Source organism: Fringilla coelebs (genome assembly GCF_963513975.1).
Source record: "Fringilla coelebs genome assembly, chromosome: 4".
Classification (NCBI taxonomy): Eukaryota; Metazoa; Chordata; class Aves; order Passeriformes; family Fringillidae; genus Fringilla; species Fringilla coelebs.
In genome coordinates, this window is record NC_140032.1 from 14,427,078 (window position 1) to 14,563,783 (window position 136,706).

Below are 136,706 nucleotides of genomic sequence, written 5' to 3' on the forward strand. Positions count from 1 at the left end.
CTGTTGCCTTGGTTTTTCAAACAAGCTGACCATCTTTTGCTTGCACTGATTTCAGGCAGAGCTGCACTTCCTTAGTTTGTATGAAAACTTCACAGTTTTCATACTGTGTAAACACAGTAGTAACAGAGAAAATAAGGACAAAGCAAAACACCTAAAAGGACAGAGCTGGAATATTTATATACAGTAATCTAAATTTTATCCTCTCCATATTCAAATTGACATTGAGAGGGAAACCTCTCATGTTTTTGAAAACATCTCTATTGGTAGCTGTAGCAAAGCTGTCAGAGGTACCTGGCCTTCTGCTGCTGGGTCACTCTTGCAGAAGATTTTTGAGCCAGTTCAGCCTCCCACTAATAACAAACAGATGTACTTAATGCTACTGAATGTAAATATTATTCTAAGGCACTTTTGCCTAGTTTTCCATGAGGCCTTATTTTGAACTGCACATGCTTGTGAATCCCCCTGCCCAAGGGTTCTGCAGGTGGCCTATCTCACAGTGCCATTAGGAAGTTAATTACCTACAAGGGAAGTTTAAACAAGTTGTTCCAAAAGCAGTGGAACTAATAAAGCCTGGTTTCCTAGAGATTTGTGGCTTGCATCATTCCCTGCTCTGTAATGCTGCAGTCCAAGCCCCTTTTCCATACTCCTTTGATAAATTCCCCTCTCTGTGATCCACAATGCTCTCCTCCACCCCTCCTGTATCCATCAGCTTCAGGTCAAGCAAGAGGCACTGTGCTTGTTTCTGAACTCTGTGCATGCCAGTGGCTTGATCAGAGTATGTCTGCTGAAAATTTTCCATCCAACCACGTATAAATGTCTTTCCTAGCTCTAGTTTTCTCATAATAAAGAGGAACTTCACAATTTTGAGAAAACATTGGCACTTAAATTCAGTAAAAATGGCCAACAAGTTCAAAAATTTCTTTAGAATAAAAATATCTAACTGTTCTCAGTGAATACTTTTATTAGATATATTCCTTTAGAAATTTAGTTGAAGCTGCTCCTTCCTCTCATACCATCTGTGTATATTTTCACATTAGTTAAAAGGACATTTTAGCCCCTAATCTTTTAAATAGTATCAAATATTCAAGACCATTCCAATCACTGTCTTGCTCATCTCAAAGATAATTAGGCCTACAGAAAGATAACTGCACACATTCCAAAACTTATCAAGTAACATGTACTACTAAAAGGAAAATGAGAATTTTAATTTTTTACTGCTGCAGGGAATGAGATTACAGTCTGAACCACTCTCAGATACCTGAACTCTTCAAGGACCAAAGTGTTTTATTTCCTTTTGATAAGCCTGTCCCACAGCTCTCATAGCATCTTTTCTTCACTAAGCAGTGGTCTAAAAGTGTAATTTTCTTGGACTTTCTACTCAGTCCTCCTTATGACTGTTGTGAATACCCTGGGTCTGTAATCTATACAGTGCAGGTTTCCTAGGCCCTCACTCACAGAGAGATTAGACTTTTACAAGAGAGACCTTTCTTAATAGCAAAAATAATAAATGTACCTCCTAAAATAACATCTGTGAATCTGGCCCAACTCACCCAAAGATATTTTTCTATCACCCAGTAACTATAACATGCATGCATATTATTATCCCTGAGCAATGTGGGCCCATTTTGATTAATCTTTCCCCAGGACACAGAGCCTTCCAAGCTATGAATCACTTTTGCTTGATTTTGTCTGCACTTTTCCATGTCAGCAGTTTTCCTGCCCCACCACAGGATGACAAGAGCAGCATGCAGTGTTTGTTGACTGCCAAGTGTTACACTCACTGTCACACAAGTAGAAAAGGCAGAGGAAACAGATCAGCTTTTAAGGATGTGCAATGGCTTTGTAGGCATCTCTAGCTTCATCTATCAAAATACCAAACGTCTCTTCCCAAAACAATCCCCAAGATTCCCCACAGACTGTGTGAACATTTGAGGTAAAATTGCTTTATCACAGGTTGGTATGACAGCCCACAGGAGCTCAAGTGGTCACTACACACTTGCAACACCCCAGGTGACGCCCATTTCTGTGGGCTGATTCCATCTGGAGCCTGGCCAGTAACACCAGGAATTCCCTGTGACACCCCTGACCTCCCAGCACACTTACCTCGCCCTCTTCAATGAGCACACAGCTGCCCAGCTCCTTTCCAATGCCCACCAGCTCCATACCAGCCTTCCCCTTTGAATCTTCCCTTGCCCCTGTTTCCATGTGTTGCTGACTCTGCAGCAAAGCTACACCCTTCTTTTGGTGGAGAATATGTTAAATACTTTTTCATTACAATAGTCATTAAAGATCTATCATGAGTCAAGCCTCTGGTCAGGACTTTGTTTATTCTGCATGAGAGTTTCAATGGAACGTGTTCCAACTGTGTGCATTCATCTTACAGCTGATGGGAGACATAGGGAGCATTTTGTTTTGACCTACCCAAAATAAACATTTTCAAGAAAAGAGATACAAAATAAATAGCAAAAAGATTGTAAAATATTGAGGAAACTTGGAATGTCTTCGAAGATTACATAGTGTCTTCCCGTGTAAATAGATTAATTTCTTTTCAAAATCCTCTTTAAACTGTAAATTATCAAATAAACATCTATTTCAGTCATTATTTAGAACTTTAAAAACAGAAGGATAAAATTACTACAGAGAACTATTAAAGGAAGAGGAGGTTAAGGTTCTAATTCATTTTAAAATTGGTCCTAGCTGAAATCCCTGGTAGGATTTTGCACACAAGCACATGGGAAGCAGCAAAAGAATCTAACCCTCTGCTCAGGGTCTGGGAGCAGAAGAGTCCTGGGGTGGGCATTCACCCTCCACAGCACAGTGCCCTACTCCTCCCTGTGCTCAGGCAGCCCCTCTGGCTCTGCCCAGTGCCCTGTCATCCCACAAGGACAGGGAGGGAAGGTGTTTTCCCTTGCAGTTTTTCCCACTTCTTCAAGAAAAAAAGAGAGGCCAAGGCGAGGAGGAGGTGGGAAGAGAAATGAACGCCCAGTTGTTCTCTGCAAGGGCGGCTAGGAAGAAATAAACAACTCACATTACTCACAGGAGGGGGTGAAAGGAAAGTGGAGCCAGTCTGCAGGAGCTGGATTTTCCTGGCTCCAGCAAACCCCTCCTGGAGCAATATATTGAGCCACCTCACACCCCTCACTCCCTTATCTGAAACAAGCTGTCTTCTTGGAAGAAGTGCTTTGCCTTCCCTCGCAGACCTGTCCCCAGCTGCTTCACACAGCTAAGGGAACAGAGGAACCAAGTCCAAGGCACAGACAGAGACCCCTGGGAGGAGCAAAATAGCCCCAGTAGTCACAAGGAGTAGGAAATTCCAGTACCATCCAGGAAAGAGATGGGAATAGGCTATGCTGTTTGCAGAGAGGTGTCCTAGCTGTAACGCTGCCAACTTTCCTTTTGACCTGCAGCAGAGTTGGTGGTGTGGCTAACACACAGCAGGGAAGCTTCACAGGGACTGAGGAAAGTAAAAACACCGCTTCTGTTTACTGCACCAGATCTGAGATCTGAACGGCAGCACGGCAAACTGGAACACACAGAGCATCTGCTGTAGTTTCTGCAGACACAAATTGTTTGAACATGCTTAATCCAAAACATTTTACCAATTTTGAGAGGAAACTAAGAGAGGCAAAATACACATCTTCTTAGAGGCTTACATTTTAAATATACAATTTCAAGCACACGGAATGTTCAGAACTCTACATACTTGCCTTGAAACTCAGAGGTTAGACGATGCTCATGCTAGACCTCTTGTCTTTCAAAAAAAAAATTAAAACTTCCAACTTATTTTACATTCCTCTGCTCTCAGTACAACTTAAAATTACCTTTTCAACTCTCCCAACTTTTTCAGAAAGATTGCTACTACCATCCATTTCTTTATGCTTGCACCTAACAAAATGAGATTGCAACAAAACTCACAAATTGACATAACCCCCCAAAATTATGAGACATACTGTGAGTAGTGGAAAGTTCTAGGAAACAATGCTCTAATATGCAACCACCAGATGACTGCACAATTCATTTATAACTGTATTAGGAGAGAAACTTAAAATCTGAATCTAACCATTGTAATGAATGATGGCATTTGAATTGTCTTAGAAGAGAGATCTCTCTTCCACTGAAGATACATCCTAGGGGAAGGATTTATGGAATTCACTTTTCATTCAACCCCAGTTTTCTCAAGGCAACACAGAGGAACACACAAACTCCAGGTCAGCCCTGAAAAGACTGCAGCCCAATGGAAAGCTGTGGCAATGCAGCCTGAACAGGGCTGGGAGGAGTGTTGGGAGCATTTTGCAAGGGCAGGACTCTGTGTGACCCACCCGCTCTCAGGTCACCTTGGCCTCGTGAGTACCTCTAACACCAGGCTCCCACCCATAACTCATTGGAGACTGCCAAACTAGGAATCCCACATCCAGCTCTCTGGCAGGAACCAAATTACAGCCTGGTAGGCAAATGGACAAACTCATCTCTCAGTCACTGTCTTCAAACCCATTGTTTGGCACCTTTATTCAGTGTCTGGGGTGGCTTCTGGCCCCTACCTTGAATTTGAGAATTTCTCGTCCATAAGTAGAGCCCAGAAGTCAGGCACAGACAATGCACAGGTGTGGCATTCACATTCTCTGAAAAATCCCTTTGCCCAGGATTTTTCTCCTGGGAAGCTGAGAAGCCTCAGAGAAAAAGGAAAACAATAATTATCTCATTTGCTTCTCCTCTGTTTTGGTCATGTGGAATGTGTTTGGAGATTGTTTATCCACAGGTGATTGTTTCATTGGTTTCTGGCATGAGTTGTTTTCACTCATTGGCCAATCAGGGCCAAGCTGTGTCAGGACTCTGGAAGGAGTCACAAGTTTTCATTATTAGCTTTTTAGCATTCTGTAAGTATCCTTTCTGTGTTCTTTAGTTAGTTTAGTATAGCATTCTTTAATACGATATAGTATCATAAAATAATAAATTAGCCTTCTGAGAACATGGAGTCAGATTCATCATTCCTCCCTGCCATGAGGGTCCCCACAAATGCAACACACAGAAACACTTACACCTGCTCATCAGTAGATAGATGACTTTGGTATCCTGCTCCATTTTTTCAGACATAAATTAGGCATCAAGAACCTCAAGATTCCCTGGTCTGCAATAAAGTCGGGTCTAACTACTACAGAGACTTTAAAAATGTGTCAAGTTCCTTATCTCTGAGTTGACTTTTGTAGTTTTTTCCTTCAAGCCATTTTGGAGACAGGCATATGTCAGAGGATCAAGCTGACTGAATTTGTCTCAGCAGTGGGTCTGTCGGCAGGGCAGCACAAAGCAAACCCTCATTCTGTGAGAGATCCAGAGATTCCAGGTCTCCTCTCCTGCATGATCCATTCTCTCTGCTAGTTACATTACAGCATTGTCAGATATCCCAGTTCTGACCAAGGCTCTTTGTCTAACATTGGGATCCCATGCAGGAGATTCCCAATTGTTGGCCAAAATTTGCAAGAGCGGGCTTTGACCCCACTCAGTCTAACATCATCCACTGCCTAGCAAATGTACAGACTTTTTTAGTGGGCTCCCAGTCTTTAATCACAATATTGCTGTGCTTCAGCTAGCCAGAGTCCATGCTATGATCATCAACACTGTACTTTCCAGAAAGAAAATTTCCTGGGAGTCATTTTGCAGTCTAGGGCCAGGAATGAGGCAACTTGCAGGAGTAAAAAAGAAAAGCTGAAATGTAGCTCCACTGGAGCTGGCCAGTGACTGGAAACCTGAACATTCACATACAAAATTCTGGCCCTGTTAAAGGCAATGAGCAATTCTCACTGATTTCAGCAAGATCTGGATTTCTCACAGACACACTCAGAAAAATGTTTTAAAAAATCAGCCTTGACACTGAGTCAAATATTCACATTCCTGCTTCTGTAAAGAGCAAAAATTCTCTCAACCCCCAGAGCATGAAAACCACCCCCATACCTTATGTAGTTGCTTTTATCTTCAAAAGCATGGCAACTAGTCCAGAAAATGGATCAAGAGGCTTGTTAAATGTTAAACAAGTTACACTCTTCTGTCTCTCCCCTATGTTTCCTCCTGTTTATTTTAAAAGGGAACTTTATAATCCAAGAACTTAATTCCCATCCTGCAATGCTTCCAGCAAATGAGTTATGGGCATTACTAGGCCGATAAAATACTTACAGGATTTCTGAATTAGTTTTACCTTTTCTAAAAAATCATCAATTCTTAAAATAAAGTAAGAGGATTATCCGGTGGAAATGTGTTTTATCAAAAGGAAAAAGACTGCACCTATATTTAGTCCCATTCAATCCAGACAGTTTCAAAGGAGTACTGTAAGTAAAACTCTTAGACAACACTATATAAACACATTATTTAAGCTACATTCTGGATCTGATTAATTATAACAGGAGATCAAATGTTAACAACTTAAGAATCTTCACTCCCATTGACACATATGGACTACTTTAAAAAGTACTATAATTTCAGAGTAATAAATAAGAGTTCTCACCTAAATTATATGGACATTATCTTTTGATTGCTTTAAGGTGAATGCACAATACAGAGTTTTTATTGCAGGCTCATTTGGTAAAAGTTGCCCATATATGGCTGCTGAGAGAACCAAAGAGGAAAATTATGTCCTTCATAAGAACATTTAATTCACAATCCTGTTCTGTTTTCTGTACAACAGTTATGCTTATGACAGGTATGCATTCCTGCAGCACTTACAATGTGTTTTTATATGAAAAAGACATTCATATTCATCCTTAGCTGAGAACATGTCTTGCATTTCTGTGAGTGTTACAGTAATCCTGTTTCTTAAGAGAATAAGCCAGGCCAAGTTTCTCAGTATTTAAAGACCAAATTCAATTTGTATCCTTACCATTTTGCTTCCAGCTATTTTCTCAAATACTGGAAAACTTCCACTAAGCTCCACTTCTTACAAAAATATATTGAATGTTTATTGCCTGATAACAATTACAGCAATTTTCAGTATGATTAGAACTGCCACATCCTGTAGTCACCAATTTAAGTGAAAGGGAAAAACCATCTCCAGTCCAAACCATAACACAGATAGTCCACACTCCCTCCAGATGAGAGAGAGCAGAAACACAAGCATGTGATCCCAAGCTACCAATACAGAGTTTTATATGCCACATATCACCTTATAAAATTCGGTAATGGAAGTGAATCCTTTACTTGAGGTTTCAGCTATTTTCTTTTTTCTTTCCCTTTTTCAGGAGCAGACATACTGGCCCAGAGTTTCATTTTGAATTAACAGTCAAAGTAGTCAGCCTTAGGATGGAAGACTTACAAGGAAAGCAAGCCCAGTATTTTGGAAAAATCACAGCTGTAAACTCCAGCTGAAATCTACTTCCCTGAGTTTTCATGGTGCACAATCAGACTTTTTAGGAGAAACACCTTTTGCTTAACATATATGAGTCCGGCATCAACCAGCCACCTACCCCTGTTGCAGGAGTTCAGCCATTCCCAGACCCTGAATTTGGGTGACTTCAGCCCATGAAACGTGAAGGAGCAGAGGAACAGACACACAGCATTGCTTTTATTCTTGCTTCAGAGTCACATTTGGATCAGAAGTAGGCAGGATTTGTACCAAGCCACCACAGCATTCTGGTAACTCCAAAGATATGTCATCTTTATATGGCACTGTGTCCACCCTCCATTTAAAAATGGACACCAGAAACAAAACTTGGTCTTATATGTTCTGATGGCTGTAATAAAAACAAAAAGGATGTTCCAGAATTCAAAATGTCCACTTCCCTATAATACCCATCACATCTTTATCCCACTCACCACAGGTAACTCAAAACAAGGTTTAACTTTTTTATTTGCTTTTCTTCAGAAAGCAGCAATTGAAGGGTTCATACTGTTTGTTGTTTGACTTGTTAATTATTAGAATTTTTGCACCTCAGAACTCAACTAAAGTTTGAAAACAAACTTACTTTCTATTGGAAACATGGAGGGAAACAGAAAAAAAAAAAGAAGACCCAATGTTTTATCTTGAAAATAGTTACAGAAGAAAAAGAAGAAAAATAAAAATATATTTCTTTAAAATTGCACTACTCAAAGTAACCTTATTCTTTAGATAAGCTCATATTTTTTCCATTATATGCTGTTGTTCTCCAACAATAAATGGAGATGTAAGGAGATGCAATTGCTATTTCCAGAACTGACGAGGGAAGAACTTAGGTATTTGATTGGTGTCTGAGCTCAAATGAGCTGTGACTCAACCAACTTCTATCTCCTGAAATGAGCCTCAAGACATCAGCCCTGCTCTACTGTCCCATCCTGTCCTCTACCCTCCCCAAAACCATCCCACTGCACAGTGACATCACCAGGAAATCACCTCCTCTGAGACATGACCTTTCATTTCAGCCCCTCCATTATCTTCTTTGCTTCCTGAAGTTTCCATTCCTCACCAATTCCCTTTTGGTCCATGGACATGCACCATGTTTTCTTTAGACATTAACCTCATGTTTCCTCATAAACATGCAATTAAGAGAAACCTTCAGAAAGAAAGGCAGATGATATGAAAAAACTCAGAATCTGGGGTATTTTGCATTCTTTGTCTTACTGCTGGGGAAGGCAATTTGCTGTAGGTCTGAAGAGGCACTGTATTATTCTGGCCTTGACCAGCTAGGTGCACATAAACATTTCTGCACAGTACCATTCCAGTCTAGATTGTGCTCAATATTTAAAATGTATATCACACAGTTAGGATGGTTTGTGTTCAAAACAGATATGAAATGCTACAATGATGATGGCAGCATTAACTGCATGGAAAACTATAGTTAATTTTTCTTCATTAATTTTAATATTTTTCAATACTGTGTCAGAATTGTTTACCCCTTCAAAACAGCAAGTGGTAGATACAAAAACATAACTCCTGTGAATAAGCACTTTTTAGATTTCATGAACTTCAAAAGAAAAAGGCAATAAACCTTCCAAAATGTTAGGTGATGTTTCTAAAAACATCTTTGTTGTTAAGGAGCTTAAGCATATATCTTTTGAACTTGCACTTAAACAATTATGAAAAATATCATAAAGTAAATATGAAGAAATGTAAAGCGCTGGAGTCTAACACCTGAACTGAGTTCAAGCCCTGTGGAATATGTTCATTCTTTTAAATTTAGCTCAGGAATAACAAGTAACACAAGTCAGAGCCAGGGTGAAATATGGAAACTGTCATACTGAGGGATGAAGGCATAGTACAAGCTTGCAGAAACAGGTCTGGACTTTTTGCTTATATAATGGGTCAACCAGACAAAAGCTGTAGCTCCAGGTTAAAGGTACATATTTATGAAACAGGTGCCACCTTCCTCCTTTTCTTCTACTCCCAGAGCATTTCTAACACGTGGAGTTTTGTCTGCTGCTGGTTTTCACCGCTATGACACTGCAGTGACTTGAAGGATGGAGCTCTAATTCTTTAGCCTTTGGGAGAGAACCAGCCTCCAGCATTTTTACTTATTTACTCCATATGTGACTAATAGCTAATAGCAGTCCCCTATTTTATTCTCCCTTCTCAATACTGCTCAGAAAACAAGAGAGCATATTTCCTGTCCAGCTAAACCCCAAAAGAATTATGATCTCTTTGGCCTTCTTGAAACTAGGACAAGGCAAGGAGTCTTTTGACTTTGAGGGTTTGTGAGTCCTGTCACAAAGCCAACAAACCAGCTCAGAAGGCATGAGCAGGGCTGGTCGATGTGCTGTGCAGTTTATCCAGGTCTGGCATGCCTGGCCCTGAGACACTGGGACACGTGGCTGGCCCGTGGTCCAGGACAACCTCAGAGTGCTGGGCTCACAGGCTGGAAGCTCTTGTTCTGTCAGCTGCTGCACAGCCCCACCCCAGGAGGCAGGATCCCAGGAAAAGCAGGATACCAGCCATGGTGAGCAGAAACAGGCTCATTTCAGCTGCAGCACGTTGTCACCAATCCCACTCGCTGTGTGCAGGTGGCCAAGTGCCTCTGAATGCAGGACCTGCTGCAGCAAAAGGCAGAGCCCTGTCTGTAAATGGCAATGGCTCTCCATGTGTCACAGCTCAGCAACACTGAGAACCAGAATGCTTGGATTAGGTGAGACAACCAGTGTCCACCTTGGAGCTCTTGCTGCTGTCAGTGCCCAAGAAGTGGTTGGGTGATGTTCTTAGACAAATAGTTTCAGTTCAAGATTGCTCTGTGTGAAGACTGGATTTGGACTCACTGATCCTAAGGGGTCCCTTCAAACTCAGGTTGTTATTAATCCAAGGATCTGGGTCTGGAGGGACTTTGTGGTGATGGAAGATATCTTATTCAGTGCTCTACTCTAGTAAATGAGCTTCATTTGATCCTTTCATGACAGAGATGATTGACATAAATCCTGCAAGGTCTGTAATTTTTAAAGGCTGCTTTTAAAGGGAACAAACTGCTGAGAAGTAGAATCAGCTGGGACAGTTGTGTCCCAGTATAAATATTTTGCTATTATATGTGGACTGTCATTAACTTCCATATGAATGAAAGTTTCACAGAGGTTCCACCTCCTTCAAAAAAAAAAAAAAAAAATAAACAACTATGGGTGAGCCAGGGTAAAATTCACATTGTAAGCACCAGAGTTCAATGTGCTAAAAACCATTAATCATGCTGAGGTCAACCAGTGCTTTACATATTTCCTCCCCAAACTCTGTCTTGTGGGTGTCTGTCTCCTAACAGATTTTGTATTGCTGAGTTGTAAAGCGTTCCTGATGAATTGGTTTTGGCACTCAGTCCAAAGTCTTGAAAGCCCAAGTCCTTGAAAATAAAAAGCAGAACCTTACTTTAACATCCCTGTTGGACACAGCACTGGAACACACTCTACATTGTGTGCTTAACAGGAGAGGAGTCTATTGCCTGTGCATTGGTTTGTCTGCGATATCAGGGAGGCACGAGGCTAGCAGCAGTGTTATAAAGCAAAGCCACTAGAGAAATGAGAGCACATTTGAAAGAAAGGCTCTTGGTATTACATTTATTCCTCCTTTACTCTACCCCAGTAACTCTGGAACTTGTTACTGCCTCTCTAACTCCCACCATCAGACAGTGATCCAGTACATTCTTCCTGCTGCCCTGTTACTCTCCCTGCCTTTTCTTAACCTCTCACTCTCATTAGTTTCCTCCACTTCTGACAGAAATGTGCCTTACTCTCCTTCACTGTTTGAAGAAGAAATGCACAAAACCCATTCTGGCTTCCATCCTTTTATCCTGCCTTTTCAAAAGTTGCCATGAACAGTCATTCTGAATTCTTCCCCACTGACCTCATTCTTTACCCAGTCCAGTCTGACTTCTCCCTTGAAATTTCACCCTTTCAGATACAGTAAAGCACACCTCCTACCTGAGTCCAGATGTTCTTATCCCACCTTTAGAATGCCTCCATTTTCATCTCTTTCTCATGCTTCTCCTTATATCCAGCCTTCCTTTGCTATTTGTGTTTTGATTTGGTATTCAACACATCTTCCTTTTCTTTGCAGCTTTCAACAAAGAATCCCAACACTCCATCTTCTGCTTATGCCCTTTCTCTTTCAGTATCCATACCTTCCATACCACCTTAAAATTGCAACCCACACAAATTTTTTGAGCAGAATAATTTTATCAGCTGTGTATTCAAGAGTCAAATTCATTACATTCAAAATAATTAGTACTGAATTCTGTTATTCTGTAGACAGCAATGTTTCTAGACTACAGAGAAAGCAGAGCCCCTTTTTTTCCTTTTTTTCTCTCTCTATCATATAAAATTACTGTCTGAGAACTACTATGGTATTTTTAAGCAATAAGTATCAAAGCAATATATAATTCACTGTCATATGGCACTGTTATGATATGTTATACAGTTACACCTCATCTACACATACTCTGGCAAAATTTATTTTGTCCTTCAGAAGACCACTCAGAACTTTCTAAATTATCCATAATCAATAACATCAAAGGACAACTCTTCTATTCTCAGAAAAATGAAATTTCAATTTATATTCCCTTTCAGGTGTAAAAATTATAGTACTAATGTACCTTGTGGATGGGGGTTTCAGTCTGTTTAACTGCCCAGGCTAATTTTTCATAAAGCTTGGAACTGGATTTGAAAGATCATTTCTCTTTTTGTTTTTACAAAGGTCAATAGGAATCTATTCCTGGATTTCAGCAGAAGCTTGATCAGACACCTGTTTTCTGTGATACTCAGCTTCATTCATCACTGTTATCTACTATTTATTCTTCACCACTTGACTAGGGTTGTGATTAAAACACAACTAAACTAAACAAGTCAAAGAAAGTTAAGAGACTTTTAAAATCATGGCAGTTTTAATTAAATAATAAATGCAAATAACTATTTATAGCATTAAAAAATATAGTCTTCATGAGAATTAACAAACTGTAAAGAAGAAAAATTTAATGCAATTCTGCAGTCTTCATTCCAGCAGGAATTTATTTAAATACAGCATATAGTAATTTTTTTAAAAAGAGTTATGGGTTGTTCAATGGGATTAAAATTTCAGCTATGACTGAAAAAGCATATTAATGTGAGGATCATCTCTTGATGTAAGTGATTAAATTCACTTAGTTATTCTACTTTTTATTGGATTATTTCTCCATGTCATGTCTTGTCCTTTTTTATCATTAAGTGCTCAGAAATGGAATATTCTACTCTATGTTTACAAATAATCTAGCACAACAGGACGTCCATCCTGGTTATGAGATTCAGAAACAATTCAACTTCTAATTACAGTGACTTCATCATTACTCGTGGCTGGCCACAAGAACAGTCCCATTTAACTCTAGTTAAATAGGTCTGTAAACAGCACTGCTGTCAGCCCCTTGTTTTTTGGGATAAAAACTAGAGAACAAATGAATGAGCATTATCATTTTATCTCTCATCTACAAGACAGTATGTTTTTATACAGCCTCTTCTGTCAATAAACTGCCTGTACCATTTAATCCTTCATGGAAATCCCTGATTGATGTTCCACCTGGACATTGCTAAGAAGGGCTGCGTTGGCCTCTGACCTCGGCCGCCCCGGTATCTGCTGGGGGTAAGTGGATGCAGCAAAAAATTCCTTGGTGCTGGGAGCTTGCCCGTGGTCTGATTTAAAGCAACCCAGGCCACATCTGAGTAGCTGTGACCCCAGAAGGCTGCCTGCCAGCTGGGATCTGCCAGAACATCGTGTGCTTTGGACATTCCCTGTTCCCACAGTGAGGGTTTTGCCGGGGGCTGCAGGGACTGTGCTGAGCAATGAGAATACCCAGCTGAGGAGACACAGCAGTTTTCCAGACATCTACAATGTAAAATAAAGGAGCTCAGGCTGACACTCACCAAAGCTGTTTGCAAAAGCGAGCTCTCTTATTCCAGGACTGAAAGATCTCACACACTACACCAGCTGTGGCTCTGAAGGAGAGAAGGGGAAATGTTGCCTATGAAGGCATTTCTATTTTAATTTATAGGAATAGCTAAGATAAACAATGCAAAACTGCAATTGTATTCAGACAGAGAGGGCTAAAATAAATCCAGATAACAGGGATCGGTGGTTTCAGGGCACCAGTCTGTCTTGAAGCAGTACTGTCTTGTCCACAATTTTACATGTGCATTTAAAACAATTAAAACATGCCCATTCATAGAAAAAAATCATTTTTATAAAATCAATGTATATAAATAAGTGAGATATATTAATGAAATATTTTTGCACCCCAACTATCTTTGCAAGCTAAAATACATGCTCGGGATGGGCCTAAACCAATACACATCAGCATGTTAAATTACATGTTTCTTAAAAATAACTTTTTTTTAATAAGGCTTAAAAGTGAGGTTCTAACTGCCAAGAGCTCTTAAAAGTCCCAACCTATTTCTAATCAACCATTCCTAATCAGCTGCCTTGGCTCATCATCTCCTGCTCATTCACTTCCTGTCCCAATCACTACCCAGGATTGCTTGACAGCATTGGGTGGCTATTGAATTCTTCTCCCATCGATCATGGTGCTCCAGCGCTGCGTTTCTGAAGCTGTGAATAGTTTTGCAAATCCCTGATGAAATGCAAAAAGCACTTTGGGGGAAAGTTGATAAATGAAAGCTCCATAGAACTTTTTTGTTTAGCACAAGAGCTTAATGGAGCATGATCGTGGTGGGTGGTGTGCACCTTCCATGGGGGGCGAGGAGCAAGCCAGAAAACAATCTTGCTGAGAAGGAGAAGGCAGAGACAGTAAACATGCAGTCACAGGCTCTGTAAGAGATGATTTTTGAAACAAGCGTATTCCAGTATGCAACACGTCTTTTCTATTGCTTTGAAATTGCATCTGCTTTTTTGTAAGATTATTATGTAAGAAAAGCCTATTTGCCAGAGCATGTGGTTACACATTTTCTACTGACTTTACAAATTGTTCAAATTTCAGTATTTGTTGGCTTCATTATAGACCAATGTTATTACTGGCAGCTACTATAAGGTATTATAAAAACTTTTTTTACTGTTACCATAGTGTGGCATTAGGGATCAGAAACTCATCTGAAATAAGTGAAAACTGAAAGGGCAGGAGTCAATTTACATTGTATTACATTTTAAAATCTTACTAAAATAAATTCTATTTTCCCAAAAGGTCAAGGTACAAACAGATCTCCCAGATGTGTCATGGCTTCTGAGGTATCCTCAATAAGAGCCTTCTGTTTCAAACCAAATCCTGCCTGAATATTCTGCTCAGTTGAAGAGGCTCCCTCTGACTGGCCTTTGTGCTTCAGCTCGCTTCCCATCCAAGGCACTTTCTGGACTCATTTACAGCTGGTCTTCCCCCCATACTTTCATATTTTCTGTTGGTTTTGATCTCATACTAGCTGAACACAGATTTTCCACCACAATCACCCATAAACACAGGCAGTGAGGAGGAAGCCACGGTGTGATGAGCCATGCACACAGAGGCTGGAGGGTTGGCCTAGGTCAAATCAACAACAACCAGCCCTGTTCCAGACAAATTGCCCACTCCTGGGGAGATGTTTCAGGGTCACATTTCTGCCACTGTGGCACACTCTGACAGGCAGAGGAACCAACAGATTTCAACCAATTGCTCATCTAAGTGGCTGCTAATCTAATTTAATTGCTCAACTAATTGCGCATCTGAGTGGCACCAGGCAATCCTGTGTCAGAAATGTAGCATCACAAAGGGAGCACATACAGCATTGTGAGGAAACTAGAAAATCAGAGAAAACTCCATTCCCAAATGAGATGGGTTAAAACTGTTCATTGCTTATGTTTTTTTCTTTGTTTCATTAGTAAAATGAAACACAAAAAAATTGGTTTATAAAATCTCCAATTATACACTCAGGTAAGTGTTTACCTTCAAAATACCAAACTAGAATTGTAGAAGCATGTGGAGTTTTAGGGCCGCAAACCTGTGCCTACATTCATCCTGATAAACTGAGACCACAGAACACTCCTGTATTAATTAAGAAGCCGGAAAATTTCAGGCCTGAAAGAGCAAACACATATGAGAATGTTACATAAGCTGTTCATTTGGAAAACTCGACAAAAACATCAATTATTTTTCTGTCTTTGAAAGTAAAGTGGTCAAAGAACACGAGAGATGTTTATAATCCAAATGTCCTGAGTATGTGCAGGGCTTCCCTAACTTTTCAGGGACACACCAAATGCAGGGGCTGAACTATTTCACTTCACAGAGCTGCCTTGAGCGCTAATGCCAGCAGAAGCCACCGTGCACCCCTGAGGGCAAAACTCATCAGGTCTGCTCCCAGGTCAAGACATTCAGAAAAATCAGGTTTAAGGTCAAATGTGGTGGGACAAAACGACAGAAAACAAAGTCAAGAAGCCAGCAAAATGAAGCTTTCGTCTCAATTTATGGCAGTGCTATATGCAGACTACTAGAAAGTACACATCCAGTTTGCTAAGTTTTACTGGGGGAGAGGGAAGGTCATTAAGAGGAGTGCAGGGCTTTCTGCAGCATTCTTAGTAAATGTCCAGTACCTGCTGGTTTCACTGGATTTGACACAGCATCTGTAATACCAGCACTTAGAGCATTGCCACTCCTGATAAATTGCCGCAGCGTCAGCTCCATTCTTGGGTGAGGACTCGAGACCCTCGCTGAGCCCACTCTTCACAAACACTGCTCAAGAGAAAAGACCATCCCTCACCCATCGGTGTCACACTGCAGTGGTACAAATGACAGGTTATTTTGACACCTACTGGCCAACTCCACGTACAGCATTGTTAAATTCCCAAATTCCCAGGCTTCAACAGTGCCAGGAGAAGGCAGATGTTTAAGCCAGACTCAGTACAGTAAAAACTATTTTTCTTTCCTTTTAGGTTTTTTTTTCTACTGGAAGTCAGTGTATGATTGGAAACTGTAAAGGCAGGACTGACTGCTAAATATCCCAGGCTAGTCTGAATCACAGGTTTACTTTAAAATCATTTGAGAAGATAACAGGGAGAGGATAGGAAGGAAGAAGAACACAGGGACTGGGAAGCAGGATGCTGCTTGGAGAATGTAACATTTACTTTGTAAGCACTGGTGTGGTTAATGGCTCTAAAATAGCTCTTATGCATTGAGGCATGAAATCCATTGCCAGGTCCAGGTGTTGAAAAAGGACTTGACTGATAAGAAAAGGCTGGCCAGGATTGAGAGCACCACCAATAATATAAACAGCTGTCATTTGGGGGGAAAAGGATTAATCACCATTGGAAGCTAATCAGAAACCATTGCCCCTAAATACAGTTAGAGGATTATAGTATCAGGATTCATGCAGAGAGAGGGTGCTGGTATTTTACAAGTCAGTTAAAATGCATCATGAAAGTAAAACCTGTGGATTCAGGCTGAAAAGATTAATGAACCTTACAAGATTTTGACACTGGGAGTCAAAAAGCATGGTTACTGCCAATCTGTCCTGACAGGCTGACACAGGTAAAGAATCACTAGATGCAGACACAAAGTGATGATTCTGCTTAGTTAGTTGGATCTAAAAAATAGAGAAATTATTAATTGCTAATATTCTTTGAGAGAGGAGCTGAGTGCATTCATTTAAGCACCAACCCCTGGATTCTCCAATCTTCTCTCCAATCTTTGCAAGAGCTTCCACACTCCACATTTCTCTGGATGTGCAGCTGAACAGAAAAGGGATCCCCCAGAGCAAAGCAAAGTTCAGACAAATGCTCAGTTGAGGGAGAACAAAGTTTCCATCTTTCTGCTCTTCCCACCCAGTCCTTTGGATTTAGCTATGCTGTAGAAAGCTCAAGCAATAAGTCATACCATATTTTTTGCAAGTAAGGAGTACAAGCAACCTATTGCGAGAAAACAAGACAAACATGCTTTCCAATTTTTTTTAACCTATGAAATCTAACAGTTAGCACTATATATCACATTATGCACAAAGGACAGGTGAGAAATGGGCAAAATAATAGATTTTAAATGGTTGAGATCTAGTACTAGCTCACCTTAGTCAGCCAGACTTGGACATGCAGCAGCTGTTCGGTTGGAACACTGAAGAAGTACATTCATGATAAGAGGTGGAAAAATTTTTCCAAGCTGAAAAGTTTGTGAAAAATCTTCATGCTGAACACTGGAAGGGATCAAAGTGTTAAAAATTTTTCTTTCTTCCCCCTCTTATTATGCTAAGGGCAATTTATTTTCACTCTGCTATTAAATGGAAACTTGTCTTCCATGGATAAGGAAACTGGTTTGGGCCCAGCATGATGATTGCACATATAATGCAGAGAGTACAGACATTTTCATACAAATTTTTGCCCTCCCTAGTCCTATTTCTTTATCAATCTCAACTGCCATATTTATTTATTTTTTAGAGAGAAGCACTCCATTACCTTTTTTTTGCTTTTTTTTTCACTGATTTTTTCCTTGCCCTTTTACCATACTCTTGAAATGAAACATAAACCTAGTAACGTTCAAGACTGAGCTGGACCTTGAAAGTTATGACATCTGAACAGGTTTCAAAACAGACAAAATGAATTCTTTATTCAGTTGCTTAGGAAAAGATATAAACCTGTTTAGAGATATGTGGGGATTGACTTATGTTTTCAAACAGCACAGAAAGTCTTTACAAGAATTCTGTGCAATATTTGGGATACTGAGTCATTGCAGAAGGATTTTGTACCCTACAACACAGAGGGGGCCAGTGCTGAGAGCTCTCGTACAGAGTTCAGATTTTACTTGGGACATTTTTTAGGCAATCAATTTGTCAGTTAATATCACCTCTGCATGGTTGCAATTAAAAAATCAGAGCAAAACCAAAAATGAAATACTATGAGAACCTCTTTTGAAGTTTGTCCTTATCTGGCAAAATGTGTCGCTTCAGGCTGTTTATCCCAATGATGGGGAACATTTTTTTGCTCTCCTCTGAAAATTACAGTAATGTAAAGCATTGTGGTGAGAGTGGTATGAGCATAAATACAGATACAAGAGGAATTCCAGCGTGAGGATTTAGCCTGTGCCTGTAAGCAAGGGCAGTCATTGGCATCTGCAGAGTAAGAGGTGATGACTGCAGTTCCTCAAGTGTTGTTTAACACATTTTTCTTTGTGTTTGACTTCACTGGATGTGGACATCAGTGTATTAGGACAGAAACATTGCAATTCCACTGTCAGACAAGAAGGTACAGAAACTGCAGATGTGCAAAGAAAACTGAACAAGTCATCTTGAAGGGCAGCAGTCTCAGGGGCCAGGTGCTAGTACTCTTTTTGTAGGCTTCTTGGGAAAACAGAATTTTAAGAACTGACACTTAAAATTCATCTGCATGTAAAGCCAGTGTCACTCTCTCCTACCCAATAAAACAATAAGAAAAATCCTTGAGTTTATGCCCTCCAGCTAATTCAGCTAAAGAGCTAGAAGGAGCATCCATTGCATCTTATTTTAGCAGTGCAGAATCAAGGTTCTTGAAACTTTATACCAGCAAATGGTGAAGCTAAAAGTCCCTGGTAGCCATTGAGCCTGAGGTCAGATATTCCACAGCTGCACTCCAAACACAAAAAGAACTTTTATCTTAAGCCTCCCATGATACTTCAGATGCCTTAAGCAAAATTCTCCCCTTTCACATGCACACTGGGTTTCATCTCTTCTGGTTTTTGCTCTCCTCCTGTGGCCAGTTAGTGGGATTCCCACTTGAGCAGAGCAGGCAGACATGATCTCTTGATTCCTCAGGGAAAGAAGCTTTATTTTAACAAGGCTGCCCAGGAAGATCTGAAGGGATGATATTATTATTATTATTGTTGTTGTTGTTGTTGTTTTTGTCGTTGTTGACACATTCAACTCCCTCCAGCATCAAGAATGCATGTACCCATTCCTGTTGGAAGAACAGGAAGATTGTGAAAAAGTTTTGTGGCTTCTTTCCCCTTCCTCACCAAGATTCTATCTCCTCATTGTATCGTTAACACACCCCACTTTTGCTGGGTAAGGAAAGATACTGTCCCATATGTTAACACGTAACATGAGTGTAATAGCTCAGGGATGGGTGAAGAATTACACCCAAAAGCACTTAATAAAGCCTTCCTTTCCAGTGATGAAGGCTACATGCAGGTACTGAAGAGAATGAGTACAGGGATGAAAGGCTAGTGTAACAAAAGCATTAGTGTTGTGTGCTACTTGCTGTGCAGCTGCAGCTTGTACGAGCAGAAAGAAGCCGTGTGTCAAAAGAGGGGAGAGAAGAGGGAGTCAGTGGTTGGCCAAACTAAGGCAATTTTGCATCTGTATGGGTTGCAGATATGTATATGGGTACAACAAAGGAAACCCCAGAGCCTGCTTTTCCTTCCACTAACTATCTGGCCTCTGAACTCTGATCATCTGCTCCCCCTACAGCTATAGTTCTCTTGGCTTGTTTGAGGATTTAATTTCAAATTATACATGTGCAAAACCAGACTGAAATCCCATTTTGCCACTGGTTTGATCAGTACTGCCTGAACTATAATTCTAAAATATAGCAACTGTAATGTAGTTATGCTTCTTGTTTTCTCTTCGTAGTATAATAAGATACAGGGGCTAGGAACCCACTGTGTCAAGCAATGTGCAAACATATCCCTGTACAATTCTTCCTCCATGAGTTTACAATTTAAATACACAAGGGCTGAACTATGTTAACAGTACTGCTGCTTCCCTTTTTTTTTACTAGGCTCTGAAGACCTAAACACCAAGTTGATTGTATATGTTATAAACATTTTCTAAACATTATTTACCCAAAAGACAGGATAGCAGCTCTGAAAGTATAAGTACAATGTAGAGTCACTTAAAATACACATAACTTTCCCATGCCTCTCCCTTGCAATCCATTTAACACAAACATCCACTACTGTTTCCTCCTAACACCTTTATGTTAAGTATTTCCACCAAAACCAGAGCCTCCCTTGACCTTCGAGGCACCACTTGACAATCACCTCATCCTTTTGCCCAGACAGGAATATCTTCCAACTGCCCCATTTCTGACTGTGGCTTTTCCCACACTATCATAAGTTTAGCTGAGCTTCCAGCTAGACATGGGCAGAATCCCCTTAAAAATATTTCTGTTGCAAACTAATTTGTCCTTGCTACACTTAATAGAGAGCAGTTTCTATACTGTGCTAAATTACCTTTTTTCTCTTAGATGATGCCCAAAGACAGCAGGTCCTGTAGGGCCTACAACTGTAATGGCTCCAATGGACAGCTGACATGGAAACAAAGCTGAAGTTTATGATAAATATAATGCCACTTTCACTTCTGAATTAATTCCATCTTCTTCTTCCCAAATATGTAACTTGAAAATTAATCCTTCCAGCATGTTTCCCAGTGCATATTCTCTTTCCACCTTTAAGCACTAAACTGAATGAGCAAGGGACTGGTTCTGTTTTGTATCTCACACGGAACTGAGCAGTTCTGTAATTTGTGATGGATATGTGAAAGTGAACAAGGGAAAATACCACCTGAAGTTTCCATTGCAGACCACTGACTAAATTCATACCCAGACATTAAATATTGATTTCCAGAACAAGACTGGAATATCTTTTCCTTTGTGAACCCCTAACAGACCTCTTGTAATTTAGCTTTTTTCTTTCAGGAATCATGTACTTAAGGTTTAACTGGTTGAAGTTGTGTAAATTTAGGATCTTGATGGAGATTCTGTAAAATTACTGTAAAATTATATGTTTCTTGCCCTATTAAAATTATTTAGAAATTATAATGAAAGAATACCTCAGAATCATCTTTCTGTCACATGTGCATTGCTCAGGAAAACTTTCCACATTTTAAGCAGTTTACCCTTATTGCCATCAGTGGCTTCATCTTCATATATTGAATATTAAATAACTGATTCTGGTGATTCAAAAGATCCAGACATTTACTTAATGGATATTTATTTGCTGAAGAGGCTACCATTTTAAAGCTATTCATCATGTGTTAAGTAGTTTATTACACGTAACTAGCCCATTCAAAATTCAAGGAGCTTTGATTTCACTAATATTAATATTTGTCCTAAGTTACTACTAATGATGGATACCAGTCTGAAACAATCTCTTTTCCTTTATATATATGACCTGCAACCACCCAAGCTGTGAGCCCACTGCAGATGCACCAAAGTATTCATCTTCTAGTTACAGTCATGTCTAGGTTTTCCTCTTTGCTCTATACCTTATCAAAACAGCTGTAGGAGTTTGGTGAGAAACTGATTTTATTGTGTATTCTAAATAGTTGACTACTCAGCCAAAATAAACTTTGGCCTTCTAGTAGCTTAAAGGCAGTATTGGCACATGTAAAACAAAACACACAACAATACATACCATGATGAGTGCCAGATGTTCATGGCCGAAAACACACAGCTGTTGGGCTTAGATCACCTGAACTCATTTTAAAGCCAAAGACAGCAGTCACCTTTGTTGAGCTGTCAGATTAACAGCAGGACTGCAAAGACTGGAAGCAAGGGTGGGTCGTCTCAGTTACACTGAAGAATGCCAATTTATGCCTCATCAGCCAGCTGTCATGTAAAATTCCTTATGGTAGACAGAACTAAAAATAACCCATTTGTCTTAAATGCAGTTATGTACTTTGAAATAATCTAGTTGTACTTACTCTTCTATCAGAAGTTGAATGTTTCTCAAGCTAACTGCAAAACCCAATAGACCACAATTCTTCTGTTCTTCTATCCAGAAATATCATTGAGCACTTCAGAGAGAACTAATTCAGGAAGACTGAATATCACCATGCCATGAATCATGAGCAAATGGACTGCCAAACCCTGAATTCTTTATAATAATAAAATAATAGCTAGGACTTTCTATTATCCTTCATACTCAAGCACAAGATAAATATTGGGTGATAACTATCCCCGATATAGACCTCCAATAAAGATTAATAGAATTATAGCAAACAATTAAACTATTAAAGGTGGAGTTACCCTATTGCTGAAACTCTGGCAAAACAAGTCCCCAGAAGAGCACTTCCCTTAAAAGGATATTGCTACAGGATTTTAAGTCATTTTGATGAAAACCAGTTGTAAGACTAAACACAATATTCCATTCCCAATGCTAAATTACAGTAAAAGTAATAAATATTTTCCTCAGTTTTCTGAGCATTCAAATAGCAGGATTGTGTCTTTTGTAAGGATTCAGGAGTTATAGTGTTTGAATCAGTGATCTAAAGTTCTGCTAGTTGGCACAGACACAAACATATGCAAACTCTTTGCGAATGACAATAACCAAGTGAATAGCCTACTTTTAAACCTATTTTTGTTGATATTTATCCTACGAATGTATCCTCTGGAAGGCACCTAAAAATCTGTTGTGTTTACACTTGTTTTGGTTCTTTCTCTGAAATTCAGCTAGGGCCAATTCCACGAGTATGTTTACCTGTGTGTTTTATTTTCTCATCTTCTTACTATTTGATAAAATAATCTTTTGCCCTTTTTAGTTACATTAATACATAAAATAAAACTCCTTTTGGCAAGATATTCTTGCCCGTAGTAAGTAAATTTAAAGATGTACTTCTGATTACATAAAGAAGCAAAGCTTGAACAAAAACTATCTTAACTGGCAGCCATCCTTTTACTTAAAACACATGAGTACATCTGGGATTTTTTCTCTTACTGAAGACAAAAGTAAGATTGGCATGGTGCTAGTTCACAAAAGAGTTGGCTCCCAGAGTCCACACCTTAAATTCCTTTTTCTCAGTGTCCACGGGCACATCCCTGCTGAATTTCCCCAGGACAACTCTGTAAATGGTAAAATTATACACTTAAATTTTTAGTTTTGTGTCTCTTACTTAAGAGGACTTTCTCTGGCCTCCCTTAGAACCAATATGCTCTAATATTTGTCTGATGTGCAAATTAGGTCATGAAAGAAACTTCAGGATGCGTTAAACATTTTCTGAAAAATTTAAATCAGCCTTAATGGAAAGACTTTAAGGAAAGAATCTATGAGGTCCATCTGCTTTGCACAGGGTATGAGAGCCCATGAGATTCTTATAGTTTCATATTCTGCTATTAGTTAAGGACTTTATTGCTTCCTAAATAAATACAGCAATTCAATCCATAAACTTACCACTGTATAGCATATTTGGTATGACAGGCCTGACTCTGCCCACCTGAACATGTGATTACCAGAGACAGGTGAACAATTCTTCCTTCAAAGCACTGTATTTCTACATGTGCTGAAAGAAACAACAAGGAAAAAAAATGAAACTATCATAAGGAAACATAACAAATATCTTAAATATTTTCATTGCTGTAAAATCTCACAGGTGGTCTCATGGAAATACCCCCTTTTTATTAAGTCTAATAAATTCAATGCTTCCTAAAGTTGTAGCCTCAACTGAAGAATTTAATTGCTAAAATAGCACAAAACATTTATTCACACATCTGGTTGGAATTCCTTTTCTCTGACAAATTTAATCAGTGTAATTATCTATTTGACAGACACATAGACAAGGAGAAACCTCAGCAAGATACATGCTTCAATTAATCTTTACAAAAATTTGTATAATCTAACAGATGGATCAAACTTTATGCAAGTATTTGACCAAAGTCTACAAATCAACAGTGACATGTTTTCTTTCAGGCAAAGAAATTAATGTTGTTTCACAAAGTTAGACAAAGGAATTGTTAATCTTACAATAGTTCCCTTCCTCATAAAACTATCTACTTCACAGAGAATATTAATGATACAGCATTCTTAACCGTGGCAACGAAAGGATAGGTTTAATATGTGTTATTCTAGTTAAGTAATTCTCTTTTATTAATGTAAAGAACTTCATAGCTTTGCACTACAGCAAATTAATTCACAGTAACCCTGATGAACGAACAGTAAAACTCCCCAGGAGGCAGACCCACAGTCACCATCTAATCTCACAGAGGCAAAACACAGGCACTGCTCTGGTTTCATATTTTTCATTGCCTTTTTAAAAATGCAAAACACTGCGATATGAAAGTAAAATTTGACCAGGGAAGGTGGCAATATTCTATCAAAAGCTCCAAAAGATGATTTGTGCTGCACAGGAGAGAGGTCTATGTCACTGCTGACCCTGGCTGTGACAGATGTCACCACAGCCCTGCCTGTCCCTGGCCAGGGAGTCTCTGCTGCTCCAGTGTCCGGAGCACTGGCACCGCCGGGCTGGGCACACCTGCAGTCAGCTCTCTGAGCTGCTCTGGGTGCATGGGCTGAAAGCCTCTCAGTTTAGATCAGTCTGGACCTCCCAAGCTGCCCTCAGAAGGAAAAGTAAACTCACAGCTTCTCCCCCACTAACCAAAACACACAGCAGCTGAGGAGCCGTGCTCTGCAGCCGGTCACTGTGTCACCCCCTCGCTCTCCGTGCCCCCACGCGCCCACCTGGCCACACTGACAGCAGCACTGGAAGCCTCAGCAGCCACAGGAGCTCCTGCCACCCCCCTGAGGAGTGACACAGCAGACACACAGCAGATGCCATCAGGGAAGGGGTCTCCTTGCAGCCGAGTGCCTGCAGAGATGGTCAGACCTGCTGCTGCCCTGTGCACAGCTGTTGCTGATCAGCTGGGGGCTGGCATCTTCCTACACACCAGCTCAAGCAGCTTCAAACAAAGGGAAGAATTAAACTCTCTCCTGCCATGAGAGTGAGCACCATGGCTAAGGGGAATGCCAAATCCATTCATTATTTAGGCAACCTTCAAAATGAAGAAGCCTTGCCCCTCAGCAGAGCATGCTACCATGCTGCAGTCACAGCGTGCCTTAGGATTGGTACCTTGGAGGGGCAATACCTCTCACTCTTTTAAGAACTAGTGAGAAGCCACAGGAAGAAATTTTGTCTGGCATAAAAATACAGTCTCTTGGTTATGACCTTCAGCATTCTGCTCTGTAAGAAGTAATAGGAGCTTTGACAGCAATTAAGGAGCTGGGAACATGCAGAGCAATCCAGACCGTGTAATGTAGAATTGGGTGGGAGCAAGAATTTCATTTAAATCTTCCACTTGTTAAATACATCTTTCCATCTGTCTCTGATGGAGCATCCCCCTCAAGGTTGACACAAAGCTCAAGAGGAAGTAAAACTGCTCCAAAATATTTATGAACTTAACCTATCAAGCCAAAATTCAAAACCATCTGAGGTTCACTCACTATGAAAGAGAGGGTGGGGGTATTCCTTTCTGAACCATGAGTGGACTTCAAAGGTATGCTCTTTTCACTTCAATGTGAAAAGCAGACCTAGACCTCTAAAGCTACAAAGCCCTAACGCCCTTGATGTCTTAAAGATTATTTCAAATCAAATCAAAATTAATGCCAGATGGGGAGGGGCAAGAAGGCCAGAAGAAGTGAAAAAAAATTACCTTTCTGTTTTATCTGCAGTTATTTTTGGCATTTCATAGAGGTACTCTAATTTCTTTACCCTTTAGTCTGCTATGACTAACTAATTCCAAGCTTAACTGGTAGTGACTATTGGCAATTTTGCTCGCTTGTCAGATAATCACAGCAGTTAATTTTTCCAGATTTTTTATTTAATACTGTTAGGAAAACACATAAAAATTTATTTGCAAATACTATTCCCTTGTCGATTATGTCTTCTGCTTTTTCACTGCACTAGTATTTGCAACCTGCTTCTTTACTTGGGCCCTGGATCCTGCTGGAGCTTGTGGGCAGAACTTGCTGCTCACACGGAGCCAGGCAGTGGGACTGGGCATGAATCAAAGACTATCTCATGCAGACCATTTATACATGTGGTCAAACTGCATTTAGAGAAAAAAAAAAAAACAACTTTTACTTCAGAGTGTAGAAATAGCTATTACAAATTCAACTTGGAAACAGGGAGCAAGATAGCACATTTTTCAGTCTTATGCTTTCCATAAGGAAACAAAAAGAATAATGTGCAAAACCAACAAATGATCCTATGGCACGAAAAACTTGCAGTAACCAGCATAAGAAAAAAACCCCACAGACTAAAATTAATTTGCACGGATTACCGATGGAGCTTTAAGAACATGAACTCATTCCCAACACAACCTGTTTGTGGTAACTTGGAATAATCTTGAGGGATATATTTTAAGAAGATGAAAAGGTCCCTTTTTACAATGTTGCTAGTTCAATCTAACTGAAAACCAACAAAAATATAGGATAATTTGCTTTAAAGTCTACTAAACTTCTCTTGGCAGCCTTGGCTTCACCATAGCTTATTTATTTATGCATGTATATTATATCCAACATATATATTATATTATACTATATTATATCTATAATGTAATGTAATGTAATGTAATGTAATGTAATGTAATGTAATGTAATATGTAATTAATATAATAATCAAGGAAGCCATATGGAAAAACATTAAGGCTCCAAAACCAGAAACAGGAAAGTTAGCAAAAAAGGCAAAGTTGCCTGTTCCACCATTGTGCTGTCTGCTCATGCCTATACATTTTGACACCATCTCCCATTACACAGCCACTTACTCTTTCCCCTAAAGAAACTCTCACCCAGATACTGGATGAGGTACTTTCTCCCTCCCTCACGCAGAAAGGTGTGGCACATTCTGTTACTTACTGCCTGACAGCCTTGCTGGGAGGGCAGGATTCATTTCCTCAGTGGTGGATGTGGTGTTGCACATCCCCATAGTAACTGACTGCTCCAACCACGTGTGCATTTTCACAACACGCCTGTCTCCATCCTCCATCACTCTGCTTGCTCCCAATCCCTTTGGCAGCCCGTCCCCTTCCACAGTTTCACGCCCCAGTCACCCAATTCCTCACGCAGTCTTGGTCTGAGCCACACCTAGAGAATAAGGTTTCCATCCAAGTCATGACTCCAGCAAAAACACAATTTAGAAAAGGTGGGGTTTAACCCATACTTCCTTGAATCCTTCTGATGAGCTCCTCTCCAAAGCCTGAAGACCCACTCGAGAGGTGAAACAACCCCAGCAGCCAAAATTTAGCAAAATTTTTTAAAACCCTGTGCTGAGAATTGGAAGGGATAATTTAATGTGGTGAATCACTACAGAAAAAGTTGCAGCAGCTCTGCCAAAAATTTTTATAGAAGAAGACATCAGTTTCTAGGAAAAAAAAAATTTGAACTGGAAAAAAAAAAGAGCACATAGGGTTAAAAACACCCCCTAGTAGAGGGAAGCACTCATAAAAACCACGTTCAAGATACTTCATTCTGCGCCACTTTAAGGACCAGTTCTCAGCAAAACATGCCAAGGAGAGAAAAGTAATTTTAGAGAAAGCAGGCAACATTACCAGTTGTAGTGAGAAGTGCTGTTTATGTGGATTTTCTAGTTCAAAAAGCAAAATATATTACATATTCAGAAGTGACTCTTGCTATCTTTTGAGATTTGAGGTTTTTTTTAAAAAGCCCAGTAATATGAAATGGCACTTCATTACTGGGTTTGTTGAGGGCAGGAGTAATGTTTAAACACAATGCTAAAACTTCTTCTCTCTACAGTAACTGAAAAAAATATTCTTGGAAACTTTCTCCCATTAAGATCATTTTAGCAGTTAAATCAGCACACTCACACATGTTGAGGAACAGCCTCTGTTGATGAGTTGGTCACTCACAAACACAAATCCAGATTCTCATTACTAAGGCTGTGTTCCTCTGCATCCCTGCCTGCAGGCTCTCCTGGAACTGACAAATAAAGCTGCTTTACAGGATGTGATCTGGATAACTCAGGGAGACCAGATGTGGGTGCACATCTGGGACCAAATGTATCTCTTCTGCATATTCCAAGGTGGAGCTCCATGATCTTGGAGGCCTTTTCCAACCTTAATGATTCTATGATCGCTGAGCACCAGCTCCTAAGAGGAGACCATAGATCCACATGGGGAACACTACACTAATTTTAAACTTTACTGTCCTAAAACCTAATGGTCTGTCCTCTGCCAGCCTCTGGACAGATGCCTCTCCAACCCTCAGAGTGTGGCACTGCCTCTGCATCTCAGAGTTCACAGTCAGTGCAGATGCTGGGGGCCAAGACTGGTGGCCTTGGATCCGAGTGCTGGAGGCTTGTGGCAGTCCCTGGGTCACTGCTGTCCTCTGGAGCTCCCCTGTGAGCACAGCACTGCAGCTGAGCCTCTCCAATGCGCTCCCAAGGCCAACAACAAAACATTGTCATTCATGTAGACTGAAAAATGCCACGGCAGCATAGACATACTGGCCTTTCACTCTGCTGTTTCACCTCTGCTAGCAAATCTCTGTTACAGGCATGAACAAAACTAACCTTTTCTTTTATATGCAAGAAAATATACCTGCAATATCAGCTTCCAGACAACTCCCAGCAATCAGGAGCATTCAGAGTCTACAGGAAGCCTCCCCACCTCCAAACATCATAGAACAAGGCAGATAAATCTTTTCTACTTGCAGCTTTAAGAGCAAGTACAATATATCAAGTAAAAAAATAAAATATAAGCAGCATGCTGAAAAAAAAAATGGACTGGGCTTTATTTCAGTTTTATCAAATCCCTGTAAATTTTTGGAACATTTATTCAGCTGTTCTGGATAAAAAGTAATATCTTAAATATTTTGAAGTATCATCAGATATAAGACTGTCTCATAAATTACAAATTGAAAGGTCAATGACTCTGTGAGTGTAAATGGTAACCAATTAGAAATCAAAGGCAGCAGTCCAATTATTATGAAATCCATGTCCTGTCTCTATTAAGAGGAGATTAAGTAATGTGTAGCTCTATGGATAAACTCTCAGTCTTTTATGCAGCTATTATTTATTAAAATTTAACAAATGTTTTGAAGGCCACATCACCTTAGTATAGGAACAACCTTGGATCAAGGAGCCTCTGGTTTTTGTCCATAATTACTTTATAATTAATACTTTATAATTGCTTATAGTGTTAACACTTTCTGAAAGAGGCATTCTGCAGGTATGGGACATAAACCCTCCTTAGGGTGGTGCCAGCCATCTCCTTGGGTAGTGATGTATTGATCTGAAGGAATGGGAAACTTGTCACAACACAACAGGTGTGGATTTCCTGAGCTGCTGCTGCGTGTCTGCCACAGAACCAGGGAGAAGTGCAGATCTCCTGGCCCTGATCCAAGAGCTCTGTCCATGGCCCTCTCTTCAAATGCCTGATGATCAGGGTTTAACCAGAATTCCTTCCTGGTGGGGATCTGCCCAGGTGTCACCATTTAGCACCAAAGAAGGGATTTTTTAAACAACACAGAAGTTCCCATACAGTCAAGGCATCCTCTGATCCTGGCAGTGATGGCTCAGGCAATGCCACCCAACATGACAGTCATGTCCAGTTCCTGCCTCCTACTCAGACAGTTTGCAATGCCACCATGTAACTTCTTCACATTGAACACGTGTTGTGGGCATTATTATCCACACTGCACACAAATGGAGCATTTTGAAGAGCAGGAATTTATGGACAGACTCCCTTTGCTTTCCCTGGCAATCCAGGAAGCCTTGTTTGGCCTCCACCTTGAGTGATGGAAACAGAAGGGCTACTCAGCCTTTACCACCTGAATAAGTAATTTTAATTAGCAAATCCAGTGTCAACAAGCACCACAGATCACAGAAGAGTGTGCTGCCTGTGTCCAAATCCAACCTACAGAGCTTTTTATTTCCACCTCTAAGGGTGCATCTGAACCTCTCTTGACCCTTATCTCTCTGCATCCATATTTGGCTCCTGAGTCCTACTTACTCTTTGTGACAAGACCATCATTTGTTTCTGCATTTGAACAGCATCAAGTTTTGCTAATTCCAGAACAACATTGGTGTTTTAGCACTTTTTGATAAAGTTAACAAATAGATATTTTTCTGTTTCCCCTAGCAAAGAAACAAAACCGTCCAAATCAGAAAGAGAAATGCCTAGATTTGACTGATTTGACCAAATGTATATTGTTTACATGGCATCTTCACTTATGTGGCATAAACATTTACATCCATGACATACTCACACAGCAAATACAAGTTAACAGGCTATATCTAAGGATTGTAGCTTCCATACAAGTGGGCAATTCAGTGTTGCTGCATGTGGACATTAGTCAATGACAGCCATGTTCCAAACACATGATTCTCCCACATGGTTGCTGTTGATCCAGGAACAAAACTATACCAGAAAGCTTCTAACTAGTATGGAGTCATACATGCCATAAAGTTACAGACCCTTCCTCAAGTCACTTATTCACCTTCAGATGGAAGAGAAGAGAAAGATACACTGGAAACTGCAACTGTTCCTTTTGTGGAAAAAAGTGCCAGAAAACACAGGGAGGAACGTAAAGTGCTTCTTTGCAATGGATTTCAGAAAGGCTGAAAGGGGACTCTGTGCATGTCCTTTCTCTGTCTTCTCTGCTGTTTCAAGAAACCACTAAAGAGGCACAGGAAAAGGGCAGGTCATTTTGTGCTTGAGGTAATCATCTTTCTTCATTGAAGTTTATATTTTAAAAGAAAACACAAATTATTTTATAGAAAAAGAAGTTAAAGATATCCATTTTAAAAACCTGAGATAACCCTAGCCCTGCAATCAGATGCTCAAGTACTCATCTCCTTTTAGGTATCTGAAATATCTCCTATATGGAACACAGTCAGACCTGTCTTTCGATGCCAGATATTCTTTGATCAGGCAGCTGATTAAAAAAAAAACCTTGACAATCAATATCTGTTGTGTTTATGCCATTAACAGCAACATGAAAGGAAAAACAAATGATGGTTTGAATATCTAGGAGCCCAGGAAAGGATGTGTTTGCAGACTGGCTTTCTGCAGGTGGAACTGATGTCAAGAGGGGGACATACAGTGGTGAGCAGGATGAGAAAAAGGTCTTATCTTTGCAACTCTTGGATGGTCATAAAAAGGTATACATTTTCCCAGGTCTGTGGTTCTATGAGTTGCTTTCACTTAAACACTGACCAGTGGTGCCTCTGTGCTCCAGCTGTCACCTCAGCCATGCTTAAAGAATGCATGCCAGGCCACATTGATCCTGTCTTCTACCGCTCCTCTTCCACATTTTTTAAGCTGGATCATTTTCCTAGTTTATGTTATAACATAAATAATTGTGCTGCCTTAATGACAGTGAAGTGGAGGGAGAATTTGAAATACTGCAGTGTGATACTGCTGTGAACATCCAAGTGCTTTGGTGAAATGACAGTGAGAGTTGGTTTGCATTCCTATTCTTCAATTATCTTCCCATTGCCCTACTTCCCACTGTAGCTCTTACTGCACCATGTAAATAAAAGAAAAAGGTGAGTTCTGATCAGAAATGCCATTTTTGCTCCACAGCAAGCAAAAACATTCCAGTGCTCTGCAAGGCTCCTTGGACCTGCTTTATTTACTGTATCTATGAAGTCAACATAGTTTGGAGACAGATATATCTAATATGTACCACTAAATATTGCAGGTATTTCCAAATTTTAGCCATGTAGTCTAATATATGCTTCTAGCAGTACTGAAACACTTGGCTTAAAATGGTAAATAGAGATAGGAGGAAAGAGAACCCAACCCCTAAAACTTTGCTAGCACCAACTACCAAGACATTCATTATGTGCCAAAGTATTTGGAGTCTCCCATATATTTATATGCACACAGATGTATGTGTATGTGTAAGCACAATGTCCTGCTAAAGTACACAGGGATAGAAGAGACAGCTCAGATTGCTGCTCAGAGTGGCTGCAGGTGTGAAGAACACTACAGAAACCACTGCTCCAGTGAGTGGAACAGTAAAAGAAAAAAAATATTTTTTAAAAGTGTTTTTGGTAACTTTTTGTTTTTTACAAAGAAAATTAGGGAAAGGAACAGACCAGAAAAAAGACCAATTTTTTTCATTAATTTAAAGGAATCCCAAAACTGACTAAAGTAATTAAGGCTCACTTAGGCAAAGCATTCATCTATCCCCAGGCCTTGCCAGAATGCCTCAGTGATCACTTGCATTAGCCTTCAGCTGCCAGTTGTGTGTCTTCGGATCAAAAATAGACAACATCTTTTAATGTTTATGGCTTGCACGATGTAAACAGTCAGCTAACCTCGCTGGGATAACTTTCATAAACTTGGTCCTATTTGTTACCTGAAATACACCTTGTCCAGGTCCATCCCAAATATTTGGCTACATGAGGGATACCAACTTGTACAATGGAAGCATTGACAAGAATCCTAGAAAATATTGCTTGATGCCTTCCATGTCTAAACAAGGAGCCAGTCAAAGCTGCCATCCACCACAGTACACAAGCACAGGACATTCCCACAAACGCCCACGGCCGCCCGCTGGATGGAGTACTGTGGTCAGCCTGCAAAGAGTCCCAAGACAGGCAGCTTAAGTGGTTTGTACAAATGCACACAGGGAGCGTTAGGAGCTCCTCCAATTCAGAGCCAAAGATCCTGCCAATTTCCATTGAAAATGCTGGTCTGCAATGTCCAGTTCCAAATAAATTCAAAGACATTGTCTTCTGAATTTCCTGGTGAATAGGTGCCAATTAGACTAATAAAATCCTAAAAACAGGCAAAAAACCCAATTCACCAGTCACCAATTTTCATTGCCTAGCACTTGTACCACACTAGGGGAATTAAGAGTAGAGAAACAATTACAAAGACCAGAACTATCATGAGCTGCTTATAGCACTCCCATTGAATGGATACTACAGCACCATACTGAATGCTCCTCAGTCAGCTAATGAAGTGCCTGCACAAGGATCTGGATTCAGACTTTCTCAAAAGCTGCATCAGAAACAGTGTCCAACCTGATCAGTATGGGTCTCAACCAAAGAGGAAAAGACTGCCCACAGCAGGAGGATGCAGAAACATCCAACCTGTTGTCACAACGAGAACTACAGTAGGTTCACAACCACCTGAAAACAAATAATAATTTTAAAAAGTCAGTTGGTGTCTTATCCAAAAAACAGTGGAAGACATTCAACTGCTGCTGACGTGCAAATCAAACCAATTATGTCTCTGTCAATTAACTTACGCTTCCCCAACTGCAGTATCTGGCTGAAGCTTTTCCAAGCCTGCTCAGCTGCACTTCAGTGTCACTACTAGTGGTCACCTCAGTCTCTGCTGCTGGGGACCTGGCTGGCACCAGGTGCCTTGACAGAAGAGACTGGGAAGCTACCTCATCAGTTCAGCAGCTGACCATATGGAAACAGAGTTAGACTCTGAACTTTCAAAGGTTGGTTGTTTAGTCAGGAACATTAGCAGAACCTGAGTGAAAATAAAAAAGATAAGACTCCTGATTATATTCAAGCTTGCAGGCACAAACACAAGTTGCACTTTTGTATAACCTGTTGAATACAGGCTTATTTGCATCTCTGAATTTCTGCATGATAAAACCAGTGAAGAGGTTCAACTGAAAAGCTTCCCTTTCCTTTCTTACATCAGTGTATGATTCCTGGGGGATATGATTCGTTTTCTTGTCGTTTATGCTAGGTTGTGAGCTCACTCCCTGTTATAAATGGGTTGTCTGTATAATTGTTACCAATTACATGCAAATTGCTCCTAAATGGCACAGACAGCCCATTTGTGCCAAACGTTGGTTTACACTTTGCTCTCTTTCCAAGACAGTGGAGAGATAAAAAAGCAATTGGATTGATGAGTGGGATGTCAACATTTCTCTCCAGTTTCCATTATGCAGTTAAACATTGCCTCACCATTCTTTGACAAATACTGGATTATTTCCAGAAATCACACTTCATTTTTTCCAAGATGGTGATCAAATACCTCCCCAAAACTGAGTAAGAAGTACCAGTTCTTGTTTATCCTCCATGTCAGATCTGCAATTCAGACACTACAAATGGGAACTTGAGATGTTTTCCTGCACAATCAGTTGGAATTCAGTTTGCAATGAGACTTGTCAAGTGCCTCCAGATTCTTTTGTTTCTGATTCATTATGGATCTGAGAAGCATTTGTTCCAAAAACAGCAACTTGCCCAATGTCAAGTAAATGTTCTGCTGACAAAACTGAACCACATTTCAGCTTCTATTTTTTCAATTTCCATATCATTCATGCTAGAGAAAATATCAGAAAAACAACTGATCATATGAGAAACATAGTTTTTCTTTTTTTTTTCAGCTTGGGAGTGGCTTTAGTTTTAGTGGCTTTAGTGGCTTTATACCCTTCACAATGGGTAGAAAATTTAAGAAACACTGAAATTCCTGAACGAATTTTATCCTCAAAGGCATTTATTTCAATGGAGCCAGACTTTCTGTGTCAGCAAAGTATGACAGAATGTATTTAGCTTCAAGTGTGTACTTAAACAGCATAGACTTCAAGGGAACTTAAATACACGCTTAATTTTGAGCATATGCTTAAGTGTTTTTGGTGAATAGTATTAAACCACAGCATTCCCCTCTTTTTAAAAGGAGAGAATGCCTTCCAAAGCAACATTTACTTTTCAGGGCACAGTGTGTGTTTTTTAAATCCTCCTTTGATGTTTCGTGGTCTACTTTGTTTTTAAAAGCTCACCAGAAATCAAAAAGGATTAGTAGGTCATGATCCTCCAAGCTACCTGGTATAGATCAGCCCAGGAAAGGACAGAAATGGAGTTTAGCTAGCAAAGAAAAAATGCTTGCCTGAAGCAGTTTGAAGGACTTTTTCTGAGTCACAAATTAATTAAAACTGCTTTGGTATTTTGTTTTCTATTTATAATCATTATCATTTAAAGAATACTTTAAATAAGAAAAGTAGAAAGCAGAATATAGGACATTTAACAGATCACAACAACCAAATATGAATATTAATGTGCATTAAATATCTTCAACTATGCCAGTGATATTTCATACAACAAGCAGTTTTTATCACTCATCCTTAAAAGAAAAACTTTCCTGAACCAAGGTATACTTACCCCTTTTTTTTTTTAAATGGGGACTTGAATCAATATTTTCTCAAAAGCATTGATTGCAAGTATGACATTACAGAGCAGAAGTAGAGGAAGTCTTGAAAGTGATATTAAAAAAAGATCTGGATTCCTACTTCCTCCAGAATTCAGTGCTCTAAATGTGGTATCTGAGCAAACACCAGCTCTTGACCTCAAATCTATATTCTTCACTGAGGTTCATCCACTAGGATAAGGACTGCTGTGTAGCAGTTAAATACAAAACAAACCTGAAATTTGTACCTTCTGAGGTTTGGTTCTGACCAGCCTTTGAAAGAAGATTGCTTTCAGTCAATCGGTTATTTCAGCACTTGACATCACCCCCACATAAAACAAGGCAAATGGCCAATTAACTAACTGGAAGTTTTCCAGTTCAAAATGGTGCCAAAATGAATGAAGATGAAGTGGAGTAAAAAAAAAAAAAAAAAGAGTTTAAATTGGCTGAACAGTCAGCTCTCTATGGGAAGCTGAAAATAGAAATCAGTTCATGGAACTCAGGAGCTTCACTATCTTCTATTTGGGGAAGATCAAACTTCGGCATTTGCAAGTTAAACAGGGATCCCCAAGGCTTCTAGAGAGTACTTTATAAAAAGAGGTTTTATACAGGACCTGTGTATTTTGCAAATAAAACTGCAGCACATTAAATTCTAATCACATTCTATTCATAGCATCTGAAATCAGAGTATAAATTTGCTTCCTACAGATAATTATCTGGACCGGAGTTTTAATTTTATACATATGCCATTACCCCGATGCAAACATGGATAACTTTTGCCTTTTTCTTTTCAGCAACATTCAGCTATTTTGACATTTTAAGTGGTTATGAGTTGGTTTTAAATAAAGACAGCCTAAAGAAATCAGATTATATGTTAAGAAGTAGTATTTGAACTGAGAAAGAAAAGAATACAGCCTTGTACAATAACATCTTTGCTTGGGAAATAATGTGCAAATTCCAGAAAGAAAAGTAGTTAATCATGCCAGCTTTGTAAATATAACTTCTATAAAAGTCAATGCTGTTTTAAATACATCTATCAGGTCCCTCATACAAACAGTTAAGCTACATCAGAAATGCATGTAAGTATTCTAAATAGGAAAAATTCCCCTGCAGAAAATTTCTCATTATTATAAACATGCTAGTTATGTTACAGAACAGCACTTCAATCTTCTGTCAAAACATTAGCAGCACAGTACAGTCCAAGTTAGATGTATCAGTGTTTACCTACTAAACAGTACTCTCTACTAAAACTTTGTAAAAATGTAAAGAACATCATGAAGCAAGATTTATAATCTTTGTGAAAAGCAACCATATTCCTGATATAAATTTTAAAAAGCAAAATACAACTGCAATTTATCTAAATTTCCATTCTCAAAAAAAAGCAGAATAACCAAATTCAAATATTACTATGATATTTTTCTTTAAAAATTATTATTAAACTTTGCATATCAGGGTATCAAATGCACCTGCTGACAAGCAAATTATCTTTGCACTTAAAAGACACTGCCTGATGCAAAAGCCCTTTTCTTCCAGTGAAAATCAAGCAGTGATTTAAAGAAAGGGGGGCTCTAGATGCCTAATAATGCAGATAGATAGAACTGAAAATTATCAAATTCCTTAAACGAGCACATTTCAAATAATTTGGTGACCTTGTATGTGTCTAAACTTAAAAAAAAAAGTTAGTCCAGTTTAAAAGCAGCTTCATGTGTTTTTATGACTTTAAGAACTGTCAAAAGAACAATGTATTCAGGGAGATTGTGAACTCATCACAGGTTCTGGCACTCACAGCATCTGGTTGCAAGGGAAAATAACTTCATGCTGTTGTTTGTGAAACAGATTCAATTTGACTCACCAAACTTTACAACCACAAAAGACAAGAAGTTGCATGAGTCTAATAATGCTTCAGATGCATGTTTTAAAAGCACTGATACTCGACAGCCAGACACAATGAACTATTGGTATCCACCACATCACGGAGACTGACCTTAGCAAGGAGCTGAACTTAGCAACAACCTTTAACTGCAGAGCTGTTACTGAAATGATTAGTTACAACAGTTCTGAGCAGGCAGATCACTTCACCAGCGTGCATCTGTGTAAGATCAGGGCCTGAACATGTTTCTTCCCTTCATCTGGCCTCAGCTTCAGGAAAACACACGTTTCACTTGTCCCAGCCCACTCCCCATGTCCGTGGACATTAAGCACATGTTGCCTCACTTTTGGAGAGCAGTGCATGTTTTTACCTGGTAACTGTTTGCTGAATTGCCTTCCACCAGTTCTCACCTTGGAAAAAACTTTTTAAGTGCATTAATATTGCACAATTCAGCTCTACTATACATGAATCAGTAGTGGTGGGACATTACTTACAGAAGGCAACCAGACCCAGAGTCTTTACACAGCCCTTCTCTGAGTAGATTTGTGTCTATCCCTCCAGTCACCAGAGCCCTTGCCTTCCCTGCAGAACACTGTCTATTCCCTCTCTCCATACTGCTTAATGCTCCAGAATCATCTCTAACCTTGCTGCTCTGCCTGGGGCAACTTGTGCCATAGCACCAGTGACAGCAGCGCTGAATCTTCAACCAAAGCTGCTGCAGCACTTCAAAGGCAGCTACCACAGCCAAGGATTTAGACTGCAGCTGGAAATTGAAGGCTCAAGGTGGGGTCCCCAGGGCTGAGCAAAAAGAGCAAAGCTCATTTGTAAGGATTAAAAGGTGGACAGGTAATGGATCTCTGTGGGGCAGGAAGGAGAGGGAAAAGCAGAGAGAGTGGAAGTCAGTATACAATACAAAAAGCTGAGGAGGTTAAGAGGGGCAGAAAAAGGAGGGGCTGAGGGCACAGAAGAGAGGAGATTCCTGGTTAGTGTAAATAATATACATGTATGTTAGGGAGAAAGAATGAGGGCAGTCTGGAAACATAAACAAAAATATCTTCAGAGAAGGTAGGCCTTTAACATAGCAGTTGGTGAAAAGATCAAGAGAAATAAAATACAAAAGGATGTACAAATCAAAGACAGCTAGAAAAATAGGCACTGAGAATAAAAAACGGTGATGAGACAAAGACATAAAATCTATCTGTAAAACAGCTTGTACTGGGACACGTATAAAATTTTTCATACTGCAGGATGAAATGTAAAAGCAAAAAATTTTGTTATTCAAGATGATAATGGACTCTGCATATGAAGTTATAAAAAAGCATTTTCTTTTGAAAAGTAATATTACAGAAATTTTTAAAAGAAAGAAACTTAAACAACCCAAGAAGTTGGGTGTTTAAGACCATGCTACATATTACTTGGGAAGCAGGACTAGAGAAAGGCCACAGCCACCTGCCTGAGCTACGTTGTGCTCAGCTTCCCAGAGGGGGCAGTTCTTGTCAATATTTGAATATACGAGCAGAGCTGAGGCCCCAAACACACCAAAAAATGTAAGGATTTAAAAAACTTTCCACCTGCCTTGGAGGCCATAAACTTGTGAAGTGAATAACTATGAAGAAAAACTCTTTGAAGAGAAGTTCTCATCTGGTGGTAGTGGAAGAGAGTTTTCCTCCATAGTTGCAGTTAACTCTACAGTAAAGCAATGCAGTGGGACACAAACCCTATGGGAAGGAGCAAAAATTCAAACTAGAATGAATAATTTACTGCAAATCACACCTACCTTAGTGTAGCATAATTTCTCAATATCTCAGCTTCTTAGAATTTCCCAAATCTGAATGCTAAACAATACCCACTAAGTCATATCATAGAGTTATATAATTATGTGTTAAGCTAATAAATAGGATTTTTTGCCAGCTGCAATTTTTTTTAACATAGTTAAAATAGTTTAGCTATTTTGTTAAACTATTAATAGTTTAATTGTTCCAACTAATAAGCACTTGCTTGAACAGCTTAACATTCACTTGAAGAACCTCATAATTTTCACTTGTGATATACAAGCCTCCTTCATAGCCTCATTAATTTCTGAATCTCCCATATGCTTCCTTGTAGTTGTTAGAAAGCACATTTTAGAGTTTAAACACGAAAAGATTTCTAGTTTGCGCATTGAGATGGCTTAATATTTTTTCTCTCCTTAGCTTTCTGTTCAGATGTGCCAGCAGAGCACTGTGTGCACTGCTAGAAAAGCAACAGGGGACAAGTGTGAAGATTACAGAGCACACAGCTTTTTATTTGTCATTTATTCTAAATTCGAAAGAAAAGAGTACCAGGCCAAAAGTCATTCTGTTAGTTATTTAAAGTGACTGATACTAATTGATCTATCAACAGTTTCTAATGCATGTTGAACGTACCACTCATCATTTACAGACCAAACTGTTGACTGAGATTCATCCATATTCATAAAGACATATAAACCTATCTATTAGTGCAAGAAGTAATGCTGATGTGGTAATAAAAATACACAGAACCACTAGCATTTTTCAGGGCATCCATGGAGACAATTTGAGACTTCAGAGAAGCAACTATTTTTTATAATAACAGCTTTATTTCAAGCACTGTTTCTCACTGGATACAACTTATACATTTTGTGCTAAGTGTACATATATTAATTGAACACTTTCAAAATTATCCCTAGATAAAATATATATTATGCGTTTAAAATTATTCCAACAACAGCTTTTCCAAGTAACATTTTGTTGAAAGTTAGTTCAAATAACTGGAGAAAAAAATTAAAAATGCTTTGGCAAAATACCCTTCCACGGTGATGTCTTTAAAAGCATTTTGAGTGCAGGGCTTCCTCACCTATTTTTATTCTGGTATCAGTCAAATAGAGAGGAGGAAACATAAACACAGTTATATAGTTTCATTTAAATATAATTTTAAAGAATATAGACTGAAATTTTTCAAGTGTGTGGTCTCATGTTTGAATTTGAGCCAGTCAAAAAAACTGCCTGCTGCTTCATAATGGACAATGGTGAAGATATTTCTGAAACCTCTAATGGCATTGTTGTGCTGGTCCCTGTTAAAACAAAGTTCCTGGTATCCCAAAACCTGCATCAAGGCAGGAGCACTGCAAAGGTGTCGAGCCAGAGAAGAACAGGGTGGTCACTGAACTGCACACATTGAGCTCCTGGAAGGATTGACGGTTCTTGTCACAGGCTCCTGACTGTAGTTGACAATGTCTGCCTTCACCACTCTCTGTCATAAAAGAAAACACAGTAACAATCAGAAAATAGAAACTTCACACTGGCAAAGCATTCAACAGATTTTTATGAAATACAAAGGGAAAAATAACAAACAAACCAGTATTTTTTTTCACTATCTTACAGGAAACCTTATCAGGTGCTAATGCTCATTATAATTCTAGGTTTATTCATGCTAAGCAGAAGTAAGTGCCTTGGTAGGTTATCAAAACACTACAAAAGGAGTAGAATTTTCTTGCTAAAGCAGAGAATACAGTTTTACTTCCATGAAAATTTTTCCGTGTCAGAGTAATAAAACAGAATTTATTTGCAAAAGTTGTGCCATTCATTCTTTAATAATAACTGCCTAAATGTAACTGGAAATTGTACCTAATTCTTTTTGTCTTTACTCCAAGCATTTCATCAGAAAATATGGACAGAATTCAAAGCAAATTTTAAATACAGCAATATTTTTTAAAAGCTTTGGTAGGCATACTGGCTAAAGATTATATTAACATAAAAAGAAGCTCTGCATACTATATTTATCCTCTAATACAAATTTAACAGATATTATGCATTCTATTTACAAAGCATATGATAAGACTGATGCTCTCTCCTACATGAGGAGACAGAAATGTATTACTTTGCATCCATTTCCATCTGAGACAGCTATGTAATATTCTGAATGCACAGCACTGAATACAGTAACATGAAGAGTTTCAAAGTTTCTACAAACTATCTGATTATTAGAAACACTACGTAATTAATTGTACACAACATTCCAAAATAATATGTTGAGTATTAACAAGTACTTACACGTACAAAACACAATCTTCCAAAAGAACTTACTTTAACAGTTGTTACTTCATGTAAAAACAATGGAGCTTATAAAAAAGAAACAAACCAAGTTTTCCATCAATACCTGAACTACTGCATTGAGCAGACTTTGCTCTGGCAGTTGGAAGTGTGATGTTGGTTATCTTCTTCAGGATATTTCACTAGTTCTGCCCTGACAACATTCTGTTAACCATGTATCAACATGATGGATAGAGGGCAAGGAGAAGAATGTAAAAAGAAAAGAGAAGGAAAACAATGGAGAGATTAATCAGTAGTTGAAAAGAATGAATGGATAACATAAGATTATGCAGAAGCAAAAGGAAAGTGCATTTGCAGGCCTTAGGCAGATATAAGAGCGACACATGTGGCTGAAAGCAGCACTCAGCACCAGGGCTGCCTGTTGAGCTTTTTCCAGAACATGCCCCCTCAAAGCACCAAAGTGAAAGGCTCATACATGCAACCAGCAAAAGTGTATTAAAGCTAGAGAAGGGACAGAATAAAAAGGCAGGGAATTCAGTGGAAGAAAAGATGACAGTGAGCTATTCTTCCTTTAAGTCAAAGATACTTAAATACTACTTTTTCAGCTCATAACAAGTGCATGAGCTGTACACATGCATCTTTTCCATGACATAGCTATCACATTACACCTAAATATATAATCCAAAAGCAGTGACCAAACTAACAACCTCATATCAAAATGCTCTAAGTTTTGATTTTTCTTTGCTTCATTTAAAAATAAAAGGTTCCCATCTTTCCCCCAAAGATAAACCAACAACACTGCTTTCTTATTATTAATACAGGTAATGGATACAGGGTTCTCATTTTTAATAGGGGTCAATACAGGGTTCATGCAAAGGGAAGTAAAATTCATAGAACAATCTGAGGAAAGAAGCAGCAGAGGAGGTAAGTTCCCTACTTAGATACCCTAAACCAGTTTAATATTTTTTCTCAAATACGTCAGCTTTCCTACAATATATTTTCAAGGTTAAAATTAATTAATAAATAATTAAATTCTATTATTTTAAAGGAACCAATATATAAACTGGATTAAGAATATATAAACAGTATATATTAAAGATTACCTCTGTAAATAAAACTTGTATGTCAAACAAGCAACAATAATTGAATAGGCTGGCAAAGGACCTGGATTTATTAGCTGCTGAAGTACTCTTCTTGAGCTTCATTCATCACATTCATATTATCTTATCTAGTGGACAACACTCATGATTTACTGGACTCCTGGCCTGATGTTATCAAGAGAAAGGTTGCCAAATCCCATGTAGGGCAGTAGTAGGAGTTTTAGCATTAAACAGCATTATCTGACCTCACAGGACCTAGTTTCTTCATACCAATCTTTTGACTAGAGCCGAGGAGCAAAAAAAAAACCCAAAAGAAAAAGTCTTGCAATCAGTAGGCAATTAATTGTCCCTCAAACATTGGTCTAAATCCCATCCTTTAAACACAGGCAGGTTAGTGACCTATGCTTAGCTACACTGTAGCACAAAACTGATGGTCATAAATGACTTGGATTTTCTAATGGAATTTCATCCAAATAAGAGTTTAAAAATATAATTGCAACATTTCTTTCATTAATTTTTTGGTAATTAAAAACTTGGGCCTCTTTGCATCTGATTCTACATGAAGTGTATCATTGCCATGGTTCAAATCACTGTCAATAATGAGAAACAACCTTTCTTGGTCCAGGTGCTCTGTATTCCAGATCTGACTTATCTGCCAAACACTTTATTGTACAAAGCTGGCACACACACACTGGTCTGCTGAACCAGCATTTAGTTAGGGAGAAAACCACACATCACTTACAAAAATGCTAGCTCTTGCCAATGCCAAGGAACAAAGCTGTACCCCATGCAGTTTTTACACTATGGTTGAAAGTAAAAAATACAGAAAGAAAAACATTTGATTAATAAAGGAGCTATTTCCTCACATTTCATCAGACCCTTGCAATTTAAAAGGGAGAGTATTTTGAGGACTGAAAATAAGTCAGAATCTGCAATTTTCTTATTTTGGAACTGTTCTATTTCAAAAAACATGCTCTGCTTTCCAGTCACGCATGAAGAGTAATCTAGTTCTTTGTTTCACCACAGTTTTGTCCAAATAAAGGTTTGATTAACAGTCATCTCAGCAGGTTATCAGACTAGGTTTAGTAGCTCTAGCTGAGATAGTTTAAAAACTTACCACCCCCAAATGTCTGTCCTACTCCTCTGCTGGAGATCATTGCTGCCAAAGGAGAGCTGTTGGAATGTAACATGTACTTGCACCTCATCCACTTCAGCACAGTCTGGCAGCTTCTCTTTAAAACAACTTTCAGCAGCAGTATAAGCTAAGCTGCTCAACTTCACCCTGATGTGGCCAAAGCCACATGATCACCTTCCATGTTCTGATTCTGATGTGGGAGCAATACATTCCAACAAAAGGGCAGCAGCAAATAGCTCGGGCTGCATTAATACCTTAAACTGCTGCAGCTGTTTTCTGAAACAATGCAGAGTAAATATAATTCAATCTCTAAGGCTTGTTCTTGCAGTCAATTAACAGAAGTTGTGCTGCTAATTTGAAGGCAACCAAGAACCTCACATACTTTTCACAAGAGCATCTGCAGTTCTGCTAGTCATCAAAGCTCAGAAGTCATGAGCCAAACCCCACAAATTCATACTAGTTAAAATACTATGTTTGGGATTCCTCTTACTTATTTGTATCCACCTATGAGTCACATCTAAGCTCTTCCTAGATCAAAACTGACTCTAAACACAAGAAATAAGATCTTCAGGCACAAAATCAAGCACTAGAAATAATTTTAAAGCATGTTCTCAATACTAGACAATAAAAAATACACATATAGCATTTGACTGTTGGCATTTTACACAAATTCAGTATTTAATCTTATATTTTGCTACTATCTAGATTGAGTGAACATATCTGATGTTCTCTGACAAACAGATTCAAGCAGTTTTCAAAATAAGGAAATCTCACATTACACAAAATATGGAAAACTCAAATATATAATACGGTGTGTAAATAGTACATATTTGTAAAAACCATACTAAAAGACTGAATCCAAGTCAACACTTACATACTTTATGGATGAGTCACATTTACTATTGTCTGGTATTTGTTAGATTCTTTATAGCTTTTATCTAGCATCTGTTTATCCACTGATCTAATGTTATAGCCCAGTAGCCAGAGTATTCAATGCCTAAAATCTTTATGGAACACACCTCATATAATTGTCCCACAAATTAAGGAAGACACGTGCCCATTTTAGAGATGGAAGAAGGAAAACCTCCCACCACCACCACACTGAAGGGACCTGCATCAGTCATAGCAGAGTCTGTGGTAAAAGAGAAACCTGATTTTGGCATTGTCCTCTAACAACACCTCCTTCCAGCCAAGAGACCAGCTCCATGCTTCTGGCAAACAGCATCTGCACATCACTTCAGTTAGGCTTTTCTAATGCAGACAAATCAATTTCTCTCAAGAGAATTTATCTTCCTGAGGATATGAAGGCTCAAGTTTTTGCTCTCCAGATTTTGAAGAGACTTTCCTTTTTCTGTTCTTATGAAGTAATGGGGGTATTTGGTTCCATACTACATGAGCCTTAAGACACAGCTAACAAACATTCCAATACAATTCTCAATGGGGAAACTCTTAGAATCCTTTCAAAATAACCCTCTCAAAAGGAGCAGAGGTTTTATTGATAATAAAGAACTATTGCTTGTTTGGAGTAGATTAAAATTATGCCCCATTAACAGAACTTTGCAAATTAAGCATCTCACACTCTTTAGCTACACACACACTTTTGCACCACACAGTGACTTCTGCTGTACCTGAAAGGCAACAGTGAAGTTTATTTTCTGTCCAAATTCATTTACTGGCTTTGTTTCTTCTTTTGTTGTTTTTTTGTCGGTGGTGGTGGTTTTTCAGAGATTTTTTTTAATCTTTTTTTTTTTGATAATTAGAGCCTGGATTCACATCAACAGTAATAAATGCACAGTATTTAATTTATGAAAATTAATTATTTATAGGCTATTGCTCATGCAACTTGTGTAATATCAACTGATCCATATATTGCCTATTCCATTGATCTACTCAACAAAATCAAAAGCTAATTACGATACTAAAGTAGAAGGAAGCCTACTTAATTCTGATACCAGTTTGACATAATTATGCACTCCTGAACTGGGGCTATATGGAGCTTCCTACTTTAAAAACAATCTATAACCAAACCCTTTCTTTAGAATGATACAGCTTTCCATATAACCCTAATATCAGTCTCTTTTAAATTTAATTACACACATTTCTACAACCTTACACTGGAGTTACAGAACACCACTCACAGCACAGAGAGGTCTAGAACTGATAGTGCAGTGCTAGCTAAACAACCAAGGAAAAATTAAAGAACACTATGTGCTCAATTATTTAGCACAAATAATCACAGAGCTCAAAATAATAGATGGATGGCACCTTAGTAGTAAAAGAACATTTAAAAGACACACTTAGTATTTCCTTGCCTATAAATTACAGCTTTTTAAAACTAAATTGCTTGTTAAGTATGCTCTGTAAGTTTATTTTACAATTTTACTGTTTGCAATACAGTTTTCTAGTTAACCACTTCAACACAGATTGCAAACACTGCTGCGGCAAAGCACTTTCAGAAATTACATATTTATTGTATATTTCAAAAAGAAGGAGACCAAGCTGTACATAAGAAATGCTTTGCCATTTATTTTAAATAAACTTATCGACTTATTTTGTGGTACATGTTTAACACAGGTATTGAGAAGCAGATCTAGGTTATTACACCACTAGAACAGCAACATTTGGGTTCACTAAATAAATTTAAATAACTGTAATCTCAAACGTCATTACAGAGGGTTGCCTCAATAGTATAATCTTTCTTTTTGAGGTCACTGAAACTGGATTGTAGAAAAATTTTTCAGTTTAAACCCATGCATATAATATCATTAATATCTTCCATGCTACCTGCATATGCACACATATTTAATTTCCAAACTAATCTTAAGCACTATTTTTAAACAAACATTCTTAGAACTAAAGTTTTTTCTTCATTTTTTAACATGTTTTTTCTTATTTCAGAGAGCTGATCATGATGGAAAGTAAGGAATTATCATATTTCAAAAAAGCTGTTGTGAAATCAAATATTTTTTTTCAGAACAATAGATGACGATTTATTTAAAGAACAGTTATAAATCCACAAGATCACTTTTAATACTAAATAAAATACTAAAAAGCCATGTATTTGTGGAAAATCACCTGTGATTGTTCCAATTCTGCTTTGTTTAATTTGATGCCGAGTATGTCAGCAGCAATTCTCTGAAAACACAGGAAGACCTATGGAAAGAAAATAAATTGCATTTCAATGATTAAAAACAGACATCCTTGAGGTTCTTTCAAATATATCAAACCATTCCTGAACAGTAAACAATGATATACAAAATTATGACCTGTGCAAAACAGATCTGAAAAAAATCTCATCTGGCACTTTCAATTTTGTTTAAAAATTTGAGAAAATAACTCAACAATGGTACAAGGAATGAACAGTATGCTGGATTGTTAAGCAACACTTTACTTAGCCTCCAGAGACCTAAGTTTAAACAAGCTTTCACACAACCCACCTCCCAAATACTACTCTCAGTGCTATAAAATATGAATAAGGGTATTCACTAATGTTGAGCACAAAAATGTATTACCAGTGTATTGTGAAATACGAGATGTAGGTTTCTGAAACTGAGAATAACAGAACTGCGCATCGACATCACCAAAATCTCTCCTACATATGTCCAAAGGACAGCAGTATGAAAGAGTTCTGAAGACTCTTACAAAACATACACTGAATTGAAATATCTAGGAACAAGCAGGATGTTGTACAGCCTGCAGCAGCAGTCTGGCAGAGCTAGACTTTGGACATGGCTTAACACATAATACTGGGTGGCAATGCTGTTTTAAATAAGTGCTTTAATTCATCTCAAGGAAGTCCACCTATCTCACTGTTTAGGTAAAACTGCATTTTAAATGTGATTAAAGAATATGACATGTTCAAGAGGAGCAGCTTAAGTGTGCAGTGCTGCTAAACACTGTATTGCCAAGCTACAAGTTATATTTTATCTGCAGGGCTGTTAACAACATCTGAGCTCACCATCTAAATACCTAACAAACATTGGTTTGCATCATGCAGCTTCCACCCACATTAAAAAAAATGATCTATGTACATGCTCACCGTCATTTTCAGTGGAAAATTAAGAAAAATACTATTTACACAATCTCTTCTAACACCCAAGATGGAAACCAGAAATAAATTAGTGGCACAGCCAATGAAGTGTGGTTGCTTCCAAAACAGCCGCTCTTTCTCTCAACTCCCTGGTGTAGTACTGGTCTGTTCTACCAACATCTACACAACAAGAAAGGGCACACTGAACAGAGGTTCTGAGATTCAGAGACCTAGTTATACCCACACCAAGCTCTCAGGTGCTCTGAGCTACATCACCTGCCCCGAGGACACACTGTGCAAAAAACATCAGGCACAAGTGCAAAGCTTCAGCTATGTGATTCAGTGGACAGTAACAGAGTTAGTAATAATAAATCTTCCATGAATTTTTTCTGCCCCTGAGATGACTTTCAGAATTTTCTATACACACAAAATTATCTTTTGCAAATAAGTCAGTTGAAAAGATCTGACATAAACAAAACAAATCATTTAACTGAGTAAGACTCCTCTAGTCCATATTCACAGTAGCAACGGATGCCTCTTCTTAAATCACTGTCTAGGATAAACACTCCATCTTCTGAACGATCAGTGTGCAGCAGCAGCGAAAGGGATAATTCAAATTTATACTGAAACTAAAAATGAACTATTGAAACTACTTCTTTTGTTAGTAGATATTTAGGCAGAGATTTCCTGTTAATGTTTTCTAGTCATGTTCAGATTTACTTTTGTTTTTAAACAGCAAGCTATGAAAAGTACAATCAGTATATATAGTGGAATGCTGATGTAATTAATGACTTAATTAAAAAAACAAAATAAAGATTCTGTCATAATTAGCAATGATAAATGTATCAATTATAGAATGAACTGATTTTAGTGGTCTCCTTGTGAAAAGAATACATTTTATCAGATGCACATTTTACTAAGTGTAGTATGATGATTTTTTCTTCTGTTTCTAGCATAAAAAGCCTGTATTTTCACACTTAAAAAAATATCCTAATGATTTAACACAAACTATAAAGAGAATCAGGACTCATGGCATTTGTAACAGCAGCACTGTTAGACTTTACAGAAAAACTATTATCTTACAAAATTAGGCAGTTCACTGCACAAGATTCATCAAAAACCTTAACAAGTGATTCCATTTGTGGACTATACTTCCATGTACTTGACCATGGTCTTACTATTAAATCACATTAAATAAAGTAAACTTTCTTGTCAACAGTAATATTAAGGAGACAGATACAAGACTGTTTTATGGGAATGACAAACTCATTAGGCATTAGACAGAAATCAAGCAAAACAATACAATATGATTTAATTTGACTGATAGTGTCAACTGAAAAAGAATCTTTTCTTTCATACACTTCCAACTAAAACAAATAACCCAGTTAGCTCAGAGTCTAAAGATTGTTCAAAAATGTACTCTGCAAAGCATCTGGTACAAATGTCAGAATGTTCAAATTTCAATGGAGCTGCAAAGGGAATGTCTCTCATGGCTCAGGACTCATATTAAAATCTTTTATTGCAACAGGGTCTTGTCACATTGTTTACCGATTGTTGGAAAATTCTATATTGATGGTCTATAGATGGGACTCCACCTGGAATGAAGAAATATACTTAACTACAGGCTGACAGCAAACAGAGATTTAGCTGGTCTCAGCTTTCACACTGATGTATAAGCCAGATCATTTCCATTAAAATCTATACCTCAAACTGAAAATCAGATGAGAAACCACTGTAATTTAATAAGAATAATATGCATTCGTACAAAAATCTACTTTTCATGCAACAAAGGGAGTCAAAAAAGGGCCTGCAGCACTCTGAGTTCTCGACAGTTCATTATGTGAAGTATAACTGCTGCATCTCAAAAAAAAAACTACAGACATCTACAAGTTTGGGGTTTTTCCTTACTTACAGAATCTCCTGTCTTGGCTGACACAAAATGGCTGCTGAAGTTGTTTTCCTGACAAAATCGCTGGTGCTTGTCAGCTTTCACTGTGCGAATATGCTCCAAGTCAACTAAAAATAAGGTGAAGAAATGAAAAATTATTACACTGGAGCCCGTTTAGTTACTGACCTTAGAAATTATTCATCAGACATAATGCTTTCCTTTACAGGTATATGCAAACGCAAGTTTCTTTCTCTCTATAATCATTTGCTAAAATAAAAGCAATTAATTATATCAGACTAATTTTATTTGCAAAACTGAAATGAAATCACAACTAAAATTTTATGGCCAAATGCAACAAATTCATATCTCAAAGTACAAATTTATTTCTGGATACACTCAAATACTTTGTAATAACTCCGCCGCTAGCTACATACTAAAACCAGACAGAACTAATATTCCATATTCTGTTTGCAAGCAAGATGCATATTGGGGATTCCAGTGTAACCTGAAGACTTTTACAAAATAAATGCACCAGGCACATCTGAATCGACATATTTTTCCAAAGTAAAAATGTAAATAAGTTATAAAGAATTTTATTGCAGAACATGGCAAAGCAAAAACATTCACTATAATAAAAAAATTGAGTAAAAGCAGTGATGCTTAGTTACTTACATAGGAGACTTCCAATTCCACAAAGGTGTGGTTCAGAAAATTTTAAAAAGTAAAATGCACATTTCAAGACACAGACATATTTTCATTTTTATCACTTTACAACCTTTGGAAGTAGAGTAAAGCTTTCAAATGGTATTTTATGCTGAAAAGCACTGGTTGATTCCAAAATCTCACAGAACTCAAGTCTTGTGCAGGTTTTATTGTGTACATTCCAGTTCCTCCAATCTGATCCTAAGGTAATTGGAAACTATATTGAACAGTTTCTCTTTTTTTTATTGCATTACGGTTCCTATAAGGGTGTTGACTCAATGTAGTCAAATTATAAGGCAAATATATTCAGAAGGATTTAAGGACAAGCAAGCTCTTTGAGTTAATACAGGAAAAAAAAACTTCAACTGATTTCCTGAGGAAGGGACCCAACTGACTTGTAAAAACTTGTAAATTTGCAAATCTAGTAAGCCTGTATAATAGTGTTATTTGATTATCAGCTGAAAAAATGCTCTCCTACTACATAAAAGGCTTTATTTTTAAATGATATTGGAGGTCTTTAATTTGTAGGCTCTGGAGATTTTCTCTTGGAGATTTTTAGCCTAACAGGGGATTCCTACACCCCATTTATACTGCTTACCTTGGTTAATGTGGAGTTTTTGACACGTATTACTGTTCCTTGCACATCAGTAAGGCCTTGTTTGTAAGAACAGGCCTAAAATCATCCAGTTACCACAGACATTAATTTGTGAAGGACTAAAATACTAGGCTATTAACACTAATGCTTCTAGTATAGTTTTTCCATAATACTAAATGTCCATTTTATAGAATAATGTTTCATTTTAAAATAAGGGAAGAACAAATACATTTACTAAAATAAAGCCTGAAGTCATTAACAATTTTGTTAAAAACTCATGCATTTAATTTTTTTCTCAGAAAAAAAACTACCAAGATAAAAGATAGACTCTTTTGAAATACCTTTAAGAATAAAATACAGCATTCTGCCTAAAACATTTCATTATTAACTATTATTTTTATGCTTCATAAATTAGCTTTAAGTGCAGCTTGGAAAAAACAACAGTGAGATTACTCTTTTGGGAAAAATAAAAATGTATTTTCTTTATTTTCATTTCATGAACTTTTAAAGGAACTTTAACCCCACCTCCAGATTTCACTCATTATATTTCTCTGATTATACCTGAACTCCAAAAACCTACACACAATTACAATACAACTAAATAAATAGATAGATAGACAGCATTTACCCTATATTCCTTTAAAATACTATGACATGCTTACATAAATACATAAAAACAAGTTCACTAGTTAAAATCTCTCTCAAACTCTCTTTCCCAGGAAGGAAAGAATAGAGAATGTACAAAGAAAACAACAGGCTAAAAGGTTGATGGATTTCCAGAAAAAAAATGCCACAGGCATATTGGAAATCATGCTCAAATGCCTCTTATTTCCTATGAAGAAACATTAATAATAATATATGGTCAGTACACAATTTACTACAGAAGAGAAATTAAAGCACATGAGATCATAGAAACAGACAGACTGAAAGTGAAAAATCAAGGTGTAATTATGCTTTTGAACTTTGTGTACTTCTCAGTCCTTCTCTCCAGTCACAAGTACTTCACTTTCTGCCTCCTGAACTTCGGGCTGTGTGCTCTGAACTGTAGAGGCACTGTCATGCCATGGAACTGGCAGGTGACTGTCCATGTGCACATTCAGAGCCCACAGAAAATGCCAGGTGATCCATGTTACATTAGCTCTTGGTGAAAAAGGGCACAATTTTAGCACAAGAAGAGTTTCAAGAGTTAATAAATATTTAACTACCCAAAAACTGCAGTTTGAAGTCAATGAAGGACAATGACCCTAAGTCCAATTCCTCTTCATTGCCCACGGGCCAAGGGCATAATCATAGAGTTACTGAAGATCAGCTAAAGACAGTGAACAGTTACCCTCCAGTCCTTTTTCTGTAACATCTGACATTGGTCAGCTCAACAGGCAGAATTCTTAGCACACTGGGAGATAAGTCTTGTCCAGCTTTTATTTAGACACCACAGCAAAAAGTCTTTAGGGAGAGATTTGGAGGAGAAAAATTATTTTCTAAAAAAGATGTTTATAAGGAAAGCAGGGACTTTATAGACAGAAAACTAACAGCTGGCCAATGTGGGCTCATATGATGAGCCAATTAACAGCAGGAATAGGTATCTTGGGATGAAGAATGATACGAGAATGCACTTAAGCCATGAAAAGTTTAACAGCAAAGACAAATAAGTTTTGGATAGAAAGAAAGTGAATCAGATACATAAATACCATTTGATTTTATAAACCTGGAAAATGATCTTGCAGAATATTCTAAATGACTAGATAACACAGCAATGGCCAAGAAAAAGGAATTATTGAAATTTAGATACAAAATGAGAACATTTTAACTCTGGTAATGGCTATGCTAGGCCATATCTAACAAAGGTCTCAAAGAAGGAATCTGCAAGATTTGGCCACACATCAAACACAAACATTTAGAGAAAGGCCCAAAGTGAAGTTTACGTGCCAGATGGTACAGTCATCCTTCATCTTTAGGGAATGAGAAAGGGGATAACAGCAGGGCAAAATTAATAGCTTCATTTTTAAGTAGAATACAAACTGATGGCTCGAGATTCACAATGGGGTGAATATAAAGGAGACAAAAGGACACAAGACACAAGTTTGAGAAGTAGAAAGAGATTTAACTATTTGCAAACAGTGACACTCTACAGCACACAAATGTTACAAACCAGTATTTTTGACTGAGTGCTTGAATACAAACTCTCTTACCTGCATTAAAGTATGTTTTCTGATCATGAAAAGCTAAGGCAAGCCCAAGATGTGTAAATGTTGGAGAATGTAGTGAGGGTATTTCTTTGATCTATCATTTCAAAAATACTAAATGTCTTAAAAATGGGATTAACAGGAAGAAAGGGCAGTTAAAAGTATACATTATGAAAGCAATTGTGAAAAAGTCAAAGGAGTACATGGCTAATTCCCTGGCTAGAATGGAACCACTTAATTTATTTGCACTAAATGGAATACTTACATGAAAACTAGTGTCAAGAGAAGCAGAGGGACAGCATGAGCAATGGGGGAAAGAGAGGGAGATAGTATTGTTCCCCTGACTAGCCCAATGAGGACAGGAAAAGGGGGCTCATCAGCCTCCAAAGTATATTCAACATCCCTTTCAAAGAAAAGGCATCCACAAGGCTGTTGCAGTTTTGCTCATTTTTATGCCTGAAATACACACTAAAAGCCTCAAGTAACAACTACAAAAAATAAATGGCTCCAGATATTCTCTAAAATTTATCTCCATTGCCTTGCTCATCCTCTAAAGAGCCCATCTTGTTGATTCTCTATAGTAAGACTAAGCATTCATCTTTAAGCTTTTCTAGTATGAAGAGTCATTTCAATTACACTAGCAAGATAAAGTGCTGTTCTATAAGAGGTTGATGCACATCTGTATGTACAGGTATTTCATAAAGATACCAGAGCAACAAAAACAGATTAGAAACTTTGGGAATTTAGATGCAGCTCTCAGCAAGGCAAACAGATCCAATGAAAATCTCAGAGCAAGCACAGATCAACATCTGCTGTTGCAAAAGTAGGTAAGACTTACTAAAATGCTTGCTTCTCATGAATTCCAAGGAGTTCCATTTTGATTTATAGGTGAGATTAAACAGAGATCTAGTGAGGTGAAAAGAGAAAACAGAATCTAGGAGGAAAGTATTGAACTCCCACAGAAATCCCAAGGATACTCCCTCTAAGGCATTCCTGAAGACTTCTTGGAAGAAAACCAACTCTATCCCAGCCAAAACCAGCAGAGAGGGGGAAAAAAAAAAAAAAAAAAAGACACACACACACACAAAAAAAAAAAAAAAAAAAAAACAAAAAAAACCCAAAAAAACACCTGTAAGAACAACACTGCAAGTGACATTTCAAAGAAGGACAAAAAAGTAAGATTAAGTTATAACCAGAGAGACTTGATTAGGTTATATCTTCAGGTGATCTATAAAAGGCTTTTCAATAACTACTCCTGAAATTGCTATTATACATCAATTATTTGCAGTGAGAATCTCACGGACAATGCTAAACCAAAATGGAAAAGGAAACCATACTTTAAAATACTGCAAGGCAAGATATCTATCCTATGATTAAAAAATTCTGGGGAAACACTTGAGACAGAATAAATTCTTCTTCAAAGTCAAAAGTCCATATGAATTTACTTGAGAAATTAAGTCACTGAAATTTTAGTTTATTGGACTGTGGCAAGGGAATGGAAAAACCTTTAAAAAGTACTAGATAAAACACAAACGAGTGCTTTACAATCTACCCCCACCCAGCCATTCAACAGCAATTCCATCTTGATTGAATAGTTCTGCTGCTTTTGGCTCTGAAACCACTAATGGTAAATAAATTAATGTCAAAATTGTTTCTCTTCCACTATTTAGATGCTTGTGTGATTCCATAAGTTAAAAAATGGCCGGCAATGAACCACACAGTGCCACCATGCACAGACTATCATTTCCATTCCACTACACCATATCTAAGGTAGCAGCATAAAAACTACTTGAACTCAACTGCCTCTCTAAATTCCACGACCAATATAATTAGCTCACCAGTTTGCTGTGAGGAGTAGAGTGTGATACCTAATCCCAGAACTGTACTGTCTTAAAATTAAGGCAATAATAAAATACATGGAACAATTTACATAATACAAAGGAAAAGCCAGGAAGTACTGATACAAAAGACAAAGCACTGGTACAAAGACAAAGCCAGGAAGCACTTTAAAATATGTATAATCAGACAGAAGAATGATGAATGCTCTGGTTTTATAATCTTTCAAAACTACATAAGTAAATAATTGCACATACTCTAAAAAGACAACAGAGCATCATTTGTGCAGAATGTAAAGGCTGCTATTCATTTTATATATCACTCTTCTCCCAGGACTGCCAGTCTCTTCTTTCATGGGAGAAGAGCTCCATGTAAAATTACAGGGTATTTTTTAAGCAGGAAAACATCCATTTTGCAAGCATCTTCCTTGTAATTTTGGAAGAAACACAAAAACTGTCTGTAAGTTGTACAGGAACTTCCAAGCAGCTGAGAAACTAGTGACAGTCCTTGCTGAGGACAGCATGGACAACTGAGCATAACGCATGTGAAGCAAGTCTGAGTGTTTGATACTTTGTTGGGATTTCCCCTGGATTGTGAGATTACACTTGCAAACCATAAACTGTTTTCAATGATTCTACCAGTGATAACTAACCCATTCACTTTCTAAACTATATGTATGAAAAGAAACAAGAAACAGTTTAGTGTTTCAGTAAAGGGATGCCTCTCCACCCAAATCTGATAATCTCCTGCTTTCAGACCTTGAATTGTAAAAACTGCAAAGGATTCAGTTGCAAAGGGGCAGTTCTCTTTAAGATGAACTTTTTTTAAATTGATAACAGTATTTTCCATTAAAACTGGTAGTAACACATAAATGAAGTTACAACTCTCTGTTTTTTTACTTATCTTACATATTATAGCTATTTAATATTTCAATATAACCAAGAGTAGTTTTAAAGTTATGAGTAAACATCTTTATTAATCTATGGTACCACACAAAAATATGTTCTTTTATAGTATGCTGTGAAAAATGAAATATAAATCTTTCTGCAAAGCATTTGCAGCTGTGCACACAAGGTATACAATTACATAATGTTTAAATAATGAGCTATCACGATTAGCCCACACAGACATGACAAGTAAAATGCTTTAATAATTTATTAATTTGATTTACATGTGCTTAAAATTATGTACACATTTTCTCTTCTGAAAATACTCCAGGGTCATTAAAAAAGGAGTCTGTATATGACAATGTCTTTTTCATCCTATTTTTTGGTATAATTTCTGACTGATTTCTTAAGAACAAAGCTGGCTTGGGCACCTGAAAAGCTAGCAGACTGAGGACAACACCACTGTTACACAGCACTGTCCTCATGCAGTGCATGCTGCTCGACAAGCACAGTCGGTTTATTCCAGAACGTGACGGTTCTGCTTCCTCTGTGCGTAAGCAAATGTGTATGAAAGAGGGAATTAAAAGAGGGATTTCTCCATGAGGTGCCAAATATCCACTATTCTAAAAAATAAACCAGAAATCAAGCTGAACACTGACAGCATGCTAGGCAAAAGGATGCACATTCCAGTTTATCAGACCTCTGTCTCATAGCATGTCGACAGAGAATAGCTTAGCATGGCCCATTGCTCTGGCCAGAAGGAAGCCCCTTCCAAGCCTCTTCTGCCATAAGCAATATTAGCTGGCTTTAATCCTAATTCTACCATCAATCCAAAGAAAAAAGTAAAATAAAAAAAAGAGCAAGAAAAAAAAACTCTCCCTAATTTTTATTGCATACCTTACCAGCAACCTCCTGCTCTCCCACTAAAACATGGAGCTATTTCCTTAAGTCTCAGATTTTAAAGAGTATTTCAATAGGCTACTTAGAACTTCAAGCAACTGCACTTTCATTTTCTATTTGGACACAAAGGTTCTTTCTGTGTAAATAAAAAAAGCATCTAATATCTAATTATTATTATCCAATATAATCAGATTTATAGAGAAATAACTTAATTTGCCAATGAACTGGTCTGAAGCACTACCAGACTTCGTGTGTCAGCTAGCTTTTTGAAGCTGTTTTGATTGGTACTTCTAAATTACTGCAGCACACATTTTCGAATATTCAATCCCAAATGTTAGAGTGCAAACTGCAGCTTTTCATAGTTAATTTTCTGTTAATACTTTCAATCTTTTTCTCACACTAAAATTGTGTAACTGCCAAGAAAAGGAAACTCTTTCATGGAAGTCCTGAAAACTATGCCCCTACTCTGATTTAAGGAAGCTCAAAAGGAAATATAAATATAGTTCCAGTACAGATTTTCTCAGTAATTTTTTTAGGTTATCAAGAAAACATCTAGAGTGTTGATCTGGTTATACTCATGTCAGACAAACTACATGTCACATTAACTACCTCCAGGAAGTTATTCCAAACACAAAATAAACTGTTTATGCCACTTCTCAGATAGATAGCATGACAGATTGTTATTAATTGAAGACAGATGAAATACATTAATTTGATTGCAAGCATGTGTTTACTTTCTCACTGTCATGTACACTCTACTGCTGATGCTTTCCTATGAGGACATAGTAACAAATCAAATGCTGTATTAGAAGACTTGCTAATGCAGAATAATAGGTGGTGCTGCACTTTAATACTTTAAAAACTACACTTAACATTTCCAGCTACAACAGGAAATCACTGGTTTCAGAAAGCAAAAAACCGATAGCTTAAAAACTCTTGTAATTTACACAAAACACTGTAACACTTCCTCCTCTAAAAAAATTAGAACTATCAGCAAATATGCTTCTCAATTACAATAAACACAGCTTTTTAAATAACAAATCTATGACCTGAGTGCCTTCCAAATGACAAATTCCTACAGATACAAGACATGAAAATGTATGCCTAACATGGGGAAGGAAAGGTGAACAATCCCTAGGTCTCTGCTTAAAAACAGAAAGATGTCATGCCTGTGAATGAGGTTTGCCTGGTTTTATGCACGCCCCTCATATAGATCTCCACTTATTTGTACAAAGCTTATGTGGAATTATCTTTCCTGTCCAAAAAATGTCATAGAAAGACACAAAATCTGAGCTTCTTGGAATAAGAATATTTAACACATTAAAATAAAACTGATGAGACTGACAGTTTGTTCTAACATGGGAAATAATAAAAAAGAATGTGTTTAGCATGACAAGTTCTCTGATTGGCATTTATGAAAGTAGCTGCAGTTATTACATTAACTTCTCTTTACCAAAAATATCCAATATTAAATGAAACTTTCAAATACTGTTAAACAATAAACAATTACAGCACTTCTGCTAAAGCTCTAAAACACTGAGGTTCTTGAGCATCTTAGGCTAATGAGGTTGCCACTTGCAAGATTTAAAATAGGTTTCAACAGAAAACAAGAAGAGCAGCCAGAAGTAAATGCCTCCATCTCAGCACACCAAGTGCAGCTAACTCAAGAGGACACAGTGTGACAGGATTCTTGCCTAATAACAAGCATGTTTAATGTCTGGTAGATGGCAGGTCATTTTTAAGATGATGTTAACCTTTGCAAATACAAACAGCAGGCATATTTTCATACAAAAGTAAAATTTCTTATGAAGGAAAAAACAATACACCCAAGTTTCTTTTCAAAACTAGGATGACAGATGACTGGCTTACACAGCTTAAAGAGACAGTTAAAGAAAAAATAAGATTTTTTTTTTTCCCAGCTAGACATTTCCCATTTCATTTTTAATAAATTCTTGGCAGAATTTCTTTCAACCATTTGTCATTTGGCTGAATGGACTAAGACTACACTGACAGCTGGAATCTGATCTCTTCTGTTAGGTACCTGTACCACTTACCCTTACTCCTAATGCTGACATTTTTGGAAACAAGTATTCAGAAAAGATTATATTATTAAACTAATACAAATTTGAGTCACCTTGAATATTATTTTAGGATTAAAACATAACTGTAAGTACTCTACTTTTTTTTTTTTTTTTTTGTAAGGGTAAGGCCACAGAAAGCAAGAGAGGTGGATGAAAGGCATTGTTGACTGTCTTCTCCCCACCCTTCAACTCAAGTGACCAAGTACACTGAAGATCTATTGAGGCAGCAGACAGTGAACTCAGAATGCATTAACTGAGGCACAAGGAGTTTAGATGTGGTGCACACACCTCTGTGCAGATGATTTTATGATGTATCTCTGTTTACTGCAGTGTACAGACCTAAACAAACACATCCTTAGGGTAAGCATAACAAATCAAGAGGGGCTGTGAATGAAAAAGACCATGAAACACTTCTGTGCATTCTGGTATGGAGAATGAACAGCCTGCCTTCAGCAAACTAATGCTACTCTCTCAAAAGTATCATGTCACAAGACTTTGATGTTCCCTTATTTCACACCTATGGTTAATTAGTTTTTACTTTCCACACAGAAACATGTCCTAAGATTACAAGCTCATCCTGGAGAGAAGACAACTTGTTCACTGCTGCTTTTTATCCAGTCAGTCAGATTCTTATATGGCCCTAGTGCCAATTTATAAACCCTTTACAATTAGTAACAGATCATTTGCTGACTAATTTGCTTCCCAGTCGATTAGACAAATACCATTCTTGTTTTTACAAAAGGAAAATGAAACACATATGAAAACATAAATTTAATGCCTTGCTAAGATCACAGGAAATTTCACTGAGCCACCAATTTACTGCTTTGTCCACTAAGTCATCTTTCATTCTCTTTAACACTTGAGTTCAGGCTTCCTAATCTTTGTGCCAATGAGAAATTTAAGTTATAAAGTTAAGTTAAATGTATTAACCTAGACTCAAACATCTTTATGAGTGCCTATTTCCTAAAGACAAGGAGAAATTAGAAAAAGCCTAGGATAGGAGAACACAACCCAGCTGAATTTTTCTTGCTATATTAGTTCAATTATAGAAATCACAGTGACCAGCACAGGACAGGAACACAGTTGAAAATGTTTATTGAATGATGCTGAGAAAGCAAAGCAAAGAATAAGAAGCTGTGTTCACACAAACCATAATCCCTAATGCCTAATATCATGTAAATTAATTCCAGTTGCCACAGGAACACTAAAACACCATCATTAGACAAGGACATGTTTAACTAAATTATAAATTATACAGCAATAGCATTACAGTAGTCATCTCTGGCAAAAAGAAATTCTGTTAATGAAGAACCATAACTCAAATACAGTAGAGCATGAAAATATGTAATAATTCTTTTATATCTCTGAAACTCTAGTTGCTGCATTTCTTCTCACATTCTTAAAATTTTCTGTAAGTAATATATATGATATTTCAATTTTTTGATCCAGCACACTTCATAAACACAGTAATAAGGCATAAACACTGAAAGAAAATCAACTTTCAAGTGAGACATCATGTTCTAATTGCTAACATTTTAGCAACACCAACAAGGAAAAAGTTAAACCCCTTAAAATGAATATTTTCCCTCACCAGTCTAAGACTACCCTTTATGGTGAACATATAAGAAACACAGAAACATTTGATTCATAATATTTTGAGAGTATTTTCAATGCTGCAATGGCTGCACTATATTTTTTATATGCTCATATGCACTACTATGGACAAGTTCATTTCTATGTGCCTAACTTCAAAAACCACATTTCTCTTTAGATTAGACATTACTGGTTTTGATAGTAGTTTCCAAACTTCCCTGTAATGAACTTCAATGACTGCCCCAGCACTTTAAAATGAGACTTGCTGACACAAAAAAAAGAAATTATTCTCTGATTCAACATGAAATTATTTTTATCAGGATTACTCAAAGTCAAAAAAAAAAGCTTAGATTCATTTAGCTGAGCTACTAGTGACAAACTGCTGTGCTCAATAGCTTTTTTCAAAAATAAATTTCCTCCTTATATTATTAAAGGTATGTTTTAGAACAGAGGTTAAAAAAGGATAAAGAACAAAAAGCCTATTTTCCTACTAAATCAGAATATAGATGTCCATTGTTTTGGTTGAATTTAGCAATTCCAAAAGGTCAACAGAGTGTAAAAAAAAGATATTATAGTAATGCAATTTCTGAAATTCTAAGTTGAATGAATATTATTTTTAGTGTTCTTTAGTGCATTATTGGAGACATGAAGTTGCAGTGTACTAAATATTCAGAAGATGGTGCTAGTCCAATATATCCACAAGCCTGTGTGGATCAGCTTTTCTTCATATCTTTCAAATATCTTCTCTAGATTTCATGTATCTACTACGTCACCACAGAATTTATCAATAGCAGGACAAAGTATAGTCATCATCATTTAAGTACTATGAGGACTACTAAATGATACCATTCTAAAATTCATTAAGATTCACAGGATTGACAGGCATAAAATATAAAGCTCACTTTCAGGGTCTTGCAATCTTTATGAAAACTTATACATTTCCTACACCCTGCCTTACTCACATCTCTTTCCTTCTGCAGTCACAGTTTCAAGACCTACTGATGCCAGCACCAAAGTTTGGAAAGTCTCACCTGTCCCACTCCTGGCTCTTCATCCCCACCGTCATGCCAGAGGGAAACTATTCCCTCCTCACCTACTTAGGAGGCCATGCAGCTCCTGTGAGCTTATGAAGCTCAGTGAGCTGATCCACGTTAAAAATAGCCATTTCTTTTTGGCTGCTCTGTTTAACCCAGATCAAGCCTCAGATCCGATTTCCCACGGGGCAGCGGTGGTAACTTCAAGCTGCAAACGTGCTTCACCACAAGGCCAACCAATTGTGGAACTGCAGCCTCCTTGAGCTTGCAAGGGCTGAATTCCTTCTCAGCACTGAAAAGGGCTGGCAAGTTAACAAAGTCAGTCTCATTACTGCATACGAAAAACTAATTTTTTCATATTATTAAAGGCAGATATCTATTTATTAAGATATGAGATGCAGTCTGTAGCTCCAGAGAGAAATCAAAACTAATTCCATCTTCCCTGCCCCCACCAAACCCCTAAAAATCTTGGAATCAATTTCCAGTTCTGCCTCTTATTCAACTATTATACAGCCCCTTTCATACTAAGTAGAGTTGGACAAATACTTTTTTCCAAAAAATAGTAAATCTGGACATATTAAAACATCAAAACACAGTCTTATCCTTACCTAGCAGTTCCTAAAACAGTGTTTTCCAAATAATGCATAGTAATATATCTCAAAGTAATCTATTTCATGAAGCCATAGAAATGAACTATTAATACCAAACTTACTTCTATAAAAAGCATTTTCCCTAAAAGAAAAACCCAATTCCTCAGAGGGCCCATGCCAGCATTCTGGATGGCTACTGCTGCATCCATCTACACAGACTGTTTCCACAGGTATGCTTCTGTTGACATCAGGCCAACAGCTGTGTTTGGCTATCCTCTCCAGTGTGATGATTTTATCCAATACTTTGAATTACTTGCTCCTACCAGACCCAACCCAGGTTAACTCCAGGGCGCTTCCATGCCTGATTCCTTTGTGGCTCCAGCAGATGTAATAAGGAGTTGGAGACACTTAGTGCTTCTCCAGCATACCCCTACATACCCCTCTGGGAACTCTCCCACAACAAAATTATAAATGAACATGAAATCATTCACTGGGATATAAAAGCAAGCCTTAAATGTTCAAAGATCAGGCCAAGTCAGTATTACTGTTATTACAATAAACCTCCAGCATTAAGCAATTTCAAACATCAGTTCTTCTTCCAAAATTTTTCAATGTAGAGACAAGATTGGCACATATCTGACAGAAATTACTCAGTTACTAGGCAATTTATTACTGCTTAACTGTTCCATGTGTATCAAATCCTGTTTAGCCCAGTTTTTCTTCCATTTGGAAGCTTTTGTAACTAATTATTACTAAGCCAAACTGATTTCAACTGGCAGTTAAAAATTAATAGTCCAACTGAACTTTATATTAAATGACTTTTTATAAGCAAAAAAGTGAGGCTGCTTAGTAAATAAATATAACATACTTCAATTAACTACAGGAGAAATTAAACCCATTCAGCATATTCAGATCAATGATAATAAATTTATCAGCTAATCCTTAAACTGAGCCACAGCAAAGACTACAAAGAACTGAACTCAAGCTACTCATACTTAACAATATGACGATTTCAGAGCAGACAGTAGAAATCCTATGCATTTGCCAACTCACATACTTCATTATCACAATCTAGTCATGCAGGCAAAAAAACCTACCTGAATTTTAATCAATACATCAGTTAGTTCATCCCTGTCTTGAAGAACTGTTCTTACCTCTGAGCAGAGTGAGCATATAGCTCATGTCTCCCTGACAACAAATTTCTATCATAATGTGAACATGTGGTCCAGAAATTCATTAGCTTAACAGAAAGCTATTATTGACTCAGATATTGAGGAAAAGCTACAAAAGCCTTTTCCCAAAAAGATTCAAAACATCAAACAGTGGACACACTACAATGGATTATACTAATATTGTAACTTTTCTGTATTAACCAGTCTCAGATGAGCAGAGGGAACCAAGTCATCAGGCTAGCTACAAGGGACTGAACAAAAATCATTAACAACCTTGTCCAAGACATTAAAAGCTATATAAAGGACAGAGGGACCAAAGGAATAAGAAAAGCACTTCATACACAATTTGTTACAAATGAGGGCCCATACTCTTATCAAAGCTAACCCAGCCATCTGCCTTTGCAAAGTAATCCAATTCCCTCTTATTATTTCTCTCTCACACACAAACAGAAAAAAAAAAAATAAAATTAACCAAACCAACCTCACGCCAAAAAGACTTTCATCAAGAAAGTAGATGGTTCAGCAGAAGAGGCAGGCCTGAAATCAGTTAGAAAAGTGATAGTTTCTTTAGTAGTTTAAGCTACCATAATTGCAAATCAGAGGGATGATCCTGGCTTTTCCTGGGCTACAGCCTGAGCACTTCCAAAGCTTCTCAAGGGATAGCACCACTGCAGAAGAAAAGGAATCCACATGTTCATTCAAAGAAAAGCTCCTCTTTGTTCTGCTCATTTGATGCTGGATCAGTGAACAAAACCATGCAGTGCTACCATGACTGCAGAGGACAAAAGTGAAAGTGGGTGAAGTCAATGACGAAACCATCTCAGACCAGGCTGTGTTGTGGGAAATACATCACTGAGAACAGCTAAATTTGAACACAATGTATGCACTCTCATAAGTTTTTGTCACATTTCATTTTGATTTGAAAATATTAAGTAAGTTAGATTTCAGCCGGAACTTCTTTTTGTAAACTTTTTAATATTTCTTTTCTTAAACTTCTTAAAACCAAAGGTGATTTTAAGAGTTTCTGCTTAATTCCATTTTTCACTTAGAGAAATCAGCTACATCTGACTTAAAGAAGAACTTAGTTGCTGAAAGTGTATTTTCCCAGACTATTTGGTCAGTCATGACCTCAAACAGTGAAACAAACCCAATCAATTTTTTATAGTTTGGAGTCCTCAAAGATCAGTAGTACTTCCTTTGCTAGGTTTGGAAAAGTAAAGGAGAATTTGCGTAAAGAAGCTAACAAGTCCCTTGCAAATAACCCCAAGATATTACCTAAAATTTTAGCCCAGCCCTGCTGATGACCTAATTTCTTTGTGACTTAGAATACTCCTCCTTTTCTAATATACATTAAGAGTTTCCACAGGCACAATTTCCATGGGTGAAGTGTTCTAAATTACGACAGTAAATAAACTTTTTTAGCTAATGGTTAAACATTTGTTTAAACCATCACTGACCACTCTTTGACAAATTTATGTCAATATCAAAATTCCATTTAAAACATATTAATAAAAATATATTAAACAACACATTAAATTCTTAGAACTTTTCAGTATCACAATTTTTTTAACATAGTCTAGGCAAGAAACAGGGTTTTCAGAAGAGTCTTGAGATTCACACAGCTGAACTGGTTAAGAGTAGATACTTTAAAGAAAGACTTTGAAGTCCTAAAATTAATCACCAGGGACTACTGAGTACTCATTGTTCCCAAGACTTCTTAATTACTTTGTCCAAATACAATTGTTTTGAAAAATAAATAAGACTGTAGAGCAACCACCAGAATCCAGACCACATTCTCTCACCTGCAGTGTTCTAACCAACCAGCTACAAAGTAATGCATACAAACATAGCTACACAACCTAAGGCACTGAGATCAAAACTGTAAGGATGGGTGGAGGTGTTTTGTTCACTGTCCCAGAAGGTTTTTTGGAGCCTGGAGTTGGGGAGAGGAGTTGTTACAGTTCGAGAGAGTCAATTTGGGCTTTCTAAAATCCAGTACTTGAAGGTCTAGCATAGTCCACTCCAGCAACTTCCCTTAAAGAGCATTCAGCAGCAGGTACTGAGGCAGGAAAATAAGAAACAGTATAACTACAGTGATCACTCCTTGATACACACCCCACTTTGAGGCAGCCTGAGTTCCTCCGCCTGACACTCCATCTCCAGGTTGCCAGGAGTACAGAGTACAGCTGAAATGTTTTATAGCCACTGGAGGGCCAGCCCTTCACAAGTCATGGCTCCTTTCTGATGCCATGTGCACTTCTGGCTTCTACAATGAATACAACTTCAACAATTTAGTTGTTCACAATATGAAAAAGTAATTTAATCTGTTTATTTTAAGCTTGCTGCTTAAACAAAAGGCATGAGATTTCCTTGGGTTTGTATTGAAAAGACGTCATGTAATTGTTCTCTATCCTCTTTTCATGGTTTTATATACCTGTTTGTCTTTTTCTGACTTCTAGGAAACTCAATCTATTTTGCCCTTCCTCATATAAAAGTTTTTTCATTCCTCTGGTCATCACTACTCTCCTTTGTAAACTGGGATCATCAAAATTTTTCTCAATTCTTGAGGACAATTCTGAGACTCATACTCAAAATTTTAATCCCAGTCTTATCAGAGCTTTGCAGTTTGACACCAGGGATACACATTGTGTTAGAAGGAAATTACTCACTTGGGATTTTGCTTGTCCTACTTGTTTCTCCTTTTCATTTCAATGCTGACAGTAGGAAATTTGTGGGGAATTCAAGCTAAACATAAAAATGAGATATACAACAAACTGGAAGTGATAAAAAAGCTTTTTGGGCTCTTACTTTCTAATATTATGAAGTCAAAACATACTCAGACATATAAGGAGAAAACAATGACCAAGTAACTTAAAAAGAATTTACATTCTTGCAAGCCAACTCATCTTCAACAGTTGCCCATGCAAAGCAAACAAGGACATATTCCAAAAACAGATGCGTTAAATGAATGCCACACCAAGCCTTTGAACATGAAATATTTGGTTGCACACCACAGGCCACACAGCTGGGAGCAAAAGTGATACTGAATGTATTTCCACAAGTGTAGAAACCCCAACACAGCAAAGCAACAAGAACCAAGACCAGTGACAGCACCAGTTATGACAGGCTGTAATCTGCTAAGATTAAAAGCCAACAGACACCCCAACAACCTCAATTAAAAAAAAAAAAAAAAAAGAAAATTGCAGCTTTGAAGAAACTTCAGTAGCATCTCTGCTGCCACACAAAACATTCAATGACTACACACCTGAGATGCTCCCCAACTGTCTGAAGACAATTCCACATCCAGATGCATCCTCTGAACGAGCAAACGAGCACTGACACAGTAAGCTCAAGCTAAGTGAACTCAGTATGGCCCTGCCACGGGATAACCTGGTGGGACAAGTCACACCTGCTCCAAGTGCCACCAGACCTCTGGGAAGGCTTTGCAGCGACCATGCATCACTTATGGAATAGACCAGCCAAGACAGGATAAAAAAAATTGCTCAAACAAATCCCAGAGATACGTACACATGGATATAAGGTAAGGTCATAGAGCATTTTACACTCCAGCTGCAAGACCCCCAATATCAGTAAATCCAAAATGTTCTTGAAGTAACGACTTTTTGCTTTTTCTCTTCCAGAAGGTGGATTGAACAAGGAAAAGTCTAAATCTTACCTCTTTCTTTTAAATATTCAGATAAACTCTCTGCCTGTTTCTGTCCAACTGATTTTAATCAGATTTAGTAACCTGGACTAAAGAAGAGAAATCCCACCATTACCTCAAAATACTTAAATCATGAGCAGGACTATAATGGCTGCAAAATATGGCACAAGGGAAGTATTATGCTTAGTCTTGGAACTTGGGAATTTCAACGAACAAGATCCCTCATTAGAATCAAATGGGGACAGATGTACTTACATGTGGGTGGGCACGGGCGGACATCAGCCCCTCCAACCTCTCTAATGAGCAATTTCCTCAGATTCAAAGAAAAATTTCATAAAAAGTTAAAGAGAAATGGCAACTTGCCTCCTATTACCACTGGCCTAACTGCTTGGGCTGCTGGTTCTATAAAAAAGGTTTTTTTCAAAGAAAATTATTGTTAAAGCCATTTGGCTGAAAGTGAAGAGCTATTGAAAAGTACATTCAAACTGGCAGCTTGCTCTTAAAATTCCCCCCACCACTTTTATAAGTATCGTTTTGCTTGTGGCTTTTAACAGCTGTTCACACACGTCTAAGCTAGATGTGAACTTTTATTTTCCCAAAACTAAATGGGAAGCTTTAAACAGCATTTGATTTAATTTTTTTTTAATTAAAAGTGGAGGTTAAAAGGACTGTGGAAATGGATGATGCAGCTGTGCTGATGCTAGGGAAAATAATTCCAGAACAAGAAGTGAGGTAGAGTAAACACACAAAATAAGTTTCCCTACACTAAGTGCACACCACATTCAAGTGATTTTATTAGCTAAAGAGAAGTTAACTTTATGTTTCTTCAGAAACATTTTGCAAAATTAAACTAAATTGTGTTTTGCAAATATAATAGAGTTGTGATGTCTACTATGCTTTTCCCTTGGACCAATCCTAAAATTATTTCCAGAATGAAGTGGCTTCACAGGTTCCAATGTTATTCACAAATTCATTTAGAAACTCAAAAAACTCAGACACTCAAGTCAGAGCTAGCTCATTAATATTGCCATATATTTACTGGTTTGGTTATCAAAATAATTGAACTTCCCCTACATTTAGATGTCCTCTTGGAAGAATTAAACATTTAGAGTCACACTTGCAATGGTACTGAGAGATTGAAAGACGAAAGCAGGCATTCCTAGGGGCACTTTTTAAAGTACCAAAGCAACTGGGCAGCTAGGCAATGGTTCAAGCCCATTTGAAAACCCCACCAGACAGCAGTCTACATTTTTAAGCACCAGCATACTCACAAAAGTTTTGCCTTCTTGGCCTAATTACTTAATACACAGCATTAAATACAAAATTCTAACAAAAAACCCACAGAAAGAATAAAAATAGCACAGCTTATTTCTACTTGCATATGTTAAGTACAAAAGCACACTATGACAATATAAGAATTCTGGATATCAACATATATTTAAAGGTCCATTCTACTAAAGTTCTTACAAAAAACATAAAAGCAGCTCTAAGGTAGAAAATGCATAGGATTATGAAGGAAATGCCATATTAATTCATGTGGATTATGTACCCTGTAGACTGTAACAGCTCCAAAAGAAAACTTCTTCAATACACTAGTAGAGCTACTATTTAAACCAAAATAATTTAGTAGTTCATCCATCAAGTTTATTCAAAGAAGCTGTTAGAACTTCTGTAAAACATCTAATAGAGTAAAAAAGTATGCAAAGTAAGCCACACATGAAGGGAAAGAAGAGAAGGAGAAGGAGAAGGAGAAGGAGAAGGAGAAGGAGAGGGAGAGGGAGAGGGAGAGGGAGAGGGAGAGGAGAGCCTGGTATATTGGGTTGATGACACAACACTTCCTGGTCATCTATGGATGAAAAGAAAACCAACAACATTGAGAGCATTGCCTTTGCACCAAGCACAAGGAACAAGGTGTAAAGAGTATGAAGAAGATGAAAAAGTGGAAGAAGAGAGACAAGTAAACCAGCCTGGACAGCAAAGCCTAACAGAGAGAGGCATATGGAAAATTACAGTGATGCAGTCATTTGCTTGCCTCCTGTGTTCACCCACATACAAGAGACTCACTATAAATATGAAAATCTGAGCTAATCAAAACCAGAAATTCAGAACATTATAGTCAGGTCCAATAAAAAATATTGCAACCTGGATCCCTTCCTTGGTTTCCTCTGGGACAATAGCCTCTGGGATGTTGTCTTTGATGATACAAAGCCTTGATTTCTCTTGGGTTAGTTCCTTGCTAAATCCAGGGCACAAATCAAGTCAAACAAATGAAACCCCAGCCACAGGTGAAACATTTTATGCAGGTGCATACAAATTACATTTGTACATTTTAACAAATCAAAAGCTGAAAATAAAAGTTTACCACAGGTAAACACAAGAATATAGCAAATACAGCATTAATGTTTCTAACCCTTCTATTAAAAAAAACCCAAAAATCCCTGCTCTAAGAACTGACATTAATATACTGAACACTACTTGCAGATCAAATGATTCAGAGTGCACCAATTCATTTTTTGTATTAGAACAAAATGAAAACCTAAGTTAAATACTCTAAGTCCCTTTATGTTTTATTTCCTAATAGTACTGTCCTCAGCACTACAAATAAACTAATCATAAGAGTATCACTCAATGGAAAGACAGAAGGAACCATCAATGACATTTTGCTGAAATATAGTTTCCTAATATTCCACAAGTGAGCTGGAGAAAAAATTGGCCAAGCAACTTCAGAAATGGATCCACACTATCAACATGACAGAGATTCACCCACGCTATAAAATGTTCCAAAATGGATGGCACAGAAACAGAAAATGCCTTGCTGCTAAGAGATATTTCTTTGTCCAAAGGATTATCAGATATCCCTTCTTTTCTCTACTGTCAGCTAGTATGAGCCTAAATGCATGAGAAAGTAGCCCCCAAAAGGTACACAGAAATTTTCCTGTCCTGAGAATTCTCAGCTGCAAGCATTCCCCTCAGATTAAACAACTACAAAAGCATGTGGTTTTGCAACCTAATAAATAAGGCATAACACAGTGAAAGTAATCAAATTCAAATGAAAAGAAAGCATTCAAATAAAAAGTAACCATTTCCATCAATAAAGCAATATAATCTGTTTAGGACAAGGAAAGTGGTTTTATTGCACATTTGCTCAGTATTCCTTCTACACATTGGTTTCCTAATCACAGACTTTGTCAAGAACCTGACTTTGTTTACTAATGGCAGGATGTTAGCAGTCTCTACTGCTTTAGAGAAAAACTGATGGCCTTCCAAAATGATCTGCTCCAGTTCAGTCTGAATTACTGGACACGAAGCAAAAGATAGAGAACAAAATATGTTCTGTGCTGTGCAGACCAAGCCTGATTATAAAACAAGGCTTGTGGCTAAAATCCCTGAAACAAATCTTAGTCATACTGATTTCAAAAGCCAAACAGTACCACTGACAATGGAACCAGACACTCAGTTTTAAACTTTTGATTTTTCAGTTCCCTCTCAAAGCAGATCAGATCTTAAAGCTTACCCTCACATAACTGTCAATATGACCAAAAAAGTAGGATACTATTCCATGTAAACATCACAATTAAAATAATCTTTCTGTGATCATTTATTTCAAAATTAAGAGATAAGGGGAGTTAACAGTTGTTTTGGTGACTGTGAAAGACTGTAAGTATGTTTCAATTTTAGAGAAACAATGTACAAGATATTTTTTTGTCTAGTTTGTTCTCAAGCATCCTGCTTCCATTATTAGCTCATTGCCATGCTCTAAGCTGAAAAATATGAAGGAAACTGAAGTCTTGTTTCAGTGCTTTTGAAGGCAATGAGACTGCTTGGAACAAGTGAGGGTAAGTGTATATGGTGGGATTGTGATGTTGCTATAGTACTCTTTCATGAACAGTAATTACTCTGCAAGTGTGTAAAGCAGACAGGCCCAGTTGCATAAGGCTCAATGCAAGTTTTATGAACTGCAGAAAAGCATGATTAGTATGGGGGGAAAAACATGTTTCACACTTTTATTGTAAAGAACATGAGAATCTCACAGAAACTGCCAGAACAGATGTTCATAAATTGGGCCCTTAATCTGCAGCACTTTCCAGGTTTTAAGCTATATCCACTGGTCTGTAGAACATATTCCTCTCTTTTTAATATAATTCTTCTGTTTAGTTTTTTTAATAAATAAGTTTATGACTTTAGTAGTGTTGCCAGCTGTTCAATTTTGATTTACTGTCAGAGTCTGCTTTAATATATAGTGGCTTTTGTGGCTTACCCATATAGATTACATTTTAAGCTTCAAGATATCACTATAAAGCAGCTGGAAAAAGTGCTGGCTGTGCTCAGAAACCAGCATTATTGCCCTAGTGATCAACCACTGAAACAAGCAACTAGACCAGTAACCATTCTCTAATAAAATTTTGTATACAACATTCCCAAAATAAAACTGTAAAATTTACAGTGTAAAAGCAGGTCATCTTAACACATGTACTTTAAGAAGTCAGCCCAATAAAATTGCTCAATTATTAATTAGGCAGCATATTAACTAGCAATAGAGATCTCTACAATGACTGCTCTTTAATCTTTCCTTATATTGTTTCCTTTACTTCTTCTGTACAGCTTGAGACAACTTAAGAAATAAAAGGTCTTAGAGGTGCTTTATGGAGTGCTTTCTAAAAATTTACTTTAAACCAGTACTGAATATTACTGGGAAAGAACTGTCAGTACTCTTCACACTGAACCATTTTCAACCTTGCAGAGTTACAATACAACCAGACTAGGCTTCTTTTCTCCAGCATCTGCAAGTACACAGGGTAATGTTATTAAAATAAACTACCACAACAGTATACTTAGAATTAAAGAATGAATTAAACTCAAAAACTCTGGAAATTCTCTTTAGCTGAACTAGTTCAAAACTATCAGTCATAACTACTAGGGCTCATATATTACATTGAAAATTACTTTTTCTGCTCAAAAAGATTAGTTTTTCCATACAAAACTAACTCCCTAAAAAAAATTTCAATCAAGAGAACCAAACAGTTTGATTCAAAAAGATCAGTATGGTGCCTTGTGAGAGAGATTTTTTTGCTTGTCTTACACTGTAATTTTCTCCCAAGTCTAGATTTGCCAGTTGGACAGTATCCCTGGTGCACTACTCTCACAAAGTCCTATCATACCTAAGGGGAAGGCCTACCTACATCATGGAAAATATAATGGGAAAAATAAAACAAAAACTAAACCAGCCTTTCTCCCCGTAGCATCAGCAGCAAAGCCTGTAGGAGAATGAAGAGAAGCATAAAGATGCACATCCCGTGAGACATCACAGTGGCATCTCCAGAACAAAACACGTCACGCTTTTCCATAATGCTTTTGAAGGGAGATTTAGAAGTAGACTCCAAAATGCCACCATTTTCTATGTTATAAGCAGAACATAAAATATTTTTGAAACAGTTCAACTTAACAGCATGACCAACAACACCTATACACTGCTTTCTTCTGCGTGCCTACACCAAATTACTTTCCAAAGTCTCCTGTAAATGTATGAAGTAAGGTTTTAGGAACTGAGGGTCTCTCTTTCTGTCCACAGCATCAAAGGTGTGCTATCTGTAAAAATCTTGGTTTTCCCAGCCTTCATGTTAAATGACATACCACAAAAAAATGCTTGGTTACAAAATCCAATTTAAAGATATCCTCAATACACATCATGATTATATACCTGGATTTTTCCAAAGCATGCCTTTCCCAAGGCATTTTACTGTTCTGTGTGTTCCATTCAACTATTTAGGCCATAGCTTTTTTTTAATTACTTTTTGTTTAGCATATGAAACAAAAAGCAATAGTCCTGATGGCAGTTTTTAAGTGGCATGACCTAGGTATGATTGAGTTCTCCAGACAAAGTCAGAAAGAGTTAATGTTATTCCTCTTTCTATACACAGTTTCAAAACTTTAATTAATTCAACCATCAGTACAATTCTACATACTAATATTATACCAGTAAGATATATTCCTGTTATCACACATAATTAGGTAAAAATGTTGGACAGTATTTACAACCAAAGAAAACCCTCATAGGATGCAGATTAAAAAAAGATTATCCAGAAGAATGTTATAAACTAGGGACTAGCATGAAAACACCAGAGTAAACTTGGAGTAGCTCATTAACTGTGCTCTAAATTTACACCCATGAAAACAACAAAAATTTTTATTTTAAGCACTACTTCTGAAAAAAAACTAGAGTTAAAAAACCAAAAATATGTCATGAAAATTTCATAGCAATTTCATAGAGAACTCAGCATTTTTGAAATAGAAACTATGTGCAATGTACATAATGGCCTCCTCTTTTACAACCTTATTTTAAATAAATAAATTCAATTACTAATTTAATATTCATCATCACTGTACTGTACCCTCCTTCACCAACATATTTCAGTATATCTTAATTGATTTTTAACTGAATTTAATGTGAAGTCTTAGACCTCTCCTTCGAAAACAAGCATATTTTGAAGTTATCCTCCAAACTACAATGGCTGGAAGCACTGAGTGTAAATAACAGCAACAATACTCTCTGCATTTCACCAAGAGACTTATCTCAGTGATCTGTTTGATACTGGCTTAGTAGTTACTCCCGTGGTAACATCTTCACAGTCTCATATTACACGCATATAAGTAATGACATATCTTTTTTTTTTTCCCAAGTACCATTTTTCCCCTCAAAAAAACCATGATCTATAAAATACACCAAAATAGAATGCAGAAAGAAACTGCAGTACAATTGGTGCCTCATCAAGACATACCTTCTCAAATACTGGAACAATAAAGAACTCATAACCATAAGTACTTTATATGCTTAAAGCTGTATGAAAAAAGCCACACGTTTAGCAGAGCACACGTTCCTGTACTGAAATGGGCATCATAAACCCACAGTGTCTCAGGAATGGAGCTGTAACTTTGGGCTAAACTCAAAATGGTACCATTAGTTTCCACTTGTCTAGCAAAACCCCAATAAACATGATGATGTCCTGACAATTACACAATTTAAAAATACACATACAATGCATTCCCTGTAATTTTTCTTCTTTGTTCTTCAATCTGCATACACATCAGTCATACTATATCACAAAGTGAAGGTTATCCATTATGATTACTCTCCATATTAGCATAGACTATCCCTCATTCTCTAAATTGAACTGGAATAATAACTGCTTACTTCCAATCAAAGTCTTAATTTTCTTTTTTTGGTTCATTGAAATCAGTAAAAAAAGCTGAAGTTTTCCCTGCTGGTTAGGAATAAATTTCTCTTCCACACTTTCTGCCCATACAGAGTACTAAATGTATTCAACTACTACATGCATTTCAGTTGAAACACTGTACAACTGCTGCTACATTTATCAGTCTGAAGCTGATATTCTGAAGCTTCAGAAATTCTGAAGCTTTAAAAAAAAAGATTAGTTTACTGACTTACCTAGCTTTTAAATAGAATATAATGCTACAACAGCACTTGTCTTTTTCTCCATTTTGTCCAAAATCCTAATAGTAATGTCCTATTCACACTTAAAATTTAGTTATCCTCTCTCATCAACTTCCTTCAATGATAATATATGAGAATATTTCCACAGTAGCTAATGGAGACATTCCTACAAATCAATGTGCTGCAGTGATACAGAAATAAAAGCTTACTTCACTGTAATGATGCTTCCAGACTTCCCTCAAGTCAGGTGGTTACTTGCAGTTAATGATCTGTGACATACCACACAAGTAGTCCTAAAAAGACTTATTATCCACTGCATGTGCAACAATATTTGCTTTATGGATGGCTAAATGAATGAAGACATTCAATGTAACTGTAAAAGTAAAATCAAAAGAAAACTTACAAGTAACATGTTTTCTTTGAGTAAAAGAGCTGTGAACATTTTCCATTAATACTTAACCTTTTGCTGGAGCAGTGCAACCACATATAATGCTTGAATCCATAAAGCCCAAGAGCTGCTCAGGGTTAACACTGATTAACTACTCCCAATCAAATGTTATAACATTTAAAAATTTCAGAGTTTACCTCCACTAATGAAATCAAAATTGCATTTATGTCATGTGGCAAAGGTAGGAGCAGGACAACTGGCAAAGAAAAGAAATTCTGCCCTGTTTTAAAAACAAGTATTTTTTTTCAATCCAATAAAACATACATGAATTTGACTGGGTTTTAAAACTATGTATATTATGCTCCACTGACTTCTATTAATATACTAATAGAAAAGAATACCAAATTAACCTAAAATAAGCTCCAATCCAACAGCACAATATCTCCCATGACTCTCAGACTGTGCAGACATTCACACATTTTCTGTTTATAATTTTTTTCATTTACTAGACTCAGCTTTTGTCCACCATATGTCCACCGTAGATTAACTATTCCCTTAGGTACAATTAAGGGCTTTCCATTTGTTGTAAGAAGACCTAAGTATGAAGGACGCAGCCAGAAAAAACATTTCTACCTAAACCAAAAACAGAAGCACATTCAGCCAGAACTATAGTTTATGCAGCATCTTTTTTTATTGGGCGTATGTCTACATTGCTAAATAAACCACAGACAAAATCCATGGAAACAGTAAGAGATCTCTCAGCATTTCACTTGTGTATTATTATAAAAACATGATACATATACTGTTCCAACCTTTGTATTTAAACAGTTTACTTCTATTTGCATTTTTCAATGACATCTCTACAGATTTTTCTCAATTTAAGCATAACTGTTAGGGAATGAGAATATATTATTTACTGATACTTCTGTAGCACTGGTGTTTGAGTTCCAACTACACTAACAACTGTCTACCAGGCTCTTGAACTTCGTTGTCGTTCTTGGTTAGTCATAGCAGGCAAAACTCAAGTGCAGCCTCAAGATCTTACATGTAAGAAGAAGAAACCAGTTTATTCATGGTCACTAAAATTAAAAAAGTGTAGCATAAGAACTGTTTATTACTTGGAATAGCTCATGACTATTCTCACTTTCTTGTAAAAGCATTGTATGACCCAAATGAGAAAACATTTTTTGCACAGATCTGAACTGCCCTGGTTCAACTGAATGCAAATTCATTGATTTTCACAGAACTACACCTGTTTATGTAGGACTCTGTCTAGCTCTACAAATCTCAAACTCAGACAAGCAGTACAACAGTAACATATCTTCTGTGTGCAAGCTGTGTATATTGTTCAGCTTCAACTCTCTCATGAACCCCAGACTGCAGCAGAACACAAATGAAAAAACAAGTTCACTACTAACTAATGCTATCTGGGCTGAATACAGGCATTTGACAAGGATTACTAATTATCTTTTGAGCAGCAAAAAAAAAAGGATTCGCCATCAAAAACTATACTGTATACATGCTTCAATAATGGCTGCAGCCCTCTAAGAAAGTCCAGAAGTCTAAAAATTTGCCTTTAACCAGCTTCGGTGTCCACTGCCTTCTCATCCAAGTGATCATTTAGTGAAGGATTCTGAAAGAAGGCTTGAAGTAAAACATGGGCTGATTTGCAGCCCTTTGCAACGGATATATTTATCACAGCAAGTCACATGAAGACTGGAGCCAGAATGGAATACATATGCACAGATCCTTGCAATGTTTCCTGCCAGGTGTTTTCCCTTCACAGACAATACAATATGGCAAGGTAAATACTACACAAGAGCAATAAAGCTCCTTTCTTTTTTTCTGTATAAAGTTCTGTAAGCTCAGATCCTTTCCAAAGAACAGCACTTGAGGCTCAAGCTCTGTCTACTAATCACAGTTTAGTAGAGTTGTCCACATGGCAATTTAACAGACATAATTTAATAGATCTCTTCAGCATGGATGGTACTCAGCCCTATTAATGTTAAGCTAAGCATGATTTAGGATCAAAATCTTGCAAGACAAATGCTTTCTCAGACAACCAAGGTAATTTTTTCACTCAAAAATGTGTGTGCTCCTAGGTTGCTCCCACTGCTAAAGTAATGCAGAGCATATTGAGATACTGGGTTGGAAATATAATATTATGGTGAATAAAAGATCATTTTTACCTGTGGTTTTCTCTTCCATTAATTTAAGTTTCTTGTTAAAAGTAATTTTTAATAAAGTTACCTGACCTTTGAAACAAATCCATACGACTGCAATTTTCTATTAATCTTACAAGCTGGTTGAGACAAACATTTTATATCTATTTTAAAACAGGGTATCATTCTACATTTATTCAAATGAGTTGGTAAAATTATTGTAGCACAGGCGAAGGTTTTCTTTTTAAGGGAGTCTCTACATGTAAGTAGTTCACCCTCCAATACCAAGAGCATGCGTAAGGCTCAGGTGACCAGACCTGCTGTTGGGCATACAGGAACTTTAGTTTAATCAGGAACTTCAGTTTCATCAGGCAGAAGACTCTAAAGAAGTCTTTGCAATAGCTGTTCAACACTTGTCTTAATTACAGATGAAGGACCTTAAAAGGGCAAGCCCACGGGAAGCAAGAACAGAAAACAGGGGGAGGTTGGGAGGGACAAGGGAATGAATGCACAGCTCTGAATTTAACTAAAACAGATTATCAAAGCGAGTGTTAATGAAGAAATTTTATGAGTACAACAGGGGAGAATAAGTATATAATGCAGCAACAGAGTCAAAAAGCAGACTGGGCAAGTCCCATGACTAGCCAGATTCACATTGGTATACAAAACACCAAATGTTAATTTGTATCTGGGCTGGAAAATGTTTCTTTCTGTGCTCAGATAAGATAGGGGAAAACATTTTATGTTGTATGTAAGGGCAAGTTAAAGGGTACACTAAAATGTAACCTTTAAACTTCACAATGTAACAGCATCCCACTTCCTGTTCAGAGATAGCACTCCAAGATCAATTAATCACGGCTAAGACGAACAAACGGTCAACATTCTTAATTAGTGTTGATGCATTCTCCTCTGTGCCCTCATCTGTCATGAAGATTGTTTAAAAATCTGAGTTATTAGTCTCTATTGAGGAGTGGATCTGGTTAATATCTCTAAGAACAGAAATCATTCATCTAGCCACTATACACTATACTGATAATTCCTACCCCCTATATAAGCTACAGATAACCACCGCCCTAAGACCATCTTGGTAACTATAAATCAAAATGAGTATAGCTCCTATGCAACCTGGGTTAATTTTTGTTTAAAATATATCCACTGAAAATGCTGGTATGACACTTGAGGAGACTGCTTATAGATTAGTGCAGCAGAAAATACATAAAGCCATCAAGGTAGAAAGGAAGCAAACACATCAATCATATGAAACATGGTAAACCCTCTCTAATTCACACTTAATGACTAGAAGATATATTGTGATCACTGAACTTTATCAATACCTAATTTAAGCAAAGATCCTAAGTGCACAAAACACAATTCATTTGATAACTATAGTCTCATTTATGCCATACTATTTGAATCAAATCAAATGTGTAAGGTTCAGGTGACCAATCAAAGTGTTTGACAACAACATATAAACAAAAGTTTTGCGTTTTTGCATAGAAACTCTAAAACATAAAGTTAAAATTAAAAGTAAGGTTTACTCCCAATCAGCAGTGCAAAGCAAGTGGCACTACCAACACAGATATAAGCACACTTCAAATATACTTGGTATATTTGAAGAAAAAGAATAAAATAACACAATGTAAGTTACTAGGAAAGTCAAATTTATGATTCAATACCAGCTGTAAAGTTTCAGGATTATTAAGATCTTATGACTTAGAATTAATAGGAAAAAATAGTTTTACATTAAATTTTATAATTCCTTCTGTTGTTCATCAAATGCACAGACAAAAATCTGTGGAAATACAATTGATAATTGAACACCAGTGCAGAAAGCAGGTCTGGGCAAGATCTTGATTCAAATCAGCTTTCTACTCTCTCTGACCAATTGTGTAGGATAGGCCATGGGAAAAAAAAAAAAAGGTACAGGAAGGAAAAAAGAATGAAAACTGAAACTAAGCACCCAGAGGGAACCAAGACAGCTGAAATGAAGTACTGGTTTTACAACAGAGATCTGCACTTCTGAAGCTCTTCCTCTCCCAATTATTTTGAATAAATTAGTAGGCAATGACACACCTTCATTGAAAAAAACAAAAAAAACCCAAAAAACAACCAAACAACCAAACCTACAAAATAAGAAAATAAAAGGAAAATAAAAAAAGAGAGGAGGAAAGGTCCAGAATTCAGAATTTAGGTATCAATTCATACTGCTCTACTATTTTCAAATAAATCTCTGATGGATGAGATACCAGCAACTGATAGGAGCTTTTTAAGTAGAAATTACCTTTCCAATGTTTCATGAGTAAATCTTAACCTCTTACAATCGCAACAGGACATTTTAATAGCTTGACACCACTCTGAAGCTAATTATCATGCTTTAAACAGACACAGCAGCTTACTGTGTTCATGCTGCTAATCTACTGCAATGCACAATAAACCAGAACAGTGAAAACAAGCGCTGATTCATTTAAATCACACTGAACAATTTCTTCAAGTTTTATGGAATACTAGAGAAATCCCCACAAACTTAACATTTAACAAAATGACTACAAATTGATACTAGAAACCACTAATAAATTACCTATAAAACTGCATGACTTAGCAGTAGTAAACAATTATGCACCATATACTGCTATGTATCAAATAATTTGCTTTCAATGACAAAATTACCCAGGGAAATTATTTTCCTTTAATAGAATTCAAGTGTACAGTTTTCTGTATCATATTGCATAGAGAAATATTTTTGTTTTCTTCCAAGCTATAGCTTTTTCCCTAGAGAAAATCCAGGTATATGTCCCCCAAAATGGAAAAAATACACATGTATTTCAGACAGTATTAGTAAGAGAAAACTGACAAAGGACAGCCCAAGTTAAGTAACTAAGTTTAAGCCAAAGTTTCAAAACAGAGGCTGAGCTTCCAAATTCTTATCAAGATATCTAAGGACCGGCCCAAAGCTTTCCAAATGCTATAAATGAAAATAACCGCATTCTTGGCAAATTTTAAAAGCTTTTATCAGAAAGAAAGTTAAGTGTTAGAATAACTTGCCTGTGGATATTGACATTTCTAATCCTTTAGTGAGCTTACCTGGATATTTTCCTAAAAGACATGTACAGCTCAAAAAAACAAAGTACAACCCTGAGACAGAAACCACTCTCTGGAGTATTTCTTCTGAATGATGCATGAGGTCAAGTAAGTTCATCAGTTCATCAAATGGCTTTTCCTGGCTCTTAACCTATTATTGCTCCTGCATTGCATATGAGTGTTTTATCACTTACTAAGCAAAGAAGTTGAACAGAGTGATTCCTTCTTAATAATTTGTTAGTACTAGTAGTATTATCTCTTCATAATATGTGAGAGTCAACACCATGCTTCTATATAAACACTTCTTTTTCCATTTATGCAACAACAGGAGCCTACTATTAATTTTTTAGTATTCGGGTGGAAGCCCTCCTAGATATTCTTATCCTACTTCAGAATCCAGAAAAGCAATATACTTTCAAAGTCTAATTTTTATCATGCTGAAATAAAAATAAAGCAAAAAACATCCCTCTGTAAACAGTATCCCCTGCATGCTCAACATGTGCAACAAACATCCTTAGCATCACATGAAATCAGTATTTTGCTGCTTTTCTTTATACACAGCTTCTGAAGGAAAACAAGGCAGCAAGTAATTCCTTCAGCTGATATTTCCATAAAATGAAAGCCCTTTCACTAGTCAGTGTCAGCATTTGCGAGAAAACTCACCTAGGAAACCAGATTCTACTTCCAGATGCTCCCAAGGAAACATCAAATATTAAAGATTTGTGGGCATGTATATGTGAAAAAAACAGAAATAAAACACCTCCAGATCAAAACCAATATATCATTTTCTACACATATTGTGCCAGTTCAGCAAAGGAACATTTTTTTATGCTATGTTACAGCGTATCTTACTGCAAATACTTAGTAAGATTTGCAGAACGCCAGCTAGAAAGTCCAGATTTAGGGAAAAATAGAAACCACTGAAAAATATTTTTAATTTGAATTTCAACAGAATCTGTATTATTGACTCAGGTCTGCTAGAGGACAGCACTGTCAGTGTTATGCTTTCAGAAGTGCAATTTATATATTGTCACTCTAAGACCTTCTCTCTTTTCTTCACAGGAAATTAGTCTTTCATAATTAATGTCATAAAATGTTACACCATCACCGTAGCAATACTACAATTAATGGTTCTGAAACTGTTGTCTCTGCATCGTTTTCAAATTATTCTAAACAATTCTAACTTGCTGGATTAAGTCCTTTTCTCAGGTTTGTTCACGACATGATCACTGTAACATAGAAATAAATTATTTGGAAAGTGAAAAAGAAATAAAACATTTTTCTGTTGTTCAAATAATGTATTTATACTGTTTAAAAATTATGTATCCACTTCTACCATTTTGCTTCTACAATTTTTATATGTTGCTTTTATCATCTTCAACAGAAAAAGGGGTAAGAAAGCCAGGATCAAGACATCAGATATGCTAATAAGGATGTTTGCGTAAGATTTTTTTGTTGGAAATAGGGAAATTTGGAATCCATATAATTAGGAAACTATCTACATGATGATTATATAAACAGACATATTTTGGTGGTCAGAAGAAAACCATTTTATTACACTTATGTGATCAAAAAAAAGGTTAAAAAATCCCAGAACAACACAGATCACCTGATGTGTACAACTACAGACAACGTTGAAAAACAAAGTCTTATAAGCAATTCTTAATTATGCCTAATGCATAGTGTCATTTTTTAAACATATACCAGTAGTTAATCCAGCAGTCTCTTAACATACAGAACCATGAAATATACCTTTTACTACATCCAGAAATGCTCCCCAGTTCTCCATTGCCATGGCTACATCCTGGGCTCTATCAAATTCAAACACGGGTGAGTGATCTCCCTCTTCCTGTGTGGTGTTCTCCAAGCAAAGAGGACACAGGGAGAGAGGCTGCAGGCTAGGGAAAGCATGATGCAGCAAATCTCCTAACATAACCTATCTGCCCAAAGCCATAATCCTGAAGTATACCCAAATATGTCATCTGTACACCGCAAAAGATAATATTTAGTTGCATTTTGGTAAATATATATACCTTATGTCATCTCTTTAACAGTAAACCACATCCACAGTATTTCAAATAATGTTTAAATATGAGTAACTTACTTTTATTTCCAACCAAGGCCACAAGTGGCTGTGTTTCTGATCCTTCATTCACTTTCTTTACCACATTATACCAGTCTTCCAAATTTTCAAAACTCTGGCCATTGGTAATATCATAAACCAAGAGAATGCCCTAAATAAAGAGACATGTTTAAAATGTTACAGATTGTAAAAGAATTAACATGATATGATAAGATTTGCACCAGTCTAAATTATTATTGTCATAGAATAGAGCATTAAAAAATAATGGCATCATTTCTTTCAAGGGTCAGTTAAAGGAATTATAAAGTTCTACACTATACACATTATTACAGTATTTCTCCTGCATTTCATGTGTTCCAAATGCACATTTCAGGAAAAAAATGGCAACACAGTCAAGAGCACAATTAGTTATATCAGAAATATTACAAACTGCATATGCTTTATGATAAACCCAAAATAGCATTTCACACTAACAGGAAGATAAAAATTACACTGGAGAAGGTATTTTATTTTAACAAATATTAGTTGTAGTTTCAGTGTTCCCCTTTTTGAAAGAAAAAAAAAAAAGGCAGTTCAATTATACATTTCTCCACATTGTCTGTCATGTTTCTGCTGCCTTTTGGGGATAAAGGCCAGATTCCATTCTTTCCATGTTGTAGAAGATAAATAAGAAGTATTGGCAAGCTTTAAACTTTCAAAAGAGAACCTAAAGACATGGTTAGAACTCAAAAAGGAGTCCCATATATTTCCAAGGTTTTGGGTCAAGCTACAGGTGACAAATACTTAAAGCAGACACTGCTGATTATTTCCTCAGCACAAATATTCAATAATATAAAGCACAGCCTATTAACAGTCCAAATGTCACCCCTGTCCCCTCCACAATTCTAAGATCAGCTCTCAGATCTTATTGAGTCTTCTGCCTCTGCTTTCCACTACACCCTAATAAAGTCAGTATCTTGTAAATGAGGAGTAAAGACAGAATTGGTTTCAGGCATGCTTGTTCTCATGGAGTTCACAACTGGCAAAAAAACCCTGTATCTGCACACTGTTTCTCACATGAAATTTTCACAAATATTCTGAAAAAACAGTATGATCCATACAAAAATAGTTGGGTCAATGACCTACTGTCAATAGAAAAGATTTTTCAAGTTTTTTCAGGCATTTGTCTGGACCCAGTTTTAACTGATAGTTAAAAGGACTGTTTTAGATCATACGGAGTGCCTTAGATCACAAAACAGAGTGTACACTTACTTAATAATTTCACGTTTGATAACAAATTAGTAGAGACTGAAAGACTATTTGAGGAGAGTTCAGATTTTATGATGACAAACTGCGTAAAAATAATAAGATGCAATTCAATAAATACCATGACAAGTTCAAAGGAAGCAATAATCAAGTGCTCAATAGGAAGCATCTGGCTCTGTAGCAGGTTCCATATAATAGGATCAAGAAGTTACAGCTCACAGCTGAATATGTTGAGCTTGTTTTGTAAATATCACACTGGCATAAAACATTCCAGGTGAAATAATGCATCCATCTTTGGACTTGAAGGTGAAAAAAGGGTACAATAGAAGAAACCAGGAACAGTATCATAGGTTTGGAAACCATGACTGACATGAAAAAAAGTGGGAAAAACACCCTGACTGCTTCAACAAACACATGACTTATGGTAGGCATGATGATGCTGATACAAGTTTCAAGAGAAGATAACAGGAGTTCTCTTTGTATATGCTTTTATACATAGTTTGCAGAAGCCACTAAATTGGGAAGACCAGCCAGTGTGCCCGAAGGCAGGGTTACCACAAAGGGGTATGTAGACATGCTCAAGGAATGGGTGAACAGGAACCTTTCAACATTCAACGAGGACAATTGCAAAGTCCTGCAGCTGGGAAGGAATGAGCAATACAGGCTGAGGGGAGCAGCACATGACTGGCTGGAGAGCAACTGAAAATGACCTGCAGGTCTTGTCAGACAGCAGGCCAAATCCAAGCCAGCAACATTCCCTGGCAGCAAGGATGGGCAACGTGATCCTGGGCTGCATTAGCAGAAGTACAGCCAACTTTTCTACTCATCACTTGTTGGATCATATCTAAAAGAACACATCTTTAGGCCCCTCAAGATATCAGAAAAGTGGAGTAACTTCAGCAGAGGGCTAGCTAGATGATCAGAGGCTGGAGCACTTGTTTTATGAGGAAGAGATGAACAAACCCAAATTCTTCAGCATGGAGAGGAAACGGCCCTGGGGAGACCTAAGAGCAGCCTTCCCATAGCCATGAGGAAGCAATGAAGGAGATGGAGCCAGGCTCTTCACAGCAGCGCACAGCAGGATAAAACTCAGTGAGCAAAAGCTGAAATAACAGAAATTCATACCATAACCAATGAAAAGCTTTTTCACAATGAGGAAAATAAAGCAGGTTGACCAGAGGTTGCTCAGTCTCCATCTTTAGAAGTTTATAAGAAGGACTCAATAGATCCTTGAGCAGCCTAGCTCCATCTCTCAATTGACGTGACTTAGAGTGTTTTACTCCAGCCTCCTGACATGCTCCACCCTGAACTTTCTTACACATCTTTGATCAACACAACATGTAGCAAGAGGTTTAACTCACAGCAAGAAGATTATAGCAAGAGTACTAAAAACAAGCAAACAAACCAAACAAAAAACCCTATTGAGACTGTAAGAATAGCAAAGCTCTGAAATACACCACCTATAACAGTCACCAACACTGAAAAAATTTTTGAAGGTTGATAAAAGTCATTACACATGGATAGCTTAGAAGGAGGGCAACAGATCCTATTGAGATCCCTCCAACTCCTACTTTCTTATGACAGCAATACCACTCTATCTTGTTTCCTCCAACGTTACCAACTCCTTGGCAAACTTGATTTTTTGTTCCTTATATTTAGGTAGTTGCTATTAATTTCTGAGGAACAGTTTTCATCAGTTCCTTCAAGAAAATTAAGAATTATGACACCCAACTTTCCCCTTGCTATCCTTCCTTCTTTACTAATCAAATATAATATTAATCAACCACTTCCCTCTTCCAATTTTGGTGCAATTTATTACTTAATATCTTGCATCTCTAAGATAATTTCATTTAATTTCTCCTGACTATTTTTATAACTACCCAAATGCTTGGGCACTTGGCATTAAATTGTCAAATTAAATTGTCTCACAGTCTAAATTTTGCTCTAGGAAGGACAGAAGGACATACTAATGTTATTAAATGCTCAGTGGAAAAGAAACTCAATCTAAAGGATAGGTATGGTAAAGGTTAAAAAAAAATGCCAGCCATAATGCTGGAATTTGAACATAAGGAGGAAAGAGCACATGGCAATGCTTCTTTCACCAGGTGTCAAGTTCCTTCACCAGCTTGCAGAAGAGCAGATTATCTAAACTGTCTTCAACACTAATCAGTTTGATGGAGAAAAAATAAGAAAGTGTGAGCATTTAAGGTTACCCAACTCTTTCTAACCAATTCTTCATCAAAATTCTACTCTGCTTCATGTCCTCTAGACAACTGTAGCCTACCTACCCCTTTGGATGAAAGGGTATTGACAGTGGATTTACCATCAAAGAAATAATTTAACAAAGTTTGCAACTAGAGCTGACTTCACTTCCTTTTGGTCCCTTTCTCTGTGATCTAAAACCCTGCTTCTAAAGCACATTCTGTTCTTAAACATTTTTTTTAGTCTTGCCAATATTTGCTGCACTTTCAAAAAACAAAGATTGCAGGTACAACATCATATAGATGCAAAAAAAGGCAGCAAGGCATCCAGGTCATAAAGAATACTTTCTGCTTAGATTTTCACCACATCGGCACTCTATAAGCAACTTAGTATGATATAGATAATTAATGAAGGACTAGTCACAACTCCATGGCTAAAATTTATTTCATCTTTTTTCTTTTATTTAACAGAGAAATCCTATAATTGCTTCTAAAAAAATACCTCATATTTTCCACAAACTTACAGTATATGGAGTACAGACCAAGTAGAGAGCATAAAAACTGTTGTTTCCCTATTATGTGTGAGGAATTAAGGAGGAAAATTAACACTGGCATTTTTACACAAAAGTACTGTATTTCCTTGCCATGAAAAATGTTTGAAACACATGGTAGATGACATGCCAAGAACAGCTCATTGATTCTCTAGTCTTCAGCAACATGTTGAATAGTCCCTGCTTGCATAATTACACTCTAGAAAGAGAGACATTTTGTCTATGTTAGTGCACATGTGAGTGCTTTTTGTTTAGGAATTATAGAGCATTTTCAAAAATAGGTCACTGGAAATTGAAAATATTGCAGAAATTATTTGCTGCTCCCTGGAGAAAGTAGAGTCTGCAGTACTCCTATTAATAAGCCAATTTATGATGTAGCACATGCCAGATCTAAAAGATCATTTAAACTAGATATGTGGGTAGGGGCAGCAATTACAGGTAAGTATGGGAGTGCTTCTGAAAGATTTACCATGCAAACAGCAGCAGCCTTATTTCAAAACTGAAGTGTTAGTATGGACATGTTGTAACCAGGCAATATATTTGTACTGATAATCAAAATTTAAGACATGCCAAATTTATGTCAAGATCTGTCAAAATAAAAGGAAGCTAGAGAAAACAATAATAATTAAAATAATTAAAACAATAATAATTAAAAACATATGTTTTCTTCTTCATTTACCCTCAGCTACCCTCATCCTATGACTGACTTATGCATCAAGGAACTAAACTTTCAAGTTTTCATTATTATTATAAAATAAGTCAGGCCAAAATTCTGGAGTATTTTTTCTAGTCACAGAATATTAATTTAGTAAAGAGCAACTTAATTGTTGCAGAAATGTGCAGATGAAAATAGAGTTTTTTGCAAATGAAAGCAGCTTACAGTCCACACATACTTAATCACTCCTGTCTTTGCTGATACTGAGGACATGGTCACTCAAATACATGTGATTAAGCGATTAAATTGCCATAATTGAATTTACTCTCTATCAGTACAGCTGTGGCAACTGATTACACAGTTACTCTCAGCATCTCTCAATTCTGAGATAAATGTGTTGCTTTAAAATAGTTTTCAGTCAGTGTTGATTATTAACACCCTTTTTTTATGAAGAACAAAGGGCTCTTCTTTTCCACAGCTTGCAGAGTTCTTCCGTCCCACCACTGAAATTCAGCTACCAAGATAGGATGCAGTAACAACGTTGTTCTAAATGAGCAATATCTGAGGAAAAAATGAAAAATGTGCAGGGAGAAAGCAACTCCTTAAAGACAGAAGTGAATTGCAATTTCTCCAACTGCAACCAATGCAAGTTCTCGTGCTCAAATCTGCCATTCATTTTTTAAAACATGGCACAATAAATAAGGGATCTCAATCAAAATATGGCATCTTAACAGTAACCTAACTAAAAGATCTATCCTAGAGAATTGATTCATCTCTCATTAGAGAGAAAGAAACCTCTAATGGCAAGTTTTTGCAGTGAAGTTTAGATAGATGCTCCATTTACTCTTGTTGATGTCCTAATCAAGTTTCAACTAAGATCAGGTGAACTGTAGACCATAATCTTTTCAGTTGCTGGAGAGTCTCTAAACTTCCATCTCCAGCTGGCCATCGGATTTTAGAAGTAGGCCTACACACATATAATTCTGAGCACAAAATAAGAATTTAGCAGCTTATGATTTCCGAATCTCACAATGATCAAACAGACGGAAATCTGCACAAGGCTATGGGCATCTGCAAATACTGGATAAAGGCACAACACACACCATAGATATTTACAAACAATTCCACACATGTACTTTAAATCTGAATTATTTAGATTTAAAGAATACACAGACAAATACAATTTCTGCAGCAGATCCAAATCATCTGCTTTATCTGTATCCATACAGCTTGTATATTTTATAAAGAAGATGTTTAAAATCCCAGCTGCACCCCACACACTGACCAAATGCACATAAACTTTTTTTGTAGCAACCTTCACTCAAGTTACTTCAATATTTTAAAGGCTCTCTTGCACTGGGGAACCCCAAACTGAACACAGTCCTTCAAATGTAGCCTCAAAAATATCAGAGAGCATGATATTCACTTTCCTTGATTTGACTACTTCCTTCTTACTAACACAGATCAGTACTCAATTAGCTTTTACTGTTGCAAGGATGCATTGCAAAGTCCCATTCAACTGTTTTTTTACCTCAATAAGACATCCATCCAAGAGCTTTTTCCTCCAAAGCCCTTTCCCAGAATGACAGAGGTTGGAAGGGACCTCTAGAAGTCATTTGGTTCAATGATCCTATTCAAGCAGTGTCACCCAAAGCCAGCTGCTCAGGACCATGTCCAGACTGCTTTTGGCTATCTCTGAGGATGGAGACTCTACAGCCTCTCTGGTCAACTTGTGCCAGTTCTCAGTCATCCCTACAGCAGAGAATGTGTTTCCTGATGTTCAGAAGGAATCCCCTGTGTGTCAGTTTGTGCCTATTGCTCTGGTTCTGTCAATAGACACTACACAAAAAGGCCTGCTTCTCTCTTCTTTGCACCCTTCCTGCATGGTGGACATATATTGATTGGCTTTCTATTCTCCAGGCTGAACAGTCACAGCTCTTTCAGCCTTTCCTCAGAGGAGAGACGCTCCAGATCATTAATCACCTTTGTGGCCCTTCACTGCACATTGCCCAGTTGATTCCCAGCTGCATATTATTCTGTACCAGGTGCAGGACTTGGCATCTGTCATCAACTGAACCTCACAAGGTTTCTGTTGGTCCACTCCTTCAGTTGGTCATGGTCTCCCTCAGTAGCAGCCCTACACTCCAGCACAGTGACTATTCCTCCCCAAATTGGCGCTATTCATAAATTTACAAACAATGTTTCATTCCATTGATAAAAGAATTAGTAAAAGACACAACACTAATACCAACCCTTAAGAAAAAAAACTTATAATCAGACATCAGTAAGACACTGAGTTACAGACCTTTAAACCCAGCTGTCCATTCAGATTTTCAGTAAATTTATGGTCCACCCATTCCACCTGTATCTCTACATATTGTAATAATATTATGGGAGCCTATGTCAAAGGCCCTGCTAAAGTGAAGATAAATTACATCCACTGCTCTCCTCTCCACACAGCTAACCACCTAACCACAGACAACAGTCACGTTGGCTGTGCACATTTTACCTTTACAAACTCCGTGGTACCTCTTCCCAGTTACTTTCTTGCTGTTGTGTTGTCCATTCACAGGATTTTTTAACCATATTTAAAAGGTTTACCTTTATAAATACTGCTACTTGTTCTACTTTGTTTTTCCTCTTTTTCTTATAAAAAGGTACAGATGATCAACATTAAATAGGCTTATGCCTAGAAATAATCTGAAAGCAATGCCTTTTAAATCTATTCATGTCATTTCATGAATAGATGAGAATAGAGACAATTTTTTGCATCTTTAACAGGCACTGTTACAAAGCTAATAGGAAAGTGTGTTAGAACTCAACTGTGATGATAAGAAGGTTCTTACATATGATAAGAAGCCTCTTACGGACACTGGCAATACATGCCAACACTGGGAGAGAAAAATCACCAGTCCATTAAAAAAAATTAGGGTTAAAATGAGGACTGGAGGAAGATTAAAGACAAGAGATTGGACGTAGGGTTTTTCTGTTAATGTGCTCTGAATTACCAAAAAAATAAAACTTTAGTCTAATTGATATCAACTGCTTATGCACTTTTGGGCACTGGTATTAACTCTCTGACCTGCTATTTTTGGTAAGAAACTCCTAAGTTTATCACCAAATTTAATACAGACAAAGCTAATAGCATTTTATTTCCTTCATTAAATTTACTTTGGACATATGGCAACAATTTGTGATTAATCAAATTCCCTCTGTCATGGAAGCCACTTTCTCTTATTGCTTGCTAGATCTGTAACAGGTTAGCAAATCGGGTTTTATTAAAAACAATAACATGCTATAAACAGATGCAACTGTTAAAAAAATTGTCACTTTTTTTGAAAGTGACAAAATGTTACATTGACAAGTTTCTCTTTATTCAACTAACTCATAAATCCTAATCTCTTTCATTAGCCATTCCTGTGTTGTATAACATTATCGGATAGCGCATGATATGCCTTTTGGTCCCATTACAAATTCCAAATTAAGGAACAGAGCACATTTTAGGATCACTCATGCTAAGAAGTTTGGCATTTATAATACATTCTCCTAAATCATCTCATGACTCAAGATGCTGTTATAACACATAGCTCTTTATCCTACCATCCACTTTAAGTTGCTTAATTAACCTAAAGATAAACTTAATTTTCATTGGACAAGAGTTCTGCAAAAATATTTAGCTACCTGGTTGTGTCCTTTTGTTTGCCCTCTTATAACCCCAGTTGCATGTATAAGTTTAATGGTGTAGGATTGCTCTTAATTTCCTCCTTCTACCTTCTCCCCCCAGGAGGCAGCTGTTCTGAAAGCAGCCACTCTATCTACCATGTGGATATCCAAATAGCCTTTGCTATTTATTGTGATTGCTTTTCTTAACTCAAGACACAAAGCCTGGAAACAACCATCTGTTCTTGGGAGTTATTCAGTTCTATAAATGCACACACTTGCTTTGCTTTTTATGTCAGCTCTAAAAAATTAGCTACACCAAAATTAAAGTAGCATATTAATATCAATTAAGTTTAGATTGGACTTTCAACATTTTTGAGATTCATGAATCAATCAAATAAAAGCTATATATAATGTATGTATGTATGTATGTATAATTTTAACAAAGTTTCAATTAATTTTATATCATTGACATAATATATAATTATCAGCATTTATACTGTACCTGAGCTCCATAAATATATTTATCCAGCATCTTGCCTCCTATTGTTTGTCCTCCTACATCCCACACTTGAAGAGTAACATTCAGATTTCCTGGAAAAAAAATTATACAGATATTGTGTAACCTGGAAAATTTAGATACAAATAAATTCAACAACAATAGCTTTTAACAAGTATACAAGAAACAGGAACTAAATTTTGAAACAAAAAATGATTGTATCATCTGGAAAAAAAGTCATTTGTGTCCAGCTAAGTCATTAAGATACAGTAAAACTACAGCTAGCTATTAACATGTCTAATATTAACAGAAAATAACTGGAATTGCATAAAGTATAACACTCCAAAATAGAAATTATATAACATATTCCACTGACAAAACATGTAAAACTTCACTAAGAATGTTCTATAGCGTGGTACTTGGAACGGAAAAGTAACACAATTAATGCCAACTTATCTACATTATTTCATACTGTGTGTTCCTTCCTCACTTCCTCTCCAAATCTTCCTTACAGATCAAGAAGCAAGGAAAATCTTCATGATAATTTCATTTTGGTAGTGATGCTGATAGTAGTATACAGTTACAGATTTGTATAGCTGACAGAGTAAAAAGATGGAAATGCTGACACCCATCTAAGTTGCGGATGCAAACTATGATTACGTCCTCCACTCTTCATCTTAAGGCATGAAGCTAAATTGGACATGATTTACACAGTCTCATCTTCAAAGAATCTACACCCTCCTTTCTACTCTAAACCATTTTTAAGCTATGTTGAAATTGTTAACAGGTTTTTTAAAACAAAACTAATAAAAAAAATCAGTGTAAATGCAGAATATTTAACATCATACAAATCATACAAAGAATAGACCTTCCTTTCTACTCTAAACCCTTTTTAAGCTATGTTGAAATTGTTAACAGGTTTTTTAAAACAAAATTAACAAAAAAGTGAGTGTAAATGCAGAATATTTAACATCCTACAAATCATACATATTCTGCAAGACAACTCAGCAACTCACAGATCAAAAATATACATAGAAAGGTACGGTATCATATACATACAAACATATTAAAGTATACTTTCTCACATTTTGCATGGTAAGAACTGTTTTCAGAACTGTACTGATTACCTGCAGCACCAAACTCTAACAGAGTAAGGACGTAAGGATGTACAATTTTTTTTCTAATCCACATAAAACCCACATGACATTTACATGTTAATATAAATTCTACATACTCACAAATAATCACAACTGCCTCTTAATTTCACTCCTGGATTTTAAGAAAATGCAACAAATTTCACATCACATCACAATAATTACAAATCAAGTGAAAATTATCACATTATTTTAGCTTGCTGAGAAAGATACATTCTTAATTCAATTATTTTATGCAGTTGACAATCTGATTTTACCCCACATGATCCATTCAGCTGTAAATTTGTAACTGACATTGGTTACACAATGGAATGTGCTCCATGGAAATATATCACTGTACTAGGTGAAAATACCAGCAAATTATAACTATATAGCTGAATATATGCTACCAGTGATACTACATGAACCACATTATATTTTTACACTGCACCTTGCTTTAATCTGGTTAGAAGAGCAGATTCCCAAAACTACTACCCTGGTCTCAAAAATACAGAGATGAATGTGAAACAGTACTATTAAGCTATTCTGAGTTTTATGCAATACCAAGAAAATATCTACATGGAGCTTAGAAAACACATCATAAACACCCCAATTCAATCAAGGCAACCTTTCATAACCAACAAAAAGCTTATTTGTTTTGACAATTCATATACCATCTATTAATTAATTAATTATTTTAAAAGCTTAGAACATAAATGATGGCAAGCAATGCATGAAAGTCTGCCATAAAGCATCTGGCATGGATAAACCAGTGCACCCTCAGTCTGAAAAGTCTATACATCCTCAGTGGGTAAACAAACTATGCAGCCTCAAAGGCTCACCATGCTGCAGTATTCTACCCATATGTATTCTGCTGGAAAGTCACTGTGTCATTCATGACAGCTTATTTTGGGGGAAAAAAAAACCTTTATACATATTTTTACTTCCAAAATCAGTAATTTTCAGATGCATAATTTTGTGTTCAAGTACTTTAAAAAGTTTCAACTTGATTTTTCCTCGTAAGGAGATAATTATGCAGGAGCATTCTGGCCTCAGTATCTGGATAACTGCATGGAACAACCTTAAAAATTTTAGTGCAGTAAGTTAAATTAAATAATCTGAGGCTGTCCAATTAAAAAATCTCCTATTACAATTTATTTACACTGCTTCATTAATAACAGAAAAAAGAAATAGGTAAGAAAAAAGAAACGGGGGAAAAAAAAGAAATAGGGAGGAAAAAAGATTGGGATGTTCATTTAAGGTAAACGCCTTCTTAATTAGGACCTCACTAACTATGACATTCACACTGATCATCTCCTGTGCAAAATCCTTCATTTTCCCTTTTTTACAGTTAGGGTCTGTAATATTTGCTCTGTGCCCAGATTGATGCTGGGGAAGAAAGAAGGATGTTAGGATTATTCTGACAAAAGGAAAAACTGCAGGCAATTTACCTAGCATGTATTTAATTAACAACTGAGTAGTACAAGAAGTTTTCTGCAAAAAGTTTGAAATCTTTTATTTTTTCAATTTAACAGGAACATAAAAACTAGAGACTTACAACAAAACAAAAAGAAACCGTGCATAATAAGACAGTTCTTAGAAAGAGTCTTAACACTCCAATAAAAATAAGGGCAGAATCCTATCAAAATAACATGTAATACACTCCCAAGGAACAAAAAACCCCCAGCACTTCTTTACTCTGTAGAAAATGCACACAATGCAAAGCTGAAACACGTGAGGCAGCACAGTGCAGGTGTGTACACTGCCTCTGGCATGGACTGAAGCCACTTGGCTGCTGCAGCAGTGACCCTGCAGGAGGACCCCTGGTGTACTGGTTAACCTTACTTGCATTGCTGCACAGCCAAGATGGAACTAAAAACACAAGTCTGAGCACTTTTTACACCAACAACTTTTAAAAAATCCTTTTAACAAGAGAATCCTGTTTTCTGAGCTGCACCCACAACCTCCCAAAAAGTATACAACTATGGCTCTTAAGAGTCTCTATCAGCAGACCCTCTGATTAACAGGTACACTATTTAAGCACTAAAATCTACACCATGGTTGCATCCAGATTATACAAGATTCTGCATCAAAAATATAATGGAACTGATTAGCACTTAAAAAAAAAAGTATATTGAACAAACTGTATGAAGTGAATTTGCCATGTTGAACACTAGACACATATGGAACAACACTGAACGCATTCAAAATTTATCCAAGTATTTCTGATATGTATTAGACTGTACTGTTTTACCATGCAGAATATTTACTATTTTCACTGCCAAACTGCATTAGTTACTAAGACAATTGGAGACAAATGCTACTTTTATCTTAAAAAATAATTTAAAATAAAACAAAAAATAAAACTAGAAAAACAGTACTTTATTTTATAAGTTATAATATATTTCAATGAAGCCCAATGCAAACTTCTGTGCAATTCTAGAAATCTGTAATTTTAACTTCTGGAATCTTTGCTTAAATTGAAAAAAAAAAAAAAAAACCAACTACTGAACCATAGCTGTTCATCAATTTCCTACTGAATAAAAGAAATTGAGTCCTTTTTCCTACTGATACACACGTAATTGCTGTGCAGTGGTATCAATTAACCTGTCAAGTAAACATAGCAGCTCTGCAAATCCAGAACTAATCAAGAAATTAGAAAAACCCACTTACTAAAGTAATGCTTCCCATTCCAGTATTTAGAAATGTTACCTCCTCACTGCCCACAACTAGTCCAGTTTACCTATGAAACAGAGAGCCATATATTCCTGAACACATATATAGGTATAGGCAAAACCAGAGTGACAACCTACAGAAAAATGTTTCTTCCTGACTATGAATACAAAAGCTACTGTTTTGAGGAAAACAGATGTACAGACTTTTTGGTGCTATTTTTACCTACATTATGATTTTATTACAAAATAAACTATGAGTGAATGAAATTCACACACAATATAAACCATGAACAAAAATGAATGAGGCAACAGTTGATAATTTTCCAAATTTTCTACTCAACAAGGATATTTAGAATCCCAGTAATGTACTAATAGTTTCTGTATGCTTAACAGCTGGAAAAAAAACTTGCAAAATACAAGTTCTCAGCATGCACACTGCATGATTTGTGTACACATTCCACTTGCAAGTACTGCTGTTAAGTATTATACACACTGGTATTTTTAGAGGCATGAGCAGGACAATAAAAAAATTATTCTGTTGATTTTATGGAGAAATAAGCACTGGCATTTGGTACTTTATCATTCACCAGATACTAAAAAGGAACAGCAAAATGGCCAACAAAAATAGTGAAAAGAGGGATGGTCTGAAAAGATTATTCTGTTTCACTTAAGAAAATATATAAACATAATAAAGAAATTATTTGCAATATAATTTTTTAAAAAAGAAGTTCAAGAACTGTATACATTTTCTTTTAACTTCAGGTTTCAGAAAAAATGCTTACTTTCTAGGTTTGCTTCCCTCCTCACCCTTCACAAGGAGAAGACAGAACTACAGAACTTGCATCAACTTGATCAAATCTCACTACAGTTTTTAATAATTACACTAACTTTTTCTAACTTCTGATTTCTGAATCCAGACGTAAATGTTTTTAATTAAATACTACTTAGAACACGAGCACACACAAATCAGTGAAAAGACTTATTTTAAACCCCAATTGTTCAGAGACAACCAGTAATTATTCTTTTTTAATTATTTCTTTGCATTTCCATGCAGTGTGCTGCAACTGCCATCTAAATAGCTTCTTTGCCGTCGCGAAGTGAAACATCTTGAATGCTCAAACTGTATTTTTATGAGTGCCAAGGGACCCTAAATTTTAGTGGTCTATTAAATGCCAGCAATTTTATGCTGCCTTGCATAAAACAGCATTCACATATTAGAGCACTGCGAGTCCATAGCTGCATTATGCATCTCCCACACAACTCAAATATGAGTTGTGTATTTCATTTAAAACTATATATATTTCTTTCAAAACACATATACTTTTCCAATTAATATGTTTAAAGCTCCATTTCATTGTTGTGTGCTACACGATCCACATGGAAAGTGAGTGCACTCAAGCAGGGATTATAAAATTCCTCAATATAGATAGCATTCCTTTTATTTGAATTCAATGTTTTACTTAGAGATGTAAGTTGCAAATGCATAACTCTATGACACCTGGCAAGAAAGTACAAACAAAATATTCTCCAAACAACCTAATTTACTTTGCCATAAAAATCACTGCACTAAGCTTATATAGCACACATTAGTCTGAAGAATCTGTTTCTGCAAGTCCTGCTGCCACCCAGCCTTTCAGTGCTAGTTTTTATGCTCTTACCTGGCAATAATATCCTTTTCAAGAAGAAGTCCAGTCCTAAGGTTTGTTTGTACTGTTTTCCAAACGTTTCTTGAGCAAAACGGGTAGCTAAGGACGTCTAAAACAGAACAGTATCAAATTAAGTTGTCATTTTTAACAGCAACAAACTTTATGTTAACCCAGAAGTATGAAATACAGTTAAGCACTTTTTAAATCAATGAATGCCAACAGTGTTCATGGATTTGGATTGACAAGCACTCCAGTCAGTTTCAACATAATAACAGGAGGTGGCAAAGGCTACTAATTTATGCAAAAAGAAGCAAGGTGCATTTTTGCATTGATTTCAAAAATGCCCTAACAGTCCCATTACAAAATACTGTGCAGATTTGAAGGAGGTATCATTAGTATGCTTAAACTGACACAAATCTAGGTGACACCATCTGTATCTGAAGATCATAGTATTTTTAAAAAGCATTCATTTCAAAAACAAGGGTCCTCCCCTGGTAAGGAACACCATGATCCCAGACCAAGTTTCTGGGAGAGAATAGAGATCTGCACAGTGCAGAATCCTGCAGAGGGCTCCTAATTGTGGGAAGATTTCTGCTACTGTACATCAGCTTCGGGATCAGGAATTACAGGAACTCTAAAATGGGAAGAGTCCTTTCATGCAAACAGAAAAAGAAGTTAAACTCATATTAAGAATGCACATTTATAGAATCATTCCTTTCAGCAGAAATTTGAAAATTTATTTCTTCAATTGGTATTCTGTGGATTTATGAAAGCAAACCAATACACTGCTGACCTAATAATAAGTTTTTACTATATACAGCTGAAAGGATACACAACTAACCTGGGCAAACTACTGAAGCAAGGCACTTACATTCTGTCAGCAGCAATTTAGTGTCTCCATTCAAGACAAAAAAAAAGAGGTAGGGGTAGAATGGGAAGGAACTAAAGAAAGAAGACCCACAAAAAAAGTAAAGGAGAAAATAGTGGTACAATCATAAATAATTCAGATGTTTGTATTGTGAAAAAAATACTAAATAATAAAAATTATAAAATACAACTAACATCAAATTAGTGTACACTTAAAAATCTCATTGACATGACTTGTGTAAATAAAAATACAAATTAACTACAGAAAAAAATAATCTAAATATTTATTTACCTATATAGAGGAGGAAAAATACTAGGAAGCTCACAAAACCCTTACACTGTCTGAGAAAACTCAAAAGAGACCAGAAGGATTTTTTCTTGCAAGTTTTCCATTTATCAAGACGTGAAGAGATAAGTCACACCAATTGTTATCGGAAATTGCTGTTAAGAGCACATTTAGTCAAAAATGCAACAGCAAAATAATGCCAACAGTTCTGAAATATGAAAATAGGCAATGTCCATGAATAGGAGGCTTTAATGAAGATCTAAATTAGGCTAATGCAAAATGTACACAGGAAAAAAAACACCTTTTTTTTTGCATTAGAACATAATCACCACAGCTCCAGCATTAACACTGTAGTATGAATAGGCAAACATTTATTCAACTATTAGATTTCCTATTAAGCAAATAAAACAAGATTTATTGTTTTCATGTTTCTATATCATTTATATTCCTATCACTGACATATATATAATGAATGATATCTTCATATCAGAATATATGTTTAGGAAACAATTCAATAAGTCAGTGTTAGCCTAATGCAACATTTTCATTTACTTCACTGAACTCAAGTCCCAGGAGGATTAAAAATAAAAAAAACAAATGGGGAAAAAAGCAAGTAAACTAGAAATAGCATGAGTACACTTATATATTTATATCCCTGTGGAATGGGGGAAGACCACAGAGAATGAATCGTGAGAAGATTCTTCTGCCTTCAGCTATGTGACAGTAATACTAACAACACACACAAAATAAAATTAAGTACAGATTCAGACTACGGTATTGAAAGAGTCAGTAGAACTGATTCATTTAATCCCAACAGTTAGCATGTCAAGATTACAATGACATCTTTAATTTGTCATAACCTTAAAGATGTAGATTAGAATAAGACAACTGCAGGAATACACCATTTAGTCTTCTTGAAATTTTCCTTTTTGGAAAAGTAACAGTGCCTAGAGCACAGATTCAAGTAGCATCTGACTATATCATAGTATTCTGTATTCGCCAACACACTAATTTAGATCCTCATTAAATAAGCAACCACTCCCTTCTTGTTTTAAAGGCTCAGTAAATATTAGCATATCCTCAGGGACACACAATATTCCCTGAGGACTTCTAGAGCTGTTAGCAAAAAGAAACAACACACATTCAATTAAGAGCCAACCTAAAAGAACAGCAAGTAACCAACACATTGCAAAGTCCTCTTAAACAATTTTTCTCCACTGTGCTCTTGAATGCAAAGGAATTTATAGCACAAAATCATTGACTAACTCCTTCTTAAATTTTTTCCTAATAAATGTTAGAGCTCAAGGAAGGTGTTGGATTACCAGTCTAGGGTCCTCTATTTATTCACAAAATAAGCATTTATCCACAAAATGCTAAGAGCAACAGTTCAAACTTCTTTACAACAATAAACAAAGAAGTTATGTCAATGCATATTCAAGTGCCTCTACAATGCAAATACTCCCTTGAAATCCCAGAAGTGTTCGCTGCTGTGCTTGCCAGAAAAGATTTTGCTCAACAGTTTTACCTGAGGATATGCTGAATACAATCTATATAAGAATTAATGAACGTTAAAAAATGGTGCAGTAGAACTGTAGTTGTAAAAATAAATAAGTACTCAGCGACCACTTTTTAGAAAGGTTGAATTCCACACAATTCCACCCCTTAATGTCAGGGTCAGAAAACAGTACAATAGTATGAAGGTCTTTGTTCCTTTGCAGCTCTATTAAGAGAAACTGGCCACCAGCTTGCATAGCAGAATTTCCAGCAAAAATTCCATCAGTTTGGAAGGTTCACACACCTGCCTTAAATACTTCAAAGTGAATGTCAACATCCTATTCTAAATATCAATACTCTATTGAAGGCTGGGGTAAAAAACCCCTGTTAAAAACAAGAAAATACCTTTGGGCTCTAATATACAGCAACCAGGATAGCAGTAAAAGAAAAAAAAAAAAGTACAGTATTCTAAGTTCAAATACAATAGGATATTTGGGAAGGGTATTTTGAAAGAAGCAAAGATGCCATTTAACCTTACATAAAAGGCATGACAGTTCCTTGCTTCTATTTTTCAATGTCAACAATTCAGTATAAACTGAATTTGACATGCTGTTCCTGAAGACCTACATAATGAGTAAAGAGGAAAAAAAGCAAACAATATCTATGAAATAAACTAAAAAGTAATTAAATTGAAAGTCAAATGGAACAAGCAATGGTAGCCAGCTCTGATAATGACTACTCATCAGGGCAACCAGAAACTTGTAGGGAAAACCCCACCAATGACAACTCTTTGAGTAAAGTCCTATAGAATTAAGTTTTGAGAAAGCAGTGCCAAAGTGTAGTATCATAGCTGTAAGAAAGAAAACTAAACCCAAAATTCAACTAGATGCAAGCACATAGTTCTGAAGCCATGAATTCCCATTCAGACACAAACTTTAGCCACAAAAACTATTTTCCAAAAACCACATGTATCTATCCTTTCTCTCACTCCCTTCTAGAACATCAATGCCATTATCCAAGCACAGGTACACTAATCCATCAGTCATATCCTATCTTATTGGCAAGAATTTTAGGACAAACAAAACTAAAACCAACACTAGGATAAATAATGAAATGCTTTAACTACCATAAAAACACATAACTGTCCAAGCTAATGTCCTCCCATTCCACGGCCAACTACTGATGCAACTTTCTTCACTGAAAAAGAGAAAATTATCATCACTTCTTGACATTTGATGCAGCTGGGCCAATCTGCACAGCACACTTCATTCAGTTCTCCATTTGCAAGACTCAACAGTGACAGCACTATTTTTGTCACCAGCTATGAAGTTTTTGCGCCCAAGTGTAACAAGACAATTCAGAATTGGCACAATGCTTAAAAATCTGCCATCCTAAAAAATCCTAAAGCAAGCAGGACACTACTTTTTTTTTAGCTCCTGCAACTCCCATACCAGCTGGAGCATTCATTATTTCATTTTCATCATCCATTGCTACCAGAAGGAAAAGATAGGATGTTTCTGCTACCATACTCTAATTTCAGCTACAACAGATAGCAAATAAACAGAACCTCAGTACACCTATTTTTCAGGACCTTCCTTCCCATTAACAGCTCTGAGATTTATTTCCAGAGGCCCAAAACCTTTTTCAACATTAGCAAATAATAAAATTCTATCTCAAATCAGCATCCTTGTATATTTAAGTAGAAGTACAAAAAGAGTAGAAATATCTGGATCATAACAACTTTTTTTTTCAATCCATACTGGTAATATTGGTTTATTTTAATGGAAAATCATTTTGGCCCAGGAAGAGTAGGTTGATTTAAAACCTAGACATGTAAGGCTGCTGCGTGTATACATGCCCTTCCTATATTCAGAATCAAAGAGCCAACTGCTATTAATAATTGCTGGATTTTTTCATCTCACATTGCTCCCACTTCTGATTGCTCTTTAGATTGTTTTCCTAGTTTGTTTAGTTCATTAAAATAATCCTCTATTATCTTCTGACTAACCAGTCTTGGTTCCTTAATTTTGTTTTTCCACAATTCACCATTGCCTTACCATCTCTATTTTACCCTAAGAGTTTTACAGATTCTACTCTGGCTCACTTCTCTTATGCCTTCTTCCACTTTTACTCTCCTCTACTTGTGTTTGCTCCATCAGCACTTATTGCTATCCTGAAAATTCTAAGTATCCAGTTATCAATTCAACCACCTCAAACAAATAAATAGAAGCACAGCATGCCTCCCTTGCCTCATGGATAGAGCAATTCCTAGCTAGTGAAAGTACAAATGTTACCTTTAGCTTAAACTGACACTGATTTGTTTTTAAACTGCAACCAATCCCTGCACAGAATCTGAGTCACATTGCTTGTAGGCAAGGGTGAGGAAAACACAAAGTTTCCACCTGACCCACAACAACAATATTCTTGTTGTTGTTTTTTTTGGAAAAGAGGGTGCAAAAGAAGCCAAATGTGAACACCTCACGCTAAATACAAGATACAGCATTTCAGATACATCCCATCATTTTCTACACACCTCCTGTCTCGCGATCCCAGAGTGACAGGAAGAGAAAAACCACCACCTTGCACAGTAAAAGAGACGTAAGTATGCATGTGTGTAAAGACCAGCTGTGAACCAGATGTGAGAGCCAGGCAATTCAGAGTTGAAAACACATAGACATACACAAGTTTCAACAAGTAAGCAGAACGAGTAGACAACAAAAGAGAGGAACCTCAACAATTTAGTCTTCTGAGGTTAAAAATAATACTAGGTACATTTCATTCTTCCATTCCATGACCCAATTGCTTCTTTATTTTTACAAGACCTTACAATAAATATGTGAATGCTGCCAGACCATTGGGATGGTGGGAAGGAGCCTCTATTACAGCATCATCTAGGGGGGACGGGAGGAAAAGCAGCCCACCAGAGTACTGCTGCTGCTTGTGCCCAAGAACCTGCAACGGGAGCATGAGGTTCCTAGAGTCAGCAGGAGATGCAGTGAGTGGCAGCTCCTGTGAGAGAGGTAGGAACTAACAGGAATATACATCAAAACTCAAGAATGCTTGAAAATCCTTGCTTGGCGAGAGTTCTTCCACAAGCTGCTCAACAGCAGTAGTGAAAGGATTCTTCAGTTTGAATGGAAAACTCCTGGGAAATGCTACCCGTGAAGCAGCACTTCAGCTGTCAATGCTGTGCATTTATTATGCTCTCATCACACAGCTGGTTGGAATTGTCCATCTACTGACTCAGATGAACACAATACCACTTCAGACTGGGTTTAGAATCACTGGAGACAAAAAAAATATTTTGTTTCTTTACAGAGCTCTGAATAAGTAAGCGAGCAAAACCACATGTACTTTCACTTAGAGCTTATTCCTATTAATATAAGGCAGTGCATTTAAACCAGCTCTACGAACATTTCCACTTTTCATATGAACTGTGAAGCATGCAGAATTTCTTCTCCTCGTAGTTTCAAAAGTTAAGGACAGAGGAAAAAACCGCATACTTCAATCATACAATAAATTTACTATTTTCAGGTGTATCTCACAAAATTATTCAGGCTACATATGACAATAGCTACCTATTCAAGTGCAGAGTTAAGATCAGTGACTATTTTAAATGGTTAAGAAAGCAGCCTTTCTTTTGCCTTCTTTGGTCTCTCCTTGTCAAAATTTCCTTTTTTACAAAGAGGAATTTTTTTTATTACTATTTGATTGTTTTGGTTATTGTTGATAAATAAACTTTTATAAACAGGATTTCATTATGGTGATTACAGATAGGGGAAAAAAACCCAAAAACATAAAAAGTTAGAAACGAAAACTAAATAGACCCAGCAGTGCCTTTCCAAACTCGGGAACAGAGCTCCACTAGATGCAAACTGTTCCGTCCAGCTCGAGACGTCGGTAGCACTGCAGCCAAAACGAAGGGCACCTGCAGACCCAGCTAAGCGACCTTCCCTGCTCGTCCCTTTGGAGGGGAGCCGCGAACCCCCACGGCCGGCCCCGACCCCAGCCCCGCACGCCCGGGGCACTGCAGCCACCGAGAAGGGCTCTGGGCTGTCCCAGCGGCTCCAGCCGAGCAACTCCTGCCTCCAGCGCGGGATGGACAGCGCACCGGACCACGGGAAACTCCGTCAGCGCAACACGAACTACGTTATTCGCCGCTCCTTTGCTCACGGCTCAAGAAAATTGGATTACAGTCGTGTACGTCTTTTAGTTGACGATACCTCCTCGGGGGCGGAAGGCCCGCCAGAGGTTTCGGCTGCCGGGCACGGCGCGGATACCGGGGGGAAGAGCTCGCGTCTCCCGTGCCTGGAGGGCCTGGAGCCGAGGCGGAGCAGCCAGCCAGCGGCTGCGCGACAGACTGGAAGCTGCCGCGGGCTGCTACCTCCTCAGCAGCAAAGCCAGGAGCAGCGTGAGGGGGAAGGCCGCGAAGGGGCTCGGGGCACCGCAGCGAGGGAGAGGAGCTGCCGGCGGGGCCGGCACTGACCTTGCCAGTGGTGCCGTCCCCCAGCACCACCAGCTTGAGCTGGCGGTCCGGACTCTCCTCCTCCTCCGAGTCCGACATAATCTCTACGGCCCCGGCGAGAAAGAAGAGGCTGAGAGCAGCCGGGAGGAGCCGGGTGCAGGAGCGAGGACGGGACAGAGAGAAGAGCGAGCGCCGCGCTCACGAAACCGGCAGTAACGGTGGAGCCGCCACCGCCATCTTCCTTCGGCGCGCCCTCCGTCGCTATGGTCCGCGCGGGGCGAAACCAACGACAGGGCTGAGGAAAGGGGGGGAAGCGGTAAATTGAGGGCGGGAGCTACAGCAACAAGTCCAGCTGCTGTTACCCACTTCTCCCCCCACAGGGTCGGGAGATGGTTCAGCCCGGCTGTCGGCCGCACGCCCCGGTGGCTCGGGCCCCGCAGTGACGCCCTGCGCGGTAACCAAGCAACGCGGGGCGGGGCGGGGGCGGGGCTACGCCCCGGCCGCCCGTGCTGAGACACGGGGCCGTTCCGTGTGGGGCTGACCGGGCCGGCGGAGGTTTGCTATGGCAACTACATATGGCTACTAAATAGACAGCTATGGCAGCCAAATCGTAGTCACTGAATGGTTTGCGTTGGAAGGGACCTTAAAAATCATCTCATTCCAACACCCCTGCCATGGGCAGGGACACCTTTCTCTAGACCGGGTTGCTCAAAGCCCCGTCCAGCCTGGCCTAGAACACTGCTGGGGATGGGGCAACCGCAGCTTCTCTGGGCAGCCTGTGCCAGTGCCTCACCGCCCACAGCAAAGAATTTATTCTTGATATCTAATCCAACCCTGCATTTTTTCAGTTTAAAGCTGTCCCTCCCCTGTTCTATCCCTGCATTCACTTGTATGAAGTCCCTTTCTGGCTCTCATACCCCCTTTAGGGCGGCACGTAAAGGTCACAGTAAGGAGCCTTCTTTTCTGCAGACTGAACAATCCCAATTCTAGGGACTCCACCACTCCCTTACACAGTCTCAGAACTTTTCTATCCATATAAGCAATCAGTAAGAAAACTTGTCAAGGTAGCCCTAGCTGAATTTTAGGCCATTACTTTATTACATATAAAATACATTATATAGCCAGGGAGAACAGTCTATAACCTCCTCTTTTGCATCAGCCTTCCCTGCGTTTGAAAACCGCCAGTGTCCCTTCAGCCTGTCATCCTTCCCATAGACTAAACAACTCCGCTTCAGTCAGTCTTTCCCTCGGTTGTCTTTTCTAGACTTCTGATTATTCTTGTTGCTTTCCTTTGGCCCCTCTCCACTTTCTTGCAGTACTGTGCCAAAAACTGGATACAGTACTTCTGTTGAGGCCCTGGGAATACTGAGCAGAGTGGAAGTATTACTTCATGTGTCTTGCATAGGAGACTTCTGTTTATATATCCCAGTATGATGTTTGTTTTCTTGACGGTATGACATTGCTGACTCATAGGAATCCCGATTTACTATAAGAGCCTCTGGATGCTCTCCTGTTATTGGCATTTCATACATGTTGAAGCTTTATTTCTGTTTGACTGTAGCGCTTTCTGCTTTTCCCCATTGAATTTAATCCTGTTTCAGCCTACTTGCAACATTTGTCTATAAAATTTTATTTATAATGTCCTCCAAAATGCATGCCAACCATCCCAACTTACTTATATCTGGAAGTCTAAAAACTATACTCTCTATTCAAAAGTCTTCAATTATGATATCCAATAGTACCAAATCTCTTCGAGCCTCTATTTGACATATTTTTTCAGTATGAGTGACAACAATTCTGTGGACATTGTCTGTATGGCAATTTGAACAGAAATATCTGGAACTCTTTGAGGTATAGATATATTTTAATGGATTCAATAACAAGCTAAGAATTTTTAGAGCAGCTTTGTATAATGTCTGAATAGAAATCATACCTGTTTCAGTCTCTTTCAGGTTTTCTTTATGAAATGTATGTCTGAAATTTCTAATATTACAATTACACTGTTTTACTCAATCCTCAGCTGGATCAAGAAGGTTCCTTATTGATCACGTATTCATCATGTGCTTGCATAATTGACGCTAAATGCTTTTCCCATGACATTCGGGGGGGAGGGGGGGGGAAGGAGGGGGGACAGATACGCCATAAAGTACATTAAATTCTAATGGAAAACAAGACACACACACACCTTTGTCACTCCTTACTTGGAATCAAATTAAATGTGTTCATTATTTTCCACTTCAGATCGCCTTTTAACCTAACTGTACTGCAAGTTCTCTTAACTTGACTCTTCAGCAAGATCAGCATCAGGGCTCAGCTGAGCAGCATCCGTTGGAAGGAAGAGCAATAGGGACAAACATGGAATTGTCCTTTATGATTTCTGGCATGCTGGGTAGTTGTACAATTGGCATTAGACATTTAAAAGCTCCACATCTCACTCCAGGGCAGACACGTGCTTGATAAACGATTGTTGATGGAACTGCTCATATTTCCGAAATGCCACCTCAGTCACATAAAGAAAAAAATAGAAAATATTAATTAAAGCTTTCTGATGCTTTTGAGGAGGTTCTCCTCAAGCAGGTTCTATTCAACCCACAAGATGAGAAGCTGTGTGTACAAAAGCAGGATGATAAGAAAGCAAGGTGCTCTGAGTGTCCACACTATGTGTATTTTCATTTGAAATACCACAAAGAAATGTGTTCTAATAAACATCCCAAATTTTAATTTACTTCTTCCCTTTCATCTTCAGTGTTGTATTCACAGGATTAAATTTGTGTTGAGCCTGTGTATGTGATCTGTTTCAATAAGCAGTTATATATTAAAGCATAATTTTGGAAGCACAATAATACTTGTTATGGATAAATATGCATGCTTGCTATTGACTACTAAGAAAAATTAATGAAAACTAGCCCAGGAGATGGCACAGTAATGCAATTGGGCAACTCAGCTCCCAAAAACCTCCTTGCTTAAGTCTATGAAGGACAAGGATGAACTAAAATCATTTTTTCCTATATAAAAGATCAGTGTACAAGAAAAAAGCTGCCTGGTGGAGTTAATACTTCAACAATAATACTACCAAAGAGTGTTGTTTACCATTATTTAACTTTAGTAGCATAACAGGGCAAACAATCTGACTGGAAATCTTTACAGGTCTTGCTTGCGATGTTCAGCAAGCTCATTAACAGCACGGTGTGGTCATTTTACACAGAGTGGGACAAATTTTTGCTACCAACATATACCCTCTGGGAGGCTTTCAAATTGAACTATTTTCATCATTGCCATCTTTACTAATTATGGATAGCATTTTATAGATTAAAGGAAGCTAGTCTCAAAGTTAAAGGAAATATATGAAGTGTGTTGAAAAGCACTGGAATTAAACAGATCACTGCAGTAAAAAAAATTGACGGCAGTATAGAAATAATTTGGAACTCTGATGTATTTTTAAAACACTAATAAAAAATCCTTGAGAAGTTACTTTGAATGGAGTTTTCACTGAAAAGTGCCTGGTCACCAAGTGACACAGAAAATAAATATATATTATTTGACATTCTGTCTGTATTTTGTATCTCTCCCTAAGTAGAATCACTGCAACTTCTGAATGAGTTTTTGGGAGGCAGTGGTAGTTGAGTGTGACAGGACAGGCCAGAGATGTTTAGGAGAGGAGACAGGCAGCAGTGGAGGAGTTAGAGCTGATATGTAGGTAGGAAAAGAAGGCTGGAAAGGGAAGTTTGTGGGAATTTCTGAGGGTCAGAGACAAGGGTGGGAGTTTTTAGTATTCACTCTTCACAATCCACATTTTTATGCAACATCTTTGTCCGTCTCAAGAGACTGAGCCAGGTACCCAATTCACCTCATTTGGGTTTAAAGGAATTTTCCTTCCTGGCCCCTGTGAATTTTTGCATTGCTCTGGTTCCCTTCTTCACATTTTCTCCTACAAACCTGGTTAAATTTTTTAGTGCAAGCCGTTGATTTTCATTTCTGCTCATGTTTTGAGCTGGCAGTCAGAAATATTCTTTTTTTCTCCTGTCATTTTGTTACAGTTTAATTAGAAAACTATTTTTGATAATCAGTTTCTGTTTGAAGAAATAGCACAGCTCCAGTTTTGATTCCTTTGCCTTCTTGTTCTTAAGTTACCTTAAGTTATTGTGGCATACACAGTCCACCATGTTTACAAATGCAAACTGTACAAATGCAAACTAGAGCTCTGAATGTGGAAGGGTTTTTTTAAGAATATAGGATAAGGTTGTACTCCCTTATGCAAGTATCTATGAAAGCACCAAAAATCATTGCCCACATAGGAAATGGATGTATGCTTCTCCCAAGCTCTGAGAAAAGGTGTGAATCAAGCTGAATGAGGTGGAATCTGCACTGAGAGAAAAAGGAATAGCAAGTGTGAGAGCCTTCAACTTTTTTGCCATCCTCTTCAAGAATGCAGGGTCATTAGCTACCAAGTCATCTGTGCTGTCCTTACAGCACTTGATGGAAACAACACACTTCTCGGAGTGATTGACATGATCTATGTCCTCTGTTACCAATACAAGACATTCTTTTAACATTTGTTCTGCTTTTTCTGCCCATGCTTACACAACAATACTCACTCTCTTTTGAGTTTCATTCATACCAATTTTTCTATTTCAAGACTCCGTAGCTGGGATCTGCACACACTCCTCTTCTTCAGTGTGGAAATTGACATTCCATTTGTTTGAATGAGGAATGTGTCCTTGAAAAGAAAAGCAAAATTGTTGCCACGAAAGCAGAGTGTGCATTTAAAAAGAAAATATATTGCTTCCATTATAATGTTGGGTTTGCCACTCATCTCTGGAGCAGAGTAGAGAGCAGCTGTTGGTTTTAATTGCACTACAGGTTTGCAAATAAAACCCAAATTGTTTCTACATTACCAGTATCATCTCTAATGTCTTTACCAGACACTGTTTTCTTCTGCACTGCTTGATGACTGTGCCTTGAGTGAAACTCAGTGATTAATGTGCCTGACTAGACAGACAACTGAGTGGAAATGGTAAATAATGACTTGTTTTTATACATGTAAAAAACAGTTCCTACTCAAGTTGGAAATCCTTGCTTTTGGAAGGGCATTCTTCCATCTTGCTTCCTGCTAACCTAAGGTCACGTAAGGAGTAACTGTTTTTAATGTTGTTGATTGCAGTGATGTAAACGTCTCTGGCCCAGACACTGCAGTGAACAAGACTTTCCACTCAGGAATATGGTTAAGCTGAAGGCCGCAACTTTTATGGACTACATTGCCTAATAAAACAGAGAAGAACCACTAGCCAGCTGTTCCCCACAAACTACCCAGTAAAACAGGGCCAGTGAGGTTCACCAAGCACAGGACTGTGGAGGCCAAGCTAAATGTTTAAGAGAAAGCTGACCGCATCCTCCCTCTGGCAATAGTGACCATGGTATGTGGTCCCGCTGAAACTATCTCCTCCTACATTGACTCTGCTGGGGAGGAGAGAGAAATGTCAGCAGCAGCTTTTTAATTTGTGTAAGGCACTGCCTTTTTCCCTGTATTGCAGAAAGGGAAATAGCTCACTGATACCTGGCTGGTATTTAAGACATGAGCACTAATTGTAGGCATAGTTAACATGAAAAACCCACATTGGAAACCTGCTCTCCAGTTGTGTGAATGGACAAACAAGTTCTCTTGTCTTTCCACTAGCTGAATTTACTAATAGAGCCACACCACATTTTCAGTGTGGTAAACACTTTTACTCACTAAAGTACATTATGTAACTCAGAGTATAAAGTCCAGCAACAGCGAGGCTAACAGCAATAGTTACAGAAAGAGAAGGGGTCAAAAAAACCTACAGAAAGAGGTACTTAATTTATAAGTATAAATTTATAATTTATAAATTAAGTACTTCTAACTTCTACTGAGACAGTCATGAAAATTTGGGATTTCCCACATGAACACAGAGGATCACTGGGAACTCCTGTTTCTTGACCCCAAACCACAATGCTTGTTGCAAAAATGGCAAAAGCTGTCTTTCTCACAGTCTTGATCTGTTACTAGTCCAAAAAAAAAGCTCTTTTTTTTCCTTTTCTTTTTATAACACCATGGAAAATCTAGAATTATTTTCCAACCTGTACTCCAGCTTTGGAAGGACCCACCTGAATCACTGGTGTCCTGTTGTTGAATTGGAAAGCTGTGTGCTCTCACCATTCTTCTTGGAAGTTTGTTCTAAGGCCTGGTGGTTTCATTCCATGTTATGTGTTTACCCTTCCAATTCTTTCCCCAGTCCTGCTGATGGTGGAGTGTGCAAGTAGCTCCATGGGGCTTGGTTGCCAGCTGGAGTAAACCACAACATCCCACCTGGCAGAGAAGCTTCCCCCCAATCACTTGGTCCCTCTCCCTCAGCAGGAGCAGGGTGAGAATCAGTACAAAAGCAAGAGATGAGGGTTGAGATAATCACAACTTAAAAAGTGAAACAAAGCCACACACACACAAGCAAAATTTTTTAAGGGAAATTAATTCTCTACTTCCCATCAGCAGGCAGATGTTTAGATGCTTCCTGGAGGGCAGAGCCTCAGCATGCCTGTTTGGGATGACAAGTACAATAATCTCAAATGTCCACTTTCCTCCCCCTTTCCCCCAGCTTTTTTTACTGTACACAATAATTGCATTTGTTTTTTTAACACAGAAATCACATTTCTGTAGATCTAGTAGCCATCTCATTCTTCTCTTGAACTATTAGCTATTAAATCTCATCTCCTCCTGAATATTTAGTTACTAGTTTCAAAGTATGACTTTTCAGCCATTCTGTATGGCTGAATCTTACCCCACATCAAGGGTTTTGGGCCACAGTTACCCAGTTCTCTTGGCCCAGTATCTTGAGCCTCTGCTGCAGCTTCCCAAAATCCTCATACCAGTTAATCAGCCTGATCCTGCTTTTTGTGGGCAGCTCTTTAAGAAATGCATTACACAATATTTCACCTGAAACTTATTGCTCAGGCGGCCCATCCCCTGCAATCTGATACTTCTTTCAGTAACATCCATCATAATTTTCTCTTTATCTAATTCTCCCATCTTCATCTTATCTACTGATTTCCATTTTTCTGCCTTAATGTGTAGCTACTCTCTGTGAAAATCCACACAGAGAAATAAACCCAAAACTTAAAACACCTTTCTGTTGCCCCTGCCTTTTTCCCAGGCTTATATTCACTCCCTAATTCTTCAGCTCCTTCCCCCAAGGGGTGCAGGAGGATAAGGAATGGGGAGTGTGGTCAGTTTATCACACATAGTCTCTCCCTCTCCTTCCTCTGCAGGGGAGGACTCCTCACACTGTTTCCCTGCTTCACCATGGGTTTCCCAGGGGTTCTCACAGCCTCCTTCAGGGGTCTGCCTGTTCCAGCATGGGGTCCTCTAGGGGCTGCTGATGGATCTCTGCTCCACCATGGAGCTCAACAGAGCACCTGCCTCTCCAAGCTCTGCACTACATGCTGCAGGTGGATAAATCTCTGCTCCGGTGCCTGAAGCACCTCCTTCACCTTCTCCACTGACCTTGGTGTCTGCACATTTGTTCTTCTCACACATTCTCCCTTCTCTCTTCAGATGCACTTGTGCAAGTTTTTCCCCCCTTCTCCTTTAACTCTTAGAGGTGCTGCTGCTGTTGCTGTTGGCTTGACCTTGTCCATCTTGGAGCCAGCTGGTCTTGGCTCATGTTGGACATGATGGAAGCTTCTGGCACCTTCTCACAGAAGGCACCCCCACCCCCCACTACCAAAACCTGGACATGCAAACCCAATACGTTATCATGTCTAAATTGCCCATGTCTAAAAGATCTTTCAGCAAATTAACTGTCACGTTAATATGACATGTGAAGTAAACCTGCATTGCAATGTTCCTATTTTTCACTTGCCTACAGGTCCTTATTAACATTCTTTTTCACTCTGAACTGTATGTCAAAAGAAATCCCTTGGAAATACATCAGTTAAAGCTTTTATATAATCTATCAGTCTGTGAAGACTGTGTGAACAATTCAGAAGAAAAACTCAATTTTCTGAATAAATTATTAATTGCAAATGATATTTAATATAATTTGATATTAATATGATAGTGAATATATCCATTGAAGCACTTTTATGATCAGCTTTCACAGCAATTCACTATTGATCTTCATCCAAGGAACTGCACATACATGAGTTGAATGAATCTTGACATTGGAAACCCACTGCAATCCCCTTTCTGCCAAGTCTAGACAACCTGCTCAAAGTCATATATGTTGCTAGCCTCAAAGGTGAGAAAAGAGCTCCAGGTTTCCTACTTTGACCTCTCCAAATATACATTTATCTCCAACATTAAACGGCAGATGTCATAGTCATGACAGTGCAGCTCTTTGTTCACTGCAGCACATGCCAACCATGCTTTCAGAGTGCTCAAAGCTAATTAGCTCCCCAGACTCCTGGACTTTATTATACTGGTCACTGTAGAGCCTCTACTCCTCTGCTCCTTCACTGTGCAACCTCATCTATAGGTACTTGGCAGCTGGAAGGTACTGATGATCCAGTGCAGTTGTCTGTCATATTGTGTAAAATTGTCTCATTGTTCTTTGATTGTCCCTCATGACTGTGGAAACTTTTTTTTCTTTTTCCCTGGATTGCAATTTGCAGTTTTTAGGGAACAAATATGATCGATTGGCTATACCTGTGTACATCACCTAGTGAAATGAGATCCTCATGTCTGACTACAGATTTTACCTGCTGTGAATATTCAAGCAATGCAGTCAGGTGTATAGCTCAGTCTGGAGTTATTGGATGCACATTTTCCTGTGAAACTTTCATGGGAGAGGTAAGTTTGCACTGACTGCAGACACCCAAGACTGATTTTCTTGAGCAAACAACTATTTCAGTTCAAAATTAATTTGAAATATCTATGGAGTGTCATTTAGTATCCTCCAACTCAGCTATGTCCTATTGTTATAGTCTGTATAAGACACGGTACTCTGCAGGAGGAGCCTAGCATTTCCTCCACAGACCTACCAGCCAGCCATCAGCTGTGCCATCTCATTGCCATGTCAGCAAATGAAGGCAAAGCACCAACTACCCCAGTGTGCTTTGCCAGAAAATGGTCCCCATCTGAATAGCTTAATGTAATACCTTAATCAGCTTTGAAATGTCTTCTGTGCCCAATGGGCATGTGTGTCACTACTCACTCACCATGGCAGAGGGCTCTGACTGTGTACAGGAGCCAAAAGCTGCAGCAGTTCAGGATGTCACATCCACACATCTCCATGGTATGCTACCACCACTGGCAGCAATGAATGTGCACCCACACCACAGCCTCACCTGAGCTCATCTTCATCAGCAACATAAGCCATGGCATGAGCAATCAGGCTGGGCACAAGTCCCTCCAGCTGCTGCAGCTGCTGTGACACCAGCAAACTGGAGAGCTGACATCCTGGCTGGGAGCTGGCCTGTCACAGGTCTAATAAACATGCTTTCTTAGACATTATTTGTATAATATAGCACAGTAAAGTTCACAGCTCAGTGTCAATGTGTCTCAGCTGGAAAGACAAAAAACTCATATTTCTGATAGTTTTTCTGTTCGTGTTTCTTGCACATTGCACATGACAAACTAAAATCAGAACTATCCCCCAATTTTCCATAAGGGACTATGAACAGCAGAATTACATCTCTCGGATAACTGGCTTTCAAACCCCTAATTTGTATCAATTTTCTTCTGATGTGGTATCAAAAGTTGTGACTCACTCAAAGTGTTTTTCCTCAACTCTAGCTTATGTGCTTCCAAACTAACTTCTTCCCAGGAAATTCTACATCTTGAGGGCAATTCTATTACTGCTGCCAAAACTGTAGGTGTTTCTGATGGAGATGAAGTGCTTTATGGCATGATTATCTCAGATCTAAGTCGAGCCAAACCATAGAGGTGTATTAGCAACATGGTAAATATAGAAAATACTAAGGAAGAGAGAGTTGGAGAAGCACACCAGCAAAAGCTGGAAGAAAACTGTGATAGAATTTGCATACCTAGTACTCTACTCAAGTAGACCAAGAAGAAATGTTCCAATTAAGGTTTTGAGAACATGCAATTATTGCTAATGAAAACGTAGGTATTATTTTCTATTCCACCACCTACACTTTTAGCGTCTTATAATGGATCGGTTGTTTTTACCTTACTTTACTTTGGTAAAATTCTCACCACTTAATAGAACACTCAAAATCATTTTCGATTTGACAATATATTCAATTAATTGCAAGCTTACTCAGCTTATTGCATAGACTTAACAGAATACTATGAAAATATCTAGACTACCATGAGAATTGAGATTCTGACTTAAAATGAGATGTGATGGGTCTTTAATCCTTCTCATCATTTGACACAATTTGAAATGTTTGGAGTGATTTTCTATTCTTACTTGTAAGTAAAATATCTGTTTTTTTAAAGGAAATATGATATTTGAGTTGCTAGTGTTCTTTTGAAATGGATAAATGTACACCCACAGACACAGACAGTATGTATCTGTGACTGCTGGAGCACATCAAGTGAAGTGGCTGGATTTTAGATCCCTGCTGGCAAACACAAACACGCTGGATGCTGTGCAATTCTGTCACTTCACTTCAGTTCTTCGATGGCAGTTGTAATCTTCTGAAAAAAAAAATGGTCTCATAAATTTCTGAGCTGTTTGGCCGCATTCCTGCAATCCTTTGCCTATGCAAAACTGCCTTCTACTCAAGCTTTGTTATTCAGTAAAATATTACGAAAGTTCTCCACTGATCTCACTCTGTCATGCAAGAACTTTTCCAAGACATTGCCTGCTAGATTTCAGCTTTAACTGGTAGGCGTTAGTATGTTTTCATTTTCCTCAATCAGGCAATGTCTGTCTCAAGAGCAAAACAAGGAACCTTGAGCCAGACTCTTGCACTGCACATGCAAAGAAACTTTTTTGAGATCAAAGGCGAGAATCTGGCTGGTCTGAAGGGTGATATCACTGCTAATCCTGTTTTATTTTCTGCCTAGTGAGAATGAAGAGCAGAAAACTTTATACAATATACACTGTAAACATAACAGAGGGCATGAGCCTGTCAGCCTATCATTGACAGGAGACATGCAGACCAGGATTCTGACAAGGATATTTTGTGAGCAAAGGCAATAATGAGGTTTTGAAAAGCACACATTTAAGACTAATGGATGCTTTAGAGCTGTGCTGCTACAAGTTGTGATTTAAAAGGCTGGAGGCTTCAATTTGAACCACTAAAATTCAAAATGACAGAAACTTACAAAATTTTATTGCTCTGCATTTAATAAAATTTACATTTACAAGCTGTCAATTTGAAATGCTGAATAACTCATAGTTTAGAGCACTGAAAACCAGTTTGAATTACTCTTGCAGTCCATTGCTTCCTACTGACAGTCTCAGAGACCTAGAATAATCCATCCATCACACACTTTTCCTATCTCTCTTAATTAATCTTTGGCCCCAAAAATATATTGGCTTTGAAGGAAGGTCAGGGAAAGAAATGCATCTTGCTGCCATTAAAAAAACAAAAAAACCAAAAACCACCACCAAACCAAAACACATAAGCATAATGAATGAAAAGCTCCCTTTCTGCTTGCCTAATGTGCTCATATAAGAACATTAAGGCAAATGTACCATCTACAGCTTGGTTGCTCTGGCTGTCTGGATTTTTTTGTTAATTTATAGACTCAATTATGTCGACCCCTAAATTCACAGCATTAGTGGGTGGGAAGGTAGATGGTTAATGAAAAAACACAGAGTAGGAAACTTCTGTTTTATATGTATCTTGGGTAACATTTTTAGAAGAACAAGGATCAAAGATTGTAATTTAAAGAAACTCTCAAGACAGGAATAAATGTACATGACTTTCAGGCACCCCTAAAAATTATGGGATGGTTAATATCCCCATGCTTCTGTGGTCTGTTCTAAAACAAAAATATTAAGCCAAATGTTTGGCTCTATATAATAAAAACAGATTATCTAATGGTTTCCAGTGGGAAATATGAGAAAGAGCATTCATAAAGACTCTGTAATAGTTATGAATTATAAAGACTTCCTCATTTTCAGCATGAACTGAGACCCCAATAGAAACTGTTAGATATTTATTCACATGCCCTCAAAGGGACTGCGCATGGACATTTTTAATTAACATTATTTGCAACACCCTACTCAAGTTGTTCATTAGGAATTTGACATGTTTTGAAGTCCTGACCAGAAAGTTTTCATCACCTACTCTAATAACACCATTCTTACATGATTTTAATACTTTTAAAGAGTTACAGTGATTTGCAATCTATACTTATGTTAATGAAGAAAGAAAACAATGTTTAAGTAATCAAGATCATAACATTTAAAAAAAAGAAGTCAGGAAACATAAAATAAACTTTGGCACGCCATTAGGCCTTCTCTGTAAGAAAAAACAAGTAAAAAATAAAGGTACAATTTGACAGTACTTTTGTGTTTCCAGAGACACCCATTTTGTTGCCATTTCGCTCTTGTCTTTTCAGCTGCCCAAAATGTTTTGACATTTATTACTGGGTATAAAACCTGTATATCAACTTCACCTCCATATGTCCCCACTGGCCTGATGTCTGTGCCTATCAGTTCAAATTATTAAAATGGGGTAAAATGTCTTCATCTTGCCTCATTTTAATGATTTTCCTTAGCTTTTCTCTTTCATGCAGTTTTAGCTACTGAAGCTAAAACTGCATGGTGAGTCTGCATAGATTTGTCTTAGGTTACAGCACTGCTGGCAAAGGCAGAAAATATGCAGTAAAATATTGACATGATCTTCATGTTTGTGTCTGCGCAGGATAAAGAAATTCTACTACTTTCTTCCTAGAGAATGGTAAACATAACTAGAAGAGAAGCAACACTGGAGAGAGCTGAGAGTACCTGAGAGCTGTACCATGACAGACACAGAGATACCTGCTCATCTTCATGAAGGTCTCAGAGGCTCAAATATATTTGAACTTTGTTTTTTATCTAGGAGCTAAAATGTTGAAATTTAGCCTTTTAAATAAAACGGGCACTTGGCACCTCCCTTTGAGAGCATGTGTTTAACTGTCTCGCCTACACCTTTTATGTTCCTAACTATAGGTTTTTCGTTGAAATTTGTTTCCTAAATAACAGCTGGAGCTGTAGAACACAAGATGGCAGTGTCAGACGCCACGTACCAGCAGGGGACTGTGGGACGGTCCAGCGGGATCTCCTGAGAGAGGAGACAAGCAAGAAGCTCTGAGGTCTTCGTCCTTTCTTTAATACCACTGTGGAACAATTGTTAGGAAGCCGGGAGACCTTTCTGTTCCAATAATACCTAGAAAATACTCTGCAGAAGGAATGAAGATACAGTGTGCTCTGCAGAATAGGTTTTGCTGCACACAATTCACTGAAATCTCCAGGTCTAAGGTGGTGTGTTAAGACATAAAATAATATATATCTTACAAAGTTATCAAGGAAAAGAGACCCTCTGTCTCTGGAACATTGCTTTTCTTTCCTCATCCTAGCAGAGAATGAACATAAAGGTTCTTTTTTATCTCCCTTTCCCCCCCTCCCCCACCCCCAAAATTATATATCACCAGTCAATACATAGAATAAGAAGATAATCTTTGTCAAAAACATATAGGAAATTTTATTTACTAGTATTTGAATGCCATGGTGGTTTTCCTGATTTTAGGAAGTGCACTATAATCGATGAGGGTGTGCATGTGAAGGTCAGGGTGGAGAAGGTGTCAACGTGGTCTAAACCGTGGCAAAAGCCCCAGACCGAACCTGCCCAAATTGAGCTGAGTCCAGACGCTAGGCAGAAACTTCAGGGGGAAATAATTTTAAAGACCCTTTAATCAAACCTGTATGTCCAAAGCGAGGAAAGGTCATTAGCAGTTACTGTTCTGCTGAATATGAGGGATTCTTACTGGGGTGTCCTTGATGACTTCCTTAGTAGCACCTGAGCACCTGAGCCCGAGTCCCGCTGCCACTGAGGAACATGGGTCTTTTCCTTTGCATGCTGCAGTTCCGGAGCTCCGGGATCCCCCGGCGGTGTGTTTGGAAGGGTTGTTTCAGCACAGCCTGCCTTGCCCAGGCGAGAAGCCCCGCTCCCGGCAGTCAGGCGGTTCCTGCTGGCGCGCAGTTGCTCGAGTTTTTTAGTGTATACTGGGCTGGTGATTTTTTCCATCGTCTTTACCTCAAATTTGAGAGCTGAGAAAGTATTTTGTTTAATTCTTGGGGAAAGAGCAATAACATCTCAGACATGCCTTGGAAGTTTAACTAGAAATAAACCTCCTCATCAAAATACCTCCTCGAGAGCCGAGAAACCTCAGGCAGGCAATCCCTCTAGTTTTTATTTTAAAGTGTATGGACGGCTAAATCCTTGCGCTTGCTCGCTTAAACAGCCTGTGAGACTCCATTTCCTGCGCCTCAGCTGTCCAAAGCGAGGGTCGGTGTGTTTGCCCTTTGCGGGGACGTTTTGCTGCCGTGGAAGGAGCAGCAGGGCCGGGGCGGCCAGGCCGGGTTCAGCACTTTCCCGACGATGACAGTTCCCTCTCGCCACACCGAGCCGGAGTCCGGCGGCCGTGGCCCTGCGGTGCCCCCCGTCCGCATCCCTGGGTCGCCCGTCGGTTCTCTCGCCCCAGCGGAGAAACGAGTTCATGAGTGGCTTTTGTAGAAGCTCTCGGGGAGAACAGCCTGGGGACTCATCTCACCAGGGGTACTGCGAAGGCCGGGGTATTGTCCCGACACGCTCCGATGTGTGACCTTCACCCCGGTAATCACCAGCCCCCCTGTCTGTCCCACTGGAAACACGCGTGTCTGCGTGCCCTGTCTGGGCTTCTCTGTCACTCTGACCATCATCGGGCTGCGTCGGGAGCACTGCAATGCGGGGCAGAGCAGCACAACATCACTTTGCTCCCTGTCTGCCCGTCCTTGCCGCTGTGACCGGGGTTATTCCTGACGAAGGGAATGTTTCATGTGACTTTTCAAACGTTAATGCAGCGGAAATAGGTTTAAAAAGCAGACGATGCCTGCCGCTCTGTAGAAACGTGGAGTTTCTGCCTTGCAGCCCTTGGGCAGGAATGTTGTGTCATCGACATTGAGGTCGATGCGCGCTGCGCTTCCGTCGTGCGGGGATTAAAGTCAAACGACGGCGGCTTCATTCGTTTATGAACAACAACAAAACCAAAACCAAACACAACTAAACAAACAAACAAAAACCAAATAAAACCAATCAACCCCGAAGAAATCACCCAGGGTAAATCCTCACACTTTCTTTTCGCCAAACGAGACCCAGTACAGGGGTGAATCTGCCCGCAGAGCGTGTGGGTGCCCCGACGGCCGGGCCGTGCCGGCGACTGGCGCTGGGGCTGGGACAGAGGCGCGGAGCTGCCGATTCTGCTTCCATTGGCTGCACCGAGTCCCACAGAGACATCGTGTGCACCTAGTTCCAGGGGAACTGCGGAGGTGAATACCCCAGGAAACGTGAGGGAAGCAATGCAAAGGCTCCGCGCGCCTGTTTGCAGCCGAACCTCCCTGGCGAGCTTTGCCGTCTCTCCCACAGAGGACAGTTCAAGGCCGTGGATCGTGGAGGATCGAATCACAAATAAGCGCAGGTTTCCCTGGCCGCGATGGTGGTAAGAGCGGCGGGAACAGCCCGCAGGGACGGCCCTGGCTCGTGGATCGAGCCGCTTTCCATCTGGGATTCCTCTGAGATGTGTAAGCGCCTCGGGGCGAGCACAGCCCCGCTGCCCCGAAGGGCTGCGGGGCGGGGAGAGAAGAGGAGAGAGAAGTAGAGGAGAGGATAGAAGAGGAGAGGAGAGGAGGGCCCGGCTGTTCCGCGTGGGACTCGCTGCGGGCCCCGCCGGCCCGCCTCACGCACACCCAGGGCCGCGGGGCTGCCGTCCGGGGCTGGCCATGGCGAGCAGCCGGGCTCCGGCGGCCTGGGGAAGGGCAGGGGGTGCCGGGGGGTGGGTGGCATCCCAGGTGCCCCGCTCAGAGGAGAGGGGCTCGCTGCAAATGTCATCAGGACCTTGCCGCCGAGCCCGGCGCATTTCAGCCACATATGGTGGGTGGATTTAGGTGTCAAAAGCCGGCGAATTAGAAATGGTAATTGTCCGTCATTATGGGTGAAACGCGATCTATCACAACAACTGGAACATGTCTGGGCGCTAGCAAAAATAATTTGAATGATTAGCGATCATTATGGATGTCAAGCCGCGTCCATTAAGTTGTATGAAGAAATTATCCTTGACGTGCGAAATCAAACTACAAATACACAGGCCTGGCATTGAGAAGACCCTCCCTGCCGGGCCGCGGGAGGCCGGGAGCAGCACCGCGGGGCGCTGGCAGGGCCCGGGAGAGGCGCTGGGAGCGCGGCGCTGCCGGGGCCGGGCCGCCGGGAGCTCCCGCCCCGCTGTCTGCTACGGCCGGTGACGAGAGCTCTGCCGCGAGCTTGCATGGCCCTGCTCATGGCCAGGGGACAGGCGACAGGCACTCGATCAGTCAGAGAAGGCTTGGCAGGGAGTGGGAGGCAAGAAGCAGAGAGCCGGGCGGGATGCGGCAGCGGTGGGAGGTTGTCCCGAGCAGCCAGCAGGCACCTCCCGGAGGTGCAGGAGAGAAAAGATGGGGAAAGCTTCTGGAATATGTCTTCTGCCAGACACACGCTGCATCCCGCGTAGCTGCTCCTGTCCTTGGTATGAGGGGATGTCCGGGGACCCGCTGCCCCGGTCCCGCGCGGGTGCAGCGACCCCGGCCCCTCCGCGTTCTCCAGCCCTCAGCCGCCGCCCCCGCTCACCCCCGCCGTGCCTGCCTGGCCGAGGGCTTTGCCACCCCACTGAAAACAACATTCTTCCCGAGGCGAGATCGGCTTACAAGTACTTTCCATGTTGCAAATCTTGCATATATTATTTTCCAAAATAAAAATGTCGGGGTTTTCCTTTTAATGTTCCCCCCGTAAAGAGGGCTTGCAATAGATTTTTTTTTTCTTGCACCTTCTTTTCTGCTCCTTTTTAGTGAAATAATTGGTTCGTACAAACGAAGTGGTTATTTCAATATCTTTTGGAGCCGTTTTGGGTTAAACTATGTTATTGTGTTCCCACGAGCCATGACCTGACATGGACACCTAAACACAACTTCCCAGTGGCCACGAATCTGCGCAGGAAAAAGCAAAAGATCTTCTCGAAGACCGAGGAAACCCGTCTGCTTCTTGAAGACTTTTTTTTTTTTTTTTTTGACCCGGGAACTTAGTAAAATTTCAGACAAATTAAAGGAAGCTTCACAGTTGCTTGACAAAATCACAGTCTGCACCCCTGCAGAGTGGGATTTATAACCAGCAAATGAGCACGTGTTCTTTTCTTGTTCTGGTCGCTGGGAAAATGTAGTACGTCCATAGAAGTTCCCCCTTTGCCACCATTTTTCATTCTTAACTGAATAAAGAGAACCTCGAATCGTCTATTATTTTTAATAATAATAATGATAATAATATTAATAAGCCAAGTAAAGACTATTTGTCTTATGTGGTCATTTTGAAGTACTGTGCCACCGTGAGAACAGAGTGGCAATGCCGCCGCCTCCGTAAATCCGCGCACGACAGAAGGAAAACGTCCCCGTGGCTTTTCGGCGGTGCCTTCAGGGCTGCGCACCCCGCCACCCCCCTGCCCCGGTATCGCAGTCGAGTGCCTAAAGGCAAGTCCCAAACACGACCTGTCCCTCGCTTTCGCCCCCTGAAGAGAGGAGCCCAGCACAAACCCCACCACCAAGTTCTGGCTCTGCCGACAGCTGGCAGAACCACCTTCCCTCACTCCCTCTCCTTCCAGCCTACCCAGCTTTATTCGTACAGTTTGCAAATCTGTATTATTCCCGCACAAGCCAAAAATAATATTAGTCCTCTCCACGCGCATTTCATCCCTAATTATCACTCGAGTCCTTTGCGACGCAAAGCGTTTCTCTGGCCAGTTTAAGCGCGGCGCAGATCCGTGGGCAAAGTGATTTACCCCGACCCGGGAGACAAGCAGCGGGGGTTTCGCTGTCGGACGGCTCTAACGGGGAGCGGATCACCGCTGCTGAGCGGGGTCCTCAGACGGCCGGAGCCGACAGGCAGAGTCGGGCTCTGAAGCAGCGGGCAGAGGTGCTTTTCAGAGCCGTCACCGCCTGCAGGATTTGCTTTCCCCGCAGAGCAATTTAGGAAACAACGCCGTAACCCGCGCCCCCGCCCCGAGCAGCGGCTCCCGTCCCGTGAGCGCTCCCCCAGCGCCGGCCCCGGCCTGGCGGCCACCCCCCGGCCGCCCCTCTGCCCGGCCGCCGGCGCCCCTCGCAAGCTGATACCCTCCAGACCGGGAAAGCTGAAAATCACACCCGTCTTTTCCTTTTCACTCGTTTTATAGTTTTCTACCATTCTTGTTCAGTGTGGAAGCACTGTTTTACTTGTCAATCGGCCGTGCATGAAAATGTTGCATGTGGCCTTCCTAGCTCCCATTATTCTTTTCTTTTTTCCTTCCTTTATTTTTAAATAAAGATTATTATTATTATTATTATTATTATTATTATTATTATTATTATTATTATTATTATTATTATTATTATTATTATTATTATTATTATTATTATTATTAATGTCCCTACTCTGGTGGGAAGGACATCGTTCACCATATCTGGTGGCTATTTACACCCCTCTGTAGACCTCAGGTAGTCCTTGCAGGTCGCCTTCTGAACCCCTTTCTGTCTCTCCCAGCGCTGAGCCACTGCTGCAGGAGAGATTTCCCTGGCTAGTTTCTGTTTCAGCAGAGGATGTGTTGCTGGCTGCCATCCGTGTCCTTCGGGAGCCCAAGCCATAGCCTCTTTACTACCGAGTCAGATTTTAGGCAAGAAGCCACAGGCGCACCTGAGAACCACAAAACGGCTTAACCTGCACCTCTGCAGCCAGCCACCACACCCCACTCAATTTTTTTCGAGGATCACGCTGACTATCGCCAGCATCACTTGGGATGCCAAACACCTCTAGCGGCTCCGCAATGGGGCAGCAGGCCTGGGGAAACACCGGAGAAAGAGCCGGGGATGGTTCTTCAGTCACCCCAAGGGCCTCGGACCGAGGAGCCAAACCCCTCATCCTCTGCCAGGGTTTTCTTCTGTGGGCCGTAGGACCTGTATAGGAGGGAGCCAGGGAGGTGTCTGCGGCTGTGGGTGGAGGAGGGCAGCCCTCGTCCCTGGCCTGCCCCAGTCACCGCGACAGCTCCTCCCGGGCCGGCCAGGGCGTGAACTCACCCTCTCTCTCCGCTCCGTCCCTCCCTTAAAAATAAACAACGAACAAAATCCAAAACACAACAAAAATCCCACACCACAAATATTAAAAGTGTTCTAGGAAAATGGCAAGCCCCACCTGCGGGTAAGAGTCCGCCCTGTCCCGCGGTCCCTCGGCAAGGAAGGGGCCAGCCCCGGTGCGGGGTAGAGCGGCTGCCCGGGCGCAGAGCGGTGCGGGGTCCCGCAGGCGGCAGCCCCAGCGGGGCCGGCAGCTCCCGGGCAGAGCCTCCCGGCCCACCGGAGCCTCTGCTCGCCCCCGGAGGAGGGTGTGCTGCCTGTCCCGGAGCGGTGCGGTGTCCTGGCACTGACCGCCGTGACACCCGGTTGGGAAACGCGTCATTTGCTCCCTCGTTCGCCTGGCTCCCCGGTTAATCACGTTGTTTCCCGCAGCAGCGGACAACGCGAAGGAGCGGTCCACTTTCTTGAGGCTTTCAGAAAGGTTGGGAGAGGTAATATCCTTGATTATGTGGCCGGGACAAAAAGACCTGCCCTTTATTTTTCTCATCACCTCAGGAAAAGCCAGGCTGCTCGATGGAGACACCACTGGCAGCGCCCAGGATCAACAGAGCCCGCGGGGTCTGGCTTTCCGGCCGTGCGGAGGGGCACCCCTGGCTTTGTCTTCGGAGCCTTTTCAGAGGAGCGGCTGCCTCGGTGGTTTGGTGCTGCAGACCCGGGAGAGCCGCTGGAAAGGCGGCCGGGATTCCCCGCGGCCCCGGCCCGGGGCCGCCCTCGGGGCTCGTCGCCGTCCCACTGACAGGAGCAGCGGAGCGGAAAAAAGCCTGCCAAGGCCTGCCGGGGAGAGGCCCTTAACCTCGGGCCACCTTTGGCCCCTGCTCCCGGGAGCCCCTGGGAGGCTGGGCAGGTGCTGCACGGCCGGGGGGGCTGCCTGTGGCCCGGTATCTTCTGCTGCTTCTCCTCCTCCTGGGAAAGTGTTGCCGATTTCTACCTGAGTGTGTTTGTGTGTGTGTGTGTGAGGAGGGGGGAGGCAAATCAACGTGGTTTCCTGTTTTATTACCCTGCGAGCGAGCGGGAGGTAGCTAAATATAGGCAGCCTCCCGGCTGCAGAGTTGGACGCCTGTGCGACTGTTTAATACACAAACACAAGCGCCAATGGAGACTTATGCAAAGATATACACAATTTACATTACATTTCAACAATCGAATTTCTTGGAGCTGCGGTATTTCCCCCTTCTCCCCCTTGTCTTTGCAAGAATTTTTTTTTTTAAGACTACAGCTTGCCCATGGTCAGATGGAAAATGATTCCCACGGCCCCTGTACGGTTCGGGGTTTGTGAGAGAGACCAAAATTGGGACACATCGTTAGGGAGATTATTTTTACGTAGCAGCTGTGTATGTGCTGATGAGCTGGATGTGTGTCTGAGGGTGTGTGAAGCGGGCATGTTAGAGCCCAGGTTCTGCTGATAATTTCAGAGCCGAAAATACAGAGTAATTCCTTTGGCCTCAGTACAGTTACATGCGTGTTACTGGAGATTTTGCCATTAAGAAAAGATAAAGGACACAGAGAGTTTGCTTTATATTTCAAAAATCAAAATTATTAAGAAAAAACAGGAATAGAAACGCCTCAAATTCCAGAAAAAATTCCATTAAATTTTCGATTAAATTTTTCCAGTATCACATACTGACTGTTTTCAAGTATCAGATTTTGTCAACGTCAAAAGAAGACACTGTCGATGCACAAAATTTCGATATTAAACACCTATACTAAAATTCCGTGCAACTTTATTCAGATCAGCTTTTCCAGCAACTTCTACCTTGAGTAAAATACACGTTAGTTGTACCTGGTTCATAGGAAATTAGTTTGACACTTTATTCTGAGTCTGTTACCCAGTGTTACAACCCAAGGAATCTCTAATAACAGTCACTTCCCTTTTATATCAGGAGGTTACCTAGAGCACAACATTTGTTAGCAAGCACAAATCAAAATAACACAACCACAAGTGACCAAAGGGAAAAAAAAAATTAGGCTTAGAGATAATCTGCTCCCTTATACAGGGGACCGATAGAACCACAGCCGACTTTGCCAGAAGCCACCCCCGCCGGGGACAAAACCTCCGCTGGTGTGAGCTGTACCTTTCAGTTTGCATCATTGTGCCATATTTCACACAAAATGATCCAAAACAAGTCAAAACGAATCAACTTCCCTTTATCTGCAGCACTTAAACCTAAAGATGCATCATCCCAGACACATCAGGTAACATCCCTCTGATGTGTAAACCTACCTCCCAGCAAAGGCTGTGATGAGGGGGCTCTGCAGTCCCCACACCTCTGCTTTTCTGTTTAGCAGAACCAGACATCCCACTCTGTGTCCAGTGGGCCAAATAGTGGAGGCATCAGTCTTGGCTGAGATGGGAGTCAGTGGCTCCCATCGAATCTGAGATGGGAGTCAGAGGCTCGGTGCCTTGTACGGGGCTGCAGGCAGAGAAACGTCCCCAGGGGCAAGGAAAAAGCAAACCGCGGGGCAGCAGTGGCTCCTCTTTACCTCCCTAAGTGCACGGGGGTCCCGATTCTGCTGTCCAAAAGTTTCGTTTTTCCAGGAAGGAAAGTGTGGGGAATGTCGGAAAGAAATCGTTACAAAAAATAAAAATAAAAAAAAAAAAAGAAGAAGAAAGAGACAGGAGCTTCAGATAGGGCCAAATAAATGTCAGTCCTCCTGTATCTGCCAGGGGACTGCTGCATCTGGAGCGCTCCGGCAGGACCGCCGACACGCCCGGCCGAGCAAAACTAAACACAGAGCATTTCCTCGGTGTCACGACGGCTGTCGGCTTTGGGAACAGAGAGCTCGTCCCCAGCCACTGCTGCCGAGTGCGGCTGGAGGTGCTAGCGCGGGGACATCTAACCTGCGGGGTGCCCGAGCCCGGGCAAAGGGAAATGACAGCAAGGGAAGGCCGGAGCGAGCGGCTAACAGGGAAACAGCCCGGCTGCATCTTGGGGCGGCTTACAGCGGCCGGGAAGCGATGGGGCAGCAGGGGGTTCCTGCAAGCCACTCCGTGCGCGGGAGCTGCAGTGAAAGCCCGTGCGAACCAGCGGTAAAGGAAAGAAGGAGGCGGTGATGAAGAATCAGCCGGCATCCAGGCAATGGGGCTGCCTGCGAGCGTGGTCCGAGCAGAGCTCCTTCGGCGCTGAGAAACAGCTGCAGCCATCACCGGGTCCGCTCCCTCCGAGCGCCACTGCCCGGCCCCGGCCCCCGGGGGAAGCTGCCCATCCCAGGTGAGCCTGCCCTCCCCTTCGGCCAGCGCTGGCCTCGGCGGAGACGCCCAAGGGCAGCAGCAAACGGCGGGGAAGAGCCGCCAGCCCCGCGCCGAAGGCCCGGGCTCTCAACTTGGAGGAGATTCGGTCCAAGGCGGGAGGCTGCCCTAAGTGGCTATCGCGGCAGTGTCGGGATACAGACGGCCTGGGCAGTTTCGTCGAGGTCGCCGAAGCTCCCTCTTGCAGCCCAATCCTGAGCCCGCGCCCCCGGTCTCTCTGCCAGGCTCCGGCAGAGAGAAAACAATCCACCGACCCACGCACTCGCCCCAGGATCCGCCAGGGTTTCAAACGGGCACGGCCCGCCGTAGAGGAGCCGCAGCCTGCACGGTGAGGGTGAGGCTGCCACCGACCGGGAAAGGCAGTTCGAGGTCCCAGTGGCTCCTCCGACTGCCCCGCGCCCTCACCGCTACCAGCACCCGTAAATTCAGCCACTGATCCCGGCTCTCCGGCAGATGGGGGATCGCTCCATCTGGGACAGGCGTTACCAAAGAAGTGATTAAGGCGCCCGGCCAGAGCCCCTGGGTCCGCTCCGCCTCCCATAGAGGGAATGGGCATCAGCGCTGACTGGTGCAGCCGGGCAAGGCGGCCCAGATCTCCGCCAGGCCCTACAATCCTCACCGCGTGAGTGGGAAAAGGAGGGATGTGGTCTGAGCTACGGCCTGAAGTCTGCTGCGGCGAAAAATATCACTGGGGAAATCCGTGTCCGCTCTCAGGAATGACAGAAGCAGCAGAAGTAAGTGTTAAACTAAAGTTTATAAATTAAAAAAAAACCAAACAAACAACAAAACAAGTACAGCGGGTAGCTTACAAACATTCACAATTCATTTGAAGTAAATAATCTAGTTGAGTGCACAGTGCCATTAAAAGGGAAATGGAGGGGGAAAAAAAAGAAGGGGAAAAAAAAAAGCAACCAGTTACCTTGGAAGAAAGAGACTGTAATTACATTGCTGAGCAGATCAGAAACCCCCACCCCTGGAGGAGAGCTCTGCAGAAGAATTGTAAAAGGCACTGATGGTATTAAAGTTTCCTGTTACATCGATTTCTTAAAAAAGCCTGACTAGAAATATTCACATTGAATATAAAAATAGCAACAACAACTTTAAAACATCTGGAAAGTGCGAAAAATCCATAGCTCCTCCCTCCCCGAACACGGAAAGATCTCAGGAAAAAAAGGAAAACAAGAAGTCAGAGTTTCGATATAAGTCTCACCCTTTTGTGACATATTTATCCTTTGCCAGGGATCATGGAGTACAGGAATAACACGGGCAACAAGAGCAGGGGGACCTGAAAGAGGCTTCCATACATTCAGCACCATACAAGGCACACTCAGTTTGCAACAAGTTGGAAGACCAAGGACTCAGACGACAAAAAAAATCTTCCTTACAATCCACTGAGGGAGTCCTTGATCTCCTCTTTTGAGTTGCATTTGGTTTTGAGGGTTGTACTTTCTTTTTTCCTCTCCTTTGTTTTCTCTCTCTTTTTCTCCACATAAGATCGAGTCTGTACCCATCCGAAGCAAAATAAAACAAACAAACAAAAAGTCTACACCAAATACACTGACAACATGGATACCATGAACAAGTTGTGCCGAATCGCGAGAGTCCTCGGCTGGCGGGATGGGGACAGGGTGAGGGTCAGGGTGGGGGTGGCCAAGAAGTCCTATGTTGAAAGAAGAGAGGGTGAGGAACCATCCAAAAATATTAATAATAAAAATAACAATAAAATAATAATAAATACTGTCCGAGGCACTGAGAGCTGCAGCTGGGGCTCTGGACTTGAGAAGCTGAACGGACGGATTGATGGATGGGGGGGTGGCAGAGGGAAGATGGGTTTCCTGGCTGCCAGTGTGTATGCTGGGGGTGTCGGGGCCGGGGAGCTGTGTATGTGTGCCTCTCACTGGGTGCCGGCAGCTGCGGCGCAGGTGGACAGAGCCCACCCGGGAAGGCAGTAGTAGGGGTAGTAGTAGGACGGCTGGAGGGAGAGCAGCGAGGGCGGCCGCAGCACCTCGCCAGGGTGGTACTGTCTCTGGTCGTCGCGCACCAGCACCTTGACGGCCACCTTCTTGGCGGCGGGGGCGGCGGCCAGGAGGTCGGCGGCCATCTGCCGCCGCTTGGTCTTGTAGCGCCGGTTCTGAAACCAGATCTTCACCTGCGTCTCGGTGAGCTTCAGCGAGGCGGCCAGGTCTGCCCGCTCGGGCCCCGACAAGTAGCGCTGGTGGTTGAAGCGCCGCTCCAGCTCGAAGACCTGCGCGTGGGAAAAGGCTGCGCGAGAGCGCTTCTTCCGCGGTTTCGGAGCCGCCGCCGCCTCCTCCTCCCCCGGCAGCAGATTCCCGCACTTGCCCGCTCCGTCCTCTTCCTCCGGAGGGCTGCGATCTGCAGGCAGGGCGAGAGCACGGCGGTCAGGGCAGGCAGGCACCGGGACAGCGGAATCCGCGCTTCTCGAGGGGCCCGCACCCGCGCACCAGCGAGCTCTCTGCGGCCGGTCCGCAGCGACGGGGTGAGCGGAGAGCCCGCCAAGCCGCTGCCCGCCCCGTCGCCGGGACGGCCGCCGCCGCCGGCCGGGGCTTCTCGCTCTCCTTTAAGCGCCGGGCGCCCTGGCGAGCTGCGGGCTCAGCCGGGCCAAAGGCCCTCCCCGATCCGCCCTCCCTCGCCCCGCGGGACGCGTTTCGGGTTTTCTCTCCCCCCCGGCACAACTGAGCCTGTCGCACAGCTCCGGGGAGCCGGTGGAGAGCCACGGTCACGTCCCGTTCCCAGCCCTCCGGGACCCTTCCGCCCTCCTCGCGCGGGTGCGGAGGAGCCGCCATCGGGGCCGCCCCTACCTGAGACGGCGGCCGACATCTCGCTGTCGCTGAGGCCGGTGGTGTCCCGCTCCGCCGCCTCCGGGGGCTGCGCCTCCTCCTCCGCCGGCCGCCCCCCGCCCGCGGCTTCTGCGGGGCGGGCGCTGCCACCGGCGCCCTCCTCCTCGGAGCGCCGCTCGCCCTCGGGGTCCTCGCTGAGAGCGGAGTCCGAGTCCCAGCCCGCCGGCGTCCGCGGGGCCGGGGCGCGGGCGGCGGGCGCGGGGAGCGGCGGGTCCTCGGCGGCGCCGCACAGCCGCCAGCCGCCGGCCGCCCCCGGGAGCGGCGGCCGCCCCGCCGCGTGGCGGGCGCGCTCCTCCTTCTTGTTGAGGATGGCTTGGATGGAAAAAGGCGTCAGGGCGTTGCCGCCGCGGACGGACATGGCCCGGCGACGGGCAAACCCCGCGGACGAGCAGCGGACCGTGCCGCGCCTTCAGCTGGGCGACCGCATCGCCGGCCGCCGCCGCGCCGGTGCCGGGCCCTGTTCTGCCGCCGGGAGGGCGGGCGCCAGCGGGAGCAGCCTCTCTGCGCCACTGCCGGCCCGCCCGCCCATAGGGCCGGGGCCACCGGGGCCACCGCGCTGCGCCGGGCGCCGCCGCGGGTCCCTGGCGGCACGGGCGCTGCCTCCGCCCCGCTCTGTCCCGCCCCCGCCCGCCCTCCGCTTTTTCTGCCGGCGGCGCTGCCATCCCTCACGGCCGCCCGACAGCGCCGGCCCCGCGCCTTCCCATTGGGCAGCCCCCGCGCGCCCCGCCCGCCCATTGGCTCCCGCCGCGGGCCGATGCGGCTCCGCGGGGCGCGCGCCGGGGCGCGCCGTCCCTTAACCCCTTGCGGCCCGCGGGGCGCCCCCGCCTCGCCCGCCTCCCCCGGCCGAGGAGACCCTCGAAGGGACGGTCCCCCCTCCGTGGCAGAAAGCGGCGGCTTCCACCTGGAGAGTGTGGGATCGTAGTTCAGAGATGTTTCCCCCCTCGCCGCGCCTCAGCAGAGCGCTGCAGCCTGGCGCCGGGGAAAGGTTCGGTCCCGACGGGAGAATTGGCGGGGACGGGACCAACGCCGCAGTGTGGCGTGCATTGCTGCGTGCCGCTGGGGAAGGGCGTCGGAACTCGCCTGCTCTGAGTCTGTCGGGGACCGAGACGCCGTGCCGGTGCGGGGCTGTACGTGCGGTGGGATGAGCGCCCTAGCCCCCGGCCGCCCGCGCTGTCGGGGTAAACGCAAATCAGCCTCGGCCGGTTTTGAAAAATGCGCTTTTCACTATTGCGTTTGTTTAAAAACATGATCGGGTTTATATTAAGTACGGTCTTCTGTCCATGGGGCTTATAAAGCCCGTATTAGGAAAGCAATTTCTCGCAGATTAAACTCTTTTCCCTAAACGATGAATTCCCTAAAAGAAAACGGCCCTGCCCAGGAAGACTTTGGAAACTGTCGCACGCACGTGAATTGTATATCTGCGACTCGTTGCCAAAACTACAATGCGTCCCCAAGCATCATGCTTTTCTCTTTTTCAAATATTATTGGCTTTCTCGGAGCTAATAAAAACACCGGCAAGGGTATCAAGCAGGTACACGAGAAATGAAACGCCTGTGCTTCACGAACATGGGGTTTGGTGCTGGGTGAACGCGGCAACATAAGGAGATAAAGCACAGAAAAAAGACACCCACAAACCCGCTTTGGCCCATGAACTAAATTCTCAGGGTGTCACCGGGCTTCTCGGCAGGCGTGTGGCCACGCCAACACCTCCCTACTTGATCTCGCAGAGATGAACATCGGGTTGCAGTAGACTACGAAGCGACAAGAATTGATTTTCAACGACTCTGGCACGAATTAAATGTTTTCAATCATAATTTTTACATCAAAAATAAATCAATAAAATAAATAATCCTACTTTCACACACAGCGCAAAGCTGGAGAGCACCTCTGCATGACTAAGCGGGAACTGTCTTTATCTTTCTGAACAAACTCAGACCATTTTAATAACCCTACTTGGACTCACTTTTTACCTAATTTTTTCCCAGGAAAGCCACCGCTTTGCCACCAAAGACTTCGGTATCACAATGCACTAAAAAAATATCCAAAGGGGATTTTTATTTTTTTTTAAGAGCTGGAGGTAAACGAGAAGCAGCTAGGGAAGCTGCGAGAAATCCACTTACGAGAATATACGTGGGGGGATACGTAGGGCGCCAGGAAGGGTGTCCTGCACGAGTGTTTTAAAGTCTACTTAACAGGCAAGAGATGAAATTTGGGATGTCAGAAGAGATGAGCGGCCTCAGACGCATAGACGGAGGAAGGGCTGGAGGTGCGGGTCGTGGGAGTCGTGGTTTGGGTTGACGGCCAGAAGGGGGTTCGGGGCACGGCAGAGACGGGGAGCTCCGGACAGGGAGTCTCTTTTGTCGGGCTCTGCTCAGGTGCGGCAGAGCGCCCAGAGAGAGGCAAGGCGAGCGGCTGCCGGGGGCCGGCGAGCGGCGGGGAGAAGAGCGAGCCTCTCCCGGTGCAGCCTCCCGCCGCGCTCTGGCACATGGAGTTCCAGCCCAGGAAGACCCTGATTTACAGAGTTTCGTGCCCAAGCTGTTAAAATACCTGAATATGGTTTACAGCGGCTGTAATTCTTTGCTAATTTGCTCAGCTCTTCCTTCCCCCCTCACCTCCTTTTCTCTTTTTCTTTCCTAATTTTTCTTTTCCTCCTCCGCCTACTCGGATCTCTGCACCCTCTTTCTGATCAGCAAACCCCTGTTTGGGGGAGGAAATGCCTGGTGAAGAGGCCCGGAGGAGAGCGAGGTGAGGCGCAGAGGAGCGGCGGAGGGAGGCCGGGCAGGGCCGGCGTGCCGGGCCCGCGGCGGCCGGGGGCCAGCTGGGTGGTCCCGGCTCGCCCGGCCCCCAACCCCGCCGGGGAGACGGGCAGCGGGAGGGAGGGAGGGAGGGACAGAGGGAGGGAAGGAGGGATGGATGGATGGATGGAGGGATGGGGGGAAAGCGGCGGTCCGGCTGTGCCCCGCTCTGGCCGCCCTGGCGTGCGGCTGGCAGGCGCTCCCGCCGCACTCCGCCGGGGCAGCACCGGAGGGCGCGGGCTGCCCGGCCACGGCGTGCGGGGGCACAGGGCCCCCTCCGGCTGTGCGACGGAGAAACCGGGAGCAAACTCTCCCCGCTGGAAAAGGCTCGGAGTGGACATGATGGACGCCGTGGAGAGGCAGGGGATGTCTAAGGAGGACGAGTCCCACTTTGCCTTCACCCTTGACAGAGCTCCGCACCTCCCATTCCTCGCCGTCTGGAAGTGGCCGCAAGCCTTAATACACACACCGTGATGTACCATAACACACTGATCCGCCCTTTCTCCGTCGTGTGTCGCATTTCAGCGGGGAAAGACCAAACCCGCCGTGCCCACAGCTGCCTCTCCCCGCGCCCACCGGAGACCCCCGGCTGGCTGTCCCGGACCCGGCTGGCTGTCCCGGGCCCGGCTGGCTGTCCCGGGCCCGGCTGGCTGTCCCGGGCCCGGCTGGCTGTCCCGGGGCCGGCTGGCTGTCCCGGACCCGGCTGGCTGTCCCGGGCCCGGCTGGCTGTCCCGGCCCCGGCTGGCTGTCCCGGGGCCGGCTGGCTGTCCCGGACCCGGCTGGCTGTCCCGGGCCCGGTTCGCTGTCCCGGGCCCGGCTCGCTCCGCTGTCGCTCCGCTGGCGGCGGCGGGGCCGTGCCGGTGCCGCCGGTGGCCGGGCTGCCCCACCTAGAGGCGGCCTGGCCGCACTGCCCGGCCCGGGGCTGCCCTCGGGGCTGGGGCGGACACACGGGTGCCGAGGCACAGCCCCGCTGCCCGGTGTGCAGTGACAAACCACGGCGTCAGGAGAGCCTGCCTGGCTGCCCGGAGAGGCGGCTTCTCTCGGTCACCTGAGCCGCTCTGCTCGCCAGGTGAGAGGCAGCGCTCTCACAGAGCAGTGCATATGACGTGGGGTGATGAAATGGAGAAAGATGCGTTCTGCTTATAAAAGCTTTTTTACCACATGTGAAAGCACAAGGAAAGGTGGCTGCAAAACCTTAAAAAAGCCTTTGCAAAGAGCGCAGACTTTCTCCATAAGATGTAGCGTTGTATAAAAAGACCCAGATGAACCCCTGGGCAGGAGTACAGTGCACTGGGAAAAGGAAACGTTACAGCTTTTCCTTCAGGGTAGGATTTGCCCAGTATGGGAAAATAATTAGTGGTGTAATCTCCATGTGCCAGTTTTGGGGCAGAGCCAAGCTAGCAAAGTACCACTTCTGCCTTCCAAGCTCTTCTCAGCTCTGAGACAGGCCAAGGAGTTTCATGGCAGGGGCTAACACACACTGTAGCCCCCTTGCAGCCCCTCCCAGAGCTGCATGGTGGTGGGTATTACATTTGCCATACCCAATTAGAGGTGTTTTTTTTCTAGACACAAGCTGTCTGCCCAAACTGGTTTTCCTCCCAATATACTCAGGGCAACGCAAATCCTTGCTGAGTCTCCTGCTGGGTCTTTCAGGGACTTAGGTGGAAGATGGCAGTGGTACAAACAGTGCTTCCTTCTGTAAGGAATTTGAATGCCTTGTTGGTAATGGGGAAGGTTGCTTTCATGGCTTTTACCTCAGCTGTGATGCTCTCTGGCTGTGCAACGAAGGCACACAGACATATCCTGGACAATTTGCTGGTTTTGCAGGAAAATCTTGTCATCTCCTTTTGAACAGGTTTTGACTCTATTTCTTGAATCATAACAATTTATTTCCAACAAATGTAACTGTAACTACACAATAGGTGACAGCTGTACATCTCTAAACCACTCTCCTGTCAAGATTTCTCCATGTATTTTGTGAGGGATCTCATATAAGTGACTGCTGCAACACTCAGTCTTCAAATTGCTTTTTGCAGTTGACATCAGGATCCTATGTTGTTGCTGAGGTGTCAACTGTAGGATGCTTCCAGACTGGAGTGAGAGAAGGATTTACCTTCCACAATTCAGAGAAAAATTTGAATTATTGTTGTAATTAATCTGAATTTGTGCAAATGCTGACAATGAGAACTTTACTCTCACTAATGCAACAACCTTTTTACAAATTAGCTCAGTAGGTTTTAATAGCTGCTTTACAATCCCTTTCATTCCTTATATGGGGAAAAGCCCATGTCCTTTAGGGCTGGGAGGCTCAAACAAAAGCACTTCTACAAGAGTTTACAACCAAACTGAAAAGAATGCTTGAATTTTGCTGGTTGCATATATACAGTGGCACATTTTCTCCCAGTTTTATTGCTCAGAGATGCTGTTTCTGGGAAAACCAACCCAAATCTTCCTCTTGTTGCTTCATCTTTACACTAACAAGTGAAGGCTTGGCATGCAGAGTACCAAGCCTGAAAATAAACCTACCAACATTTCATTTCACTGCATGGCAGTTTCTCCTGAATTATTCCCCTTTGCAAGACCTTGAGAAGGAAAAGACATGCAGGCTGTGTAGCCACATCATGCTCTCAGGAAGGAGTGGAGCTGCATGGTTGTGTCTGATGCTTAGTGCCAGGGGGCAGCAAGTTCTGTACACACTGAGAGCCCTGTCCACAACTGCCTTCAGGCACCACAGCTCTTGAAATAAATCTTCTCTTTGACTGGGTCCTTATTTCTATGCTAGGCTTCCTACCAAAGACATAAATGACTATATATTCCTTATTTTCTGATGTAGTTACCTGTAGGATAGCAATACAACCTGGATAAGATTAGCTTGTTTTACTAACAAAAAACAAATCAGCATATGCAAATGGACAGGTGCTTCTCACAGTCATTAAGTAAAGCTTTTGCAGACCCTGTATTTAGCTTTTAATCTGTTTTATTTGCAGTTCCTGATAGAAAAATTGAAGTAGAGATATCATGTATGTGTGAGTCATCCATACAGTATATTTACTTGCTCTGAATTTTCCCCTATTATTTAGTAGAACATTTTAATGGCTATATTGCAGTATATGCATTTGCTGTGTGCAAGTCTCTAGGCAGATTAATAATTTGATGTTTATTTGATACAACGTCATATGACGTCCAGGTTTCCCCTACCACTGCTCTTCCACCTATACAGAAATAATAACCTTTCCTACTTTTTGTTTGAAGTAGTTGAGTTCCCTTTTCACCTACGATGGACTAACTTGGTAACTAAATTAATGGCTGCATTGGGGTATTTAGCATTTAAATATTTTTATTGCTGTTGATGCTTAGGTAAATCAAATGAGCCTCTCAGGATACCTGGCACTATTTACATTTCTAAAGTGATTTTACCTCTTTGTCTAGTAATTACCTCTTTTATTGATAGCATTCAGTAGTAATTTTATATTAATGTTTCCATCTGTTTATTATTCATATCAGGAGTAGACACCCAGCAAAGGTAAAATCTGGGAGTGTTTGGGACTTATAAATTTACACAGATCACTGGTTGCTCAAAAATTTCGGAGTTTGAGATCAAGGACTTGTTTGTTTCACATCCTTCTCCCACTGAATAGGAAGCCTGAACTGTGGAGATAGGATGTGCATTTCTGTGTGTTTTGGGCAGTCTCCTGCACGCAGGGCTGGCTGTTGGGATGCCCCTTTGAGGAGCAGACCTGACTCAGGAGCTCCTGAACTGGCTCAAGTGTCTCAGCCATGGTGTGCTGTGGAGATGAGAGTTGTGGAATACCCATCCTGTTTTGGACCCAGGCCTGTGTGATTGCCTTCCTGTGTTGGAAGGGCAGTCAGAGGTGTCAGAGCAGCAGCAGCTGCACCCAGGGGTGGGTCTGGGGCCAAGAGTGCCCACTGTGCTGCCCAGCAGAGAAGGAAGGCAGGCAGTCCAGACCAGGATTCTCACTCCACGTGGGGGAGGCACCCCAGCCTCTGTGAGAGCCCTGTGAGCCCTCTGGGGGGGCAGCCCCAGCTCTGCTGCTCTGTGATGGGGCTCCATGCCTGCAGCTGCCTTGCAAGCTCACAGTGCTGGCCTTGCCCAGTGACCTGAGATGGAGCAGCCAAGCCAAGCCAAGCAGTTTGAGCATGGAGAGCTCGGATCCGGGGTTGAGTTTATGGAGTTAGGGCAATTAGCAGGTTCACTGTGTGAGTTGTTTCCACTGGCAATGATTTTGTATGTACAGTGACTGTACATTTCATCTGAACACAGCTTTAACATTAAATCACTAATTCTTTTGGCTTGCTCAGTGAGAATGTAAATACTTACATAAACTTCACAACTAAATTAGTGACTCTCTTTTGTTCAGTACACCTGCAGATTTAATTGGCTGCCTGGAAATTACAAGACAAAAAAATCAAACATGACACAAGTTGTCTGCGGGCAATGCAGATATTGCTCTTATTTTCTAATTATTTGTTAAAGGAAAGAGACCTTGGGCATGTCAGTTGAGGATGACTACAAATAAGCACCCTGTCTTCTCCTTTGTACCCTACCCATTACATGACCAAGTGTAAATGAGATGGTTGGAAAAGCATCCAGTACTAAAGGATTCCTGTGACCTAGTGGAAAACTGTTGTGATGGGAGAATGGACACAAATGTAGGTGGACAAACCATCAGTTATGGATTCCTAGGAAAACCGAGAAAATCCTTTTATTTCTCCAGGTTTTTCACAACTAAAGAATGCAGAAATATGCCTGCAAGTGAAATGGAGTAGAGGAGTGCTGTCTGGAGGGAATATTTCCAAGATGGCAAACTGTGATATCCTGCACTATGGATGAGGTTATTTTTGGCAGGACAAATGAGAGCTTTCTGCTCTCTCTGCTTTGGAAGGAGGGTAGTCTGTGGTGTGACCTTCTGGTGCTTTACAGTATCATCTGTATTTTATGAGAGCTGATTAACAACCCCATGCTTTTATCCCTGTTCTCTTAGGTTTCCAACCCTGTACAGGACCAAAGTAAACTGCTGCCTGTAGGAACCATTAAAACACAGGCTTTGGTCAAAAATGTAGCTATCAACTCTCCTTTCATATCTCTGGAGGAATTCAGATGTGTCTATATTTCTTTCACACACTGTACACTTTGTGCAACCCCTCTCAAAGACTGTTCTGCACCAGATATGCTCCCTCATCAGGAAACACAACCCAGTAAAATGAGTTTTTATGCTTTATGGCTCCAAAAAGATGTCTGCAGTATAGTCTTCTGCAAAATAAGCAACAAAGCTGTTGTAGTCCCAGATTTTTGTGCTGTTGTGATGATTTGGTCTGGCTGACTGAGCTTTCCAAACACAGATGGCATGTATGTCTCTGGATCAGTCATGGATATCCATACCTCTGACTTTACCCATAGTCATCATGCAGGGAACAAAAACCTCCCATAAGC

General features: G+C 40.1%; 2 protein-coding genes across 4 annotated transcripts; both read right to left on the reverse strand.

Moving 5' to 3' along the window:
- Positions 1–39,729: 39,729 nt before the first annotated feature.
- Positions 39,730–103,309, reverse strand: RAB28 (RAB28, member RAS oncogene family). 3 transcript variants are annotated; one of them, XR_014616098.1, is made up of 9 exons: positions 103,084–103,309; positions 95,963–96,059; positions 90,503–90,591; positions 81,707–81,836; positions 49,312–49,415; positions 46,445–46,522; positions 42,977–43,035; positions 41,241–41,338; positions 40,238–40,334 (listed from the first exon to the last, which is right to left on the reverse strand). XR_014616098.1 is itself a non-coding variant. In XM_084204231.1 (8 exons), exons 1-7 carry the CDS (start codon positions 103,159–103,161, stop codon positions 41,246–41,248), a joined length of 669 nt encoding a protein of 222 aa, XP_084060357.1. In that variant the 5' UTR covers positions 103,162–103,309; the 3' UTR covers positions 40,238–40,334; positions 41,241–41,245. The 3 variants fall into 3 exon arrangements, 2 of the variants coding, with proteins under 2 accessions (XP_084060358.1, XP_084060357.1); XM_084204231.1 differs by lacking the exon at positions 42,977–43,035; XM_084204232.1 differs by lacking the exons at positions 41,241–41,338; positions 42,977–43,035 and having other exon boundaries at positions 39,730–40,334.
- A 24,125-nt stretch (positions 103,310–127,434) lies between these two features.
- On the reverse strand, positions 127,435–128,817 carry NKX3-2 (NK3 homeobox 2; the record flags this gene model as incomplete). The annotated part of the gene is made up of 2 exons (XM_084204832.1): positions 127,435–127,974; positions 128,421–128,817. The coding sequence occupies 2 exons, from the start codon at positions 128,815–128,817 to the stop codon at positions 127,496–127,498; spliced, it is 876 nt and encodes a 291-aa protein (XP_084060958.1). The 3' UTR covers positions 127,435–127,495.
- Between the last annotated feature and the right edge of the window lie 7,889 nt (positions 128,818–136,706).

Excerpts from the sequence above, each read along its gene's own strand:
- RAB28 (XM_084204232.1), bottom strand. The coding sequence starts at position 103,161 with ATGTCGGACTCGGAGGAGGAGGAGAGTCCGGACCGCCAGCTCAAGCTG. Across the intron at positions 96,060-103,083 it reads GGGACGGCACCACTGGCAAG|ACGTCCTTAGCTACCCGTTT; the intron begins GTCAGTGCCGGC and ends GTTCTGTTTTAG. Across the intron at positions 49,416-81,706 it reads GGCCTTGGTTGGAAATAAAA|TTGACTTGGAGCATATTCGC; the intron begins GTAAGTTACTCA and ends CCTTATTTTTAG.